The sequence below is a fragment of the Grampus griseus genome (assembly GCF_964374135.1).
Source record: "Grampus griseus genome assembly, chromosome: 1".
Classification (NCBI taxonomy): Eukaryota; Metazoa; Chordata; class Mammalia; order Artiodactyla; family Delphinidae; genus Grampus; species Grampus griseus.
This window is the reverse complement of record NC_139017.1, coordinates 98,878,008-99,022,186: the sequence shown is the minus strand read 5'-3', so window position 1 is coordinate 99,022,186 and position 144,179 is coordinate 98,878,008.

Sequence of the window (144,179 nt, the reverse complement as noted above, 5' to 3'; positions counted from 1 at the left end):
TAAGACATAAGATATGCTTGGGTGGTGTCTGTAGCTATGGTCCTTGTGCATTGTCCTCTCTGATGTTCGGGTCCATGGTCAGCATGCAAGATATCCACAGAGAGCAGCCAGCTCCTGCCCATGAGCCTTCTTTCACCTTCGAGGGTGTCTATGTGACCATTTCTGTTTGCATGGTTAGAACTTCCTGCAGTGGGTTTCAGACAGGACACAGTGTGGAGCTGCCAACGTCAAAGGAGCATTAGGTCTAGAATTTCCCAGTTCCAAAGTGCAGGATTTTCCAGTATTTGATTTATATTCTTGCTCCCTTTTGTTCCCAGGTTTCTCATTTTGTTCTAAAATGAGAAAAAATCTCATTTAAAAGTTCTAAAAGCTTTTAGAACGTTTCCTCAGAACACTTTCCCTTTCACCAGGGCATTTCTAATTGGACAAAACTGGTAGTATTATTGAACATTTATTTTGTTAATTCCCAATGCTTGTTACAGAATACAAATAAGACGATGTTTTCTGTCTATAATATTAAATCTGTGATTAGAGTAATATTTCACTTTTTTTTTTTTTTGGCTTGGAACTAGTGGTAGGAACTGATTTCATTCATTTCAAGTTCACTATTTCTCAATGTCCTTAATTCACCACTTGTTCTTCATTTGTGAGATTCCTTTTCTTGAGTCACGCCTCTTTGGGGACTCACATAGCAAAAGACCTAGATAGCAAAAGACCTAGAGACTATTTGGGGTTTTAAATAATTCTTGAAGACCCCAAACTAATGGAATTCTAAAGAAGAGGTCATTTCTCCCTTTTGAGAAGTGCACCTCCATTTTTGACACTAGAATCTTATGATCTGTAGCTTAATTTCACCTATAGTAAAACAGTATCATCACCTTAATGACCAGATAGTTTCTATTTATCCCACAGGTATGTCTTCCACTCTCCTAAGTGCTCTGCAAAGCAAGTTGAAAGTTTGTTTTTCATGTTAGCATTTTTTGTGTGTATTCTCTTGGTTTTGTCTTCTTTTCCTAAGACCAGTTCTTTTTAAAAAAAGTAGATCTCTAACTTTTACATTTGTTTTTTTTTTTTACTTTGTATTTTATACAGGTTTTAAATGTACATTACATAAAAATTAAGAAGACTATTTAAGGGAAAAACATAAAGAAGAAAGGGAAAAAAATCACCTATAATTCCAAGGCAATCATTGTTATTACTCTCATTTTAATGCACAATGAAAAATGCAGGGTTTTTTTCCTTTTCTTTTATCCTTTCTGAATCCACTGTTAGACATAATGGAAGCCTCTCCAAGGATAACCCTATTCATGAGCAATTATTCTAAAGTGTTTCATTTCTAAATATAGCATCTAGAATCTGAGAATTTACTAAATGCAAGGATGACATCATATAAACAGATATTCAAACCTCTTATCCTGCATTCATGAAAGTACTCATTTCCGTGTTTGAAGATGTGTGGCTCTTATCTTTTTATACCATGTTTTGCCTGAATTTTATTTCCCCTTTCTACATGATCCAGCCAGCCATACTGCCTGTGTAAATACAACTCAGGCTTTCTTCTTTTTGATACTTGGATATCCATCTTCAACATTTTTGATCAGTGTGCAGTGCATTAAATACTACAGCAGATGGTGCTTTTTGATGATGTGTTTCTACATGAAGCCACATTTTGTCCTGTATGCTGCATTATCAAAAAATCAAACATGTAATTATGCAAATATGTATGCCTTTATAATAATCAAGTTTTATTGTAAATGGTTGATGCACATCAATTTGATCCTGTAGTGCTGTTTTAAGTGTGGTTTAAGTGGCTTTTCAGCGTACCCAGAGGCAACACAAATGCATCTCTGGAATATTAATAAAATCCTGAATCTTTGAGACCCCAACTGGAATCTCATTGCTTCTACTGATTGAAACAAAATGCTAATCCTTTCTTTTAAAAAAATCCCCTTTGTTATTTAAAACACTGATATTAGTATGATATGAAGGGCCATTTTATTTTAAATTGTATTTTAATGTAGTTGTTAAAATAATGCCTAATCATACTACATTCAGTCTTCACAATGTAAATTTGATGAGACATGAATCCAATCATTTTGCAACAATGAATGCAGTCATGTATTTTAACCAGTCCGATTTTTCTAATTCCATAAATTTCTATTGCCAGTGGCTGTTTACCAGTTTCACTTTTGGATGCGTTAGCTGTCCTTTGTGGGGACATGTATTGTGAATATTCATGGCAGAAACAATTGACTTCTTAAAAATAAAAGGAAGGAGAATTCTTTAAGTTGAATTCCTATGAGCATTTTCAAGCAGGATTATAACATAGACAGTGGGATTTATTACTGAACAGAATCTGGGTTTTATATGTTAGATTGTTTCATTGGTACATAAGAGTGCCTGACCGTCTCTCCCCAAATACAAACACTCTCACACATTCTGTTGTGGTTAAACTAAACAGATGGACTGTGGATACTAATAATCTATGATTGTAAATTAGTTTTGCTGGTTTCTTCCTCTTGAAGAGAAATAAAAGGATGAGAAAAGCAGAATACAAAAAGAAGAGCAATGTAGCTTTAAAGGGAAGAAAATAACCACATAATTTCCTTTTTCTATTTCCAGTTCTCCTTCTCTTTATGTTTACTTTGTTTATTGGGTTTACTATAATTATGGGTTGTGTTTTCAATGGCCACCACTCCCTCACAAGATGAAATATGCACTTTTTTCCTTTGGTCTCATACCAGCTTCCCCCTGCACTATCCTTCATCTTACCATCGAGCATTTCTTTCTTCCAAATATATGGGTTCATTTGATGTTTTCTTTCATTTTCGCCTATTGTTCATACACTGCCATTAAATATCAGGCTATTTTTATTTGCCTTGTGCTCAACTTTCTGATTCAAAATCCCTAATGCACCATTGTCCATATTCACTGATTCCTCCTCATTCTGGTTACTTTGTGGGTTACTTGTTTGCTGTCAAATCTGCTGTGGGCATTTGTCAAAATTTCATTATTTCATCCCTTTCAAATTTTTATATCTTCATTTGTCCATTTCTCTGACTCATCAAGATCAAGATCTACATATATAAATAGATTTTTTTTGGCAGGGGTGGAAGACACACTGGACTGGAATTCTTTTATGGTTTAGATGTTTATCTATAACCACATGTTGAAACAGACCTTGAGGATTCATATCTGAATAGTTTAAAATAATTTTAATGTACTCTCACTTTTTTTTTTAATGTACTCTCACTTTCTGAGATGTTTTAAGAGTTTAAAACTTCCTTGTAATTGCTGTCATAGATATTAACTATCCGTGTCCATTTTGCTTTCTTCAGACCATATTAGTTTTATTCTTGATGGTTGAAACTGTGCTGTTTGGGTAAGTCATTAAAATGATATGGTTTTTTTTTTCTTGTTATTGTAGAGGGATTTTCAGTATACTAATGGCACAGTCCAAGGACTATTTAAATTGCACACGCATACACACAGACATTTATGTTCATAAAACTGTTAAGTAATGTTAGTGGCCATGTGTAAAGGTCAAGGCAAGCTCTGGATGGTTTTCAGATTCCAATCCATGTGGTTTCCTTCTGTTTATAATCAGAGCCCTAGTGATGGCTCCTGGAATCAAGAGAAACTGAGCCTGCATTTATGTTTGAGTGCCCATCATAGCTGGGATTTTACTAATTACCGTGGTCTGAGTGGGTTAGGTCTGATCTGAGGATCCTACAAAAACTCATATGCTTAAAATTGTGTATGAATAAAAAAGTGATTTCATTCAGACTTTATCATCTTATAGGTAATTTTATATAAACATAAGAACAAGGTCCAATTAGTTTTTTTTTTTTTCTCAAGAGCCACTTTTAGTTTTGCAAAGTGGGATTCATATATGATCTGCAGTATTTGTTGATACAGTAAAAATCAATAGTATCTCTGGTCTTTTGATTGGCTTTTACATATGCAAATATAACGCGATACTTTTTTTTCAGTTTTTGAATTTAACTTTAGATGACATGACATTTCAAGCTCAGTTTAGAGATAAAAACATGGCAGTAGTATACACAACAGTAGCACTGATTTTAATAGAGTAACAAGAAATGTAGTCACATATTCTGCTTAAGTTTCTCCAGCAGAAATTGCTTCTGCATCAGAGCCTATTACAAATGCAATTCACTAAGGTCTTATGGGTGACAAAGCTTTAATTAGCATCACATTGTTTTCTAATGTGATTTCGCACTTATAAAAACAGGATTAGGAATCAAAATATACTTTTATAAATGCCAATTTTAATTGCATTACTGAAGGTGTACAGGTCTTTAAGTGCCCCACGCAGCTTCTTGTATAATACCTCTCTATTGGAAGGATTAAGTGTGAAACATAAAGATGGCATATATTGTCTAATAAAACACCTTTAAAACAGACGAGAAAATACAGTCATTTATGATATACAAGACTTCATCCAACGTCGGCACCTTCTGAAGTCAGTGCCCACACAGCAGTCAGTGCCCATAAAATAGGTAATGCTTAGTAATTGTCTGCTGTTTTATTCCATAGCAGGGAAATAGAACAGCAGTGCACAATGGGTGTGCCTGCGTGCTTGAGAATAAAGCTTAAGTCCCATTTGCTTCTTTCTAGGCCCTTTGCTAGAAGGCACATGCATTGTTTTTTCCATTTAACTTTCTTGCCATTTTATTTCACTTTTGTGTTTGCTGTTGTTATGCGTGACCCATTTAATGAAAGGGCCATCTTTTATTCCTCAAAGAAATTTGTCTGGAAGATCATGATCCTTGAATTAAAAATTTGCTTTAAAAATCACGCCATTTCATTGTTATATTATGTCTCTATTCTGAGCCCTTAAAAGACTTAACGCTCACTCGCCAGCACCACTTTCATAGGTAAGCAACAACGTTCCGCACCTTTTAAACAGAGGTGGATCCAAAGACACAGTGGGGTTAAACAATTTATCAAAGGTTGGCCAACATTTCAGTTGGAGAAATATACCAAAGTATGTATTTCTATTTCCCAGCTTTTGCAACTGTAATTTCTAGACCCAAGAAAGATAAAAAGCTGGACACCATATGAAGGGTTCTTATTAAAAAAAAAAACTTTTTGTTTTATTAGGTGGATGAAATGAGTAGTGCTTTTAAGCTTTGGTTATTTGGAGAGAGGTGGGCACTGACATGGTGTTAGTTGAAAATGACAGTTTTAATTTTGAAATGTTGCCTCTGTGCTACAAATGAAATGATTATTTGGAAAACTGATTCTTATTCTATAGCATCTCTACACAGTCACAGCTATTTCCATAAAATATGTTTGTGTCCATTTAGCTAATGGCTTAAATCAGTGGGAAGAGAAGACATTTTATATTCCAATATAAATGTAATTATGTTACTTGTTCGAGTTTTAAAACTTAAAGTTCTCATATTCTTACTGTATTTTTTCACTAACTTTGTATTTAAAAAATTTTCAAACCAACAGATAGAATGCAAGAAGAGTACAATGGGTTTGATTGTTTTTGAACCTTGATTTTCTAAGGAAAAAAACCTGACTGCCAGATCAATGTAAATTTTTGTTTTTTTCATCTCTCTTTAATTGCTTCTTAATTTCTTATTGATCCACTAACTAAAGGATTATTGTTTGATTCACTGAGTGAGCTGGCAAGATTGTCTGGGTGAAATTAAATCAGCTGACCTAGACTTTTTTTGCTGGAAATTGGGTTGGACAATTGTAATAGCTCTATGCACTCAATAAGGTGAAGGGAGAAAGGACAGCCCATACAGGAAGCTCTCTCACATGCCTCCTGTTTTAATTCATTACCATGCTTTTGCTGTACCCATTAGACAGAGGACTTTGCAGGAGAAACCCCCTTGTGTTAACAGTCTTGGGCCATTCCTAAAGCCCAATTGTGGCTCAGTTGTCATGGCTTTTATTTCTTTTATTTTATTCTTAGATTATGATATGGAAATAATTAAATAGAAAGATCAGTCATTGAGGACTTCCCTGGTGGCACAGTGGTTAAGAATCCACCTGCCAATGCAGGGGACACATGTTTGATCCCTGGTCCAGGAAGATCCCAAATGCCGTGGAGCAACTAAGCCTGTGCGCCACAACTACTGAGCCCGCATGCTGCAGCTACTGAAGCCCACGTGCCTGGAGCCCATGCTCTGAAACAAGAGAGGCCATCGCAGTGAGAAGCCTGCCCATTGCAACAAAGACCCAATGCAGCCAAAAATAAATAATAAATAAATAAATTTGAAAAAATAGATTAGACATTAAACTGCTCCATATACCCTGTCAAACTTTAACCTGTACTTTTCAGTATCAATTTTCAGTTTAGACTCAGCTCTGTCCTTCCTACCCCTCTTTCTTTCCTTCAGCCCATCCCTACGCTTACTGTTGTCTCTTTGTCTTATTTTTTGTTTCTCTCACTTGTATTTCATTCAACTAATACAGAAACACCTTCTTTTTTTCTGCCTGAAGACCTTGAGCACTTTTGGATATCAGCACAAGTCCTGTAGCCTCTGGAAAGCCCATCCTGACATGGATGGGTAGATACAGGTTATCTACCACTTCCTCCTGTAATTATTATATTGCTTAAATGTCATCTTATGCAATTGAACACCTTACAAAGCCTGCCTGATTATCCAATTATTTCATGTCTGTTTGTCATGCCAGTAGGCCTTAATTTTTTTATGTCTTTGGGTCACTTTCCCCCTCCCACTTGGCATAGGAATAGATATTATCACACAGGCACATGGAGAGGTAAGGCATGGCCTGAGATCTTAGGTGGAAAGCAGCAAGGAAGTTCAAGAGGGACAGATCCTGAAAAGGAAGGAGTTCCATGAGGAAAGGGAGTAAGGGTCAAGGAATCAGCCTAAAAGTACAGCATGAAGAAATTCAGGATCTGAACAGGATCACATGTGTGATGTTCCAGCATGAAAAACGGGCAAATACTATATACACAATAGAATACTACTCAGCCATAAAAAGAATGAAATAACGCCATTTGTGGCAACATGGATAGACCCAGAGATTATCATACTAAGTGAAGTAAGTCAGAAAGAGAAAGAAAAGTATCATATGATATCACTTATATGTGGAATCTAAAATATGACACAAATGAGCTTACCTATGAAACAGACTCACAGACACAGAGAACAGACTTGTGGTTGTCAAGGTGAGGGGGGAGGGATGGATTGGGAGTTTGGGATTAGCAGATGAAAACTATTATACATAGAAAGGATAAACAAGGTCCTACTGTATAGCACAGGGAACTATAGTCAATATCCTATAATAGACCATAATGGAAAAGAATATGAAAAAGAATGTATATATATGTATAACTGAATCACTGCTGTAGAGCGGAAATTAACACATTGTAAATCCAACTATACTTCAATAAAAGAAATTTTTAAAAAATCGGTAAGTACTAAGAGGTGTCTAGACTATCTTAGTACTTACAAATGTACAAGGATCAGCATCCAGACTGATCTCAGGGTATGAGCAAATCTTTACAGCTACTTGCAATCAGGTGGGAACATCTGGAGAGCAGAGGGACATGAGGAAATAGGAGCCTACCAGTTTCTGACAGATCCACAAAGAGTGGTTAATAAATGCTGGACCATTAATTTAAGTCCATTTAACAGGGCACTAATGAAGTTCTTCTGCTCCCGGATGCTAGCTCAAGCTATGACAAGTAGATAATATTTGGGTTAAAATCTACTAGCATACATTTCCCTAAAGTCTACCAATCTAAATGTTTTTGTCCCTGCTTGCTAAGTTTTCAGACATTGTATACTAAGGACCACTGATCAACTATCGTCAGTCACAGGAATAAAGTTTTTATGTGCATCCTCTTTCAGTAGGTTATCCCAGATTTTTTTAAATTGCTAAATTTCTCTTCTCAGCTCTTTGCTATCTTTTGTTGAGGACCCCTATAAGCTTGCCTTTCAGATATTCTTGGTTGGTCTTCCTGATATCTGTACGGTAATACTTCAAACATCTCACACATGTTGCCTGCACCAGAGAATTTTCAGTCAGTGCTCAATTCTAAGACCTCTGACTCTGTATATAAAGACAAGTTCTGGAACTCATTTTTACCTCCATTTCTCACCCTTGGAGATTAATAGTAGATGATGTAAATAGAGGAAAGAATTTAGCTTGGTTGCTAGGAGACCTCAATTCTGCCTCTGTTGCCAGGTTTGGTCTTGAACGTGTTGCTTCTGTAACTCCTGTGGTCCTCAGGGCTCTCATCTGTAACAGAGGCGAGTCAATCTATATTGACTAAGGTTCCATGTGTTAGATTGTATATTTTCTTTTCTGGAGAGAATCCAAAAATTTTTTTTTTTTTTACATCTTTATTGGAGTATAATTGCTTTACAATGGTGTGTTAGTTTCCGCTTTATAACAAAGTGAATCAGTTATACATATACATATGTTCCCATATCTCTTCCCTCTTTCATCTCCCTCCCTCCCACCCTCCCTATCCCATCCCTCCAGGAGGTCACAAAGCACGAAGCTGATCTCCCTGCGCTATGCGGCTGCTTCCCACTAGCTATCTACCTTACGTTTGGTAGTGTATATATGTCCATGCCTCTCTCTCGCTTTGTCACAGCTTATCCTTCCCCCTCCCCATATCCTCAAGTCCAGAGAATCCAAAATTTTAAGTGTTGTCAATTGTATGTAGGTATACAGATTCATAAGGACAGATAAAAGTGCAAATGGGCAATATACACGGGCATTTGATGTGTCTGTAATTTTCAGGCAGTTTTGATACTGAGTAGGGAATTTTTCTCATACCATTTAGTGGTCTCCTGATGGCTGGATTACTCCTCGTTACAGAACCTTCATTTTTGCCTACTTAATCCTTGACTGATTGAGGTTATGCTTAATAGACTTTCATTTATATCCTCATAATTTAATGATAATAATATTGATCCAAGTTAACATTTTTGAGCGCTTATTATGTGTCAAGCAGCATTGTAAGTGCTTTAAATCTATTTATTCATTTAATCCTGTTAACATAAGTGCTATTATTATCTCCATCTCCAGACCAGGGCACAGAGGCATGTAAAGCTTGAAAACGTCACCTGAGATTACCTAGGGAGAAGTTAGGGATCTTCAAGTGGAAACCAGGCAGCACAGGTCCAGAATCCATCCATGTTCTTTAATGGTTATACTACGTTGAATACTTATTGTTCAAAGTGCCCGAAGAGAAAGCATAACCTTGGCTAATGTTTTCAGACTAAGTACAACCTTTCACAATATGCTGTCTAATCACCATTTATCGTAGGGTAGCTGTTACCACTACAAAATAGTTGGTTAAATTTTCATCCTTCACAATGTGTGCTAACCAGCAGGGATGGAATGAAGTCCTGCTCTGAGGATGCCACCCTATTTGGAATTCCAGGGAACAAACCATAACAATCAACAGGGACATAGAACATCTCCACATCAAAGAGGGGAAGTTAGTCACAAGTGACAATCCAGTGTTAAATAATTAAATTGTTTTAGCTGTTAACTGTAAGTGAATGTTGTTTTTAATTGCACTTTAATAATGCCATGCCCTTTATAACCAAAATTAATGTTTTCTGTTGCTCTGTTTTTGAAGTATGTGTCAGTTTAATTAAACTATTAATGGTAGACAGATTTTAAGTACTTTATATTTTTCATTAAACTGTATCTGTTCAGCAAGCATAAACAGGAAAATGGAGCCAGTGAGGTTCTGCCTGCTAAATCACTCATCATCAGGTAAGATGATGCAGTGGACTTGTTTAGGTGTTTGCTCTGTGGTAAACAAATCCAGATATTCATTGAGCTTATTTAAAAATAAAGGTGGCCGCTCCTTCGAAAACTGTGGACTGTGTAGAAGGGTGTGTGGAGCTTTTGTCAGATAGACAACAAAAAAGGCAGGACCCGAAGAACTGTGGTGACTGTGACTTTAGTTCACTTGGGATCACAGGCACCTTTCTGCCATCTAGCTCTGACAGTTCAGGGAAAAGAGACCACAAGAGGGATTGGCTTCCTCTCCTCTTCGCTTTCTGGATTGCCTAATAATAGCCAACTCTCCTGGAAAACACATGAAACCAACCTAACACAAAGCACCAGCCATTTGTTTTTATTGCCAGAAATGACAATTGATAAACACTGTATACGCCCCAAGCATCTCCAGGATTCAATTCAAGAGAATCGATTGAGTCTGGCTTAAAGATCAGGAAGAACTAGAGCAAGATAATTTCTTGTCTCTTCAGCCCATTGATGACAGATGCAAATAGAAAGGGGGGCCTAATTGGCAAACACTTAAAGAAGCAGGGCAGTATCTAAATTACACTTCTCTAGTAAAAGGAATGGCAGGGCTACATCTGCTGCTTATAGTCTAAGATGTAACGTGTTATAATAGAGACAAGTGTGTCCTTCCTTTGTGTGGCAGATCAATCAATAGCTTTTCATGTGATCTTGTTCACTATTATGTTAGTAATGAAACCCTCGTGTGATGTGACAACTGTGGAACAACATTTGGTCACAAAGCTGGTGTTAACAAGCACAACTGGCACTCTGGTAATTAGACTGATTTCTGGTCTCTTCTTTCACAAATTGTCGATAAGTGCAGTAAACAGGCCGTTGATTCCTTTCTGAGCAGCTATATTAAGCTTCATATTCTTAGAAATTCATCTACTAGGTTTGTTCGTATGGGTGAAGCCACAGAAGACAAAGAAGATTATGTGACAATCTTTCTTTCTTGGCCGGCCTCTGCATGTGTAAACATAAATATGTACGTATGTGTGTGTGCCTATCTATCTATCTATTTCTACTGCCAAATTTTGTCAGTAAAATTTAAAGCATATATTAACATTTTAAATTTTAATGAATCAGCAGTTGGCCAAGAACAAAAGCCAGACAAACAGGGACCCAGTGCAGATCCCTGGGTTAAAATTTACTTTAAAAAGGAGAAAAAGTAGAAATATACAGTAAAAGGAAAGCAAAACACATGAAAACTAACCATCTCTTTTACACTTTTGTACAAGAAGAGCTTTTTTGGAGCTATAATTAACTTGCAAGCTTTGCCCAGGGAAGAAGGTTAAATATATAAATCTAATATCTTCCTTATTATCCATTCTGACAATTATTTTTGGCTTTGATTTTTTTACCTTCTATATGAATTTTCTGCAGGAGGGCAGGAGGAAGCTTTTAAATGTTAAGCTGAAAAGCTGATCCATCTATAGATAATCAATAGGCTTTTCTTTGAAAACTTCTTCCATTGTCCTCAAAAGATGCTATTTTCATTTGAATGTGAGTGGCACCCAGTTCGGGGTGAAAAAGTTTACCCGGGAGGGACCCCTGCTTTAAGGGAGTGCTGATCTGAGCAGGCAACTCTGAGAAAGCCAAATATGCCTTCAGCCAGTCAAAAGACAACTTTAAGTAAATCACCATTTGGAAGGCAAAATGAAAACCAGATAGAATCAGGTTCTTCATGAAAATTCTGTTTTAAGCCCCTCTATGTTTTAGTCCATCCCTATCCCAGACATTTGTTTGCTGCTCGGTACACAGATGCTTAAAGACAAAAATACATTTTGTCACATCAAGTTTTTTTTTTCCTCTCCTGGACTTGGAATTTCATTCTGTGACAGGTTTTTAGATATCATTTGTCGTTGTTGCTGAGTTCGAGTGGATATTGAAATATTTCAATGTAGAATGTCATCTCCATCCACGAAGATTTATTCTTGCTTTAGTCCCCATGGACACTTGTTCCTAGTTTTCCACTTTTAAGGTAGTGGCACTGGGGTTGGAGCATCATTTCTGGTTGTCAATATGACAGGCTAAAAAGCCCTCATGGGAGTCAAGCCCAAGCCCACGGCCTCATGAACGAGACTTTGTGACCAAGTATACTCACAGGCTTACTATTACATGAGGGATTCTCCATAGCTTATGCAAAACACTTTCACAAACTTTTACTGAGTGGTTAACAATCTGACAATGAGGGTACAGAGATGACAGGACACAGCCCCCAGAATCCTTTCACATTGTACATACGTAAATCAAATCGTCATGCAATTTTGTTAATTATACCTTGATGGAAGAAATTTTCACACACTGAGGTGTGGGGAAGCCATTCTGGCTTATACATAATTCAACTTAAACTTTAGGCTAACCAAAACAGCCTGTTTGTGGCCTATTAAACATACATTGTATACCTGCTTTAACCATTAAAGAAAAAAATGCATTTAAAAATCAAAATGGAGTAACTGTGGTCCAGGCGTCCAAAATGAAGCTGGTTGGCCATTGTGGATGTGGTTTCAGACACATCTCTGCATTATTTGAATTTTCTGAATTGTATCAGACTCAAGGATACTCCCAGCCTTTTTCAAAATAGTATCTGATAGCAGCTGTCCATTGCAACCTATGGTCTCAAGGTCTCCCCTTGTAATCTAAAACCATTTTGGACCCTAAGAAATTTTTGCTTAACAAGCACTCTTACTTCTAGAAAGGTCCAATCCTAATTCTTGAAAAACAATTTATGTAGTTTTGCATGTTTTGCCTTTATAAATCTCCCCCATTTTGTTGTCTGGCTCAACACAGTTCAAGTACTTCATGAATCTGTATCTCCTGGGCTATAGTCCTCAGTTTGGCTCAAACAAAACTCTTTTCTATTCCTATTATAGATTGGCTTATTGATTATTTCTGTAGACAATCTCAATAATGTTGAAAGAAAAAGAAAAAAAAACACAGTTCCTGTCCTCGCTGTGTTCATAGTCATAAGGAGAACTCTTCTGTAAGTCATCCTAAGAGGTTTGTCTTCATTTAGAAAGTACTGATGAGACATTGAAGGAATTAAACCAGGAGAAATAAATGAGTTTTAAGGAGAGTAGGGTGGAAAATCCACAATATTTGGTGCCCAGTGGATATATTAACTAGATAAACATTTAAAATCCTTTCTGTTTCCCACTTTTTTTTTTTTTTTAAGCAGTGGAGGTAAAAATGAGAAATAAGACAAGGTTTACTCCAAAGGTATGTGGCTGGTATGGTCTAGGTCAGACAGAAAGACACATGAAGACCACCCTACAGTGCAACAGAGGCTCTGAGGGAGTAAGGGTGCAAATAAGCACAGAGGGTGTTCTTTCCACTTATCCCTTAAAGGTTAATGTCCTGGGGTACCCTGAATCCATGTCCAGTAATTTCACTGTAAACATCTTTGCCATAGACATCTTTGCCCCAAGTATTTTTCCCACATAACTAATTAAAGATAAAACAATTGGTTGACAGTTTCATTTCAACTGGTTGACAGTTTGGATTCATTTCTCCATTGACACAATATTCCCATTTTTATATTATGTAAATCTTAGCCCTTATAATGGTCTATACAGTGAAGAGGAGACATAGTGGTTTTAAAATAGTGGATAACAACTAAGTAGATAGACTTGATAGAAAATATGGCGATAAAACCCACTGGAAGTGTGAAATAAGAGAGGGTAAAGCCAGATTGCATACTATATTGAAAAATGATAACATATCAGTCTGCAGATCCATCAGTGATTTGAAGGTGCAGAGTTGAACCCACATTTCCCATAGAAATATGGAATGTCTATCAATGAACTTGTGACAATATGCCGAGAACAAAGGACAGTGTAGAGATTTTCACAACACAACACAAAGCTAAATTTACAAATATGCAATCTAGTATTTGGAAATTGATACCTCTCTTAATGAAGGGAGAAATTTTAATGAAAAAGAAAAAGTTCAATGCCAAATGAGGAGACAAATCAACAAGAAAAAAATGTATAAAATACTATGAACAAATGACTTGGAAGACAAGTACTTAGGTACAACTCACAAAATAAAATCAGTTATTTTTGCAGTAAAAACACATTTTATTTATTTATTGGCCACACCGTGCTGGCATGTGGGATCTTAGTTCCTGGACCAGGGATCGAACAGTGCCCCCTGCGGTGGAAGCACAGATTCTTAACCACTGGACCACCAGGGAAATCCTGCACAGTTTAAATGTATTCAAATATTTTGTATCCTCAATAAAGTCTTTTTAATTTTGTTATTCATTTCTCATGTTTCATTATGTCTTTTTCAATGTCCCTCTTATATTTTTTATTATTTTCTTTTACGGCAAAATTGCCTTACTGCCAATTAGTTATTTGGTGAAAATGCTTGCAGAAACGATGTCTACGGAAAAGAGGCTTACAGCGGAAGTACGTAGAATCCCCTGAGTCCCTGCTCTAGTAAGATGACTTAAACACAGCTCTATGTGAAATTTTATTAACTTTCCCAGCAGTATTTTGAGGTAGCTGTCATTGTCCTATTTAGTGGATGAAAAAAAATGGAAGCTCAGAGGAGGTAGTTTACCTGCCCAAAGTCATACAGCTAGTAAGGAATGGGTGTAAGATTAGGATAAAAGTCAGTTGACAGCAAAGCCCAAATATGCGTTCTGCCACACCCAGATTTTCAGAGACTCATAAGGCATGTGATAAAACACCCTCCACTTATTTGGGATTCTCAGGACACAGAGTGGTCACCATCATCTACATTTCAATTATGTAAGTCACGGAAGGTTAGGCCTCAATTGGCACAGTCTGGGCACTAGGGGAGGTCAGAACTTCAAATTTCTGCTCAAGAAAATAGCCCAAATTTATGGATATTAAGAAGTGAAACAGCCAAATCAAAATAGCCAACAGTATGTCCCCACATAAAAGATTAGACCTGGCTTCCAGGCGACTGCAAATGCCTAACTCTTGAGAATAAAACAAAAGACACAAATAAGCTTACTGCTTGACTGTTGAATCTAGTGATCATTTATAAATCTGACATATGTTGTAAATCTGACTGTAAAGGCCCTGTGTATTGAAGAGGTGGAACTTCTCCTTGAAATATATAGATATTTTTTGTCCACATCATTCATGGCCCATAGCTGTCTCTCTCATGCTTTCCAACTAGTCATTAATAACCACAATTTGAATCTATCTTATGCCAGGCAGTGTATATTTTCTGACTTATCCCTGATACCTACCCAGTGAATTTACGGAAGGGAAAGTTGAACTATTGCCATAGGCTACATTGCTCTATGTGTTGGAATCAGAATTCAAACCCAGCCCCGTGTAGCTCTTCTCACTCTGCTACTCACCCTCTTAGGGATGAGAAAAGCCAGCCAGGGGATAACAGTTACTGTCCTAGGGTATTAGCTGGAAATGCTCCCACATCTTCTCAGCCACAATTTGATGCTCATCCCTCTGTTTTCTGTCCTCTGGCTTTGGACATCTGTTCTTAGTCCCTGAATTTGATGGCCGCATAGCTTTCCCTTGTATGCCTCCCACTTGTATCTGCTTTCCACACACTCTCTGACACCATCATCTACTCTCTGCAGAACTATCTTTATCAGACCCAAGTCCACAGAGCTGAGGTGTCTATGCCTTCAGAAACACTCCTTGCAAAGGAAGAAAACGTTAGATGCCATATATAGATGCTGATAAAGTTGTGATGAGATTGAAGATTAATTTAAAAAATAACTTTGGTTGCAGCGTAGAGAATGGTTTGTAGGGAGGCAAATGTGGACACAGAGAGGCCAGTTAAATGGCTATTGCAGTAATGCAAATTCAGCTTTGCCATTCTCTAACTATGTGGTCTTGGGCTAGTTGCCTAACCTCCCTGCCTCTCACTTCTCTCACTTAAAAATGAAGTTAATAATAATAACAATAACACCTGCCTTCTAAGGTTAAAAATATTAAATGAACAAACATAGGTAAAAGTGGTTGGCACATAGTAAGTGCTATGAAGGTGTTAGCTCTTACTGAAGGCAGTGGGAATGGAGTAAAGAGAGATAAGATTAAGGAAGTAAAATATATAAGTCATTTAGTTGATTTGCTATGGGAGAAGAATGATTCTGAGGTTTTCGTTTTGAAGCATTGCTTTCTGAGATTTCAGTCCCCCAAGTGTGCAGTTTTGTAAGGAGGGAAAATTGTGATAGGAAAAGTCTGGCTTTGGGTGTGTTGGCAGTGTATGTGTGCTCATGGGTCAGCAAGCACACTCACCAGGTAAGGTTCTCTCTTAAGTCCAAGACCTAAGAGAAACTTCTTTCTCATAATAGAAATTTCTTTCTCATAGTAGAAACCATGAATGTTAAATCCAATGTGCCCTGTATTTATTGTATCATTTTCATCTTCCAACCAAGTAAACTGAGATTCAGAGAAATGACTTGTCAAGTTCAAGCAGCTAGAAAGAAAAGGCATACCCTTTGCCTGGTTCTAGACCTTGTGTTGTTTCGAGGTGACCCACTACCCCACAGCCATCAAATGACACCTGGGTCTAGGGACCTGGAAACAGTGAATGAAGGGGAAGCGCCAGGTTAGGGCTGCAAGATGATGAATGGATGACGAGCATAGTTCAGAGTGTGCATTTTAATGCATAAAGAGCTAATTTGGTTCTGTGGTACTTGAGGTATTTGATTATTTTGTTCTTACTCTCATACAGTATAATTAAATTTATCAGATAATGCTTCTTAGAACTATTCTATCTTCAGAATTGTCTGTGTCACCTGCTCTTTGGGAGTCTTTCATTGTTTTTAACTACATGGTATTTTAAGTTAAAAATCAAGTAGTCAGATTACATCTCCACAAGTATACAATGGAGATTTAGAAAATTCATAGTTGACTATATTCAGGCAAATTGAACTATTTGTTATTAAAAATCCATAACACTAAGATATACAAAGGTAAAAAACATCATAAACACGAGGTAAATTCTAAGTACTTACTAGTGAGTGAGCGTAATTCCTCTTTAAGTTTTGAAAAATGTTTTATTAACTAACCATAATCCTCTAGATAATCATTGTTTACATCTCTTTCAAGATGTTTCTATCTTAAAACCTCTACCTGCCATATTATAAAAATAAATACAATTCTTCTATTCATTCTCAGAACACCCACTGTGTTCTAGGCAGAAATCTGGATATTGAGATGCAATAGTGAACAAAATCATGTCCCTGCTCTTAATAGCTTTGGGTCTAGTGAAGACACAAATGACAAGTAATTGAATAAGTGAATAATATAACAACACCATATTTCTGTATTTATTAGTTTTAGTAAGACCCCACAGTAACCTCCCAACTTCCTACATCAAATAATTTAAATTAGGTCTCTCACAATAGTCCAAGGTGCCTGGTTGATGAGCAGTTCAATCCTTGTGCACACAAAGAGTTTAGAGCTCCTTCCAGGTACCTGCTCCATCATCTCCTATGGCATCGTTGTTGTGGTCAAGCTGGGTCACCATTACAACCAGGTCAGCTGGCAGGAAGGTCTTTAGACACTAGCCACTTTCCTGTGAATTCTGTTGGAAAGAACCTCAAAATGAAGGGAAATAGAGAAGTGTGTGGCTGACCAACCATGCGGTCAGCTTGAATTCTGCTACTCTGAAAGACAAGAAAGAGGATTTCAATAAATATCTAGTACTCTCTGCATAATTCAGTGCCCTTATTTATCTTAATAGAGGAAATTTTATGGTAAATTTTCATAAAGGTTTCTCCATAAGCCTCGATTAACCACTCTCCTGTGGTATATAATTTGTTGCCAGTTTTTAATTATTACAAACAAAAGAACAATTAATAATTTGTAGTCAACTTTTTAGATTATCTCAAGATATATTCCTAGAAATATAATTACTGATAATATTTGAAAAGTTTTGTTATTTTGTTGTAAATCATTTCCCAAAAGCATTATAGCCATGTTTCATTTACTTACGAATTTCTTTTACACTCTTGCTGGAAATAAAAATATAAACCTTTTTTTTTTTTTGCGGTATGCGGGCCTCTCACTGTTGTGGCCTCTCCCGTTGCGGAGCACAGGCTCTGGACACGCAGGCTCAGCGGCCATGGCTCATGGGCCCAGCCGCTCCACGGCATGTGGGATCTTCCCGGACCGGGGCACGAACCCGTGTCCCCTGCATCGGCAGGCGGACTCTCAACCACTGCACCACCAGGGAAGCCCAAAAATATAAACCTTTTTATTCCTTGTTAATATGAGGGGAGAAAAACACTATTTCACTGTTTTAATGTGCATTTCTTTGATTGTTAGTTAAACCTGTTTTTCCCTAAGTATTTTAGCTAATTGTATTTCTTTCACTTACCTCTTAGAGTATTTATATTGAATTGAATATGTTTTTATACATCGAGGATCAATCTTTTGTCATATTTTTTACCAGTATGTTTCTTAAGTACATCTAAATATTGTTATTAGAAGATATTAGTAATTGGTATATTGATTGTACAAAATTATGCTCTAATAATAACCCTCATAAACCCCTTTGGCTTCTCTGGGCAATGGTATTGAGCAGTTACCCCTTCTATTGCTTGCCCTTAGAGCTTTCAGGCATATAAATCTACACAAGTCTGAGTAACTTTATGTTATTTGTTCTCTTTAGTGAGACTGAGTCATGGTTTGGGGAAGTATTATGGAGTCGTAGAAAAGATGTCTCCTGCTTTCTGCATTTTCTTCAGGACATAACCTCTTGTATGTGATCTGGGATAATGTTTGGTCCATCTTATTCACTTTATCCTTTGAGAGGAATTTGAAAGAGGAATGTGCAAGGTCATATGAGAGCTATTCTCTTTGTTCAGCTTCCTCTTCATGGTCAGTCGTCTCATTCATTCTTGCCAAAATGTCCCATGTGACACATTCTCAAACAACTTTCTTTCAATCCATCCTATCACCTAAGGATGTGTTCTTAAGGAATTCATTTATTTCCTTAAGTTCATAGTCAATATTTAAGCATGAAAATATGTGAAAATTTGATCTTTCAAAAATATATAATTGCATTTTTGTAGAAACATTTTATGATTCTAAATACCTCAGGCAACTTTTACTAAGTTATACTGTGATAAAAAAAACAACCATTAATCAAAGCTGTTTTCAAATTCTCTGGAAATTTTTTTTTTTTTTTTTTTTGCGGTACGCAGGCCTCTCACTGTTGTGGCCTCTCCCGTTGCAGAGCACAGGCTCCGGACGAGCAGGCTCAGTGGCCATGGCTCACGGGCCCAGCCGCTCCGCGGCATGTGGGATCTTCCCGGACCAGGACACAAACCCGCATCCCCCGCATCGGCAGGCAGACTCTCAACCACTGCGCCACCAGGGAAGCCCCTGGAAAAATTTTTTTAGGTTAGAAAGTGAAATAAAGACAGTTTAAGAACAGTAAAAGTCACCTTTCACTAAGACCTACTCTGATCACTTTTTTAAAAAAATGAAACCCTTACCACCCTCTCTACCCATTACTCTTTTCTGATTAATTTTTTTATCATATTATTTCTTTCCAACATACTATACTATTTACTTTTTAAATTGTTTGTCTCTCTCCAGTAGAGTATAAGTCCTATGAGGACAAGATTTTTGTCTGCTTTGTTCACTTGTGCAGCCTCAGTGTCTAGAATGATCCCTGGCACATAGTACACACTTAAAAAAGTAATTGTTGAATGAATGGGGAAACATTACAGTTTCAGGCTTACAACGGCATTACAGGCTTACAACAGCAGCAAAATTCCTCATTCATGTAACATGTCTTTCAAGAATTAGAGGCATCTTTGCTCCATAACCTTCTCATTCTGAGACTCAGCTGACAAAATAGCCAAAATCTTGGCTATTTTGCAGAAAGAAAAATTGATGAGGGAACTCAGGACAGCTGTTACATCTTCAGTTGGCAGCACAGGTCACTTCCATTAACATTCCCTTGACCAAGGCAATTAACTTGGCCAGACAGGATATCAGTGGGGTAGGGTATGATCCTCTAACAAGGATAGGCAGTGGATATTTGAGACAGTTATACAGTCTACCACACTAGTGTTCTCCTCATTTGCCTTCACTATTACACATATGAAAAAGTCATCTGAAAGAAGAGAAAAATCTCAACAGTGTATTTATATTCTGTTGAAAGACTACAGTGCAAAAGGAAGTGATAATGGATTCTAATCTTCAGTTTGGGAGTAACTAGGTGAGAATAATTGCTCTAACAGAGATCACAATTAAAAGTAAATTTTAGTTCTTCTAACCATGTATTCCCATGTGTTCTCTCTCCTTTTCTCTCTTGTTGTTATAAGACATTCTATTCAAAGGCTGTAACTTTTTGAAAATGCAATAACTATAATATTGTCTGCCTTAGATGCTAAGCAGAATTCTCAGTGCAATATTCAAGATGAGAATTGGTTATATATATAACCATTCTATGAGGCTTAAGAAACCCCAAACCAAACATATTGCAAAATTTAATCGGAAAAAAAAAAACAAACAAAACAAAACTTTCTACAATGACAAAGGCAAAAACTGTCAACCTCCACAAAAGCTTAGGATCTTTACTCAAAATTAAAGTAATTTTCAATATTAGTAGAGAATACTTGGCACAATTTTGAACCAAGTGGTAGATTCCCCAGGGGCTTCAGGGATTAGCTGAGGTATGGAGGAGAAGGGCAAACACATGTATACAACCCAAATCACAGCTAGCAAATTTACCTAAACAATTTATTTGCACTAAATTGATTTTGAGGCTGTATGGAAAAACCAAAAATACACTTATTATTAACTTGGCCTGAAAGTTGCACATTAATAATGGCTGTAAATGCCCTTACATAAATTTACTCATTAACGGTATTATTTAATAAGCCACTTTTCATTCTGACTTTCTCCCTTCATCATTATTATTTTTCCTTTTCCTCTTTCTTTGAATTTGCCCCCAGTACACCAGGAAGTATGTTGGGAGCTAAGGATATATAAAATATGTTCCCTGCCCATAAGGAGTTTATAGTCTGGTGGCACGAACAGGTAAATCAATAATTAAAAAGAGACCAAGTACTTCCATAAAGATATTTATGTGAGAGTTCAGTGAAGAGTCACCAACTCAGTATAGAACTGATGGAAACTCAAGTGTGAAGGATGACCAAGTGGACTAGGGAGCAAGAAGAATGGCAGTTAGATGGAGAAAGGTGTACAAAGTTAGAGAGATCTGGGAGAGCCCAGCCCAGGGGCCCTGAAGTATGGGCTATGCCTACAAAAACAGTGGATGATGGGACCACAGCAATGGTTATTAATGGGAGAAGGAGAGGTGGGGAGGAAGGGGAGAGATTTGGCCACCCAAGGGACATTCAGCAATGTCTGGAGACATTTTTGATTGTCACAATTTGAAGGGGTTGCTACTGGCCTCTAGAGGGTAGAAGCCAGGAATGCTGCTAAACATCCTATAACACACAAGGCAGTCACGATAACAAAGAACTATTTGGGCCACAAGGTTAGTAGTACCAAGGTTGAGAAACCCTGGGCTAGAGAATAGTAGAAACCATGAACTTCCTACTTACTCCTCCAATTTTTTTGGAATACAGAGCCTAAAAAAAAAGAAAAGAAAAAACTGTTTAATATCATTGTTCCTCTCAGCATTTGGTTGACAGAGGTGCTCTTGCTTGAAGAGATAAGTCAGTGATGACTGCAATTATCTCATTACACTGATTCTAGAGACTATCAAGGAACTTTTGGACTCTACAAAGATCCTACCATAGACCGTGATTTATTTGGGTAAAAATCTGTGATGACTCTAATATATGTAATGGATGAAATCAGTGATTTTACCATGAATTCAACAGATTAGGATCCACCAGAGGGCAGATAGCAGAAGCAAGAAGAACTACAATCCTGCAGCCTGTGGAATATAAACCACATTTACAGAAAGATAGACAAGATGAAAAGGCAAGGGCTATGTACCAGATGAAGGAAAAGACAAAACCTCAGAAAAAGAACTAAATGAAGTGGAGATAAGCAACCTTCCAGAAAAAGAATTCAGAATAATGAAGTGAATAATGAATTCAGAATAATAATAGTGAAGATGATCCAGGATCTCGGAAAAAGAATGGAGGCAAAGATCGAGAAGATGCAAGAAATGTTTAACAAAGACCTAGAAGAATTAAAGAACAAACAAACAGAGATGAACAATACAATAACTGAAATGAAAACTACACTAGAAGGAATCAATAGCAGAATAACTGAGACAGAAGAACGGATAAGTGACCTGGAAGATAGAATGGTGGAACTCACTGCTGCAGAACAGAATAAATAAAAAAGAATGAAAGGAAATGAAGACAGCCTAAGAGATCTCTGGTACAACATTAAATGCAACAACATTCACATTATAGGGGTCCCAGAAGGAGAAGAGAGAGAGAAAGGACCCAAGAGATTATAGTCGAAAACTTCCCTAACATGGGAAAGGAAATAGCCACCCAAGACCAGGAAATGCAGTGAGTCCCATACAGGATAAACCCAAGGAGAAAAAAGCTGAAACACATAGTAACCAAACTGGCAAAAATTAAAGACAAAGAAAAATTATTGAAAGCAGCAAGGGAAAAATGACAAATAACATATAAGGTAACTCCCATAAGGTTAACCGCTGATTTCTCAGCAGAAACTCTACACACTGGAAGGGAGTGGAATGACATACTTAAAGTGATGAAAGGAAAGAACCTACAACCAAGATTACTCTACCCAGCAAGGATCTCATTCAGATTCGATGGAGGAATCAAAAGCTTTACAGACAAGTAAAAGCTAAGAGAATTCAGCACCACCAAACCAGCATTACAACAAATGCTAAAGGAACTTCTCTAAGTGGGAAACACAAGAGAAGAAAAGGACCTACACAAACAAACCCAAAACAATTAAGAAAATGGTATTAGGAACATACATATCGATAATTACCTTAAATGTGAATGGATTAAATGATCCAACCAAAAGACACAGGATTGCTGAATGGGTACAAAGACAAGACTCATCTATATGCTGTCTACAAGAGACCCACTTCAGACCTAGGGACACATACAGACTGAAAGTGAGGGGATGGAAAAAGATATTCCATTCAAATGGAAATCAGAAGAGCGCTGGAGTAGCAATACTCATAACAGAAAAAATAGACTTTAAAATAAAGAATGTTACAAGATACAAGGAAGGACACTACATGATGATCAAGGGATCAACCCAAGAAGAAGATATAACAATTATAAATATATATGGACCCAACATAGGAGCACATCAATACCTAAGCCAACTGCTAACAGCTATAAAACAGGAAATCGATAGTAACACAATAATAATGGGAGAATTTAATACCTCACACCAATGGACAGATCATCCAAAATGAAAATAAATAAGGAAAGAGAAGCATTAATTGACACAATAGATTAGATAGATTTAATTGATATTTACAGGACACTCCACCCAGAAAAAGCAGATTACAGTTTCTGCTCAAGTGTGCACGGAACATTCTCCAGGATAGATCACATCTTGGGTCACAAATCAAGCCACAGTAAATTTAAGAAAATTGAAATCATATCAAGCATCTTTTCTAACCACACTCTATGAGATTAGAAATGAATTACAGGGAAAAAAACGTAAAAAACACAAACACTTGGAGGCTAAACAATACATTACTAAATAACCAAGAGATCACTGAAAAATCAAAGAGGATATCAAAAAATACCTAGAGACAAATGACAATGAAAACATGACAATTCAAAACCTATGGGATGCAGCAAAAGCACTTCTAAGAGGGAATTTTATAGCTATACAAGCCTACCTCAAGAAAGAAGAAAAATCTAAAATAAACAATCTAACCTTACACCTAAAGGAACTAGAGAAAGAAGAACAAACAAAACCCAAAGTTAGCAGAAGGGAAGAAATCATAAAGATCAGAGCAGAAATAAATGAAATAGAAACAAAGAAAACAATAGCAAAGGTCAATCAAACTAAAAGTTGTTTCTTTGAGAAGATAAACAAAATTGATAAACAATTAGCCAGACTCATCAAGAAAAAGAGGGAGAGGACTCAAATCAATAAAACTAGAAATAAAAAAGGAGAAGTTACAACAGACACCACAGAAATAAAAAGCATCCTAAGAGACTACTACAAGCAACTCTATGCCAATAAAATGCACAACCTGGAAGAAATGAACATATTCTTAGCAATGTATAATCTTCCAAGACTGAACCAGGAAGAGATAGAAAATAAGAAAAGACCAAACACAAGTAATGAAATTGAAACTGTGATGAAAAATCTTCCAACAAACAAAAGTCCAGGACCAGGTGGCTTCACAGGTGAATTCTATCAAACATTTAGAGAAGAGCTAACACCCATCCTTCTCAAACTCTTCCAAAAAATTGCAGAGGAAGGAAAACTCCCAAACTCATTATATGAGTCCACGATCACCCTGATACCAAAACCAGGCAAAGATACCACAAAAAAAGAAAATTACAGACCAATATTACTGATGAATGTAGATGCAAAAATCCTCAACAAAATACTAGCAAACAGAGTCAAACAACACATTAAATGTATCATACACCATGATCAAGTGGGATTTATCCCAGGGATGCAAGGATTCTTCAAAATACGTAAATCAATCCATGTGATAAACCATATTAACAAATTGAAGTATAAAAACCATATGATCATCACAATAGATGCAGAAAAACCTTTTGACAAAATTCAACACCCAGTTATGATAAAAACTCTCCAGAAAGTGGGCACAGAGGGAACCTACCTCAACATAATAAAAGCCATATACGACAAACCCACAGCAAACATCATTCTCAATGGTGAAAAACTGCAAGCATTTCCTCTAAAATCAGGAACAAGACAAGGATGTCCACTCTCACCACTTTTATTCAACATAGTTTTTGGAAGTCCTAGCCACAGCAATCAGAGAAGAAAAAGAAATAAAAGGAATACAAATTGGAAAAGAAGAAGTAAAACTGTCACTGTTTGCAGATGACTTGATACTATACATAGAGGATCCCAAAGATGCCACCAGAAAACTACTAGAGCTAATCAATGAATTTGGTAAACTTGCAGGATACAAAATTAATTCACAGGAATTTCTTGCATTCCTATACACTAAAGATGAGAAATCTGAAAGAGAAATTAAGGAAACACTCCCATTTACCATTGCAACAAAAAGAACAAAATACCTAGGAATAAACCTACCTAGGGAGACAAAAGACCTGTATGCAGAAAACTATAAGACATTGATGAAAGAAATTAAAGATGATACACTCAGATGGAGAGATATACCATGTTCTTAGATTGGAAGAGTCAATATTGTGAAAATGACTATACTATCCAAAGCATTCTACAGATTTAATGCAATCCCTATCAAATTACCAATGACATTTTCTATGGAACTAGAATAAAAATCTTAAAATTTGTATGGAGACACCAAAGACCTAGAATAGTCAAAGCAATCTTGATGGAAAATAATGGAACTGGATGAATCAGGCTCCCTGATTTCAGACTATACTACAAAGCTACAGTAAACAAGACAGTACGGTACTGGCACAAAAACAGAAACATAGATCAATGGAACAAGATAGAAAGCCCAGAGATAAACCCACACACCTATGGTCAACTAATTTATGACAAAGGAGGCAAGGATATACAATGGACAAAAAGCAGTCTCTTCAATAATTGGTGCTGGAAAAACTGGACAGCTACATATAAAAGAATGAAATTAGAACACTCCCAAACACCATACATAAAAATAAACTCAAAATGGATTAGAGACCTAAATGTAAGACCAGACACTGTAAAACTCTTAGAGGAAAACATAGGAAGAACACTCTTTGACATAAATCACAGCAAGATCTTTTTTGATCCACCTGCTACAGTAATGGAAATAAAAACAAAAAATAAACAAATGGGACCTAATGAAACTTCAAAGCTTTTGCACAGCAAAGGAAACCATAAACAAGATGAAAAGACAACCCTCAGAATGGGAGAAAATATTTGCAAATGAATCAACAGACAAAGGATTAATCCCCAATATATATAAACAGCTCATGCAGGTCAATATTAAAAAAACATACAATCCGATCAAAAAGTGGGCAGAAGACCTAAGTAGACATTTCTCCAAAGAAGACATACAGATGGACAAGAAACACATGAAAAGCTGCTCAACATCACTAATTATTAGAGAAACGCAAATCAAAGCTACAGTGAGGTATCACCTCACACAAGTTAGAATGGGCATCATCAGAAAATCTACAAACAACAAATGCTGGAGAGGGTGTGGAGAAAAGGGAACCCTCTTGCACTGTTGGTGGGAAGGTAAATTGATACAGCCACTATAGAGAACAGTATGGAGGTTCCTTAAAAAACTAAAAATAGAATTACCATATGATCCAGCAATCCGACTACTGGACGTATACCCAGAGAAAACCAGAATTCAGAAAGACACATGTACTCCAATGTTCATTGCAGCACTATTTACAATAGCCAGGTCATGGAAGCACACTAAATGCCCATTGACAGATGAATGGTTAAAGAAGTTGTGGTACATATATATAACGGAATATTACTCAGCCATATAAAGGAACGAAATTGGGTCATTTGTAGAGACTTAGATGGATCTAGATACCATCATACAGAGTAAGTCAGAAGTAAGTCAGAAAGAGAAAAACAAATATCGTATATTAACACATATGTGGAACCTAGAAAAATGGTACAGATGAACCGGTTTGCAGGGCAGAAGTTGAGACACAGATGTAGAGAAGAAATGTATAGACACCAAGAGGGGAAAGCGGCGGGGTGGTGGTGTGATGAATTGGGCGACTGGGTTTGACATTTATACACTGTTGTGCATAAAATGGATGACTAATAGGAACCTGTTGTATAAAAAAAAAAATTAAATAGAATTCAAAAATTCAAAAAATCCCCAAAAAACAGATTAGTTGAACAGTGTTTTAGGAAGTGTAAACAAAGAGTGCTGCTCTGAGGTGACACAGAATAAACCTACCAGGGTCAGTAAACCCTTTAGAATTTATCCCTCAATCTTACCTTCTTTCCTAGCACTGTATACTTGAATTCTTTCTTCCTTTCTAAAAGACAGAAAAAAAATGTCTTCCTTCCAGAAATAAAGGAAAAGAATTCATTTTGAGAAGGAGGGTCTTAGTGCCCAGTAGTATCTAAAAGCTTTTCTGCCTCCACCAAGGCAACTTGCTGTTTCTTCAGCAGGATTTTTGTCTAAAGTTATGATGCATATTGAATGCACAAATGAGCAAATTAATTGCATAAAAGTCAGAATGAAAACCATTCTAATTACACTGGAGTTTTGTATCAACCACTTAATCCTCAAGTGGTTAGGTAAATAGGTAAAACTACTCCAAGCTTCTCTTGATTATGAGTCAAAGTTATATTATTAACTCTTGAGTATTAAACTATAGTTATTATATATTACATAAAACATACATATTATGTTTATTTATACAATCAAAGATCCCATAAAGTAGATAGTGGAAAACCCCTTGTTGTTGGAGTCTGTTTTCTATACATTGTCAGGATTAACAATGAAACTCTGGGATATTTTAGGTCATCTGAAATAATTCAGTGAACTTATCATTTGTACACATGTCCTCTCTCTGCCTTAGCTATGATTTCCTTCTTTTACATTGAAACTCAGGACAAAGTAAGAAGATACATACAATTATGTGTGCAGTTTTCCAGCATAATTTTCCTCTCTAGTATAAGGAAAATCTTGTTTTTCCAAACCTTCCATTAGAATTGGTTAAATTTACCCCTGATTGTTGTTTGTGGTTTGCTGATTAGTTTTGCTAATGAATTAACTAGTGCAGCCGACCACTTGCAGAGCTTTCTCGGTATAATGAATGTAATTATTTAGCACTAAACCAGAACAGCATCTTTCTTTTTCTGTGACAAGTATAATTCTTTATTCTCCCATTAGCCAGGTGCCCTGGTCTCTGTAAACTAGTTATTGACCTGCTCATTTAAGGAGCTTCACTCTAAATGCTTCTTCCCTTATTTAACTCAAGTAAGCTCCTATAATTTCTCTTCACCACACGGGGTTAGCATGTAAAGAATTCATTGTTCATTTATTGTGAATAAAGCAAGGCGTCAGGGAGCTATTCCTAGATGGATGCTCAGACTCCTGAGCCCTGCTTACTTGTCCCTGGTTATAATGGATACAAAACCGTATGGGGCTGAGCGAGCATCATGTAAGCTCCATAGGAAATCTGAGGCAATGAATCATGGAGCTGGACTCCTGCTGGGGACTGTGTGCCTGAACAGACTACAAATAGACAGAAAAGCAGCTTAAGCAAGTGGCTTTCATATGGCAGGAATGCATATATTAGGCATAAGAGGAGACTATTTGGATAAGGATGTTTATATATAAAGGACAATAGTAATTCTTCTAGCCAGACCCTGAGAGAGCAAACTATTAGTGAAGAACAATGCCCCGTGGGCCCACGTTGACGTGTTTCAGGTGTATCTTCTGCCACCATTTAATATCCTTTTTATAAAAAGTGTCACACGATATTGGATCACCTTGGCTATGATGTATTGTGTCAGGGCACATGCAATGAGACATAGTTAGATGTGACTGGCAAAGCCCAAAGTAAAGATTAGCTGTCATGAATTAAAGAAAAAACCACTGCCATCATTCATATTTGAACTTCCCTTTGAAACTGGAGAAAAATTAAAAGAGTTTAAAATTACATAGGAAAGAAAGTTGTGTGTATAATGTTTGGGGGACTGTGTTCTCTTTCACCCACATTTTCTTTAATAGCAAGTGCTATAAGTTATACCTGACCTCTCTCTGTAGACATGTAATTGTGTTGTTAAAAAAATACAACAAAACAAAACTGTAAGCAATAAACAGCCCCACCTTGGGGAAACCTTGTTAACATTTTTATTAAATTTTTATGTTTGAATAATGATTCTTTAATATATCTTTCTCTTGACTGAAATTCCCAGAGTCCTTTTAAGAGTAACTTGGCTTGACAGCCCAGGAATTTTGAGATAAAGAAAAGACAAACTAGGACGAGGTCTATAGGAGGAAACAAGATTATATTGGAAAGTTTACAGTGTGAAGAGAGCAGGAACAGAATCTATTGGTTTTCTTTCAAAGCTGTTTATGTATATGTATGGTAAGTGACAACAGTCATACAAGCATATACATAAACATTTCTACATTCTCCCACACACATGCTCCCTGAACTTTATAAGCTAACCATACATGTATAAACACGGATGGAAATAATCAGTTTCGTTCAGAATAACAAATGTGACTCAAGCTGGGAATTTGCCCAGTGAAGAAAACACTCAATTAGGAAGATTACCAAAGAAGAGTCTGAGCTAAATAAGGAAAAGATAGACATAGCAAATTAACATCAAGGTGTTTTGAATCTTTTGATAGAGCCATTCTGTTGTGGGTTTGGTGAGCAGGTGGCATTACTGGGCATTCTAAATAAAATAACGTTTCCATCAAATAAAAACTAGACAGCACCTCATCACATTCTCAAGACACAAATTCAGCTCCAAAGCTCAGGGATCTGAAATCAAAACTCCCTTGCTGAAGCCTTTAAAATAAAAATTTAAAGCTTTGAAATAATATACATCCTTGAGGATAATTGTAACCACTAAAGGCAATAGGTTGGGTGGAAGGCAGTGTAAATAAGATTTGTTAAAGCACTGCTGTCTATGTGTCACAAAGACTTTGGCATAGAATATGTTCCAAAAAAATAGAATTTTAAATGAAGTTATACAATGTATTTGCTGTCTTGTGTTGTTGGTTTGATAGTAAAAAGTACACAGCACAAGAAGTTAAAATTCAGAAATTCTCAGGTAGATAGTGAAAGCAAAATACATTTTTTCATTATGCTTTGAATATCATTTAATACATAAAAATTTTTAATTTAGATGTAATCAAATGTGTTTTTCTCCCTTCACAGCTTATACATTTATGCCTTCCCTGAAGTTCATTAAGATTTTTTCCTTTTTTTTTTTTTTTTTTTTTTTTTGCGGTACGTGGGCCTCTCACCGCTGTGACCTCTCCCGTTGCGGAGCACAGGCTCCGGACACGCAGGCTCAGCAGCCATGGCTCACAGGCCCAGCCGCTGCGTGGCATGTGGGATCTTCCCAGACCAGGGCATGAACTGGTGTCCCCTGCATCGGCAGGCAGACTCTCAACCACTGTGCCACCAGGGAAGCCCCAAGATCTTTTCTTATATTATCTTCTTCTTTTGAAAATTATTCTTTTGACATTTAGATTTTAAATTCTAATTAATTTTTGTAATTTATGTGAGGTACAGATATAATTGATGCAAAATCATTTGTCCTATTTGTTGTTTTTGTTAATTCCTTTCTGTTGTGCAATACTACCTCTGGAATATAGTAATTTGCTATTACTAAGTTATTATTATAGTAAGTTGAAGGGGCCTGTTTTTAAGTAATCCATTCTGTTTCAGAAAAATATTTTTTACACCAATACCACAGTATTTTATAATTATAATTTTGTGATAATACTTCTGGAAGCTTGATATGGCAAATCTTCCCACCTTATACTTCCTCAAAATTTTCTTGGCCAATATTGGCCTTTGTATTTCCATATGAATTTCAGGATAAACTTGTCAAATTTCATGAAAAACCTATTTTTTAAATTAGATTTGCATTTAATTAATATATTAATTTAGGAAAACTAAATGTTTTAATAATAGTGAGTCTTTCCATCCATGAGCACATTACATTGCTTCATTTGTTTGGTCTTCATTATGTCTCCCAACATAGTTCTAATGTTTTCTACGTAAAAGTTGAACATCTTTTGTGAAATTAATTACTGTATTCATGCCAGTCTTTGTGCCACTTTTAAATGAAGATTTTGGCATTACATTTTCTAATTCACTTTTGTATATTGAATTTGTGCCCAGAATACTTGCTTAATGCTCTTATTGATTCTAATAATTTGTAAATTTTCTTGGGTTTCCTATGCAATCATACTATCCCTGAAAAATTAGATTTTTATTTCCTTTTTTCTATCCAAATATATTTTATTTCTTTGTATTGTTTATTTATATTAACTAGTCCCTCCAAGCAATGAATTAGAAACAATGATAGTAAGCACGCCTGTCTTGATCCTGACTTAGGAAATAAAAAGCTTCTAATGTTTCACCGTTAGATATAATATTTACTAGAGTTTTAGTGACTATCACTTTGTTAGGTTAAGGAATTTTCTTTCTATTCCTATTTTGATTATAGTTTTACCATTAATATATGTTGGGTTTTTCTGTATCTATTGATGTATTTATGTTTCTTTCATCTTTAATTTCTCATGAGAAATTACATTAATGTATATTGTCTAGTATTAAAACTTGGGTAGATGCAACTTAATGGTAATCTATAATTTTTTTCCTCTAATAGCCTTTTTAAAATATTTGAGAAATTTTGTTAAAAATAATTTTACTGATGCTTTAAGTATATAATTATTTTTAACTATCTAGGTCTGTAATTTGAGGATATATGAATAGAATATATTTTTAAATAGTGATTAAATATGCATAATAGTTGTAAGTGTAATCATATCTTTAATTTGTTTGCGAGTCAGCCTGGCAAGTTAAATTCTTTGGGTAAACTGTTTATAAAAGCCTTCAAATTTATACATTTATAAGTAAATTTATAAGCATTCCAAATTTAAAGTTTTCATAGCATTACATTATAGTTTAAAAAAACCTCTATCTGGAGTTATGTTTTCTTTGTGATTTCTAGTATTATATTTCCTTTCTTTTTCTTTACCTTTAGTTTAGTCATTTCTATTAGTCTTAGAACCATAAGAATTTAGCTTGTTTTAAAGTTTTATTTTCCATAGAACCAACTTTATTTTGTTTTTGTTTTCAAACCTTTAAAGATGTTTATTATTTAACATTAAAGAACCCATACAGGCTCCTTAGAGAGAATTAAAAACTACATAAAAATATAAAGAAAAAAATTAACCATAATACTTTTACCTAGGAACAGACATTACAAACACCTTGGATAAATTTTCCTAAATATTGTATTAAGCACATTTTTACATGGCTAGGATAATATTGAAAATGAACCTTTGCATCCTGCTTTTCATAATTAAAAAATAAATTTTTCAAAATCTTATAAATTTAAACAGGTAAATTTTTAAAACAGATAAAAATTTATTGTATTTTTTTTTCTTGGACTCATGGGTTACTCAAATGTTTGTGTTTGAATTTTCATGAGATTGTTTCTATAATAATTGTTATTGATTTAAATGATGATGCAATGACTTTGACCATCTTTTTGTTATTGATTTTAATGACAATACAATGATTCAATTGCATTTTAAAGAACATGATCTATATCTCATGGATTATTTGCGATCAGTGAGACTTGCCTTGAACTTACTTCAATTTTCATAAAGGTTCTATTTGTGTTTGACAGTAATACCTTGGGTTATATATAAATCTATTAGAATAAGCTTGATAACCAGACTGGTAAGATATTCTACGTACTTAGTGTTATATTTTCTGTGTATTTTTTTTTTACATCTTTATTAGAGTATAATTGCTTTACAATGGCGTGTTAGTTTCTGCTTTATAACAAAGTGAATCAGTTATACATATACATATGATCCCATATCTCTTCCCTCTTGCATCTCCCTCCCTCACACCCTCCCTATCCCACCCCACTAGGTGGTCACAAAACACCGAGTTGATCTCCCTGTGCTATACGGCTGCTTCACACTAGCTATCTATTTTACGTTTGGTAGTGTATATACGTCCATGCCACGCTCTCACTTTGTCCCAACTTACCCCTCCCTCTTCCCATATCCTCAAGTCCATTCTCTAGTACGTCTGTGTCTTTATTCCTGTCTTACCCCTAGGTTCTTCATGACATTTTTTTTTCTTATATTCCATATATATGTGTTAGCATACGATATTTGTCTTTACCTTTCTTACTTACTTCACTCTGTATGACAGACTTTAGGTCCATCCACCTGACTACAAATAACTCAATTTCGTTTCTTTTTATGGCTGAGTAATATTCCATGGTATATATGTGCCACATCTTCTTTATCCATTCATCTGATGATGGACACTTAGGTTATTTCCATCTCCTGGCTATTGTAAATAGAGCTGCAATGAACATTTTGGTACATGACTTTTTTTGAATTATGGTTTTCTCAGGGTATATGCCCAGTAGTGGGATTGCTGGGTCATATGGTAGTTCTATTTGTAGTTTTTAAGGAACCTCCATACTGTTCTCCATAGTGGCTGTACCAATTCACATTCCCACCAGCAGTGCAAGAGTGTTCCCTTTTCTCCACACCCTCTCCAGCATTTATTGTTTCTAGATTTTTTGATGATGACCATTCTGACCAGTGTGAGATGATATCTCATTGTGGTTTTGATTTGCATTTCTCTAATGATTCATGATGTTGAGCATCCTTTCATATGTTGGTTGGCAGTCTGTATATCTTCTTTGGAGAAATGTCTATTTAGGTCTTCTGCCCATTTTTGGATTGGGCTGTTTGTTTTTTTGTTATTGAGCTGCATGAGCTGCTTGTAAATTTTGGAGATTAATCCTTTGTCAGTTGTTTCATTTGCAAATATTTTCTCCCATTCTGAGGGTTGTCTTTTTGTCTTCTTTATGGTTTCCTTTGCTGTGCTAAAGCTTTGAAATTTCATTAGGTCCCATTTGTTTATTTTTGTTTTTATTTCCATTTCTCTAGGAGGTGGGTCAAAATGGATCTTGCTGTGATTTATGTCATAGAGTGTTCTGCCTATGTTTTCCTCTAAGAGTTTGATAGTTTCTGGCCTTACATTTAGGTCTTTAATCCATTTTGAGCTTATTTTTGTGTATGGTGTTAGGGAGTGATCTAATCTCATACTTTTACATGTACCTGTCCAATTTTCCCAGCACCACTTATTGAAGAGGCTGTCCTTTCTCCACTGTACATTCCTGTCTCCTTTATCAAAGATAAGGTGACCATATGTACGTGGGTTTATCTCTGGGCTTTCTATCCTGTTCCATTGATCTATCTTTCTGTATTTGTGCCAGTACCATACTGTCTTGATTACTGTAGCTTTGTAGTATAGTCTGAAGTCAGGGAGCCTGATTCCTCCAGCTCCGTTTTTCGTTCTCAAGACTGCTTTGGCTATTTGGGGTCTTTTGTGTTTCCATACAAATTGCGAAATTTTTTGTTCTAGTTCTATGAAAAATGCCAGTGGTAGTTTGATAGGGATTGCATTGAATCTGTAGGTTGCTTTGGGTAGTAGAGTCATTTACACAATGTTGATTCTTCCAACCCAAGAACATGGTATATCTCTCCATCTATTTGTATTATCTTTAATTTCTTTCATCAGTGTCTTATAATTTTCTGCATACAGGTCTTTTGTCTCCCTAGATTGGTTTATTCCTAGGTATTTTATTCCTTTTTTTGCAATAGTAAATGGGACTGATTCCTTAATTTCTTTTTCAGATTTTTCATCATTAGTGTATAGGAATGCCAGAGATTGCTGTGCATTAATTTTGTATCCTGCTACTTTACCAAATTCATTGATTATCTATAGCAGTTTTCTGGTAGCATCTTTAGGATTCTCTATGTATAGTATCATGTCATCTGCAAAGAGTGACAGCTTTACTTCTTCTTTTCCGATTTGGATTCCTTTTATTTCTTTTTCTTCTCTGATTGCTGTGGCTAAAACTTCCAAAACTACGTTGAATAATAGTGGTGAGAGTGGACAACCTTGTCTTTTTCCTGATCTTAGAGGAAATGGTTTCAGTTTTCCACAATCGAGAATGATGTTGGCTGTGGATTTGTCATATATGGCCTTTATGATGTTGAGGAAAGTTCCCTCTATGCCTATTTTCTGGAGGGTTTTTATCATAAATTGGTGTTGAATTTTTTCGAAAGTTTTCTCTGCATATACTGAGATGACCACATGGTTTTTCCCCTTCAATTTGTTAATATGGTGTATCACATTGGTTGATTTGTGTATATTGAAGAATCCCTGCATTCCTGGAATAAACCCCAGTTGATCATGGTGTATGGTCCTCTTAATGTGCTGTTGGATTCTGTTTGCTAGTATTTTGTTGAGGATTTTTGCATCTATGTTAATCAGTGATATTGGCCTGTAGTTTTCTTTCTTTGTGGCATTCTTGTCTGGTTTTGATATCAGGTTGATGGTGTCCTTGTAGAATGAGTTTGGGAGTGTTCCTCCCTCTGCTATATTTTGGAAGAGTTTGAGAAGTATAGGTGTTAGCTCTTCTCTAAATGTTTGATAGAATTCGCCTGTGAAACCGTCTGGTCCTGGGCTTTTGTTTGTTGGAAGATTTTTAATCACAGTTTCAATTTCAGTGCTTGTGATTTGTCTGTTTATATTTTCTATTTCTTCCTGATTCAGTCTTGGCAGGTTGTGTATTTCTAAGAATTTATCCATTTCTTCCAGGTTGTCCATTTTTTTGGCATAGAGTTGCTTGTAGTAATCTCTCATGATCTTTTGTATTTCTGCACTGTCAGTTGTTACTTCTACACTTTCATTTCTAATTCTATTGATTTGAGTCTTATCCCTTTTGTTCTTGATGAGTCTAGCTAATGGTTTATCAATTTTGTTTATCTTCTCAAAGAACCAGATTTTAGTTTTATTGAACTTTGCTATCATTTTCTTCATTTCTTTTTCATTTATTTCTGATCTGTTCTTTATGATTCCTTTCCTTCTGCTAACTTTAGGATTTTTTTGTTCTTCTTTCTCTAATTGCTTTAGGTGCAAGGTTAGGTTGTTTATTCAAGATGTTTCCTTTTTCTTAAGGTAGGATTGTATTGCTATAATCTACCATCTTAGAACTGCTTTTGCTGCATCCCTTAGGTTTTGGGTCGTCGTGTCTCCATTGTCATTTGTTTCTAGGTATTGTTTGATTTTCTCTTTCATTTCTTCAGTGATCACTTCGTTATTAAGTAGTGTATTGTTTAGCCTCCATGTGTTTGTATTTTTTACAGATCTGTCCTGTAATTGATATCTAGTCTCATAGCGTTGTGGTCGGAAAAGATACTTGATACAATTTCATTTTTATTAAATTTACCAAGGCTTGATTTGTGAACCACGATATGATCTATGCTGGAGAATGTTGCATGAGCACTTGAGAAAAATGTGTATTCTATTGTTTTTGGATGGAATGTCCTATAAATATCAATTAAGTCCATCTTGTTTAATGTATCATTTAAAGCTTGTGTTTCCTTATTTACTTTCATTTTGGATGATCTGTCCATTGGTGAAAGTGGAGTTTTAAAGTCCCCTAGTATGAATGTGTTACTGTTGATTTCCCCTTTTATGACTGTTAATATTTGCCTTATGTATTGGGGTGCTCTTATGTTGGGTGCATAAATATTTACAATTTTTATATCTTCTTCTTGGATCGATCCCTTGATCATTATGTAGTGTCCTTCTTTGTCTCTTGTAATAGTCTTTATTTTAAAATATATTTTGTCTGATATGAGAATTGCTACTCCAGCTTTCTTTTGGTTTCCATTTGCATGGAATATCTTTTTCCATCCCCTCACTTTCAGTCCGTATGTGTCTCTAGGTCTGAAGTGGGTCTCTTGTAGACAGCATATATATGGGTCTTGTTTTTGTATCCATTCAGCCAGTCTGTGTCTTTTGGTGAGAGCATTTAATCCATTTACATTTAAGGTAATTATCAATATGTAAGTTACTATTCCCATTTTCTTAATTGTTTGGGGTTTTTTGTTGTAGGTCTTTTCCTTCCCTTGTGTTTCTTGCCTAGAGAAGATTCTTTAGTGTTTGTTGTAAAGCTGGTTTGGTGGTGCTGAACTCTCTCAGCTTTTGCTTGTCTGTAAAGGTTTTAATTTCTCCATCAAATCTGAATGAGATTCTTGCTGGGTAGAGTAATCTTGGTTGTAAGTTTTTCTCCTTCATCACTTTAAATATGTCCTGCCAGTCCCTTCTGGCTTGCAGAGTTTCTGCTGAAATATCAGCTGTTAACTTTATGGGGATTCCCTTGTGTGTTATTTGTTGTTTTTCCCTTGCTGCTTTTAATATGTTTTCTTTGTATTTAATTTTTGAAAGTTTGATCAATATGTGTCTTAGCATGTTTCTCCTTGGATTTATCCTGTATGGGACTCTCTGTGTTTCCTGGACATGATTAACTATTTCCTTTCCCATATTAGGGAAGTTTTCAACTATAATCTCTTCAAATATTTTCTCAGTGTCTTTCTTTTTCTCTTCTTCTTCTGGAAACCCTATAATTCGAATGTTGGTGTGTTTAATGTTGTCACAGAGGTCTGTGAGACTGTTCTCAGTTCTTTTCATTCTTTTTCTTTATTCTGCTCTGCAGTAGTTACTTCCACTATTTTATATTCCAGGTCACTTATCCGTTCTTCTGCCTCAGTTATTCTGCTATTGATCCCTTCTAGAGTATTTTTAATTTCATTTATTGTGTTGTTCATCATTGCTTGTTTCATCTTTAGTTTTTCTAGGTCCTTGTTAAATGTTTTTTTGCATTTTCTCTATTCTATTTCCAAGATTTTGGATCATCTTTACTATCATTATTCTGAATTCTTTTTCAGATAGACTGCCTATTTCCTCTTCATTTGTTAGGTCTGGTGGGTTTTTATCTTGCTCCTTCATCTGCAGTGTGTTTTTCTGTCTTCTCATTTTGCTTATCTTACTGTGTTTGGGGTCTCCTTTTTGCAGGCTGCAGGTTTGTAGTTCCCATTGTTTTTGGTGTCTGTCCCAGTGGCTAATGTTTGTTCAGTGGGTTGTGTAGGCTTCCTGGTGGAGAGGACTATTGCCTGTGTTCTGGTGGATGAGGCTGGATCTTGTCTTTCTGGTGGGCAGCTCCACGTCTGGTGTTATGTTTTGGGGTGTCTGTGGACTTATTATGATTTTAGGCAGCCTCTCTGCTAATGGGTGGGGTTGTGTTCCTGTCTTGCTAGTTGTTTGGTAGAGGGTGCCCAGCACTGTCACTTGCTGGTCGTTGAGTGAAGCTGGGTGTTGGTGTTGAGATGGAGATCTCTGGGAGAGTTTTGCCATTTGATATTACGTGGAGCTGGGAGGTCCCTTGTGGACCAGTGTCCTGAAGTTGGCTCTCCCACCTCAGAGGCACAGCACTGACTCCTGGCTGCAGCACCCAGAGCCATTCATCCACATGGCTCAGAGTAAAAGAGAGAAAAAGTAGAAAGAAAGAAAGAAAGGGGATAAAATAAAATAAAATAAAGTAAGATAAAATAAACTAAATTTATTAAAATAAAAAACAATTATTAAGAAAAAAAAATTTTTTAAGTAAAAAAAAAGAAACGGACAGATAGAACCCTAGAACAAATGGTGAAAGCAAAGCTATACAGACAAAATCTCACACAGAAGCATATACATACACACTCACAAAAAGAGGAAAAGAGGAAAAAATAATAAATCTTGCTCTCAAAGTCCACCTCCTCAATTTGGGATGATTCATTGTCTATTCAGGTATTCCACAGATGCAGGGTACATCAAGTTGATTGTGGAGATTTAATCCGCTACTCCTGAGGCTGCTGGGAGAGATTTCCCTTTCTCTTCTTTGTTCGTCCAACTCCCGGGGCTCAGCTTTGGATTTGGCCCCGCCTCTGCATGTAGGTCTCCTGAGGGCGTCTGTTCTTTGCTCAGACAGGACGGGGTTAAAGGAGCTGCTGATTCGGGGGCTTTGGCTCACTCAGGCCAGGGGGAGGGAGGGGCACGTTGCGGGGTGGGCCTGCAGCGGCAGAGGCCAGTGTGACGTTGCACCAGCCTGAGACGTGCCGTGTTCTCCTGGGGAAGTTGTCCCTGGATCCCGGGACCCTGGCAGTGGCGGGCTGCACAGGCTCCCGGGAGGGGAGTGTGGATAGTGACCTGTGCTTGCACACAGGCTTCTTGGTGGCAGCAGCAGCAGCCTTAGCGGCTCATGCCCGTCTCTGGGGTCCGCACTGTTAGCTGCGGCTCGCACCCGTCTCTGGAGTTCCTTTAAGCAGTGCTCTTAATCCCCTCTCCTCGCGCACCTGGAAACAAAGAGGGAAGAAAAAGTCTGTTGCCTCTTCGGCAGGTCCAGACTTTTTCCCGGACTCCCTCCCGGCTAGCCGTGGTGCAGTAACCCCTTCAGGCTGTGTTCACGCCTCCAGTCCTCTCCCTGTGCTCCAACTGAAGCCCGAGCCTCAGCTCCCAGCCCCGCCCACTGGGTGGGTGAGCAGACAAGCCTCTCGGGCTAGTGAGTGCCGGTCAGCACCCACTCTGTGCAGAAGTCTCCCCGCTTTGCCCTCCGCACCCCTGTTGCTGTGCTCTCCTCCACAGCTCCGAAGCTTCCCCCCACCGCCACCCGCAGTCTCCGCCTGCGAAGGGGCTTCCTAGTGTGTGGAAACCTTTCCTCCTTCACAGCTCCCTCCCACTGGTGCAGGTCCCATCCCTATTTTTTGTCTCTGTTTATTCTTTTTTCTTTTACCCTACCCAGGTACGTGGGGCGTTTCTTGCCTTTTGGGAAGTCTGAGGTCTTCTGCCAGCGTTCAGTAGGTGTTCTGTAGGAGTTGTTCCATGTGTAGATGTATTTCTGATGTATCTGTGGGGAGGAAGGCACGTCTTACTCTTCCGCCATCTTCCCCCCGCCGTCCTTTTCTGTGTAATTGACCAATAATTGAGCATTTGTTTCAACTTAACCAGCATGATTTTGGATTAATCAATTATTCCTTGTCATTCTATCAATTTATTTCCTAACATATTTTGAGACTGTCTTATCAGGTACTGAAAAGTCCAAAACTTTTACATTTCCTTGGTGAATTATTCCTTTTTCATTGTGTTGTGGCCCTTCTTATCCTTAAGTATATTTTCAACTCTATTTAATATAAATTGGGCTGCCACAGCTTTTATTTTCATTAGAATTTACTTTTTGCCTTCCCCCCCCATCTCTTTACTTTGAATTTTGAACATCTATATATTTTAGGTGTACCTTATGCAAATAAGAATTTTTTTTGATCAATCTGAAAAATCTCTCACTTTTAACTGTTTATTTTGTTTATATTAGTTGTCTGTTGTCATGTCTCTATTATCTTATGGTTTGCTTCCTATTTATCATGCATTTTGCGGGGACAGGGTCATTTTCTTCTTTTCTGGATTCTAGCTGCTGTAGATTTATGCTTTTACCTTCCTCCTCTACTGAGTTAGAAGTGATATTTTATTTCTATGCTTTTAGTAGTTAGCCTTCAAATTTTAATATAACTTAATGGCTATCTTTTTAAATTTAATCATAATCCTTATCTACTCTCAAGCAATACAAAAGTCTTAATGCATTAACTCAGAACTCCTTCAGTTTTACACATATTGCTTGATATTTTATTTCCACAATGAGCAGTCACTGTAATTACCTCATGCCATCATTATTTGGATGTGCCTGTGCTTTATTAGTTTATCTGCCTACTACTGTTTCTTATATCTCACGCCTTTATATTTCTAAAGTTTCTTCCATTTCTTACATCTCACTCCTTCCTTTTCAGTTTCTTCTTTGTAAAGTACTTCTTTTACAATCTCTTTCTGTGAAGATCTATGAATGAGATGATGCCTAACAATCTTTGTCAAACAGGGCTTTATGTTACACTGAGTCTTTGATGAGAACTTAACCATGTAAAGTTTATAGTGCCAGCTAGCTTTCTCTCTGAATTTTAAAGTTATCATTCTAACATCTTTTGAATATTATTATTGCTTTTTATTTTGGGTATTGTAGTTTTACTATAATCAGTCTGTAACTACAAGTGGATTTATTTATTCACTAATTAATTATTCTATTTAATTCTACTCTGTTAATAAAATGTATTATATTATCATTATATTAAATTACAAACAAAAATATTTGGTTCTATGGGAAAAGATCATTATATGAAGTTTATCATTATGTTTTGTTAAATCTGGAAAATTCTTAGCTATTACCTCATGTGGCAGGCTGAGTGATGGCCCCCAAAGGGATCCACATCCTAGTCCCCAGAAACTGTGAATGTTACTTTATATGACAAAGGGGACTTTCATCAGATCTATCTTTCCATTTCTCTGCTCTCTTTAGCAGTACGCAAAATGCTCTTTAACTCTCCCACTCAATTTTTAATTTCACTGAATATATTTTTCCTTTCTTGATATTCTATTTGAATCTTTTTCCTATCTGCGTTTTTGCTTTTTATTGCATCTAATTATAGTTCTAGGTTTATAAGTCCTTCTTCTACATTTTAATAAATTTTAAACATACTTTTAATTTCTTAGTTCTATGTCTGGGGTTCACAGGGATTTAACACTAATGTTTGATACATCCATTAACTCTCTATTTGTTTATAACATTGAATTGTGAGGTTATATTCAGCTGGACTTTATCTGTGGAAATTCTCTGTGGCCTGGTTGGAATATATATGCCTCAAGAGTGGATTTGAATGTGTATATTATAGATATAACAGAAGTGTCATCAGTATGAAAATAATTTGGGATTACTATTTTTCCCCTAGTTTGGGGATTCCTAAACTCCCAAGCATAGTCTAAATTTAATTCTAAACCTTAAAGAGGGTAGGTCTATAGGTAAAAATCTCAGAGCAGACTTTTTTCCTACCCAGGTCTTAAGTCTGAAGTTTCCTTATACATATACTGTTCTATTAGATTTCCCTCCCCACCTCCTTATTTCTCTAATTTTTAAATTATTATTAAATACGCTTACAAGACCCTAAACCTTTTTTTTTTTCTTTTCATGTGAGGTCCCATTCACCACCTTAAGTTGGTCCATAATCTGGTCTCCTATATCCACCAAGGTGTTAGTCCAAGAATGTGTAGACTACCTGATGGAACGACACTCTTATCTTAGCTTCAGCATCAGGTCATTTGTTTTGAACTCTGTTTTTTTGTTTGTTTGTTTTCTTCACTTCTTGTCCCTAGATATTTCCCCAGATTTCTTAAGAATTTAGCTTTCACAAGGATGATGGTTATATTTTATCATGCATTTTTGGAGTTTGGTAGTAAGAAAGATTTTACATTATCTTGTTTACAATTTTGCTGGCATTGGAAGTCCAGTAGATTTTTTAAGATAATATTTTAAACCAAATCCACCTTGAAACAAAGCTTCTTTTTTCTTGTCTGGACTGGAAGTATCCAAGCGGAGTTGGATGTGTCCTTGACATAGGCACTCTAAAAGTTTCTACCTTGAAGGAAGTTGGAAAAGATCATTTGCAAGAGCTCCTAAATCTGACATTTCATTTTTCAGATTCAATCACTAATCTTGAGATTTCAGTTTGCTTTTATAAATGTTCATATTTAATTTAATTAAAAGACAAATTTTCTTTAATGAAGAAATACTTATTAGCTATAGTTTTCCTCTCACAATGTTTTCAATATGTTAATAACCATAGCTCTCTTATTTTAGAAATAATAATCTAAAACATAAAGTTAGTAGCTTGTGGATTGACTATAAATTGGATATGATCATAATATATTTAGTGAAATGATTCAGTCTCTGAGTTACTTAATTTTTTTTTCCTTCTGTTATTTTTGCTCATTTTTTCCCTAATAAAAGGATTAGGATGTTGATTATAATCCATGTGGATATTAAAGAAAAGATGGTAATCATATATTTGCAACTATCTATTAAGTTATTACCCTGGCCAGACAGTGTGATAAATGTTCCATATATGTTATCTAATTCAATCACAGAATAATCCCATAATATTAGTATAATTTCACCTAAATTTTGGATAAGAATACTACAGTTGTAATTTGTCCAAGGTCATACTGTATGTAAGAAATGGATCCAAGATTTGAATACAGGTTTATTTGACTTAAAACATGTGCTCTTAATCCTCTGGGAGCATATAGCCTACAGAGAAAAGATACATAAAAAGCTATAATAATTTCTATCTAGTATATAATAGTGTGTAGTAAAAAAATTTAACATTGTTTAAAAAGAGGTCTGGCTTTTGTACTCCTGGGAGGTAATCTCTCAGTCTTTGGAATGTCGTGTCTGATAGGGGTGTTTTTGTTTGCCTCGCTCATGCTGCATAGACCAGCAACATCATTTAGGGTGGAACTTGGGTTACAAGGTATCAGTCACCTGGAGACCAAGATCCACCATTTTGGCAATACGTCAATCAATCATGCCTAAGTGATGGAGCCCCAGTAACAACTCTGGACCCTAGTCTCAGGAGAGCTTCCTGGGTTGGCAATACTCCATGCATACTATCTCACATTGATGCCAACAAAGTAACATACCCTGACTCCATGGGGAGAAGACAAAGGAAGCTCCACGTTTAATACTTTCCTGCACTCTGCCCTATGCTCTTCTTCCTTTGGCTGATTCTAAGCTCTATCCTTTCTCTGTAGTAAACCATTACCACAATTGTGATAACAGATTTCACTGAGTTCTGTGAATAATCCTGGAGAATTATTGAACTGAGGGTGGTTTGGGGAATCCCTAGAACCTGTAGTTATTGTCAGAAGTGAGTGTGGTTTTATGTGGACTGTATACTCTCTAATTGTACAGTTGATTTACTCCAAGCACATGGAGAATTATAAAAAGTGAGCTGTGGAATCATGGGAAACTTAAAAGGAGAAAATGTTTAGGCAACTCGGAAAAGCCTAAGAGTTTATCTAGAAGTTATGGAAAGAAAATTGTTCTAGGGAAAATAAATAGCATTATGAAAAAATAAGGAATCAGCAAATGTCATATTTCATTTAATTAAATACATCATATATGTACCACCAAAACAAAACAAAGCAAAGGTACCAATTAAACTATAATATGCCATTAATTGTGAGACACATCCTCATGTTAGAGATGTTAACGGTATCTTAGAATCAATAAAATGTGGTAGACCATTTAGGAAATGGTCCTAAACTGAGTGTGGCCAACGCATTCAATATTTCAAGGCCAGGAGTGAAGAAAAAAATACAGATGATAGAAGTAGCAAGAAACAATGTCAGAGAAGTAACTTAGAGGTGAACATTAAATATTCACTATGTGCCATTCCTTCTGATAAGAGCCTTATATAAAGTATGTCTTTTACCTCCAGAACTGTAAGGAAATAAATCTGTTGTTTTAAGCCAAAAGAAAGAAAGAAAAAAAAAGTATGTCAATGGTCAGGGCAACTTCAAAGTGCATTATAACATAGAGAAATTGAGAAGCTACATATAGAGAAACATATAGAAATGCAAAGAAGCTACACAATTTTCCAAGGTCAGAGATTTATTAAGTTGGGAGGCTAAAACTTTAAAGCAGGTTTTTCTGATTCTAAAATACATATTAAAGTGTTTGGACTTTACTAGAGCAGAGTCTGTAAAAAGAGAAATACCAGGGTATTATTTCTCTTTGTGGTAGTTAAAGTTTGGTAGTACTGGGAAAGACTGGTAACAAAGAGACTGGTGGTTTTTCGCATTGGTCTGAGCTGATGTTTTGTGGTCTTAAACTAAGAAAGGATGGAAGTTCAGATGTGGAAAGAAAGACTTAGGGAAACAATAAGGATGAATCCGAGGTTCCCAAAATGGAAATTTATGACTATTAGAGTCAAAAAACATTTGGAGGGAAGGTGAATTATGAGTTAAAATTCAAACTTATTTTATTTCAGGTGTTTCCTAGATATCCCAGTTGAGCTAGCTCAAATATCTGTCAGGGCTAATTAATGTACATATAGATATCATCAGTATATGTGTACAAGTTGAGGACATTCAAATGAATGAAATCACCCAAGGACAGCATTTAGAGATAGAGAAAATGATTAAGGTCAGATCCTTAAAGAACACCAATATTTAAGAGGCAACCAGAACAAATCACTGGAACTGTCAATAGAGAAGTAGAAAGAAGACTGTCCTGCTGGCATACAAGAAAAGTGAAGGCAACAGTGCCACAGAGGAGGAACGTAGGGCAAGAATTACAATTAGGTCATTAAACCTGGCAACAGGGACTTCCCTGGAAGTCCAGTGGTTGAGACTTTGCCTTCCAACGCAGCGGGTGCGGTTTTGATCCCTGGGGTCGGGGAGCTAAGATCCCACATGCCTCGTGGCCAAAAAACCAAAACATAAAACAGAAGCAATAGCCTAATAAATTCAATAAAGACTTAAAAACAAAACAAAACAAAAAAAACCTGGCAACAGATCTCACTAGTTAGTGACCATAACAAGATAAGTTCATAAATGAAGACCAAAAATTCATTATAATGAGTTAAAAAGGGAATATCAGTTTTGTTGTGTTTTAAAACAACATCTATTTTTGTTAATTCATAATTCTGTGGGGCAGTCATTTAGATGAGGCTCAGAGGGGTGATTCTTTCAGGACTCAGTTGGACTCATGCTTGCTTAGTCAGCTGCCAGTCAGCTTCTGGTGGCTGTCAGCTGGTGTGGTGATGGTGACTGAGCTGTGTGTTTCTCATTGCCCAGCAGGCTAGCCCAGATTTGCTCACATAGCAGCCCTGAAGGGACCCAAGAGAGTGAGCAGAAGCATGAAAGGATTCGCGATCCAGGCATGGATGGCACACTATGCCCCACCATGTTGGCCAAAGCCAATCTCAAGGGCAGCCAGATTGCAGAATAAAGAAAATGGACTTTGTCTCTTGATGGGAGGAATGGCTGACCTACTGCAAAAGGATACAGAGCTAGATAAAGAGCTGTGGCCAATTTTGCAATCTACTATGGAGAAGGAGGTGAGGAAGTGAAAACAGACAAATATTGCCTCTCCTTGTCAATTAAATGAATGACAAGAAAATAGTGCAGAATCTTGATGGGAAAGGAGGCATGTGACAGGACTTTTATTCCATGATCAGGAAAATAAAGTTTTTGAGTTCTAAAGCTTTAAGATTTTTGCATCTCCAGCTTCTTTTGGCACTTGTGCTCATCATTCTCATCCATCTTGCTTTCAACCATGAGTCACCACAAACACCATCCTTTCCCAAGTTTGGAAATGCCTGAACATGAATACCGATTTGAAGACATAGATCAGAATGAGGCATTTTATCTGATCTGGTAAGACTTACTTCTGTCAAATTCCATTGTCCAATTCACCACTGGAATAACCTTTCTGAACTGCCTTTTCTACTGTGTTAGTTTAAGTCCTTAGAGAAGCAGACACAAAAAAGAATTGTAAATGCAAGAGAATTATTGGAGAAACACTAAACATAGGATTTTCTACATATAATTTAATAAATGATCACAGGTATATAAATAATGTCTTATCAGCTTTGAGCAACATTTCACTTTGATCACATTTAAACTAGCTGTTGGCACAAAAATCATCTGCTATAATTCTTGATTTTTGAGGACACTACTCTGCCCATGGGCCAAGGATGCAGGATTAGAGTCCTTGAGCAACAAGAATCCAGTTCTTTCTACATACCACTAGTTAGTATTCAAATACAGAGCTTTGTTTATGATGTCATTATAAAGCAACATTTTCTGGTAGAAGGATTTATGATACTTGTTGAGATACAAATTTAATGACACATTGAAAAATGAGAAATTTGTATCATCAAGAGGATGTACTGTCTCACATAGGCTAACATCATATTGCTAATAACAACAACAATGATAATAACAAGAGCAAAGGATAAACAGTTATATGTGTTATGAGTAAATATGGTGTGCTTTGCTCCAGTACTCATCAAGCAGACGGAAGAGTTGGTCTCAGCATGCTTTAAGATGACCGTTAATTTTTAATAGTGTTAGTGTTTATTAGTGACAGATGATTGGCTTTAAGTGTCTTACAAATAATAAATTAACCAGGTGGGTGTCTGGGTCTGCCACAAATGTATATGCAAGGCCAGTGAAGCTGCCCTTGATTTGGTGTTGGAGACTGCACGCATATAGGATGAAAGAATGTACCTCCAGGAATTGGAACTGACTTTTCACATTTTAGCACTGAAAACAGTGGCAGAATTCTTGGCACTTTCTCAAGCCTCTGAGGTTCTACGGAAGTCCTGAGATGTAGGAAAGTTCATCTCAGGTATTTTAGCAAGTGGAAAACTGCTGGAAAATGTTTCTCTTGTTCCCCAGCCCTGCTGAATTCATAACACTTAAACACCTGTGTCCATCAAGTAGAACACACAGGATCACAGCTAGAGCTGTTCTTGACTTTGCAATTTCATTGACTGACAGTTTAATATCTATTTATTTTCACATCTGACACCAGTAAAGACAGGCTGGCATCATGAATGTCAAGACATTATGCTGACAACTGTATTTTTTTTCATCATTGGGGGGGAGGTGGGGAGGAAGTTTCAACATTCCCAAGGAAAGTGTTCTTTTGAAGCACTGCAGCTCCAATAAACACCAAATTGTAGTTCAGATATAATTGGCAGTAACTATTGATAGGTTACCTGTACATGTTTATATAGGAACAGGTACAGTCAATTCGAGATTTACTAGTAAACTAACTGTTACTGTTATACTCTGGAATGAAATGTGTAATTACACTATTTAAATAGCTGAAACAGCTGCCATTACTGCGGACTGTGTAAACAGTGTTTTCCATGCTAAAATTGAATGTTTAGAATATGGTGCATTATTTTCAGCAGCTCTCGTTTAGTCTCTGAAATACAAACAAGAGGTCTAGCTCCATCCCAGCTCCATAGTATCAGAACCACACTCTAGATAAGAAGCATTCACAAAATGAAAGTGAGATGGATTTTTAAAACCTTAAGCAAAACCACAGTGTTGCTCAAAATTAACCACAGAACAGAGAACGTAACATTCACATCAGATGCCGTGCAAAATGCATTTCATTTCCACATACTGAAGCAGATCAGGAGAAGGTCCTTTGTCTCTCTCATTTATGCTTGCTACCTAAACAGAAAGTAATTCAATTTTACTGTACCTCCATGTATGGCTGGGGAAATATTATTATGATACTGAGATCACTGAACTTTTCAATCTGCTACTTTGAGAATGTTCTCACAGCTAGAGGTAAGGTCTGGTAATTCACAGAACCAGTTTCACTGCGTGGCCATAAAGGAACTGCCTTATGATTAGGCAGTATTGAATGGAATGACTTCATTGCCTCTCTAGTTTAGGACTGAAGTCTACGATTACATCTTACAATTCTCCTCCCCAGTGTCGTTTTGCCAACTGCTCTAAGAATAAAATATGTTCTCTAACTGAAATTTTGTTCAGAGTGCATTCATTCACAGAAATTAGGCCTGAGATTGATTGTGGATTTCCACAAAATCACATTAATTTCTGTTCTTGGCAATTACTGTACAATTAATGTTATTGATGTAGCAGCCTCATAAATAAATATTTTGTCGTCATGTGGGGTTTTTGTTTGTTGCTTGTTTTATTTGTTTAGCCTTCATTTTTGGATGAAATTAGGCCTGGATGTCTTCTCTCTTTCTTTTGGAGGAATCATACAGGAATGGGTAAGAGAAAGGATGAATCAGGACCCTTTCTTCCAATTTACTGAGTCCATCTTGATGGCACATTCCTGCAAGCTCAACCCTGACTCCTGATTCCTGACTATAATATCTCATGTCCCCAACCCACAGTCAGTTGCCCTGTTTCTATCACTATCCACCTTCTACACTGGCTTCTCCAAAATTATGACAAAAAGATGCAATGTTCTTAAGTCTTTTCTCCAATACTCACTCCTAGAAGTTTCCTACCCCTGATTTTCTTTTACGTCACCTCTTCATATTTTGCAAATCTAACTGTCTTGATTTACAAGGTACACTGAATTTGGAGTCAGGACTGCTTAACTTGAGTACAGGCTCTGCCACTATTATGTGTTCTTGTGCAAATATTCATTTCTAAAATGAAGGTGATACTAATTTATTCATTCAGCAATGTTTATTGAACAACTTCTATGTGCCAGGCACTATTTTAGGGACCAGCACACAGCAATGAAAACAAAATCAGCCCAGACCCTCCCTCATGGGCCTTACATTCTAAAATTATCTACACTTAAAGGATTAAATAGAAAATATATGTGAAAGTTCGTTATAACCTATAACATATCTGTTACATATATTACACTGGTGATAATAAGAAAACAATTGCTTTTACTTTTGTTTTGCCTATCACAGAAAAAAATAAGCTTGCCATCATGCAAGGCCTAGCTTTCTAAAGTTGGTGAAAAGAAGTAAAGGAAATAGCAATATTTACAAAAATGGAAAGTACAGAAAGTTATTGGGAAGAGTGGGAATAGAGGAAGATGGAGACAAATAGAGAAAAGTAGAGAAAAATAGACGGTCAAATTGACAATATTAAGTGCACACACACAACGTAGATGGTTTTTAAGAAGAGGGACCAAAGCTGATTTTACTGACAAAGATGGAGCCATGCACCAGAACCAGCTAAGACTAAGCAGGGAGACTGTGTTTCTACTCCTCTTCTGTTCTATCTATTTGATCTTAGGCCAGTCACTCTACCTGTCTGGGCTACATTTTCCTAGGCTATGAAAAGAGAAGTCTGGACTGCGTGATCTCCAGAAATGTCTTTCAGCCTGCTGCCTTCTATGCTTCTAAAGAAGGAGTTTGTGTCATCGAGGCCAGTCCTCCACTAAGACCCTTCAAAATGCCTGTCATATGCGAGACCCAGGACACGTTTTCTATAATAAAGTATTTGCTTCACTTTTTAAAAAATTATGGTAAAATACACATAACAAAGTTTATCATCTTAACTGTTTTTAAGTATACAGTTCAGTAGCTGAATTACATTCACATTGTTATGCTAGCTTCATGGTGACATATATTGTCTCTTTATTAAAAAATTGATAGAAATTTAATCTAATGAATACTCAATCTTTGGAATTTTATAGAAGGTATATTTTTTTCCATATATGTATAGTTTTCACCAATACTAGTTTTGAATAAGAAAATAACACCAAACACTAAATTTCTGTAGTCACTAAATGCAATTCAAATTACTTTCCTATATTAGTCCTAAAGGTGTTCTTGACATTTTTTTTTTCTTTTTCTGTTTTCTGAGAATCTATAAAGCCATTAAGGGGAGAAGTAGATCTAAATTTCCACCCAGACTTAATAGTGGATTTATAAATAAATAAGGAGCAATGGACTCCCATATTTGTGATATGCAACAAGGAAAACTTAAGCCTCTCCTGACTCCATGTCACATCCCCTCTCCCCTGAAAAAAAATCGAGACAATTTTAATCTAATTATGAATACAAGGAGGCATTATATTCCAGAAATAATGAAATTTAAGGAAACAATATTTTCACATTTTAAGCCCCGTGGGAAGATCCTTATCTTTATTGGGTGGAAGAGAACTTAGATGGGTGACATCAAGTGACCAAACACTGACCCTACCACCGCTGTCTACAGAGATTGCTCCTGCTCCTTTCCACAGGTAGACCCTCCCATTTCTCAAACTCACTATTTCAGGCCAGACTCTTGGGTTTCTAACAGCCTTGAGGATTGATTGCTACTGCCACCTAGCCCACCTGGCATGGCACTGAGTGTCTCAGTAGAATGAGGAAGAAGATGAGACCATCACATGATTATAACGTCATTGTTTATAGTCCCATTTAAAAAAAAAAAAAGAAAAGAACAGAGTTTTAAATGCTAATATAATTTTCCATTATTATGTCACCCTTAATAACAATGCTATTTTGCTGAAGAGAGATAAGCAAATGCAATTGAAAATAAGATGAAGTCATAATGCCAGTGCTCTATTTGGGCACTCAGAAATATTGCCAGGCAATATCTGCTCACTTTCAACAATTTAAAAGGACTAATCCTTTAGATATGAAGTTTGTAGGTTTCTCACATAACTCTTCCTGCCACAACCAATGTCCATTGTAAGCAGTATAAGAGACAAAACTCAAAGAGTGACAAGTTCTTCTGAAAGTAGCAGCAAAAATTAATGAAAGGTCCACCTTAGCATGTCTCTATGTGAAAAACCTACATGGCCTTTCAATCAATAACTCAGCACAAATGTACTCAAGGCATTTTAAAATCACCACGTCTTTTAATTTGGGGAATGGAAAATCTGCCACCAGGCTTATCATTAGTTTTTTAAATGACTCCCATCACTGGGTTGTATTTATGAGTATTTTATTTGTCCATATGAACACAATTCCTAATACTGTAATAATATAATAATAGTGTTTTTTCATTTACAAAGCATTTAAATGTTCAATGTACTGCTACCCATATAATGTATTATACTACATACAAAGTGCTGTTAAACTAGCAGTCAAATAATAAATATTCCAAATACAGCCATTGGGAATGTGGAACGATCTGAAATATCCTTATAAATTCAAAATGGCTCATTTGCTAATCAAGTGTTTCAAATATGATTATTGTCTAGTAAAGTGATAATGAAGACACTAGGAGTTCTGAAAACCTGTGGGAGAGATTCATCCATTTTTCTTCTGAGAGGTTACAAATGATCACTATGTAGCTCTCAAAAATACTTACCAAAACCTTGTGCTTCATCAATATTTTCACTTGTGATATATCTCTGAAGGTGGCTCCTGGTCTCGGGATTATGGAGTCCATTCAAGCCAGTCAGATGGTAGGCATAGCAGCAAATATCCTTTGAAATTAACTGGATAGTTGTTCTGTAATTAGCTTATGGATTGCAGAGTCAGATAGAAAGGGAATCTGTTGGCAGAGGATCACCACCTAGACCTCGGTATTGTTTGGTACCACTTAAATTACATATTTAGCTTGATTATTTCAAATAGTTTCTTTCTTTTCAAATGACACTATTCCAGCACATTGTTTAGACAAAACTGGTTCTGGAGACCTAATATTTCAATACACACATTCATTTCAGAGCTGACATGAAGGAGAATTAATGGTAAGAATGCATTTGTGTGTAATTTTAAATTTCCCACACACAGGGAAGAGCTCTAGACTGTGGTGTGACATCTGCTGTTGGGTGAAAAAAGGGTCTCAACTACAGAGCCATTTGAAAACCTTCTTTCTAAAAAATAGTTCACAAGGAAGAATGTTTATCTCCAACTTAGTTTATGGACTGACAAAAAAGCAAGCATTTAAATATGGAAGCCAGCAAACAATTAGAAATATTTAGATATACACTAAATTTTGATCCTCTTATATAATGCAAATTTAAATTCAACTCTTAATTGTCAGGTGTGCATAGGTAAGTATTATTTTTCTGGGTTATGATCTCTAATAAAACAGGCTTGTCTCTTTCTTCGAGGGCCATAATGCAGAATACTATGTGTATGGCAGTACATAAACAGAGAAATTTTGTCCTTTATAAAAGAAGTAAATACACTTATCAAAATTTTAACCTTAAATTAACCCAAGCTATTGGGTTCATATTTTCACCTCCAAATAATGAAGAATACCATTTCTGAAAGGTAAAAATTAATGAAAGACTTTAGTTGATTTTATTTAAAAAAAACTTTGCCAAAAATGTTGTCCTCAGATATTTGTTGCAGTTATAAAGGGAGTGTCAAAGAATGAGCATGTCTTTCTTTGCAATTAACAAAGGGCTGCATTTTCAGTTTGGGGTGTGTGTGTGTGTGTGTGTGTTTCCAAATCTTGCTCATGTGCTATGTAGCTTCCCAAGTCAAGGAAGAAAACAAAAGTCAAGGAAGAAAAAAATTCATAGAATCAGAATCACAGAAAATCATAGAGTTGGAAAAAGTTCTGAGTCTTTCCCAACTGAGGAAACTGTTCATATTGTTGAATAACTCATCTCTGGTCACCTCCAAAGCTAGGAGCAGGTCCACTTAAATACTATGATCCTGGGTGGCCAACTTGTATGTTTTCTATCACATCTTTTTCTCCTTATAAAGAGCTTCTTTAAAATAATGCTTTGTTTTTCTGTTTATTAAATTAACACAAGCATATTGTTTAAAACACAAAGAAGGCAAGTAACAATGGAAAAAAAACATCTGCCTTGCCTTACCCCTCCCCATACTCACTTCTGCTTTCCAGAGGCTTGGTATATAACCGTTTCTGGTTTTGTTCTCCTGGTGTTTACACATCTCCCTCTCTTCCACCCCTCTAAATAGATCATTCATACTGACATTTTTTACTTACCTACTTTAAATACTATCTCTTACCTTAAGCTATGATGGATGAGAATTTAATGCATTTATATCACTTTTCACTTTCTCCTCAATCATGCAAAATACTTAAAATTTTATTCTCAGTTTCTCCACTGGTCATCCTTATAATTTCAAACCACATTTTTAACCTCCTTTCTTATCCCATAGCAGTAGCTCTTCATTCTGACCTTTAAAAAAAATGATGTTAACCTTCCCACACTTTTCCTCCACCTCTCCTTCTCAATTCCTTTCTAAACATCTCTTCCAATCTATCTTTACTTTTTCATTGTCTAGATGGATTTCATTTAGATTCCATTTTTACCCACAAGAAAGCCTTTGTTATTTGTGTGTGAATGAATCCTAATGAAAACTATTCATCATCATTTATAACATTATGGCTATGTAAATATTGTTCATTTCATAGTCAAGGAGTTTGCAGCAATTATATTTCCTCCTCCACAAATTTAATGACACAAATCATATGGCACACAGAGTGAATTTTCCTGGAGTCAAATTTGAATGGATTCTCCTTTTCTAACAATTCCCAGATGCCTTTACTTAGGCATTCACTTGCTCATACAATAAATATTTAGCAAACATCTGCTGTATGGAGGCTCAACTGTTAACAAAGTCCTTGGTTTCATAGTGCTTATATTGTATTGGGGGTGGAGGATGGAGAAGACAATAAATAAATACAGAATAAGTATATCAACATGTTAAGTGGTGATAAGTGTTGTCAAGGAAAAGAGAACCACTGGGGATAAAAGAATAACAAGAATTTCTATTAAAAAGGGTGGTCAGGTAAGATGTGTAATAAAGTAATATTTGAGTAAGCAGGGTTTGTTTTGTTTCATTTTGTTTTGTTTTTGTAATTTCCACAGTTTTTGTGTTTCCTTCCTCAAGTAATTTCCCAAGAATGTGAGGCATCAAGTTTTCTGTGTCCTTGCATGTATGAAAATATCTGATAAATAGAGGTTACAGAAAGAGAGCATAGAGTTAATTGATAGAGAGAAAATTATCAAAGGAATAATACAAGAGAATTTACTTGAGAAGAAGCATTCATGTCTTCAGACTAAAAGGAGACACTGAGTACTCAGCACAATTAATGTAGAAAGACCTAAACCCAAGCCCATCATTTTGATAATTTTCTCTCTACCAATTAACTCTATTCTGTCTTTCTGTAACTTCTATTAATCAGATCATTAGCCATACTAGGTTGATCTTCTATGTCTCTTAACTTTTCTCATGTATTTTATGCTTCTTTTTCTCATTCTATGTTCTGGGGAAGTAATGTGTGTTTAAATCCTAACACTTCTGTTGAATTTTGTATTACAGTGTCATATTTTTATTTTCTAAGAGATCTCTCATTCTCTGTTTCTTTGCCTAATACATCATACCTTTTTGTTCATTTGTTTTGTTTTATTTTGCTTTGCCATTTCTTTTCATATGCTTTGAGTTCTAATTAGAAGGGTTATTTTGTGGAGGTTTTATTATCTTTTTTCAAGGGTATTTTCTTCTGGGTGTTTATTTTGTTCTTTCACTTCCATGTGACTGACTTTCCTAAAATGATGATCTTTACTTTATTCTGAACAATGATGCTTAAAAACACTGCTTATGAGCACTACATATATGGGTAGGATCTGATGACTATCTGGGCCAATTGTTAACACTGGGAACCCCAAATTCCAGGGCTTTCTCTGGTGTTCTAATGTCATACTACTTCTCTTCAAACAGCTCATTTTATTTCTTTTGAGAAGAAACCTCCAACCTCTGCCTGGGAAAAACATCTAACTACCAGGCATTTCATGCAATGTCTGTATGTGGTGCTGGTGATGGGCTTCAAATGTTCTTTAGATAAGTTTAATTAACACCTCTACTTTCTGGTTGACTTCTCTTCATACCTGGTATTTCTTAGTCTTGAGCTGTTTGGGGTCTACAGGGCAAGTCAGCCCCTCTCTGGACCAGTTCTCTTTTCTGTTATCATTCTTTCAGCTTCTTTTTTTCCTCTCAGAATTTGTTTTTGCCCTGAGAATCTCCTTCTGATTTGGGGGATTGAGGAGGGAGAGACAGGTTGGAGCGGAAAAACACATATGATCAACCCATATTTTTGAATCAAGAGCTTTTTGAAGTGCATCCTAACTCTAGGTGTCTCCCCCTCCCCTGCATGTTTCCCCTTAAACAGTAGGTACCGTGGACTACATTACTAGTAAAGACAAAGGAACATAGGACTCAGCCAGTCATTTAGGGTGTGCTTCTTGAATGCATAGAAACATTTCCATGAAAAGACTAATCTACCCACTAATCCCAATCAACCACCCACTGCAAAGTGATGGAAATGAAATGACAGGTATTTAATGCCACTAAAATATCTTAATCCCACAGTGTCTTGTTGGATAATGCTCTGCTCAAAGTAATTCTGATGGTGCCTGTTGTTATTATGTTGTTAATATTACTAAATTTAATATCAATACCCACAGAGAGCCAACGGTTGTTTTTCATGGAAACTCCATGGTTCCAATTTGTACCAATTGGATATTAAATAACACAAAAATAACTCATAACAAAGGGCAGGAAGAAGTAATTTATATATCGTAAATTGGATAATATGTTATGATGAAAGCTAAAAGCAACCGAATATGTTTAATGTTTATGAAAAAAAAACCAAACCTTTTCCTTGAATTCAACTAGTTTGGCTAAATTCAGTTTAAAAATTAAAAAATGAGGTGGAGATGCGGGGATGGGAATAAAATGGAGCAAATATCTGGGTGTTTGTCTTCAAATAAATAGATTTGACTGAACTATCTCTTTTCAAGCAGTTGTGTATCTAAAAATAATCTTACCTTTAAGAAGGCCCTCATATGTAGTTGTTCTGTCGGAAGCCCTGAGGGGCAAAGAGATGCCCTTTACTTAAGTGAAAAGCTAGCCTGAGAATTGCCTCTAGGCAAAAGCCATTATACACTTCTCTTCCATCCTTTAGACAAGCAAAAAGCAGAGCTTCCCACTGATACAAATCAGCCCACAACTTGGCTCTCATTAGCTCTAAGTCTATGGAAATCTTTAGAAGCTTGAATCACCCCACCAAGCTCATTAGGTGTTTAAAATTAGGCATTCTTTTCATGAGGAGCAACAGGAGTTCTTCCTGTAGCACAGATATATATTTATAACAGCCCCCCCCCACACACACAAAGTGCATTGAAAGTGCTCACTAGGCCTGTTTGGCTGTACTTGTTAGCCCAGATTTCATACTTAGCACTAAAATAGAGTAGTGATTGGTATACCAAAATCCCTTTAGATTCTAGGGACTGGATATCTGATCTTTTTTCATATACTTTTCATCCTAAGTATATCTATTTGTTTACTTTCTATTTCTGAAATTGTTTGGGTGGGAAAATCCATTCAGTTACTAGTGTCAAGTATGCTAAAATCATGTAGGAAAATATTCCTCCAAGGGATAAAGGATTCAGGAATACACCTCCAATTGAATTCTGCTTTATAACAAGGACTATGTTTTTCAACTTCCATGAGACTAGAAAGTGAAATTGCCTGTGCTCTCTTTGATGTAATTATAGCCATGAGGTGTCCAAAGTCTTTTTATTTATGTCATATTAAGGCAGCTATCCAAGGTACTGAAGCTTGCTGAAATATTTTTGTTTAATGTGTTCTCTATGACTTGTAAGATTCTGGGAAGCACTGTGGGGCCAGCTGGGGAGGCAGGAAGTATTTCTGGGCAGTAAAAAGACATCCTGAAGAGAAAACCTAGCTGATAGATCACAGCTCTGGATCACGGGTCAGCCACTGTCTGCAACCTTGATAACTCTCTGATGCTCTGCTCCCACTGTTTCCCAAATTATGAAGACAATGTAGAAAAGCATTTCTCCTTATTATAAAAACAATGCTGTGTTACCTAAAGTGTCAGCCTGCTGCCCCATTACCTTATATGATACAAGTGTAGATCTTGAAGAGGGCATCGAGTTCAACCTGCCTTGAGCATGGAAAAGGAGCAATTACTTAGCTGTTAAGAAAAATCCTGATAACATTATCAGATAACCCTAATAGCCACCTGATATCTGGCTATTATTTTAAATGGATTTAAAATACATTTTAAAATCTCAGATTCAAGTCATATGGAAATAATAACATAAGTTATCATAAAGGTGTTTTGAGATAATTCTAAATGTCAGTTTAGCATATTTCTCCATGTTTTAGGTTTTCTAGAGTGAATGAATAGCTTATTTTATGAGGTAAATGTCCTTTGGGCGGAAGAAAGGGACAACCACGTTTAAAGGTCAGTTAATATAGTGAGGTAGACATACTTACTAGTGTTCAAATCTCACTATGTTATCTTTAAATAGAATGCCCACTATTTTGCCTAAAATGATGCACAATAGCTTGACTACTTATATCTTTTGTTCCCATTTGTCCTACCATGTTAATCTTCTAGTGTTTCTTTTTTAGCTCAAACCATTTTGTTTAGAACATCTCACAATCTAGTGACAATAATCCATTTGTCTCTATTGTTTTGTACAGTAAGGCCTAACCCCACATATATTTCAATGGCAGCTTTTTCTATAATTAAAAAGAACTGAATCCTTTTCTTTTTTCAGAAAGATAAGAGTTCTCATAGACTCATGAAACTAAACCTTTTTCAAAAACAGAAAATCCAACAATTCAGACATATGCCTCCAGTCCATGGACTATGTTTCTCAAGACTTTACCTGTGTGGAGGTACCATAACAACCATTTAAACTGAACAAACCATCTTGCTTATAAAACAAGATATCATTATAGTAAAAAGCAATTTGTCTTTTCTCCCCACTTTACCCTTAATCCATGTGCGCACTTGCGTGCGCACACACACACACACATAGCTTTGACTAGTCATTACCCTGAACTGGGTGCAAAACACCTCTATAGATATATAGAATTGGCCTCTTTGGGGGAAAAAAATGCAATTCTATTTTTTCAACTGAAAATTAAAAATAGTTATTTTGTAACTATTTTTATAAAATCATGAAGTTACAGTTACTAAGAATTTATTTAGGTCCTCTCCCCTTATGTAAACCTCTCTATGAGACTAAAAACAACAATCACCATGACAAATGAGTTATTAGTAAAGTGAAATATTGGAGTACAGTGATCATTTGCTCTAGAATTTTTTGAGCCCTAATTTTTCTCTGTTTAAATATTTGAGTTAATGGTACATCATTTCAGCCTTGATATTCCCAATTCACAGGTGCTAACCAACCAAAAGGAACCTGAAGGCTGGAGGTCACAATGTGTTTTTAATTTTCATCAGAAGTCATCAGAAACATTTAAAATAACAACATTTAATATAATTATATATTTTACTGTGATATTCTCCTCCATGACTATTCTTTCAGGATTGACATGCAAGTATAGGAACAGGTTTTAAATTTGCAGCTTTTGAATAATCCAATTCCAGTTGTAGTATAGTTTCTTAAATAAGTATTAATAGGAATTGATATAAAGCTTTGTTTCACTGGTGTGTATGGTTTTAGAAGTTTACTATAATTAATAGCTTATTCATAGTAAACTGAACAGTAAAAACTCTTTTCCAAGGAACAAATAAAAATTGCGCTAAAAAGAAAATTGGCTTTGGGTTGATGAGGCAGACATATCCTGAGGTGACCCCAGTGGGATACATCTTTGTAAAATCTCCTCCCCTTAAGCTCAGGAAGAACCTGGGACTTGCATCTGGCCAATAGAGGGTAGCAAATGTGAAAAGATTTTTCAGATGTAGTTAAGGTCCCAAATGAGTTGATTGTAGGATAATCAAAAGGGAGATTGTTCTGTGTGATCCGGACTTAATCATGTGAAAGTTTTAGAAAAGGGACTGAGTCTCCCTGATTTTATAGTCTCTCTCCTGCTTTGCAGAAGCAAATTGCCATGAGTTGTACAGCTCTAGGGAAATAAATTCTGCCAGCAACCACAAGAACTTGGAAGAAGAGCACAGGCCCCAGGTGAGAACACAGCCCAGCTAACATCTGGATTGAAGACTGGTAAGACCCTGAAGGAAAAAACTTAACTAAACAATACCTGGAGCGACTTCACTGGTGGTCCAGTGGTTCAGATTTCACCTTCCAATGCGAGAGGTGCGGGTTCAATCATCCCTGGTCGGGGAGATATGACCCCACATGCCTCGGGACCAAAAAACCAAAAACATAAAACAGAAGCAATATTGTAACAAATTCAATAAAGACTTTATTAAAAAAAAAAACCTGGATATGTGACCCACAAAAAATGTGAGATAATACATGTGTGTTGTTTAAACCACTAAGTTTGTGGTAATTTGTTACACAGAAAGAGAAAACTGGTACAGCTGAGAAATAGAATATTTTCATACAAACAAAATATAGAAGGGCAATTTGTATTATGCTTATAAATGAGTCTGGGAATGGGAATGAATTTGGGAATTTTTAGTTCTTCCTCAAACTTCTGAACCTTAAATCTCCCTTAAAATTGAAGAAATAGGAGACAGACCACATTTTCCCAAACTGGTACTGAAGGAATACTATGTTATCTTGCAACTTCATCCACCTTACCCCTACTCTAATCAAAATGATCATGAAGGGGCTTCCCTGGTGGCGCAGTGGTTGAGAGTCTGCCTGCCGATGCAGGGGACACGAGTTCGTGCCCCGGTCCGAGAAAATCCCACATGTCGCGGAGCGGCTGGGCCCGTGAGCCATGGCCGCTGAGCCTGCGCCTCCGGAGCCTGTGCTCCGCAATGGGAGAGGCCACAGCTGTGAGAGGCCCACGTACTGCAAAAGAAAAAAAAATAAAAGATCATGAAGAAAGACTCTATGGGCAAATCTTTTTAACAGACATTATGTAGATCCCACCCACCCTTACCACTATCTCTCAGCATCATCACTAGCAGCCCACCCTTGAGGTTCCCAATGCCAAAGTTTCTCAGATAGCCTATAGTAATAAAAACTAATCTCCTATCTTTTAAAAACATATTTGACCATCAAACTGTACAACAGAGTTCAGAGTTCAGTAGAACACATTAGAAAGCATTATGGTGGGGAGTCCTGGTGAGCACAGGCCATGTTAACTGGGAACTGCAATGGCACAAGTGAGAATCACCATTATTACCCTTAAGAGGAATGAGTTTTTTAGGAAAGGGTGTCTGTCTCAAGTGGAGAATGGCTCGAGTGGAAGCTGGCAGTAGTAGTAAACAGAAGTTACGTAAGACAGCAAAGGCCTTCATGACGTGGCCATTCATAGCTCCTTCATAAAGTGGTAATTATTTGCTTGAGTAAATATTTCTTTACCTTTTTCTTTTTTAAATTTTACCTCAGAGTGAGACTGGTTGATCTGCTAAATGTGAGTTGATAACAAAAAAGAAACCAGACTAGGGGGGATAATGAGATTGCATCTTGTATCAATATTGTTTTATTTTGACCCTGGACTAGCAAACCCACCCCTGAGTAGAAAATTAGATTTTTGACCTTCAGTGGCCTTAGACCTCCACATTTTTCCATGGTGACTCTGCCACAGATGTCCCATGTTGTTATATCAACACTATTCTGAGAAGCTACATTCTTCTCTGCTATTCCTAGTCTCACAACCACTTTTTCCTTGATAGGTCTTTTCCCTCAAATTTCTCTCTTCAACCTCTGTCTGAACTGACTTATTATGAGCTCTTGATTCTAAGTCAATCATTATTCTTGTTTGAAAGTAATCAGATATATTTGTTAATAGATAATAAAAAATACTGTTGGCTTTGTTAATTCCAATCATGGCTGCCCAACCCCAAAGCAATAACAGAAAGAATTACGGATTAGGCTTATATATAAAACCAAGTTATCTTTAATGGAAAAACTTAGATGTCACTATGAAAATGGAGGAAGAATAGACTCTAGTAGCCCCAGAATCTCTTTTTGTTCCTATTTCACCTATCCTTTCTTGATACTTATAGACCTTTCTCTCCCCCAACCATACCCCATTTCATCAGCCACATCTCATAATATGTTTAACAAAGTAGAATCCTCCTGTAATTACCTAATCCCATAGTATTCTGGGCAAGTATTACAGCTGCTCAGGAGCATCACACTCTTGTCATGATCATTTATGTTATCTCTGTGGCCTTGTCAGTAGACCAGTAGATAACCAGCCAATACTGATAATTAATAATGAAAGGATGGAACTACTAAAGCCCTACAGAGGATAGTTAATCAAGGGATGGAATTTGAAATTAGGTTCTCTGCTTTTGATTTGCTCTCTATACACTTTTATTTAGGCAGACAAACTGCATCAGGTGTCATAATATCAAACATCACTTTAACTAATAGATAACAAGTGTTGTGCAACATAAAAAATCTCTAATTAAGTAGGGAAAGGGGAATTTGTCTGGTTAACTAGTTGAATGGACATTTGTTTGTGGTTAGCTGGTCAAGTTTGCAGAAAACTTGTGTAGCAAGTTTAGGGTGTGAAGTCATTATATGTAGTTGTCAGCAGGGCTGGGCCCAGGGCCAGGTGAGTGAGATGAGTGAGGCACTTGCCTCAGAGCAACATTTAAAGGTGGAGGGCTCCAATAATCACAATAAATGTACTCCAATGAAATAGTTTAAAAAACAATGCAGGGACTCCCCTGGTGGTCCAGTGGGTAAGACTCAGCGCTCCCAATGCAGGGGGACCAGGTTCCATCCCTGGTCAGGGAACTAGATCCCACATGTGTGCTGCAACTAAGACCCGGTGCAACCAAATAAATAAATAAATAGATAAATGTTTTAAATAAATAAAAACAATGCAAAAAATCATGATAAACAAAATACCAAAATAGTTAATAAAGGTAACATTAGTAGCAGTGCTGTGCCAAGCCATACTTGAGCCTAAGGCAAAAGGGAAAATCAATGATGTTGATCCCGTCTGTATCTAACATTCTAATATTTTGTTCAGCACATACTTCTTTCCATCAATTTTGATTTTTTAAAATATTGCCCTCTTAAATTTTGTGCCTGAAGCAAGTACCTCACTTGCTTCACCTTCGTCCTGGCCCTTCATTAGATCTATTGCTTTTTAATGTTCTGGCTAACTCATAGGAAATATTTTTCTCATTCTTTTTAGCCTCTCATAATTTGAGGTCAAAAGTACATATCATACATTTATGGTCAATGGGTTGACAACAAGGTGGCCAAGAATTTTCAGTGGAGAAAGAATAGTCTTTTCAACAAATAGCACTGGAATATGAATATCCACATACAAAAGAATAAAGGTGGACATCTTCCTTATACCACACACAAAAATTAACTCAAAATGGATCACAGACCTAAATTAAGAGCCACAGCTACAAAACTCTTGCATGACGGCATAGGAGTCAATATTTGTGACCTTAGATTAGGCAAAGGTTCCTTGAATTTGACATCAAAAACTAAAGTGACAAAGGTAAGAATAGATAAATTAGACTTCGTCAAAATTAAAAACTTTTGTGCTTCAAAGGAAACTATCAAGAAAGTAAAAAGACAACCTACAAAATGGAGAAAATATTTGCAAATTATATATCTAAAAAGAGACTAGAATCTAGAATATATAAATACCTCTTACAACTCAAAAATAAAAATGTAAAAATAACCCAGTTGGAAAATGACTTGAATAGACATTTCTGTGAAGAAGATATATGAATGGCCAGTAATCACATGAGAAGATGCTCAATGCCATTAGTCATTAGGAAAATATAAATCAAACCACAATGAGATACCACTTTATACCCACTAGGATGCTATAATCAAAAGGACAAAATAAATGTTGGCATGAATGTAGAGAAACTGGAACTCTCATACATTGGTAGTGGAAATGTGATAAGTTGTAGCCATATTGGAAAGAGTTTGGCAGTTCCTCAAAAATATTAAAGTTACCATGTGACCCGGCAATTCTCAAGAAGAGAAATGAAAACATACATTCATACAAAACTTGTATTTTCATAGCTGTATTATTAAAATAGCCAAAAAGTGGAAATAACCCAAATGCCCATCAACTGACGAATGGGTAAACAAAATGTAGTATATCCATAAAATGGAATATTATTTGGTAACAAAAAGGAATGAAGTACTGATACATGCTACAGCATGGATAAACCTTGAAAACAGTATGCTATGTGAAAAAAGCCAGGCAAAAAAAGACCACATTGTATGATTTTATTATATGGAATCACATATAATTCTACTTATAGGAAGTGTCCAGAATAGGTAAATCTAAATCTATAGAGACAGGAATTAGATTAGTGGTTTCCAGGGACAAAGGTGAGGAAAGAATGGGAAGTACCCACTGTTAATGGGTCCAAGGTTTCTTTGGGGGCTTTGAAAATGTTCTAAAACTGATTTCTGATAGTTGTGCAACTCTGTGAATACACTAAGCACCATTGAATCATACACTTGAAATGGGTGAGTTGTATGATATGTGAATTGTATCTCAATAAAGCTGTTAAAAAAAAAAACAGTCCATATCAGAGATTAAGGGACATTCCCAGCCTCCATTTCCTTCTCTTTAGTTGAGTTACCAGGAAGAGGATTTGCAAAGAATTTTCTTCCCCAATACAGCCTTTGTCAGTTATTCCTGTTATTATAAAGTTGAATTTTGCTACTAAAGAGTAAATGAAAAACCATCACTATGTAAAATTCTACTTCATTTCAGTAGGGCTATTCACACCCCTCTTCTGATTCATCTGACTTGGGGTGGTTTGAAGTCACATTAAGAAGCTCACCTGGGGCTTCCCTGGTGGCACAGTGGTTAAGAGTCTGCCTGCCGATGCAGGGGACACAGGTTCGTGCCCCGGTCCGGGAAGATCCCACATGCCACGGAGCGGTTGGGCCCGTGAGCCATGGCCGCTGAGCCTGCGCGTCTGGAGCCTGTGCTCTGCAACGGGAGAGGCCAAAACAGTGAGAGGACCGAGTACTGCAAAAAAAAAAAAAAAAAAAAAAAAAAAAAGAAGCTCACCTGAGACAAAATGCTGGAGGCTCGTAGACAATAGGACCTTCATGGTCATGTGCTTTGAACCATTCATTTCTTTTTAATTTAAAATTTTTTTTTTTTAGTTTCAGAAAGGTGAAGTATGGTGTTTTATTAATTAGGAAACATATTTTGCTTTAACAAGAGAGATTGCCTTTTTCACAGGGCAGAATGTATCTTTTGTGAGTTTGAGTAGATAGTTTCCTGGTCATCCCACATCACTTTTTCTTTATACACATCTCAACATGAGGACTTAGTCCAGTTCTAGATACCCAAAGGAAACAGGATGCAACTGATTGGAAGTTTAAATAGTTTAGAATTCTTATCACTCTCACAGAATTCAGCATTCATTGATAACAATCCAAGACAGATAAAAGCACAAAATACTGGTATTACCATAGTGGGGGGGGGGGGAATGGGGTAAAGTTGTATGACTTAAAAAATACAAAGCTTATCCAACATTTTCTCCCTTGTATTTCCTGAATGTATTCAAGGCAAAACCTCTCAGCTGGGGAGTGGTAATGTGGCCAGTGCCTTCAAACTTTGAAGGGTGCTAGAGAAGAAAGCAAGTTTTCTTTGCAGCTCTAAAAGGGAAAACTGGTATCCAAAGGAAATATCATCGATGCCAGTTTTTTATTTTACCTCATTATGAAGAAGAACACTTTTAGCACTCAGTGGATTGACTAGAACCTCCCTGAAGGTCGAGAGTTTTTCACAGAGAAACTGATAAATCCTGTTTATTAAATGATGTAAAAGGACTTTAAAATCTATTCCACCTGTGATTCCATAATTCATTCTATAACCCAGTCTGGAAACACTCATTGAGTTTAATAAATATTCCTTTGTAAAGTGCAAATAATGACAACTACCTCCCACTCATCAACACCATAGTATGTGTTAGGTTTTTGCTGTTGTTGTCTTTTTTTTTTTTTTTTTTTTCCTTTCCTTTCCTTTTCTTCTTCTTCTTTTTTTTTTTTTTTGCGATACGCAGGCCTCTCACCTTTGCGGCCTCTCCCGCTGCGGAGCACAGGCTCCAGACGCGCAGGCTCAGCGGCCATGGCTCACGGGCCCAGCCGCTCCGCGGCATGCGGGATCCTCCTGGACCGGGGCACGAACCCGTGTCCCCTGCATCAGCAGGCGGATCCTCAACCACTGCGCCACCAGGGAAGCCCCTCCTTTTCTTTTCTTTTGCCGCACGTCACGGCATGCGGGATCTTAGTTCCCCAACCAAGGATCGAACCCTGCCCCCCCCTACAGTGGAAACTCGGAGTCTTAACCAATGGACCGCTAGGGAAGTCGCTTGTTGTTTTTTGTTTTGTTTTGTTTTTTGTACTCAACTAAAATAAACTGTTCTGAAGAGTTATGCTAGATTTTGCTTTGTTTAGTTTTCAGAGGATGGAGAGGAAGATTGGAGAATGAGGTAATTTAGAGTATGTTTAAGAGCCTGACGGGGAGCCTCTTTGGTCAGTTAAGAACGAGCATAAGGGCAACAGAATTTTCGGGGGGCACAAACGGGAGGTGGGAGGTCACCATTCTTAAAAGTTACCTCCCTTTCTCAGAGGAAGGAGCAAGATCCACAAAACGATAGAACTTTCCTCCTCCAGTGATTATTCAGACATAATGCATGTGGGTTGTGCTATTTCCCGTAGGCAAGGAAGGATGGTTTAGAGAAGTCCCATTAACTCTATACCTAAAAAAAAAAAAAAAAAAAAAGACTGTTATCATTTACTTCTTTACTTCAGATACTGAGCAAGGTAAAGTATGAGAATTCATCTAATGAATTACATGATGCCTGAGTACCAACTCATTGCTACCTGTTATCCTAACGAAATTCATTTTTTAAAATGCACTCAATAGGTAATGAAGCTTGGAATGCAGACTGTCTCACACCCATTCCCATCAGCTATAAGGAAAATAGTAGTAGGCAGGTCTGAGGTTGAATTTGAGATATTATTCAAGGAAAAAAGCAAAGGCCGAACATCAGGGATCCAACAGGGTTGTTGTTTTGCAGCACAACATAAGGGAAAACAGAACTAAGAAACATCTATATTCATTATCCCTTCTATAACCATCATGCCACATATTCCAAAATGGCTCTACAGAAAATATACTGAAGAAGACAGCCGAAACATTCATTGGTAAGTTATTGGCTTTGTATAATATACATTTAAAGGCAGCTACAAATAAAAAGGCAGATGTGTAATATATGGCTGGCACAGTTTTTATTTTCTTATACATCTTGCTACTGTCTGGGGGCAATGCTCTAGCGACTACTGAAATATAATAGCTGCTTTCTCTCTCAGTACACAATTTGACAGCATTTATTCTTTCCTTCAGTGAACATAATTACTTCACATATGGAACCTGTGATAGCCTACAGGCATCTGAAAGAAACCAGAATCATGCAATCTGTCCCCTTTTGAGCTTAATTTACATTCACAAGTGTCATTTTATTAGGGCTGGCATCATATAGAATAAAAATTACAGGTCAGCTATGGCATGTCACTGAAAAGTGTGCTTAAGTCAACAATGTAGTATTATTGCATTTGGGATAATTTTACAAGGGAGATCTCACAGGAGGAATCTGACCCTTATTTCTTAGTTTTCAGCTTTACTACTACCCACAAAGTAATTCATTTAGAAATGAGTATTGTAACAAATAGTTTAGCCTGCTGTAAATATTTGTGCTGTGTGTTATACCCTTCAATATAACTTTGCAGCATCATCTACAATCTTAATGGACATAGACATAGTAACAAAGATTTACTTTGTTAACTATTAAAAGTGGGCATGTTCAGATTCATGTAATTAAATTGGCATCAGTCAGAAGCCTATGCCCTTTATTTTGGCCTGGTTGAAAGTAGAATTTAAGAACCTTGTTTTACTGACCCTTTCCACCATAAGTAAAACAACATTGTTGGTTTAATAGATGTTACCTGGGAATGGGATGTGTAAGGCAAGCTGTAGGAATTATAATTGGTTATTATTTCTGTTTGAACAATGAGATGGTCCTGAGGTAATGCTTCCCTTTTGGCTCCCTTCTCTGTTGCTGAGGTCAGAAATTATTTTAACGTGAGAAGTTAGAGATGGCCAGTAAAGGCTAAACCATTTTCTTCATAATTCCATATTCTTTTATGAAGTATATGGCCTAATGAGTAACTAATCATAACTCTCAGATGGTAAGGATGGTGCACACTGAGAATAATGAGTGAAGCCAGAACAAGCCTTCAGCACAGTTGCTGAAGACTTTGCTTCATCCTACTAGGCTTGGTCACAGTGTAGAGCTCAGTGGATCAAAGCAGAACTAAAACTGAGTCTATGGGAGGGCAAAGTTAAGAACTAGGGTTCTTAAGAAACAGAGTCATTGAAGTCCAGGCAGGCAGAGAAAGAAATCACGTGAAGTGTCTGAATAATTTTTTTAAGAGGGTACAAGAGCTGTGCAGATCAGAAAAAGTATTACCAAATAATTGGTTATTGGTAAGCTGTGTTTACCAAAATACTTCTTTTTTTTCAATTTTTTTTTATTTTTATAAACTTTTTATTTTATATTGGCATATATTTGATTAACAATGTCATGATATTTTCAGGTGTACAGCAAAGTGATTTGGTTATACATATACACGTATCTATACTTTTTCAAATTCTTTTCCCATTTAGGTTGTTACATAATATTGAGAAGAATTTTCTGTGCTATACAGTAGGTCCTTGTTGGTTATCCATTTAAAATATAGCAGTATGTACATGTCAATCCCAAACTCCCTAACTATCCTTTCCCCCCCCTTTCCACTCCAAAATACTTATTTTTAAGACTGATTTATATCTCATTGAATCTTTAAAATTACAGTTTCTTAAATACACTTACTTTTAAAATGTCTTGTTTTTAATCAAATTAGTACATACTCAAAATTAGAAAATCCTATGGCAGAGAAGAGCTAATTTTAAGAAACTAGTATCCTATGTCCCATGTCTTCACATGCTTACTATTCAGAAGCAACTCCTTCTAACCTTCAATTTTAGTTGTAGACTTAATCTTCATGTTACTTTAATGTATGTCTATGCTTATATTTTCCCCCAGCTTTGTTGAGCTCTAATTGACAAAATTGTAAGATATTTAAAGTGTATAACATGATGATTTGATATATGTGTACAACATGAAGGGAATTCCCCCCATCGAGTTACTGAACACATCTATCACCTCACATATTTACCTTTGGGTGTGTATGTGAAAACATTTAAGTTCTACTCTTTTTAGAAAATTTCAATTACATAATATAGGGTTATCAACTACAGTCACCATGTTATATATTAGTACCCTTTTACCAAACTCTCTCTATTCCCCTCATGCCAATATCCTAGTAACTATTTTTTTACTCTGTTTCTATGAGGTTGACTTTTTTTTTTTTTCAGTTTCTACGTATAAGTGAAACGAAAACATGCAGTATTTTCCTGCTCTGTCTGGTTTATTTCACAAAGCATAATGCCCTCCAGTTTCATCCACGTAGTTACAATAACAGGATTTTCTTTTTTTTAAGGCTGAATAATATCCTTGTATATATGAGATAGATAGGATATATATATATATATATATATATATATGAATAGATCAATATTATATATATACATATATATGTGATATTGATTCATTTGCTGATGGACACATGGGTTTACATACCTTGGCTATTATGAATAATGCTGCATGAACATGGGAATATTGATACCTCTTCGAGATAATGATTTTGTTTCCTTTTGATATATACCCAGAAATGTAATTGCTGGATCACATGGTAGTTCTATGCTTAAGTTCTTGAGAGACCTCCATAATGTTTTCCATAGCAGCTATACTAGCTTACATTCCCACCAACAGTGCACAAGGGTTCTCTTTTCTCCAAATTCTCACCAGTATATGTTATCTCTTGATATTTTGATAATGACCATCCTAAAAGGTGTGAAGTGATGTCTCGTGGTTTTGATTTGCATTTCTCTGATTATTACTGATTTTGAACACTTTTTCACATACCTGTAGGCCATGCATATGTTTCCTTTGGAAAAATGTTTATTTAGGTCCTTTGCCCATTTTTAAATTGAGTTTTTTTTGTTTTTGTGCTACTGAGTTGATTAAGTTCCTTGTATATTTTGGATATTAACACCTTTTTAGATGTATCATTCACAAATTTTTTTTCCCATTCCAGAACTGCCTTTTCTTTCTTTCTTTTTTTTTTTTTTTTTGGTTTATTTGGGTTTTTTTGATGGTTTCCTTTGCCGTGCAGAAGTTTTTAGTTTGATGAAGTTACACTTGTTTATTTTTCCTTTTGTCGCCTTTGTTATTTGGTGGCAAATCCAAAAATATTGCCAGGACCGGTGTCAAGGAGCTTACCACCTATGCTTTCTTCGAGGAATTTTATGGTTTCAGGTCTTCTCTTCAAGTCTTTAATCCATTTTGAGTTGATTTTTGTGTATGGTGAAGATGATAATCCAGTTTATTCTTTGGCATGTGGCTGTCCATTTTTCCCAGCACCATTTATTCAAGAGGTTATCCTTTCCCCATTGCATTATTCTTGACTCCTTTGTTGTAAATTAGTCGACCATGTATGCACGGGTTTATTTCTGAGCTCTCTATTCTGTTCCATTGATCTGTGTGTCTGTTTTTATACCAGTACCATACAATTTTGGTTACTCTTAGCTTTGTAATATAGTTTGAAATCAGGATGTGTGTGATGCATTCAGCTTTTTCTTCTTTCTCAAGATTGTTTTAGCTATTCAAGGTCTTTCATTGTTCCCAGAAATTTTAGGATTTTTTTTGTTCTGTTTCTGTGAAAATTACAACTGGAATTTAGATAGGAATTGTATTGAATCTGTAGATTGCTTTGGGTAGTATGGACAATTTAACAATATTAATTCTTCTGTTTCATGAGCAAAGAATATCTTTCCATTTATTTATGTCCTCTTCAAGTTCTCTAATCAATGTTTAATAGTTTTAGTGTACAGGTCATTCACTTCCTTGGTTAAATTTATTCCTAGGTATTTTATTCTTTTGCTGCAATTATAAATGAGGTTATTTTCTTAATTTCTCTGATAATTCATATTAGTGTATAAAAATGCCACTGATTTTTATAGATTGATTTTGTATCCTACAACTATGAATTTGTTTATTTTTTGTAACAGTGTTTTGGTGGAACATTTAGGGTTTCTTATATATAATATCATGTCAACTGCAAATAGACACAGTTTTACTTCTTTCTTCCCAATCTGGATGGCTTTTTTTTTTTTTCTTGACTACTTGCTGTGGCTATGACTTTCAATATTATGTTGAATGAAAGTAATAAGTGTGGGCATCCTTGTCCTCTTCCTGTTTTTAGAGGGAAAGCTTTCACCTTTTTACCATTGACTATATTAGCTGTGGGCTTGTTATCAATGGCCATTGTTATGTTGAGGTATGGTCTCTCTATACTCACTTTGTTGAGAGTTTTTATCATGAATGGATCTTGACACTCTAATTTTTAGACCATATTTTCATATAGTTGAGCTGATACATCTTGTTTTTTAAATTATGTTTCTGAAAATGCCATACATGTGATTATAATAAATATAATATTGTTTATCCATTCTCTACTTGTTGAATACATAGTCTGTTTACATTTGTTTTGTTATTATAAAAATTGTTACCATTATTTTGTAAGATTAGAATCAATAAGTAGTTTCAAATGAGTAAGCATAACTTGAAAGTTTGGATGCTAGGGAGAAAATAATTTCACAAATAGGATGCAGGAAATTACAACTAGCATAATAAAAGGAACATACATGTCCAGTGTCACTGTTATGGAGGATGATTTTTTTAAAAATTTCTACCTTACCTGCTTGTTTAAGTGTTTCATTTGAAGCTATTTAATTAGATCTAATAAGGGACATCTTTGGTTCGTCCCTCATTCGAATTTTTCTTTAAAGGTGGGAAAGATATTGTTTATCAACAGATCACATACCACAGGTTGACAGAATAGCCCTGTTGCAATTATTTTTATTAGTAACAATAACCTTTGTTTAGTGTTGTATCTTGTGATGAAGGTAAAACAGATATTATTCCAGAAATGTAGACAGCTTACAGTTACTTGCCCCAGGTCACGCAACTATTAGGTGATAGAATATGCAAATTGCATAATTGGCCACATTATGCAAATTAAACAAATATACACGTATACAAAAGCCAAATGACATCCTTAACTACATTTCTAAATCAAGACTCCATGTTTATATAAGTTCAATTTATGCAAAAGCCAACTAACCTCCTAATCCATACCTTCAAATAAGGATTTTATTTTATTTTATTTATTTATTTTTTTAAACATCTTTATTGGAGTATAATTGCTTTACAATGGTATGTTAGTTTCAGCTTCACAACAAAATGAATCAGTTATATATATACATATGTTCCCATATCTCCTCCCGCTTGCGTCTCCCTCCCTCCCACCCTCCCTATCCCACCCCTCCAGGCGGTCACAAAGCACCGAGCTGATCTCCCTGTGCTATGCGGCTGCTTCCCACTAGCTATCTACCTTACGTTTGGTAGTGTATATATGTCCATGCCTCTTTATCGCTTTGTCACCGTTTACCCTTCCCCCTCCCCATAGCCTCAAGTCCATTCTCTAGTAAGTCTGTGTCTTTATTCCTGTTTCACCCCTAGGTTTTTCATGACATTTTTTTTTCTTAAATTCCATATATATGTGTTAGCATACGGTATTTGTCTCTCTCTTTCTGACTTACTTCACTCTGTATGACAGACTCTAGGTCTATCCACCTCATTACAAATAGCTCAATTTTGTCTCTTTTTATGGCTGAGTAATACTCCATTGTATATATGTGCCACATCTTCTTTATCCATTCATCCGATGATGGACACTTAGGTTGTTTCCATCTCTGGGCTATTGTAAATAGAGCTGCAATGAACATTTTGGTACATGACTCTTTTTGAATTATGGTTTTCTCAGGGTATATGCCCAGTAGTGGGATTGCTGGGTCATATGGTAGTTCTATTTGTAGCTTTTTAAGGAACCTCCATACTGTTCTCCACAGTGGCTGTATCAATTTACATTCCCACCAACAGTGTAAGAGGGTTCCCTTTTCTCCACACCCTCTCCAGCATTTATTGTTTCTAGATTTTTTGATGATGGCCATTCTGACTGGTGTGAGATGATATCTCATTGTAGTTTTGATTTGCATTTCTCTAATGATTAGTGATGTTGAGCATTCTTTCATGTGTTTCTTGGCACTGTGTATATCTTCTTTGGAGAAATGTCTATTTAGGTCTTCTGCCCATTTTTGGATTGGGTTGTTTGTTTTTTTGTTATTAAGCTGCATGAGCTGCTTATAAATTTTGGAGATTAATCCTTTGTCAGTTGCTTCATTTGCAAATATTTTCTCCCATTCTGAGGGTTGTCTTTTTGTCTTCTTTATGGTTTCCTTTGCTGTGCAAAAGCTTTTAAGTTTCATTAGGTCCCATTTGTTTACTTTTGTTTTTATTTCCATTTCTCTAGGAGGTGGGTCAAAAAGGACCTTACTGTGATTTATGTCATAGAGTGTTCTGCCTATGTTTTCCTCTAAGAGTTTGATAGTTTCTGGCCTTACATTTAGGTCTTTAATCCATTTTGAGCTTATTTTTGTGTATGGTGTTAGGGAGTGATCTAATCTCATACTTTTACATGTAGCTGTCCAGTTTTCCCAGCACCACTTATTGAATAGGCTGTCCTTTCTCCACTGTACATTTCTGCCTCCTTTATCAAAGATAAGGTGACCATATGTGCGTGGGTTTATCTCTGGGCTTTCTATCCTGTTCCATTGATCTATATTTCTGTTTTTGTGCCAATACCATACTGTCTTGATTACTGTAGCTTTGTAGTATAGTCTGAAGTCAGGAAGCCTGATTCCTCCAGCTCCATTTTTCGTTCTCAAGATTGCTTTGGCTATTTGGGGTCTTTTGTGTTTCCATACAAATTGTGAAATTTTTTGTTCTAGTTCTGTGAAAAATGCCAGTGGTAGTTTCATAGGGATTGCATTGAATCTGTAGATTGCTTTGGGTAGTAGAGTCATTTTCACAATGTTGATTCTTCCAATCCAAGAACATGGTATAGCTCTCCATCTATTTGTATCATTTTTAATTTCTTTCATCAGTGTCTTATAATTTTCTGCATACAGGTCTTTTGTCTCCTTAGGTAGGTTTATTCCTAGGTATTTTATTCTTTTTGTTGCAATGGTAAATGGGAGTGTTTTCTTGATTTCACTTTCAGATTTTTCATCCTTAGTGTATAGGAATGCCAGAGATTTCTGTGCATTAATTTTGTATCCTGCTACTTTACCAAATTCATTGATTAGCTCTAGTAGTTTTCTGGTAGCATCTTTAGGATTCTCTATGTATAGTATCATGTCATCTGCAAACAGTGACAGCTTTACTTCTTTTCCGATTTGGATTCCTTTTATTTCCTTTTCTTCTCTGATTTCTGTGGCTAAAACTTCCAAAACTATGTTGAATAAGAGTGGTGAGAGTGGGCAACCTTGTCTTGTTCCTGATCTTAGTGGAAATGCTTTCAGTTTTTCACCATTGAGGACGATGTTGGCTGTGGGTTTGTCATATATGGCCTTTATTATGTTGAGGAAAGTTCCCTCTATGCCTACTTTCTGCAGGGTTTTTATCATAAATGGGTGTTGAATTTTGTCAAAAGCTTTCTCTGCATCTATTGAGATGATCATATGGTTTTTCTCCTTCAATTTGTTAATATGGTGTATCACGTTGATTGATTTGTGTATATTGAAGAATCCTTGCATTCCTGGAATAAACTCCACTTGATCATGGTGTATGATCCATTTAATGTGCTGTTGGATTCTGTTTGCTAGTATTTTGTTGAGGATCTTTGCATCTATGTTCATCAGTGATATTGGCCTGTAGCTTTCTTTCTTTGTGACATCCTTGTCTGGTTTTGGTATCAGGGTGATGGTGGCCTCGTAGAATGAGTTGGGGAGTGTTCCTCCCTCTGCTATATTTTGGAAGAGTCTGAGAAGGATAGGTGATAGCTCTTCTCTAAATGTTTGATAGAATTCGCCTGTGAAGCCATCTGGTCCTGGGCTTTTGCTTGTTGGAAGATTTTTAATCATGGTTTCAATTTCAGTGCTTGTGATTGGTCTGTTCATATTTTCTATTTCTTCCTGATTCAGTCTTGGCAGGTTGTGCCTTTCTAAGAATTTGTCCATTTCTTCCAGGTTGTCCATTTTATTGGCATAGAGTTGCTTGTAGTAATCTCTCATGATCTTTTGTATTTCTGCAGTGTCAGTTGTTACTTCTCCTTTTTCATTTCTAATTCTATTGATTTGAGTCTTCTTCCTTTTTTTCTTGAAGAGTCTGGCTAATGGTTTATCAATTTTGTTTATCCTTTCAAAGAACCAGCTTTTAGTTTTATTGGTCTTTGCTATCGTTTCCTTCATTTCTTTTTCATTTATTTCTGATCTGATTTTTATGATTTCTTTCCTCCTGCTAACTTTGGGTTTTTTTTTGTTCTTCTTTCTCTAATTGCTTTAGGTGCAAGGTTAGGTTGTTTATTCGAGATGTTTCCTGTTTCTTAAGGTAAGATTGTATTGCTATAAACTTCCCTCTTAGAACTGCTTTTGCTGCATCCCATAGATTTTGAGTCGTCGTGTCTCCATTGTCATTTGTTTCTAGGTATTTTTTGATTTCCCCTTTGATTTCTTCAGTGATCACTTCGTTATTAAGTAGTGTATTGTTTAGCCTCCATGTGTTTGTATTTTTTACAGATCTTCTCCTGTAATTGATATCGAGTCTCATAGCGTTGTGGTCGGAAAAGATACTTGATACAATTTCAATTTTCTTAAACTTACCAAGGCTTGATTTGTGACCCAAGATATGATCTATCCTGGAGAATGTTCCATGAGCACTTGAGAAAAATGTGTATTCTGTTGTTTTTGGATGGAATGTCCTATAAATATCAATTAACTCCATCTCGTTTAATGTATCATTTAAAGCTTGTGTTTCCTTATTTATTTCCATTTTGGATGATCTGTCCATTGGTGAAAGTGGGGTGTTAAAGTCCCCTACTATGAATGTGTTACTGTTGATTTCCCCTTTTATGGTTGTCAGTATTTGCCTTATGTATTGAGGTGCACCTATGTCGGGTGCACAAATATTTACAATTGTTATATCTTCCTCTTGGATCTATCCCTTGATCATTATGTAGTGTCCTTCTTTGTCTCTTCTAATTGTCTTTGTTTTAAAGTCTATTTTGTCTGATATGAGAATTGCTACTCCAGCTTTCTTTTGGTTTCCATTTGCATGAAATACCTTTTTCCATCCCCTTACTTTCAGTCTGTATGTGTCTCTAGGTCTGAAGTGGGTCTCTTGTAGACAGCAAATATATGGGTCTTGTTTTTGTATCCATTCAGCCAATCTGTGTCTTTTGGTGGGAGCATTTAGTCCATTTACATTTAAGTTAATTATCGATATGTGTGTTCCCATTCCCATTTTCTTAATTGTTTTGGGTTTGTTATTGTAGGTCTTTTCCTTCTTTTGTGTTTCTTGCCTAGAGAAGTTCCTTTAGCAGTTGTTGTAGAGCTGGTTTGGTGGTGCTGAACTCTCTCAGCTTTTGCTTGTCTGTAAAGGTTTTAATTTCTCCATCAAATCTGAATGAGATCCTTGCTGGGTAGAGTAATCTTGGTTGCAGGTTTTTCTCCTTCAACACTTTCCATATGTCCTGCCACTCCCTTCTGGCTTGCAGAGTTTCTGCTGAAAGATCAGCTGTTAACTTTATGGGGATTCCCTTGTGTGTTATTTGTTGTTTTTCCCTTGCTGCTTTTAATATGTTTTCTTTGTATTTATTTTTTGACAGTTTGATTAATATGTGTCTTGGCGTATTTCTCCTTGGATTTATCCTGTATGGGACTCTCTGTGCTTCCTGGACTTGATTAACTATTTCCTTTCCCATATTAGGGAAGTTTTCAACTATAATCTCTTCAAATATTTTCTCAGTCCCTTTCTTTTTCTCTTCTTCTTCTGGAACCCCTATAATTCGAATGTTGGTGCGTTTAATGTTGTCCCAGAGGTCTCTGAGACTGTCCTCAGTTCTTTTCATTCTTTTTTCTTTATTCTGCTCTGCATTAGTTATTTCCACTATTTTATCTTCCAGGTCATTTATCCATTCTTCTGCCTCAGTTATTCTGCTATTGATCCCATCTAGAGTACTTTTAATTTCATTTATTGTGTTGTTCATCGTTGCTTGTTTCATCTTTAGTTCTTCTAGGTCCTTGTTAACTGATTCTTGCATTTTGTCCATTCTATTGTCCATTCTATCTCCAAGATTTCGGATCAACCTTACTATCATTATTCTGAATTCTTTTTCAGGTAGACTGCCTATTTCCTCTTCATTTGTTAGGTCTGGTGGGTTTTTATCTTGCTCCTTCATCTGCAGTGTGTTTTTCTGTCTTTTCATTTTGCTTATCTTACTGTGTTTGGGGTCTCCTTTTTTGCAGGCTGAAGGTTCGTAGTTCCTGTTGTTTTTTGTGTCTGTCCCCAGTGGCTAAGGTTGGTTCAGTGGGTTGTGTAGGCTTCCTGGTGGAGGGGACTAGGGCCTGTGTTCTGGTGGATGAGGCTGGATCTTGTCTTTCTGGTGGGCAGGTCCACGTCTGGTGATGTGTTTTGGGGTGTCTGTAGACTTATTATGATTTTGGGCAGCCTCTCTGCTAATGGGTGGGGTTGTGTTCCTGTCTTGCTAGTTGTTTGGCATAGGATGTCCAGCACTGTAGCTTGCTGGTCGTTGAGTGAAGCTGGGTGCTGGCGTTGAGATGGAGATCTCTGGGAGATTTTTGCTGTTTGATATTATGTGCAGCTGGGAGGCCTCTTGTGGACCAGTGTCCTGAAGTTGGTTCTCCCACCTCAGAGGCACAGCACTGACTCCTGGCTGCAGCCCCAAGAGCCTTTCATCCACAGGGCTCCTTAATTTGGGATGATTCATTGTCTATTCAGGTATTCCACAGATGCAGGGTATATCAAGTTGATTGTGGAGCTTTAATCCGCTGCTTCTGAGGCTGCTGGGAGAGATTTCCCTTTCTCTTCTTTGTTCTCACAGTTCCCAGGGGCTCAGCTTTGGATTTGGCCCCGCCTGTGCGTGTAGGTCGCCGGAGGGTGTCTGTTCTTTGCTCAGACAGGACGGGGTTAAAGGAGCCGCTGATTCGGAGGCTGTGGCTCACTCAGGCCGGGGGGTAGGGAGGGTCACGGAGTGTGGGGCGGGCCTGCGGCGGCAGAGGCCGGCATGACGTTGCAGCCTGAGGCGCGCCGTGCATTCTCCCGGGGGAGTTGTCCCTGGATCCCGGGACCCCGGCAGTGGCAGGCTGCACAGGCTCCCCGGAAGGGCGTGTGGCTAGTGACCTGTGTTCGCACACAGGCCTCCTGGTGGCGGCAGCAGCGGCCCTAGCGTCTCATGTCTGTCTCTGGGCTCCGCACTTCTAGCCGCACCTCGCGCCCGTCCCTGGATCTCTCTCAAGCAGCGTTCTTAATCCCCTCTCCTCGTGCACCAGGAAACAAAGAGGGACGTAAAAGTCTCTTGCCTCTTCGGCAGGTCCAGACTTTTCCCCGGACTCTCTCCCGGCTAGCCGCGGTGCACTAACGCCCTGCAGGCTGTGTTCACGCCGCCAACCTCAGTCCTCTCCCGGCGCTCCGACAAAAGCCGGAGCCTCAGCTCCCAGTCCCGCCCGCCCTGGCGGGCGAGCAGACAAGCCTCTCGGCTGGCGAGTTCCGGTCGGCCCGATCCTCTGCACTGGAATCTGTCCGCTTTGCCCTCCGCACCCCTGTTGCTGTGCTCTCCTCCGCGGCTCCCAAGCTCCCCCACTCCGCCTCCCGAAGTCTCCACCCGCGAAGGGGCTTCCTAGTGTGTGGACACTTTTCCTCCTTCACAGCTCTCTCCCGCTGGTGCAGGACCCGTCCCTATCCTTTTGTCTCTGTTTAGTTTTTTCTTTTGCCCTAACCAGGTACGTGGGGGGTTCCTTGCCTTTTGGGAGGTCTGAGGTCTTCTGCCAGCGTTCAGTAGGTGCTCCGTAGGAGTTGTTCCACGCGTAGATGTATTTCTGGTGTATCTGTGGGGAGGAAGGTGATCTCCGCGTCTTACTCTTCCGCCATCTTCCCGGAAGTCTCAAGGATTTTAAATTTATTTAAATTCAGTTTACCTGAAAGCTAACTAATATGCTGAACTACATCTTAAAATAAATATTTTAGATTTATATAGTTTCAGTTATATTTTAGAATTGATGATTCCACTCAGAGATTGGCATATAACACCATTTAGACATTTGGAGGACTTTCCTGGCTAGCACGATAATCTTTCTTAAGTTTAGAAAGATAAATTTGCTAAGTAAAACAATATATTATGTATAGTAAAAGGTATATAATATATATTTACTAAGAAAGTCTATTATGTGTTAAAAAATACAAAATCTAATATATATTATATAATACTTATATTAAAAAGTATACCTTATAAAATTGTTAGGAAAATTTATGCACATGCACACATTTTTTCCTAAACCTCAAAATGAGAATTATGAACATATATTTTTGAAGGGGCAGTCAACACTTTCTGCATGCAGCTTTTTGTTTGTTTTGTTTTTACTTTTAAAAACAGATTTGGCTTGTAGACTGGTAAAACTTATTCCTTCACCCTTGAACCTTCAGAAGGTGTCTCTCCTACCACTTCCCCATTTTGAAAAAAATATTTTGAAATAATTATAGAGTTACAGGAAGTTGTAAAGAGAGTACAGAGAGAGATATCATATAACTCTTTTCCCCAATAACTACCGCTTATATAGCTATGATATAATATCAGAACCCAGGGAATCACCTTAGTACAATGTATGTATATAGTCCTGTGCCATTTTATCACATATGTAGATTCATGTAACCATCATTGCAATCAAGATATAGGACTGTCCTATCACTACCTCTTATAGTCATATTCACTACCCTTTCACTACCATCCCTAACCTCTGGCTAATTTGTTCTCCATCTCTGTAATTTTTTTCATTTCAAGAATGATATATCAATAATGGAGTCATGTAGTTTGTGACCTTTTATGTTGGCTTTTTCCACTCAGCTTAAGACCTTGAGATGCATTCAAGTTGTGTATCATTTTTATCAAGTGGTATTTCATGGTATGAATGTACCACAGTTTGTTTAACCATACCGGGTGGATGTTTTTAACTAAGGGTCTGAACTACACTCAGAAATGAAAGCAGGAGGAAGAATCTTATCTACCTGTAAGGCATTCTTCTGGTACTCAAGAGGTTTATCCAATGAAGAAAGTAATTGAGGAAGGAAAAAGATAAAGCTAAGCATGATTACTGCAGTTTTCAGATTGAATTTTAAAATAATGCTGTAGAATAGAGATTTCTGGAAGATGACTTATGTCCTGATTTTCTGTTTGAATATCTTGTTCCTAGAAGTCAAACTTTACAAAAGTCCCAGTATCCAAAGAACCATGTAATCAAACCAATCAAGCAGAGAAACAAAGCAAGAACCAACTTACAGGCCTAAAGCCAAATCTAGTTTTAAAATCTTGGTAATTCATCACTAAACATATATGAAAAAGGAGAAGTAACAACTGACACCACAGAAATACAAAGGATTATAAGAGACTATTACAAACAACTATATGCCAGTAAAATGAACAACCACAAAGAAATGGATAAATTCATGGAAAGGTACAATTTTCCTAGACTGAACTAGGAAGAATTAGAAAATATAAACAGACCTATCACAAGTAATGAAATTGAAACTGTGATTAAAAATCTTCCAAAAAACAAAAGTCCAGGACAAGATGGCTTCACAGGTGAATTCTATCAAACGTCTAGAGAAGAGCTAACACCCATCCTTCTCAAACTCTTCCAAAATATTGCAGACGAAAGAACACTCCCAAACTCATTCTATGAGGCCACCAACACCCTGACAACAAAACCAGACAAAGATACTACGTATGATCTCTCAATAGATGCAGAAAAACTTTTGACAAAATTCAACACTCATTTATGATAAAAACTCACCAGAAAGTGGGCATAGAGGGAACTACCTCAACATAATGAAGGCCGTATACGACAAACCCACAGAAAACATCATTCTCAATGGTGAAAACTGGAAGCATTTCCTCTAAATCAGGAAAAAGACAAGGATGTCCACTCTCACCGCTATTATTCAACATAGTTTTGGAAGTCCTAGCCATGGCAATCAGAGAAGAAAAAGGAATACAAATTGGAAAAGAAGAAGTAGAACTGTCACTGTTTGCAGATGACATGATACTATACATAGACAATCCTAAAGATACTACTAAAGCTAATCAATGAATTTGGTAAAGTTGCAGGATACAAAATTAATGCACAGACATCTCTTGCATTTCTATACACTAATGAGGAAAACTGTAAAAGAGAAATTAAGGAAACACTCCTATTTACCATTGCAACAGAAAGAATAAAATACCTAGAAATAAACCTACCTAGGGAGACAAAAGACCTGTATGCAGAAAACTATAAGACACTGATGAAAGAAATTAAAGATGATATCAACAAATGGAGAGATATACCATGTTCTTGCATTGGAAGAATCAATATTGTGAAAATGACTACACTACCCACTCCCTATCAAATTACCAATGCAATCCCTATCAAATTACCAATGGCATTTTTTGCAGAACTAGAACAAAAAAATTTTAAAATTTGTATGGAGACACAAAAGACCCTGAATAGCCAAAGCAGTCTTGAGGGAAAAATACGGAGCTGGAGGAATCAGGCTCCCTGACTTCAGACTATACCTCAAAGCTACAGTAAACAAGACAATATGGTACTGGCACAAAAACAGAAATATAGATTAATGGAACAGCATAGAAAGCCCAGAGGTAAAGCCACGCACCTATGGTCAACTAATCTATGACAAAGGAGGCAAGGATATGCAATGGAGAAAAGACAGTCTCTTCAATAAGTGGTGCTGGGAAAACTGGACAGCTACATGTAAAAGAATGAAATTAGAACACTCCGTAACACCATACACAAAAATAAACTCAAAATGGATTAGAGACCTAAATGTAAGACTGGACAATGTAAAACTCTTAGAGGAAAACATAGGAAGAACACTCTTTGACATAAATCACAGCAAGATCTTTTTTGATCCACCTCCTAGAGTAGTAGAAATAAAAACAAAAATAAACAAATGGGACCTAATGAAACTTAAAAGTTTTTGTGCAACAAAGGAAACTGCAAACAAGATGAAAAGAGAACCCTCAGACTGGGAGAAAATATTTGCAAATGAATCAATGGATGAAGAATTCATCTTCAAAATATATAAACAGCTCATGCAGATCAATATTAAAAAAACAAACAACCCAATCAAAAAATTGGCAGAAGACCTAAATAGACATTTCTCCAAAGAAGACATACAGATGGACAAGAAACACATGAAAAGCTGCTCAACATCACTAATTATTAGAGAAACGCAAATCAAAGCTACCGTGAGGTATCACCTCACACCAGTTAGAATGGGCATCATCAGAAAATCTACAAACAGCAAATGCTGGAGAGGGTGTGGAGAAAAGGGAACCCTTTTGCAGTGTTGGTCGTAATGTAAATTGATAGAGCCACTGTGGAGAACAGTATGGAGGTTTCTTAAGAAACTAAAAATGTAATGACCATATGACCCAGCAATCCTACTACTGGGCATACACCCAGAGAAAACCAGAATTCAAAAAGGCACATGTACCCCAATGTTCATTGCAGCACTATTTACAATAGCCAGGACAGGGAAACAACCTAGATGCCCATTGACAGATGAATGGATAAAGGAGATGTGGTACATATATACAATGTAATATTACTCAGCCATAAAAAGAATGAAATCGGGTCATTTGTAGAGACATGGATGGATCTAGAGACTGTCATACAGAGTGAAGTAAGTCAGAAAGAGAAAAACAAATATAATATATCAACGCATATATTGGAACCTAGAAGAATGGTACAGATGAACCGGCTTGCAGAGCAGAAATTGAGAGACACAGAGGCAAAGAACAAACGTATGGACACCAAGAGGGGAAAGTGGTTGGGGGGGAGGGGTGTGCTTGTGTAATGAATTGGGAGATTGGGATTGACATGTATACACCAATATGTATAAAATGGATAACTAACAAGAACCAGCTGTATAAAAAAAAGTCTTGGTAATTCATTACTAAACATATACGTTCTAATAAAGCTATCAGAATAATTTATTTTTAATGTATAACTTTCTTTCTAGAACAATATAATCTTGATCAAAATTCTGAAAGAAAAATAAAATTAATTACATCTACACAAAGCCCTGGTTTTTCACTGTTGTACATATTTTCAGTGTGCTATCAGTCATATTTCCCCACAGTTTTGAATGAGGTTTGGCTTGGCAACTGAAAACCTAGCCGTCGCTTTCCTGATGAAGCTGTAACTTATCCCCTGATTTTCACTCTGATTGCTAGTAAGTTTATGGAGTAATTATCCTTTTTATTGCTATTTATAAATCAAATGACTAGTATTAAAATCTCTAGTAGAACAATTAAGACCTATTTCTTCATGAGAATTGTGGAATATATCTTATTTTCAAACTGAAGGTTTTCTATTTCTATAAATCATTTTAAGAAACAATTTACTTGATTTAAATGTCAAAATGTGTTCCCATTATACCACATCCATGATGGGTAGAACTGTATTTTTTAATTCTAAGTGAGAATTCACATATGATAAATAAAGGCTTGCTGTCTCTAACATTTAAGGAGCTCTTAGAAATCAATAAAATGCAAGTTCCCACAGAGACACCTGTTTTACAAATGAATAAATATAAATGGCTAATAAACATATTTAAAATGTTCACTCTCAATAGTAAAAATCAGCTAGTCAAGAAAACATTAAGATCATACGTCATATTTTAAAAGACTTTCTCTTCTTTTTTTCTTAGTATTCAGGGAAATAATCACTCTTAAATTTCAGGGAAATAGTCACTCTTAAATTTCAGGGAAATAATCACTCTTAAATTTTAGAAAAGTGAGATTGACTTATTCAACATATATTTATGGATCACCTGCTATGTGTGAGATACAAGTCTAAGAGCTAATAGCAGTTAACACACACAAACACACACACACACACACACACACACACACACACACACACACATACCCCACCCTGATGGAGCTTATCTTCTAGTGGGAAAATTCACATGACAAGAAAGACAAGTAAAATATATAGTATGTTAAATAGTGATAAGTACTATAAAAAAAAGTAAAACAATGAAAGGATTTTAGAATTTGGTGGCAAATATATCCAAATGACTTAAACTTTACTGTATGTCTCATTTTACAATTCTTTATTTATTTTGTTTCCTGTTTCATTCCAGAATTTCTACATTTGTTAAGTTGTGAGACAAAGCATGATGGAGCCTCAATTGAACTGTAGCACAAAAATGTGTATTTAATGCTTCAATCTGGCCAAGACCATTTGAAGAGCTTGGAGAAATAATGAGGAACACATCACATACTTGTAAAAGGGTAAATCCACGTAGCTCACTGGAGTCATTAAAGTAAAAGTCAGATAATAATTGTTTTTACTCATTTTCATTTCTTTTCTTTTTTTTGTGTATAGTCTTTTTTTTCAAGGTAACAATAGTGGTTTCTTTTAATTGCACACGTCTATAAACCTAATAAATAGGTTTTCTCTATTTTTTTTTTATATACAGCAGGTTCTTATTAGTCCCTGTTGGAAAATTTTTAATCACAGCTTCAATTTCATTACTTGTGATTGGTCTTTTCATATTTTCTATTTCTTCCTGGTTCAGTCTTGTAAGGTTATACCTTTCTAAGAGTTTGTCCATTTCTTCCAGGTTGTCCATTTTATTGGCATAAAGTTGCTTGTAGTAGCCTCTTAGGATACTTTTTACTTCTGCGGTGTCCATTGTAACTTCTCCTTTTTCATTTCTAATTTTATTGATTTGAGTCCTCTGCCTCTTTTTCTTGATGAGTCTGGCTAATGGTTTATCAATATTGTTTATCTTCTCAAAGAAACAGCTTTTAGTTTTATTGTCCTTTGTTATTGTTTTCTTTGTTTCTATCTCATTTATTTCTGCTCTGAACTTTATGATTTCTTTCCTTCTGCTAACTTTGGGTTTTGTTTGTTTTTCTTTCTCTAGTTCCTTTAGGTGTAAGGTTAGATAATTTATTTGAGATTTTTCTTCTTTCTTGAGGTAGGCTTGTATAGCTATAAACTTCCCTCTTAGAACTGCTTTTGCTGCATCCCATAGGTTTTGAATCATCGTGTTTTCATTGTCATTTGTATCTAGGTATTTTTTGATTTCCTCTTTGATTTCTTCAGTGATCTCTTGGTTATTTAGTAACATAGTGTTTAGCCTCCATGGGTTTGTATTTTTTACATTTTTTCCCCTGTAATTCATTTCTAATCTCATAGTGTTTTGGTTAGAAAAGATGCTTGATATGATATCAATTTTCTTAAATTTACTGAGGCTTGATTTGTGACCCAAGACATGATCTATCCTGGAGAATGTTCCATGCACACTTTAGAAGAAAGTGTAATCTCTGGTTTTGGATGGAATGTCCTATAAATATCAATTAAATCTACGTAGTCTATTGTGTTATTTAAAGCTTCTCATTCCTTATTTATTTTCATTTTGGATGATCTGTCCATTGGTGTAAGTGAGGTGTTACTGTCCCCCACTATTATTGTGTTACTGTCAATTTCCTCTTTTACAGCTGCTAGCAGTTGCCTTATGTATTGAAGTGCTCCTATGTTGGGTGCATATATAATTATAATTGTTATATCTTCTTCTTGGATTGATCCCTTGATCTTTATGTAGTGTCCTTCCTTGTCTCTTGTAATATTCTTTATTTTAAAGTCTATTTTATCTGATATGAGTATTGCTCCTCCAGCTTTCTTTTGATTTCCATTTGCATGGAATATCTTTTTTCATCCCCTCACTTTCAATCTGTATGTGTCCCTAGGTTGGAAGTGGGTTTCCTGTAGAGAGCACATATATGGGTCTTGTTTGTGTATCCATTCAGCAAGCCTGTGCCTTTTGGTTGGAGCATTTAATCCATTCATGTTTAAGGTAATTATCGATATGTATGTTCCTATGACCATTTTCTTAATTGTTTTGGGTTTGTTTTGTGGGTCTTTTTCTTCTCTTGTGTTTCCCACTTAGAGAAATTCCTTAGCATTTGTTTTAGAGCTGGCTTGGTGGTGCTGAATTCTCTTAGCTTTTGCTTGTTTGTAAAGCTTTTGATTTCTCCATCGAATCTGAATGAGATCCTTGCTGGGTAGAGTAATCTTGGTTGTAGGTTCTTCCCTTTCATCACTTTAAGTATGTCATTCCACGCCCTTCCGGCGTGTAGAGTTTCTGCTGAGAAATCAGCTGTTAACCTTATGGGAGTTACCTTGTATGTTATTTGTCATTTTTCCCTTGCTGCTTTCAATAATTTTTCTTTGTCTTTAATTTTTGCCAGTTTGGTTACTATGTGTCTCAGCATCTTTCTCCTTGGGTTTATCCTGTATGGGACTCACTGTGCTTCCTGGACTTGGGTGGCTATTTCCTTTCCATGTTAGGGAAGTTTTCAACTATAATGTCTTCAAATATTTTTTCCAGGTGCTTTCTCTCTCTCTTCTCCTTCTGGGACCCCTATATTGTGAATGTTGTTGCGTTTAGTGTTGTCCCAGGGGTCTCTTAGGCTGTCTTCATTTCTTTTCATTCTTTTTTCTTTATTCTGTTCCACAGCAGTGAATTCCACCTTTCTGACTTCCAGGTCACTTATCCGTTCTTCTGCCTCAGTTATTCTGCTATTGATTCCTTCTAGTGTAGTTTTCATTTCAGTTATTGTATTGTTCATCTCTGTTTGCTTGTTCTTTAATTCTTCTAGGTCTTTGTTAAACATTTATTGCATCTTCTCAATCTTTGCCTCCATTCTTTTTCCAACGTCCTGGATCATCTTCACTATCATTATTCTGAATTCTTTTTCAGGAAAGTTGCCTATTTCCACTTCATTTAGTTGTTTTTCTGGGGTCTTACTTTGTTCCTTCATCTGGTACATAGCCCTCTGCCTTTTCATCTTGTCTATCTTTCTATGAATGTGCTTTTTGTTCCACAGGCTGCAGGATTGTAGTTCTTCTTGTTTCTGCTGTCTGCCCTCTGGTGGATGAGGCTATCTAAGAGACTTGTCTCATTTTCTTTTTGATAGACAGCATTAAACATTTTAGGGATAGATATTTGTGTCCAATTATATAGTACCTATATTACAATGTTATTGAGATTAAATATAACTGAACTACGTTAGTTTTGCATGAATAACTTTTCCACTACAACAATCCAAGTATTGCTTCTTTCTCTTTAAACCCTGAACCTCTCCTGTCAGTGACTGATATGGTAATATACTATGTATGTAGAAGCATTCTGGCTTTTGGAATAAAATTAACATTTAAAGGGTCCTCAGGTAAACTGTGGTTTCCTGAGAAAGATAATCCAGGCCTTGATTAGGCTTTTCTGAGAGAAGGTGGAGAGAGAGAAAGAGGGAGAAAAGGAGGGATGAAAAAGAGAGAGAGCAAAAGGGATGCAGGAAGAGAGAGATAGAAAAAGAGGGAAGGATAAAGGGAAAAAAAGTAGAAATAATTAAAAAGATAATAGAATAGTAACAAAATCTAAAAGAAATAACTTATCAGGATATAATATTATAAAGTGCTACATAAATAACTTTTAACTTTCTGTTTTTTTTCAAGAAAATTCTAATGCTCTTTTTTACAAAATTCTGTGATTTACAATGCCCTGAGTTTAAGCACATGCCTCTTTGACATTAGCTGTTACAAAATTTTATCTAGAGATTTGTTTGCTTCCAGAATTATCTTTTAAATTTACTCTAGTGTCTATTGCCTAATATGTTTTTTATTTCTCAGGCTTTTACTCTTTCCTTATATTAAATAAATATGGCATCACTGAACATCATGCTAAAAGTCTTGATGTTTTATGAGCTTCTAGAGCTCTCCACTGAATTAGGTTTAAAACATTTACAATACTTTCTCCACACTACTCAACAGAGCCATAATATTCACATGTCATTGATTTAAGGACTGATTATATGTGTGGTGCAACCTTTATCTCCCAGTCGGTCTTGAGACCAGTGAGCTGACCAATAATAAATGGGTCATTTTGACATGAATAACCCATATTTAGCTTGTTTGATCCAGTTCCCACCTGTTATTAGAAGGCCCTCAAGCATCATAAACATTTTCCCCACCACTTAAGAATTTCTGGAACTCCCCCAGAGCTTCTAACATGTGTCCAGAAATAAGATTGTCAAGCACAACATGACTTCTGACAGACACAGCTGGCATTCCCTGAGTTCCACTTTGAGGAATACTGTCCCATCCTCTACTGTCCAAGCCAGTACAGCATGGATGATTAGCCAGGCTTTCTTACTTCATCCTCTGGTACCATTGCCACCTCTTTTGCTGGGGCTGCATATGCATCGGAATGTTTATGGAGCTGAAGCACCAATGAGTCTGTGGCAAAATAAAGAGGAATGCTTCTTCCTTCCCTCCCTCCTTCCTCCTCCCTTTGTCTCTTTTTCCTTCCTTCTTCCATCGTTCGTTCATTCCTTCCTTCCTTCCTTCCTCCCTCCTTCCCTCCCTCCCTCTCTCTCTCTCTCTTTCTTTCTTTCTTTCTTTCTTTCTTTCTTTCTTTCTTTCTTTCTTTCTTTCTTTCTTTCTTTCTTTCTTTCTTTCTTTCTTTCTTTCTTTCTCTTTCTTTCTTTCTTCCTTTCTTAACTAAATCACTAGTTTATTATAAAATAATATAACCCGAACAGCCAAATGGATGAGAGGCAGAGGGCAAGGGATGGGGAAGGGATGCAGAACTTCCAAGCCCTTTTCCAGTGTCCTGCTCTCCCAGCACTTCTACATGTTCACCAACTCAGAAGCCTTCCAAATCCCATCCTTTTGGGGTTTTATGGAGGCTTTGTTTATACAAGCATGATTGATTAACTCATTGACCATTGGTGACTGATTCAACCTCTAGCCCTTCTCCCATTCCTGGAAATCGGTGGGTAGGATTGATAATTCCAACCCTCTAATCAGGGTTGGTTCCCCTGATGACCAACCTCCATCCTTATGTGCTTTCCAAAAGTCACCTCATTAGCATAAACCCAGTTGTGGTGAACAGGGGCTTATTATGAACAACAGGACACCCATTTCACCTTTAGGGCTCTGAAGGGGCTTCAGGAACTGAGGACAGGAGAACAAATATTATAACAAAAGATACTCCCATTGTTCTTTTCACTCAGGAAATTCCAAGAGTTTTAAGAGATGTGTGCCAGAAAACATGGAGGAAGACCATATCTTTATAAGTAAATTTTAGTCATCTGAATGACCAAATATATATATATATATATATATATATATATATTTATTTAATTATTTTTTTATCGAAGTACAGTTGATTCTCCCTTTCTTCTCTTTCTCTTTCTTTCTTTCTTTCTTTCTTTTTGAAATAGGCACCCAAGTTGTCATGTTTTCTCCTTAATTTATGACACAGTTTCTAGTGAACATAGATCTTTCACTTTTTATTCAGAACCTTTCTTCCCTCTAGGCCACAGGTATGAAACTAAATGAATGATGGATACTCTGCTATAGTTAGAATCCCCCCGACAACTTATATGATGGTAATTGGGGAAATCTAGCCTACCCGACTCCCTCTTCCCTAAGGAGGTATTAGTTCCTATCAGTCTCCTTAGCCCCTGAAATCAAAAGACTCTTGATTTGTCTGACCTAGAAAGGTCAGGAGACATACCCACACGGCCTTTCTACCAGTGGCAGGCATTATTTGGGCAGAAACTAGCAGCATCACCCCACAAGATAATCCAGGTTTTCATCCTCTTGCTTCCTGTCTTTTGACCACTTTACTATTTTATGTTTCTACTACTTCACAATTTTAGTTTTTCTACTTCCTGCTAATCATACAGATGATAATTCTCCAATGCAGTAATTTCACCACTTAGTTAATTCCAAGAAAGATTATGTTGAAAGAGAGAAAAGTTATTTGAGGAATATCTATACATATCAATTACCCATGCTACTCATTTCTTCCATTTCAAAGTTAATGGATAATTGACTTATTTGGCAATTAAATCTGAATTATACAACTTGTTTACTATTGAACAATACTTTGTTTTGACTAGTCAATGTGTTTCCACAATGAAACTGCATCCTATTATACCCAATCAGCTTTATTATTTTCATACTTAAAAATAAATCATGACCAGGAGAAACTCAGCTAAAAATGTGTTCATTTGCCAATCTTTTCCTCTGATGAATCCCCACAGTCTACCAGGGTGCCTAGAACATGTGCTAAACAAGTTGGATGACTGAGTGAATAAATGAATGCTTCAGTCAACCGTTCAATCAAGGTTTCCCAGAATACAGTATGGTCTTGTCAATTCAGTCTCCATCCGTCCCCATGATTTATTCAGATCTCTGCTCAGTTAACTAAATTCTACAAAAGGACTTCCCCAGTGTCTCTATCCATTATTTTAATTTAGTATGTAGGGACTGGCCTCCCCTCTCAGGTGCTCCATTCTGTGTGCCTGGAGCTGTTCATAAGGAAGAGTTAGTTCCCTGACATCTTTCAGCCCTGTTTCATTCCACCTTCTCCTTTGCTCACTTTTGATACTGAAAACTCAGTCTCTGTACCCCAGTGCTGAATCGAATTGCAGAGACAGAGCTTTGGATGAAGTAGAAAAGAATAGCTTTATTGCTTTGTCAGGCAAAGGTGGACACAACGGGCTCATGTCCACAAAAACTGTGTGTCCCCATGTAGGGGGGATTTGGTGAGGAGTTTTATAGCAATGGTTCAAGAGCAGAGTTGCTGATAAGGATCAGGGTGTGTGCAGGACTGGCATTCCTTTAGTCTGACCTCAGGTGGTCTCCTGATGAGCCTTTGTGGTTCTCGAGGTTATCAAACTATGACCTTCTCTCTGGAATGAAGAATGCTTCATCAAGCAGTTCATCTTCCATTTGTTGTGGGTTTTAGTTCTGCAGAAGAGCTCAAAGATATTGTTATGTGTATCCCTTGAGGTGGAACCAAGATTCCGCCCCAAGGCTGCACTATTGTTTCTTGGCTGCCTCTCCCTTGTCTCTGTGTCCCCTCCCTTCCCTGATAAGCAACTATTTGAATCTGCCCTTTGGAACTCAGGGAAGGTCATGGAAGCTGGAGCCTATTCCCCACAAATAAGAAATGGGGAACACAGAAAATCTTCCCTGTCCAGGATCCCCACAGTGTCCTACTGGGTTTCACTTTCTCTTCAACAGCCATCACTCTCCACTTCCTTCTTTGCCTCATATATACAGTACTCATGGCCATTTATGACTCTGGGTACTAAGCCCTAACTCCGTTCTTTTGAATTTTCAGTATAAATTCTCTCTTTCTGATGGAATTCTTCCTCAGACACATCTATACAAACCAGGTAAGTCTGAGCTTGCCTTTCCTTATCCACTGCCCTGACTGGCCAGCCTTAGTCTCAGAGGCAGAGACAGATGCTATGGAGCACTGTTTCTCATCAGGAGACCCATGAAACTCCTGACTCAGAATCACCCACAGTGATTTAAAAATGAAGATTCCCACTCCCGTGTTCCCAAGAAACATGTAACTGGTAAAATTGAAGATGACATCTAAATGCATGAGAACACAGCCTTGTTTATTTAAACTATGTTTTGGTCTGACTGATATGAATATAAAAAATACCCCTAAATTCCTTCAGATCCAGTACTAATAGGGTTAATTTCAATTTAATAATTTCAAATTGCATGTAAGAAAGCACTCAAGCTGAAATAATTGGCTTATTTTGTAAAGCCCATCTCCACATTTGTGAACAAAATGTGAGAATTCTCTGCATGTATATCTTTTGGTTATGGGTTATATTTATGTGTATAAACCATTCTTAAGCTATGAAAGTGCTCTGTGGGTCAGAATTTTCTGTTAGGTTTATAAAAGATTCTCCCCTAAATAATTTGAGGCAGCTTTTTGCTCACACATTCTGGATTCACAGATTTAAATTCTGATGTCATTGTATGTCTTGAATCAGGTTTTCCTAGATATCCCTGAGAATGGCATTTTCCAGCCCCAAACCCCATAGCATTGCATTTATCTGTCTCTTATGACACTTATCATGTTGTATCTTGAATTACATTTGTTTTCATTTATTTTATCTTGATGGCATTTCAGGGCAAACCAGTACCACCTGTCAGCAAACTGTGAGGGTAATGAAGCTGAAATCAGGGGAGAGTCAGGAATTGGATACTGAAGAGTTATTATCAAAATGCAAAACTACACCCCTGTTCCTTTCATGGAAGCAGAGTTGAAGGTGTGGCTAATGGAACAAGACACATTAAATCCATATAGGCCATATGTGAAAATCAAAGTCCAGGGGGAAACATAAGGTCACAATGGGAGGAAGCTAATAAAAAGGCACACATGGGAAGTAATGGTGGTATTCACTTATTCTATGCAGATTTATTGTCGTGGATGGAACCCCATTACCATTTTCAGTTCTCTTTCTGATGTCCAGGGCCTCTCATACTTTTGTCAGTTTTAATGAAGTAGTCTGCTCTATATGACGAGTAAAGAAACCTATTTCTCATGCTGCTCTAACATCACTGGTTGTTCCTATTTTTTCTCTCTGTAGCCTTTAACACTTACACATAGGAAGTAATAAAATTTGAATGAATAAACAAATAAGTGAATAAATGAAGTGTACATGCTTTTTTCACTTTGAAGCATTAACTGTTTAAAAGTTTTTGAACAGACACTGGTATTTGGTTGTGCATACTCATATAATTTTCTGTCATTGAGGTAGCAAGTTCTCCAATTTTACTTTCTGTTGCCTCATTAGTCCCCACCTATTAGCAAGTAAGTTTTCCTTAATTGGGTATTTAGGATCATTTTAGTGATGGTCATTTATTTAAAAAGGCAAGACTACAGTAAACTTCTACACTGAGCTCTAATGTGTTGTTTAATTTTACTTCATCTGCAAATGTTTCTTTATTTTCTTTTATTAACTGTATTAGAAGAGGCTAATTTGTACAGTGTTTACATGATATTTTCCCCAGTGAGGTGTCTACTGTCATGCTTCTGTGGCTCTATTATACCAGAAAATGATGCTGCATTGCTTTCAATTGCTTTAACATAAAAATCAATAAAAAGAACTGTACAGGGGGAAATCCCTTACAACTGAAATTATGTGATAAACAGGAATGAAAGGAAATTTTTTTAAAAATCTTGAATATAGTTGGTCAAACTCTTTTTCTTTTACTTTTCTTCTTAAAAATAAGAGCAGTCATTTCCATATGTCTCAGAGGCACAACTGAGTTACTCACGTGTCACTGCTGAGTCATCTGTGGCAGTCACTATGTGCCAGTTAATTTTGCACAGTGTAGGGTAGGAAAAGGACCCATCAGAGAGTCTACAGCATAATTAAGAAACACTCTTCTCATTTCTCTGCTCTCCCTTATCTTTTCTTCTCACCTTGTCATGCATTTTTCTTCTTTATGAAATGGCAGTAGTTTTCCAGTCTTGGTGAGAAAATAACAATTCAGCTAACCTCAAACGATAGGAAAACTTATCCACTGAGTCATAGGTAAGTGGCCCAAGTGAGCAATCTAAGCTAGTCGTTTTCAGGCCAAATATGAGGTAGATAAAACAAAACTAGAAAAATGAAAGAAGTAAGAAATTGTTAAAGAAAGGCTGAATTTGTTAAAGGAATTGGATGCTGTTGATTAATTGGAGGTTTTTTATTCTGAGTTTTTTTTTTTTTTTCACTGTCATTGGAGATTTTGTCTTCATAAACCAAGCATTTTTGGTAAAGCATTTCTGGTAAAGCTTTTTTTTTTTTTTTTGTAATACCCACACCAAACACTCATGACCTGATTGATGTGAAATGAGGATAGGCACCACTTTGCTTCAAAGTTCCTAGACTGGCAATCAGTCACATTACCAACATTGGACAAATATTTCGTCTCTCTCTAGATAGATATATGGTATATATGTGTATACCATATATATACACACACACAGAGTACAACATATTTGAAAATCTGTTTCATGGATATGACTTCACATTGCAGAGATATCTTATATTGGACTCCCTAAACATGCACACACCACCAAAACATTTTTCTGTCTGTATTCTCATTTCAGTATGTAAAATGAATCTGGCAATATAATCCCCAAAGTGTTATAGTATATGCTTATTTTGTGTATGTATATATGGACGTATAATCAGAAAGATTTTCAAGGCTGACATGACTTGACTAATAAAGCAAGGATCATTAAAGAACATCAAGTATAAAAAAAAACTATAAACTATAATGTATATAAAATATAGAGCATTGATAACATTTTTTGCTTGCAACAGAGCATATGCTTGTGGTGTTTTCTTCCCTTACTTTCTGTGTGTCAACTTGGACTCTTTTTTTGGTCTTCATGACCCATAATGCATAAAATCATTTTAAAAATAGATCTGAGAGAAGACAGCAGAAAGATTTTGTCATACTCTAAATAAATAGAAAATTTACATTTATCTAAAAAAAATCAGGACGACTCAAAAATGTGGGGGGCGGGAGCTTATGTTAAGGTCACTTGGGAGCCATTCATGTGGTGGTGGCCACTTACTTTTCAATAAAACATGACTACTTTCCATAGCAACCACAATAGAGGACAGTACATGTGCTGTCTCCGAGATACAGCGCTTTAATAAAGAAATAATTGCAGTGAAGAATGAACAAACACAAAAGCACACTTTTATAATCTCATAATAGAGAACAATATCTTTTGCAAAAACATTTATATTTTCCCGATTTTTAATACCCATCTTCTGTGGAATAATCAATACAATCTGCTCTAAGCCATTTGTCTTTCTTTGTGACTGGCTTGCCTTTGAAAGTGATGATTTTTATTTGAGTGCTTGTTTCAACAGGATGAATGTTGCATTTTAGAAGACACCAAGCTGCAGTGGGAAGGTGGCCTTTTCTTTTCTAGAGAGGGATGTACAGAGTGACTGAAGTCTCTGCTAGGGGACACACATGTTCGTGTGATTCTCTAAGATCTGCTAGAGATATGGCTCACATAGTATTTCCTAATTTCCTTCAAGTTTCATGCAGGAAGGAGGGGCATGAGAGGTTTTAATGAACAATGAGCTAGGTTGCAGTGCTCTGCTGAGGAGGCTGCTCATTTCTTTCAGCTACAAATTAGATCCCCATGTTTTTTTCTAAGCTCATTTATATCCTTTGGCTGCAAGTTTAGAGTTTACTGCACCTTAAGCTTTACATCTGAAAGAGTCTTGAATTATCTTGTTATGATACTAGTCCCTGTGAGTTGTTTCAAATTTTTACAATAATGTTTATTTTGCACGTGTGGGGTTATTCATGTATAATGACTACTGGCAGACATAGTCCATATGTTATAAAAGTTAAATTTTTACTTGGAAATCATAGCCAAGGAGCACTTTTTTTTTCCCAATGAAAGTAATTTAAATTGAAGTAAGACCCTCTAATACCACCATCTGTACAAGTAAATTACTTTCAGAGTAATTAAATATGCATATCTGATCCATGTACTGTACAGATGAACCAAGTTTTATTGAAGCAATATGCTTATAAATCCCCTAGGTATTAAAGATGAAGAACCAATAGCATTTTATATTCATGCAGATACAAATAAACACAAAGAAAGATATTTGAGCAGTTTCATCTTTTCTAGAAGTACATTTTATCAATTTTTCTTAAAATATTTTTCACCAAATAGTGTGACCAACATTTTTATTGGTCTAACATCTGCATTGATTTAAAGCTTCACTGTCTATTTTCATGTTGCATGTATGTCTGGATTTATGATAGGTGTCCACTCACTTATCTTCTGCAGGTTCCCAGGGAGCAGAGCAATGCAGTGAAACCAAAATCATTTTGTTGTCTGAATTCATTACAGCTGGACTTGCCCCTCCATGAAATAGCAATGCACAGCCAATTGGAATTCACGGCCCCAGCCCTTTATTGCAACATCATGGTTTATAGTCCATAACAAATACAAATACAAAAAGAAACCATAACAATAGAAAACATCAGACCTGCAAGCCTACCTTCTAGGGCTTTGCCTGATGAACTTGCACTTTCACTGCATGGGGCAGAAGCATAGGTAACAACACGCTGTGTTGTTACCTTTTCTAAGGTCAGATCTTTGGTCCCTAGTCCACACCTTTACCATGTCATTACCACCAACTATCATCACAGCCAATCTAAGTTGGGAAAAGCAGTCATTCATGTAAGGTCTTCCAGAAACATGTGAGGGTTTATGGATGAGACTTTAAAGGTGGCTTCTCACTGTGGTGAGACACCCCAGTTGCTTGTATATTGCATTGCTGTCTCCCTTACAGGAGCTGACAAGTGAGCTGGGCCCAAAACATAGCCAGATAAATTGAAGGCTATCAAAGGAAGGCTCTGTCAGGGACTTTTTCATCCCAGATCCATAGAAAAGGAATGTCTTTTTCTCATATTGTTCTTAATCCTTGGGAATTTGGTAATCAATTTTTATTTCCTTCACATCAATAATTCCCATTAAAGTAAAATTAAATGTTTATTGGAAAGCATTGGAGCTTTTTCTTCTCTTTAGCATCCTCTCATCTCTGTAACTGTACTCAAAGTGGGTAAAATCTGCAAGCGATATGGAACATTTCCTTTTATTATTCATACTTAGCTGTCCTTTAACAAACAACCCAAGTAAATGAACAAATCAAATACTTTCTCTTTTTTTTTAACATCTTTATTGGAGTATAATTGCTTTACAATGTTGTGTTTGTTTCTGCTGTATAACAAAGTGAATCAGTTATATGTATGCATATATCCCCATATCCCCTCTCTCTTGCATCTCCCTCCCACCCTCCTTATCACACCCCTCTAGGTGGTCACAAAGCACCAAATACTTTCTTAAACAAAGGAAATTCCAAATTGCTTTTGGAATAGAAGCTCCACGAAATGTTCCACATATCTTGTTATTTTTTTGCTTTGGGCATTTTATTTTTTTATTTGTTCATAGTAAGTTGAAAGAGCATAAAATGTAATATCTAAAGAGTCAGATTAATGTCCATATATTATTACTGAAAACACATTTAATCTATGGTATTAGAAACATGGAATTGTCCTCTAAATGCAGTCTAGACTCTTCCTCTGTCTTTGGGCTGAAACTTATGTTAAACCAGCTGATTCAGTGCATCTTAATTTGGAAAGCCACCTTTGAAGACTGGCTTTCCTTTACTGGTTCACGAGTAGCCCTGGTCTCAAGTTTTTACCATTCTGCTACTAAAAGGAAAAAGATAGAAACAATGTAGTAAGATTTGCATAAAGATGAATTTATGAAAATTATGAAAAGTGTCCTTCATTCAGACTGTATCATTGTCAAGCTATAAATTAAGGGCAAGTTAAGTAATCTCTCTGTGTCTCAATGTCCACATCCTTAAAATGGGGATATAAAATTACCCACCTCATAGAATTGCTGTGGGGATCAGATGACATTATACATGCACATGCTCTGAACAGTGAGTGCCTCACCTCAACCAAACTATAAGATCATGAGGAAGGAGACTCACCATTATATCCCCAGATTTTAGCTTAGTGCTTGATCATGAACAGACTTTCAGTAAGTATTTTCTGAATAACTAGATTTTGCTTTTATTTAACATACTTATTTAGAAAAAAACAAAGAATTGGAGACTCTATATTAGTCCCCATATTTTCAAAATATTTATTAGTGTATGAAGTCTTAATTGTTTTGGACCCATCATCTTGTCAGAAGCTTCCACCATACTCTTAAAAAGCTCAATTTACTCTTCAGTCACAAAGATTTTCCTTCTAATTTAAATTCCTCTGCTGTAGAAGAAGTCCACTGCTGTTAATGTAAAGAGGAGGGAAGCTGCCCACCATACTCTATAGCAATTTTCTATCAGAGGCTTAAATAGGGTGATTATTTTCTCTTTGCTAATGAATGTGTTATTCGTAACTGACTACTGATTCCAAAGTCAATGGTAATAATGAAAGAGAGTCCAATATAACTTAGAGAATTTTTTAAAAAATATTTATTTATTTTTGGCCGTGTTGGGTCTTTGTCTCTGTGTGAGGGCCTTCTCTAGCTGCGGCAAGCGGGGGCCACTCTTCATCGCGGTGCGCGAGTCTCTCACTATCGCGGCCTCTCCTGCTGCGGAGCACAGGCTCCAGACACACAGGCTCAGTAGTTGTGGCTCACGGGCCTAGTTGCTCCACGGCATGTGAGATCTTCCCAGACCAGGGCTCGAACCCGTGTTCCTGCATTGACAGGTGGACTCTCAACCACTGCGCCACCAGGGAAGCCCCTAGCTTAGAGAATTTTAACCATGGAATCTTATAAAATTTATATTCTATGGTTTGTCTACCCTCATCTAGTCTGGATAAATATGCTTTTCTCTCAATATGCATTTAAGGCTCCAGAAACTGTTTGCAGGGGTACAGTTCTGGTTTTAATTGGGGAATGTTGATGAGGTTCCAGATTCAACTCCTCTGAAGTTTGTCACATCTGCTACACGATAGTACATGCAGAGATTTCCTAAAACCTAAAAAAGTCAATTATAAAGATAAATGGAGAGTCTGTATACCATCATGCTTTAATTGGAGAAAGTTAGGTTAGATGAGACAGCAAGAGTTAACTCTGAATTTCCATATTCTCTTCATTTTTCTTTCAATGATTATATATTACCTTTCTCAGGTGAAATAATGCATAATTTTGACCTTGGCTTTAGGCTGAATCTCTGTGTTACAAACTCAAAGGTACACTGTAATACAGGTGACTAACCCATCCTGATCCTCCAATGAGTGTAATATAATTACAGTGGCAATCATTTTAATTACACAGTGAAAGGGGGCTCACACAGAGTTGGGTTTTTTTGAGCTGCCTACTGGTCTGCGACTGGGAGGCATAGGGACTGGTAAGAGTATGGGAATGGACTATCTGTTGGAAGAAATTAAAAGCCAAACTACTGTAGGAGGGTCAAGCTAGTTGAAATAAGCAGCAGATAAGCAGCTCTCTTAAAAAATGTTTGCCTTCTCAAGGCATTTCAACCAAATATGAAAGCAGCTCATACTACCTTTAGTCTCTAAATATAGAGGAGCGAGAGAATGAACATATCTCTAGTTTGCACATTTTCTGCCATCAAATTTCAAAATACCTCTCAGTGAAAATCTCAGTAGTAGAAACTTTACCTGAAAACTTTGTCCCTTCGGAAAGTACGTACTTTCTTATCACGGATTTCAAATACATGGTTTTAAATGCCCTTTGAAGTAATCTTCAAATTCTTTATGCTACTTTAAATTAAGGACTATCCATCACAATGCACTTTTCTATATTCACATGTATAAACCTATGCTGCTTCTGAGCACTCCTCTCACTCCCATAATCACCCAAAATCATAGACCAAGCCAAAAACTCATTAGTAATCAACATTATTATGGAACTAAAAAAAATTACTATAGGGGTCAAAAGAATTTTACAATTTAGTGTAGAAAATTATTTCAGATGTCTTGGCTGCTTACTTAGTGTTATTTTTTTTTGGTTTTTCTTGTGTGTATGTTTTAGTTATTATTTGTGTTTGTGGGGTTATTGTTCCTTCTTTTTCCCTTTTCCTTCCCCCTTTCCCTCCCGTTTCTCTTCTCCCTCTTCTTTTTCTTCTTCTTTTACTGAGATCTTACTAGACTATGGATTTTGTTCCCTAAGGGATTTGAGAGAGTGGATCCAAATGATCCCTCTTAAGAAAAATGGTCTTTTGCTACTAAGTGCAAAATCATCTGCCCCATCCTTCAACACAAATAAGGTTTCACCTCTTCATTTTTGAACACAATTAATTTAACTTGAATATTTTCTATTTTGTTCTACTTCAGGAAATGAGAGCTACTTGAAATTTTTAGATGTACATTAGTTTTCTACCTTAGAGGAGGATTGTGTCATATGGAGAAGATCGTAACTAAACATGACTGAAAGCTTTTCTTTTACTAAAATGGGTATATTTATACTTGCTCAGTACAAAAAAGGAGGGATATATAAAGAGCTTCAGAAATCTGCTCAGAGTTGTCTTGAGTATTTAATGAATGCTAATTTTCACATACCTATGTAGAAAGTCTATGAAGTCAAGCTAGAAAAAAACTTTTAGAAAAATAATAATTACAAATATACAAAACAAATAATTCCTAGAGCTCACACAAAGCAAGAAATCATTCAAATCTCCAAAAACCAGACTGGAGAGACCTCATTGACTATATGGGCAATTCATTTGAGAGCTCAGAGGGTAACAACTTATTAGTAGGGCTAAACTTGGCCAAGAATAAATCCTATTCTAGGCCTACCCTAAAATAAAAACAGGACTCAAAAGGATCAAACTAATCTCAGGTAACTTGCCTGTTCTTAAAAGAAATACAATATCCAGCACTCAAACATGTGAGAGTCACAATGTTTGACTTGCAACCAAACATTACTAGACATAAGGAGTAACAGGAAAAATGGACTCATAACCAGGAAAGACATCAATTGATAAAAGCATAATCAGAAATGACAAGAGATAATGGAAGTAGCCCAAAAGATATTGATCAATATGCTCAAAGAATTAAAGAAAAGCATAATCATAATGTGGAAAAAAATAGATTTTACAAAGACTCAAATGAAGCTACTAGAGATGGAATATAAAATAGCTAAAATTAGAATTTCACTAAATAAAGTTAATAGCACAATAGATACTTCAGAAGAAAAATATCAGGGAACTTGAAAAAATAGCAATAGAAACTTTTCAAATGAAACTCAAAATTAAAAAATATTTGAACAACAATGACAAACTCAGAACCTCAACAACTTATGAGACAATATGCTCTAATATATGTATAATTTAAGTTGTCACAAAAAGGAGAATGTGATGACAGAAAAATATTTGAAGTAGTGGCTAAAATTTTTTCAAGTTTAATAACAAGGTAAACTTACAGATTCATTGGACTTGGAGGGTTTTATGCTAAGTGAAATATGTCAGACAGAGAAAGGCAAATACTGTATGATATCATTTATATGTAGCATCTAAAAAATAAAACACACTAATGAATATAACAAAAAAGAAACAGACTCACAGATATAGAGAACAAACTAGTGGTTACCAGTAAGGAGAGGGAAGGAGAGAGGAGCATTATAGCAGTAGGGGATTAAGAGGTACAAACTAGTATGTATAAAATAAATAAGCTACAAAGACATATTGTATAATATGAAATATAGATAATATTTTATAATAACTATAAAAGGACTATAACTTTTAAAAATTATGAATCACTAATTGTACACCTGAAACATATATTATTGTACATCAACTATACCTCAATAAAAAAAAAAACCTTACAGATGCAAGAAGCGTATTGAGCTCTAAGAAGGATGAACACAAACAAAAACACGCTAAGCCACACATAATCAAATTCCTGAAAACCATTGATAAGGAGAAACTCTTAAAATCACCAATAAAGGGGCTTCCCTGGTGGCACAGTGGTTGAGAGTCCACCTGCTGATTCAGGGGACATGGGTTCGTGCCCCAGTCCAGGAAGATCCCACATGCCATGGAGCAGCTGGGCCTGTGAGCCATGGCCGCTCAGCCTGCGCATCTGGAGCCTGTGCTCCGCAACGGGAGAGGCCACAACAGTGGGAGGCCCATGTACTGCAAAAAAAAAAAAAAAAAAAAATCACCAATAAAAAAAGATACATTATACACAGAGGAAAAAAATAAAAATGATAAAATATTTCTTAGCATCTCAGCAATCCAGAAAACAATGGAATGGCATCTTTAAATTGCTAAATAAAAAAAATAATGTATGAATATAATATTGAATAACAATTTTTAAATATTTGAAAAGTAAAAATGAAATAAATAATTTCTGAGATAAACAAAAGCTAACAGAATTTATTGTCAGCAGGTCTTCATTTCAAAAAAAATATTACAGAAGTTTCTTGAAACAGAAAGCAAATATTACCGGATGGAAAATTGGAGCTGCACAGTGGAATAAAGAGAGCCAGAAATAGTAAATATGTGGGCAAACATAGAAGACTCTTATTTCCTCATTTAAAAAATTTCTTCAAAAGATAACTGATTGATTAAAGCAAAATATAATACCAATGTTTTGTAACATTTAAAAAAATAAGACAAATTTGCAACATTTAAAAAACAAGACAACAGTATCATAAAGGGATACGAGGGGGAAATAATAGTAAACTGTTGTAAGATTTCTACGTTCCATGTAATGAGGTATCATATTTGAAGGTAGACTGTAACAAATTAAACATACACCTTTTAAATCCTAGAGTAACCACTAAAAGTATAAAACAAAGAGCTATAGCTGATGAGTCAATAGTGGAAATAAGAGATTTATAAAAATATTCAAACTAAAACAAAAGATAGAAAAAAAATGTAAATAGAGCAAATGGAAAAGAAATAACAAGATTGCAGATTTAAACCTAGCCATGCCAGTCATATTTTCACTAAATAGAAAAGGAAAAAAACACTGCAATTGAAAGGAAGAGGTTGTTAGGTTAAAAAGAAAGCACAACCCATCTCTATGCTGAGTATAGAACCTGATTTTAGGTATAGATACACATATAGATAGATACAGATATAGATATAGATATAGCTGTGAATAGACATATTGAATACTATGCAAACACTCATCATAAGAATGCTAGAGTGGCTTTATTAAATCACTCAATGTATACTTCAGAATGAAAAATGTTATCACAGTTGAATATTGTACTGAAAATCCTAGTTAATGCAACAAAATAAAAATAAATACTACATGTGCATTAGTCTTCTAATTGTCATTATTTAGAAATCATTTGATTGTAAGTAGATAATCTTAGATAAATTAAATTAACCATTAGACTAATATGAAAATTCATCAAGATTCCTGTTTATAGTGTCAACATACAAAATTCAAAAGCATTTCTATGCATAGTCATGACCAATGATAATATTTAATGGAAATAAAGAATTTTATTCCAAAAGCAAAAAGAAGAAATCCATTTTTTTCAAGTCAACTTCCTAAAAAGAAGTCATATAGAATTTGACAATCTGATGTTAAAATTTATGTGTGTGAGAAAAGGACCAAGAACAGCTAAGATAATTCTGAAGAACAAAGTTTTGGTACTTGCTCACTATAAACAAACTTATTACACTTCTTTAATAATTAAGACAATATACTATTGATGCAGTGATGAAAAACAAACAACCTGAATAGGAAAGAAAGCCCAGAAACAGACCCATGTATATACAAAAATTGATATATATCTGTGATGACATTACAAGTAAGTAACAAAAGGGTAGCCTGTTAAATATATAATACAGGGAAAATTTGTCAAATATGCAAAAAGTAATAAGTTGGATCACTGTCCAACATTATACACAAAAATTCAAGGAAGCTGAAATTAATAATTTCCTTATTTGTATTTGAATTTACAAAATATTACATATTTAGAAGAAGACAAGACTGGGTAGAATTTCTTAAACATGACATAAGATAATACAAACCATGAAAGAAAATATTAACAAATATGATCACATTAATATTTTTCAAATATTTACAATAAAAATCCTCAAGTAAAGTAAAAAAGAGAGTCAGCAAAAGTTGCAACAATTTGAGCAATAAAATAAAGTAGCATTGAATTACAATCTAAAGTATAAAATTAACACCCATAAGTCCATTTGATATAAAAATAACTGAATAAATAAATACATGGGGAAGAATAGACAAATCTCTCACACAAAAGAATTTCAAGTAATTTATGTATAAATTCTGTCCTTAAGGAGGTGGAATATAACTTCCCACCATTTAAGTGTGGACTGCCTATAGTGACTTCCTTCCAAAGAGTAGAGAACATGGAAAGGGAGAAAAAATGAGTTATTTGACAATGGAGAACCCTGACAAACACTACCTTAGTCATGTGATTTGGGTTGATATTAAGAATAATAGGTTCTATTGACAGCATATAACTTTATTTTTTTAGCATCCTTATTGGAGTATAATTGCTTTACAATATTGTGTTAATTTCTGCTGTATAACAAAGTGAATCAGCGATACATATACATATATCCCCTTATCTCCTCCCTCTTGTGTCTCCCTTCCACCTTCCTGATCCCACACTTCTAGGTGGTCACAAAGCACTGAGCTGATCTCCCTGTGCTGTGTGGCTGCTTCCAACTAGCAATCTGTTTTACATTTGGTAGTATATATAAGTCCATGCCACTGTCTCACTTCATCCCAGCTTACCCTTCCCCCTCCCCATGTCCTCAAGTCCATTCCATTCTCTGTGTCTGTGCCTTTATACTTGTCCTGCTCCTAGGTTCTTTGGAACCAGTTTTTTTTTTTTTTTTTTTTTTTTTTAGGTTCCATATATACATGTTAGCATACGGTATTTATTCTTCTCTTTCTCACTTCACTCTTTATGACAGTCTCTAGGTCCACCCACCTCACTACAAAAAATTCAATTTCGTTTCTTTTTATGGCTGAGTAATATTCCATTGTATATATGTGCCACATCTTCTTTATCCATTCATCTGTCGAAGGACACTTAGGTTACTTCCATGTCCTGGCTATTGTAAATAGAGCTGCAATGAACATTGTGGTATATGACTCTTTTTGAATTATGGTTTTCTCAGGGTATATGCCCAGTAGTGGGATTACTGGGTCGTATGGTATTTCTATTTTTAGTTTTTTAAGGAACCTCCATACTGTTCTCCATAGTGGCTATATCAATTTACATTCCCACCAGCAGTGCAAGAGTGTTCCCTTTTCTCCACACCCTCTCCAGCATTTATTGTTTATAGAGTTTTTGATGACATCCATTCTGACTGGTGTGAGGTGAAACCTCATTGTAGTTTTGATTTGCATTTCTCTAATGATTAGTGATGTTGAGCATCCTTTCATGTGTTTGTTAGCAATCTGTATATCTTCTTTGGAGAAATGTCTATGTAGGACTTCTGCCCATTTTTGGATTGGGTTGTTTGTTTTTTTGATATTGAGCTGTATGAACTGCTTGTAAATTTTAGAGATTAATCCTTGGTCAGTAACTGCATTTTGCAACTATTTTCTCCCATTCTGAGGGTTGTAGTTTCATCTTGTTTATGGTTTCCTTTGTGTGCAAAAGCTTTTAAGTTTCATTAGGTCCCATTTGTTTATTTTTGTTTTTATTTCCATTTCTCTAGGAAGTGGTCAAAAAGGATGTTGCTGTGATTTATGTCATAGAGTACTGTGCCTGTGTTTTCCTCTAAGAGTTTTATAGTAATTGGCCTTACATTTAGGTCTTTAATCCATTTTGAGTTTATTTTTGTTTATGGTGTTAGGGAGTGTTCTAATTTCATTTTTTTTACATGTAGCTGTCCAGTTTTCCCAGCACCACTTATTGAAGAGGCTGTCTTTTCTCCATTGTATATTCTTGCTTCCTTTATCAAAAATAAGGTGACCATATGTGCATAGGTTTATCTCTGGGCTTTCTATCTTGTTCCATTTATCTATATTTCTGTTTCTGTGCAAGTACCGTACTGTCTTGATTACTGTAGCATTGTAGCATAGTCTGAAGTCTGGGAGCCTGATTCCTCCAACTCCCATTTTTCTTTCTCAAGATTGCATTGGCTATTCGCGGTCTTTTTTGTTTCCATACAAAATGTGAAATGTTTTGTTCTAGTTCTCTGAAAAACGCCATGGGGATTTTGATAGGGATTGCATTGAATCTGTAGATTGCTTTGGGGAGTATAGTCATTTTCACAATGTTGATTCTCCCAGTCCAAGCACATGGTATACCTCTCCATCTGTTTGTATCATCTTTAATTTCTTTCATCAGTGTCTTATACTTTTCTACATACAGGTCTTTTGTCTCCTTAAGTAGGTTTATTCCTAGATATTTTATTCTTTTTCTTTGCAATGTTAAATGGGAGTGTTTCCTTAATTTCTCTTTCAGTGTTTTCCTCATTTGTGTAGAGGAATGCAAGAGATCACTGCGCATTAATTTTGTATCCTGCAACTTTACCAAATTCATTGATTAGCTCTAGTAGTTTTCTGGTAGCACCTTTAGGATTCTCTATGCATAGTATCATGTCATCTGCAAACAATGACAGCTTTACTTCTGCTTTTCTGATTTGGATTCCATTTATTTCTTTTTCTTCTTTGATTACTGTGTCTAAAACTTCCAAAACTATGTTTAATAATATTGGTAGGAGTGGGCAACCTTGTTTTGTTCCTGATCTTAGAGGAAATGTTTTCAATTTTTCACCATTGAGAATGATGTTGGCTGTGGGTTTGTCATATATGGCCTTTATTATGTTGAGGTAAGTTTCCTCTATGCCTACTTTCTGGAGTGTTTTTATCATAAATGGGTGTTGAATTTTGTCAAAAGCTTTTTCTGCATCTATTGAGATGATCATATGTTTTTTGTCCTGTAATTTGTTAATATGGTGTATCACATTGATTGATTTGCATATATTGAAGAATACTTGCATCCCTGAGATAAACCCCACTTGATCATGGTGATTGATCCTTTTAATATGCTGTTGGATTCAGTTTGCTTGTATTTTGTTGAGGATTTTTGCATCTATGTTCATCAGTGATATTGGCCTGTAGCTTTCTTTCTTTGTGACCTCTTTGCCTGGTTTTGGTATCAGGGTGATGGTGGCCTCGTAGAATGAGTTTGGGAGTGTTCTTCCCTCTGCTGTGTTTTGGAAGAGTTTGAGAAGGATATGTGTTAGCTCTTCTTAAAGTGTTTGATAGAATTCGCCTGTGAAGCATCTGCTCCTGGGCTTTTGTTTGTTGAAAGATTTTTAATCACAGTCTCAATTTCAGTGCTTGTGGTTTGTCGGTTTATATTTTCTATTTCTTCCTGGTTCAGTCTCGGAAGGTTGTGCCTTTCTAAGAATTTGTCCATATCTTCTAGGTTGTCCATTTTATTTGCATATAGTTGCTTTTAGTAATCTCTCATGACCCTTTGTATTTCTGCAGTGTCAGTTATTACTTCTCCTTTTTCATTTCTAATTGTATTGATTTGAGTCTTCTCCCTTTTTTTCTGATGGGTCTGGTTAATGGTTTATCAATTTTGCTTATCTTCTCAAAGAACCAGCTTTTAGTTTTATTGATCTTTGTATTGTTTCCACATTTCTTTTTCATTTATTTCTGATTGATCTTTATGATTCCTTTCCTTCTGCTAATTTTGTGATTTTCTTGTTCTTATTTCTCTAATTACTTTCGGTGCGAGTTTAGGTTTTTTATTTGAGATTTTTCTTGTTTCTTGAGGTAGGATTGTATTGCTATAAACTTCTCTCTTAGAACTGCTTTTTCTGCATCCTATATGTTTTGGGTCATCATGTTTTCATTGTCATTTGTTTCTAGGTATTTTTTGATTTCTTCTTTGATTTCTTCAGTGTTCTCTTGGTTATTAAGTAGTGTATTGTTTAGCCTCCATATGTTTGTATTTTTTACAGATTTTTTCCTGTAATTGCTATCTAGTCTCATAGCATTGTGGTTGAAAAGATTCTTGATACAATTTCAATTTTCTTAAATTTACCGAGGATTGATTTGTGACCCAAAATATGATCTACCCTGGAGAATGTTCCATGAACACTTGAGAAGAAAGTGTATTTTGTTTTTTTGGATAGAATATCCTATAAATATCAATTAAGTTCTTCTTGTTTAATGTATCATTTAAAGCTTGTGTTTCTTTATTTATTTTCACTTTGGATGATCTGTCCATTGGTGAAAGCTGGGTGTTAGAGCCCCCTAATATGATTGTGTTACTGTCGTTTTCCACTTTTATGGCTGTTAGCATTTGCCTTCTGTATTGAGGTGCTCCTATGTAGGGTGCATAAATGTTTACAATTGTTATATCTTCTTCTTGGATTGATCCCTTGATCTTTATGTAGTGTCCTTCTTTGTCTCTTCTAATTGTCTTTATTTTAAAGTCTATTTTGTCTGATATGAGAATTGCTACTCCAGCTTTCTTTTGATTTCCATTTACATGGAATATCTTTTGCCATCCCCTCACTTTCAGTCTGTATGTGTCCCTAGGTCTGAAGTGGGTCTCTTGTAGACAGCACATATATGGGCCTTGTGTTTGTATCCATTCAGACAGTCTATGTCTTTTGGTGGAAGCATTTAATCCATTTACATTTAAGGTAGTTATTGATATATATGCTCCTATTACCATTTTCTTAATTGTTTTGGGTTTGTTATTGTAGGTCTTTTCCTTCTCTTGTGTTTCCTGCCTAGAGAAGTTCCTTTAGCATTTGCTGTGACGCTTGTTTTGTGGCGCTGAATTCTAACTTTTGCTTGTCTGTAAAGGTTTTAATTTCTCCAGTGACTCTGAATGAGATCCTTGCTGGGTAGAGTAATCTTGGTTGTAGGTTTTTCCCTTTCATCACTTTAAATATGTCCTGCCACTCCCTTCTGGTTTGTAGAGTTTCTGCTGAAAGATCAGCTGTTAACCTTATGGGGATTCCCTTGTATGTTATTTGTTGTTTTTCCCTTCCTGTTTTTAATATTTTTTCTTTGTATTTAATTTTTGATAGTTTGATTAATATATGCCTTTGTGTGTTTCTCCTTGGATTCATCCTGTATGGGACTCTCTGTGCTCCCTGGAGTTGATTGACTATTTTGTTTCCCATATTAGGGATGTTTGCAACTATAATCTTTTCAAATATTTTCTCAGTCCCTTTCTTTTCCTCTTCTTTTTCTGTGACCCTTATAATTTGAATCTTGGTGCATTTAATGTTTTCCCAGTGGTCTCTAAGACTGTCCTCACTTCTTTTCATTCTTTATTCTGCTCTGCAGTAGTTATTTCCACTATTTTATCTTCCCAGTCACTTATCTGTTCTTCTGCCTCAGTTATTCTGCTATTGATTCCTTCTAGAGATGTTTAATTTCATTTATTGTGCTGTTCATCATTGATTGTTTGTTCTTTAGTTCTTCTAGGTCCTTGTTAAATGTTTTTTTGTATTTTCTCCATTCTTATTTCCAAGATTTTGGATCACCTTTACTATCATTTCTCTGAATTCTTTTTCAGGTAGACTGCCTAGTTCCTCTTCATTTGTTTGATCTGGTGGGTTTTTACCTTGTTCCTTCATCTGCTGTGTGTTTCTCTGTCTCCTCATTTTGCTTAACTTACACTGTTTGGGGTTTCTGTTTTGCTGGCTGCAGGTTCATAGTTCCCATTGCTTTCAGTGTCTGCCCCCAGTGACTAAGGTTGGTTCAGTGGGTTGTGTGGCCTTCCTGGTGGAGGGGACTGGTGTCTGTGTTCTGGTTAATGAGGCTTGATCTTGTCCTTCTGGTGTGCAGGACTGCATCCGTTGGTGTGTTTTGGGGTGTCTGTGACCTTATTATGATTTTAGGCAGCCTCTCTGCTAATGGGTGGGGTTGTGTTCCCGTCTTACTAGTTGTTTGGCATAGGGTGTCCAGCACTGTAGCTTGCTGGTTGTTGAGTGGAGCTGGGTCTTAGCTTTGAGATGGAGATGTCTGGGAGAGCTCTGGCCATTTGATATTACATGGATCAGGGAGGTCTCTGGTGGACAAATGTCCTGAACTTCGCTCTCCCACCTCAGACGCACAGGTCTGACACCCGGCCAGAGCAACAAGACAGTGTCAGCCATACTGCTCAGAAGAAAGGGGAGAAAGAAAGAAAGAAAGAAAGAAAGAAAGAAAGAAAGAAAGAAAGAAAGAAAGAAAGAAAGAAAGAAAGAAAGAAAGAAAGAAAGAAAGAAAGAAAGAAAGAAAGAAAGAAAGAAAGAAAGAAAGAAAGAAAGAAAGAAAGAAAGAAAGAAAGAAAGAAAGAAAGAAAGAAAGAAAGAAAGAAAGAAAGAAAGAAAGAAAGAAAGAAAGAAAGAAAGAAAGAAAGAAAGAAAGTTATAAACATACAAAATTTTTTTAATTAAAAATAATAAAAATTAAAAAGTGATAAAAAAAGAAAAAGACAGAAAGAAAGAAGAGAGCAACCAAACCAAAAAAACAAATCCACAAATGATAACAGATGCTAAGAACTATATTTAAAAAAGAAAAAAAACAGAAAGAAAAAAGAAAACAGACAGACAGAACCCTAGGACAAATGGTAAAAGCAGAGCTATACAGAAAAAAACCACACAAAGAAGCATACATGTACACACTCACAAAAAGAGAAAAAAGAAAAAAATATATCTATATATAAAAAAAAGGAAGAGAGCAACAAAATCAATGAACAAATCTACCAATGATAATAAACTCTAAATACAAAACAACGATAAACATAAAACCAGAAACCAGTCAGTCGCATACAGCAAACCCCAAGTCTACAGTTGCTCCCAATGTCCACTGCCTCAATTTGGGATGATTTGTTATCTATTCAGGTATTCCACAGATGCAGTGTGCATCAAGTTGATTGTGGAGATTTAATCCGCTACTCCTGAGGCAGCTGGGAGAGATTTCCCTTTCTCTTCTTTGTTCGCACAGCTCCTGGGGTTCAGCTTTGGATTTGGCCTCGCCTCTGTGTGTAGGTCACCTGAGGGCGTCTGTTACTGCCCAGACAGTATGGGGTTAAAGGAGCAGCTGATTTGGGGACTCTGGCTCACTCAGGCCAATGGGAGGGAGGGGGACGGAATGTGAGCCAGTGGCAGCAGAGGCTGGCATGACATTACACCGGCCTGAGGCATGCTGTGTGTTCTCCCAGGGAAGTTGTCCCTGGATCACGGGACCCTGGCAGTGGAGGGCTGCACAGCCTCCTAGGAGTGGAGGTGTATATAGTGACTTGTGCTTGAACACAGGCTTCTTGGTGGCTGCAGCAGCATCCTTAGTGTCTCATGCCCATCTCTGGTGTCTGTGCTGATAGCTGTGGCTCCCACCTGTGTCTGGAGGTTGTTTAGGCGGTGCTCTGAATCCCCTCTCCTCGCACACCCCGAAACAATGGTCTCTTGCCTCTTAGGCAGTTCCAGACTTTTTCCTGGACTCCCTTCCGACTAGCTGTGGTGCACTAGCCTCCTTCAGGCTGTATTCTCGCAGCCAACCCCAGTCCTCTCCCTGGGATCTGACCTCCAAAGCCCGAGCCTCAGCTCCCAGCCCTGCCCACCCTGGCAGGTGAGCAGACAAGCCTCTCGGGCTGGTGAGTGCTGGCTGGCACCAATCCTCTGTGCGGGAATCTCTCCACTTTGCCCTCTGCACCCCTGTTGCTGCTCTCTCCTCTGTGGCTCTGAAGGTTCCCCCTTGCCAACCCCCGTCTCCGTCATTGAATGGACTTCCTAGTGTGTGGAAACTTTTCCTCCTTCACAGCTCCCTTCCGGAGGTGCAGGTCTCATCCCTATTCTTTTGTCTCTCTTTTTTTTTTGCCCTACCCAGATACGTGGGGAGTTTCTTGCCTTTTGGGAAGTCTGAGGTTTTCTGCCAGTGTTCAGTAAGAGTTCTGTAGGATTTTTTCCACATGTAGATGTATTTCTGATGTATTTGTGGGGAGGAAGGTGATCTCCACGTCTTACTCCTTCACTATCTAGAAGATCTCCTCGACAGTATGTACCTTTCATATGATGTGATGAGATTGGCTCTATTCACCTGTGATTTTCCTCCCTAAAACCCTTATCCCCCTTATAACCACTTTGAAAACATCATGTGAATTCCAACTGAGGAATTCTTGATTAGTACTCCTCAAAATTATTAAGGTCATCAGAAACAAGAAAAAACTGAGGAACAGTCACAGCCAAGAGGATCCTGAAAAGACACAATGGCTAAGTTAATATATGTATGGGATCCTGGAACAGAAAAAAAAGACATTAGTAAGAAAATTTGAATAAAGTATAAAATTTACTTAATAATAACATAGTATTAGTTCATTAATTGTGACAAGTGTACCACACTAATATAAGTAATAAGAGATACTGGGTGTGGGTTATACAGGAATTTTCTGTACAATTATTGAAACTTTTCTGTGAGCCTAAAACTGTTCAAACATAGACGTTTTCCTTAAAAAAATAGCCATTGTCTGGGAGAAAATTTTTGCAACATGTGTAATAGGTAAAGATTAATATTGAAACTTTGTAAAACATGCAATAAATCAATAAGTAAAAAACATATAATCCAAAAACAAACTTGGCAAAGAATATAAACCATCAATTCACAGAACAGGTAAAACTAATGGCCATAAACTTAAAAAAAAACACCCTCAACCTCGTAATTCACAAGGGAAATACAAATTTAAACTACAATGTGATAAAATTGTACATGCACCATATAATTTAAAATATGAAAATCTGACGGTGTAGAAAAGGAGGTGGAATGATGGTGATTCTCATGTTCTAATTATAGAGTGAAAATTGTGTCAGACATTCTGGAAACCTACTTAAAAATATTTAATAGTGTTGAAGATACATCATACTTTCAACCCAAATATTTACCTTAAAGTATATATGGTAGAGCAGTTTTCTTCTCAGTGATGTATTCATATGGCTAGGGGTATATAATGACATTCTAAGGAATATGCAGGTATAGATAGTTTTATGGGATCCATCATTAAGATCCTCAATTTCCATGATACCTTTTTTAGAAATGGGAGTCCTTAGAAGAGAGATCTACCTATTCTCTTTAATTATGCCTAGGCTCCTTCATAATCATCCTTTTCAAAAAGAAAGAATATCTTTCTCCTTTTTGAACCTTACAATGGTGGACTGCCCAAAGAGACCTTTCAAGAATGCATGGCTCATAAAGGAGAGTCCTGGGACCTGAAGTAGTTAGCTTGGTTAAAAAACTCTGAAGGGGGCAATGCCTTATTTTATCCTAGTGACAACACAAGGCAAAGCCCTGTGTCTTTATCTTATTGTCTATTCTTTTTTCTTTCCATCTATCTTAGAAATAGAATTCAAAAGTGAACTGGTTGTCATGGAGATGAGTATAAATCACTTTTATTTGAATTGAAAAATCTAATAACATATTGAAAAGTCATATATTTCTGACAGAAAATAAGTCTGATAACTGTTTGTTTTGACAACAAAGACTGGTTTGCCTTTTTAGTTAAATGATAAACAATTCCCATAAATCAGATTAGCCAAATCTGCTCCAAAGTTTTGACCAAAATATTTTTAAAGCACAAATAAAACATAGAACATGCTGAAATATGTATCCTTTGCAATTCTTAACTTTAAATTAAAAAAAAAATAGATGTTAAAAATGTGCTGAGGGCTTCCCTGGTGGTGCAGTGGTTGAGAGTCCATCTGCCGATGCAGGTGACACGGGTTCATGCCCCAGTCCAGGAAGATCCCACATGCTGCGGAGCGGCTGGGCCTGTGAGCCATGGCCGCTGAGCCTGCGTGTCCGGAGCCTGTGCTCCGCAACAGGAGAGGCCACAACAGTTAGGGGCCTGCGTACCGCAAAAAAAAAAAAAAAAAAAAAAAAAAAAAATGTGCTGACTAATATATAGTTTTCAAACAAACTAAATGTCTATCAAAAGGAAACCAGATCAATGAATTCTGGTATATTCATACACTGTAATAATAAACATCATCAGGTAAAATGAATGAATAGATTTACACGTATCTTCAGCTACTTCAAAAATGTGACATTGAAAAAGTAAATCAAGCTACAGAATACATTCTTTGAATATCCTGTCAATTAGTATTTATTGAGAAGTTATTGTACTGCAGGCATCATTTTGAGTACTTGGGATATAGTATCAATAAAACAAAAACTTCTGCTCTTAATAAGACTCACATTCTCTTGGAGGAGGAAGACAAATAACCAATTAGCAAACAAACAAAATATCAACAAATACACATGATTCTAGAACTGTCAAAAGATGGGAAGGATGGGAAGTAGGATAGGGAGTGCTAGCATAGACACAGTGGGGTGAGGCACCAGGGAAGTAAATAAGCTGGCCAAAAACAGCCTCACTTCTCAGTCAAGACCTGGAATACCTGAGCGAGTGAGCCATGTGGTCATCTGAGGGACACTAGTTATAGGCAAAAGGAATAGGAACTAGAAAAGTCCAATATGGAGGGTTTGAGGAATATTAAAGGGGCCATGTGACTCATGCAGAGTGATCAAAGAGGAGGGTAATCAAGGGGGTGGTAGAGTAAGAGGCTGTAAATGAGATTGGAAGGAGTGTCTGGAGGGTTGGGAAATTATCAAATTCCAATTATAAATGCATCACAAAGCTTCTAAATTAAAAAAAAAAATGCTGTAGAGGTAGGGGCAAAACTAGAAGGGTGACCAGTTAAGAGACTGTTGCAATACTGCAGATGAAATATGATTGCAGTTTGGACCAGTGTGGTGGCAGTGGAAAGTGGAAGTGGTCCTATGTTATCAGATAAGGGTTATGCTTTATAATAAAATTGGGAGGAAAAATAAAGTCGTCTTAATAGAATAATATGCATAGCATATTATTAAAATGCATACCATTTATATAAAGTTTGAAATTATGAAAACCAACACTCTATATTGTCTTTTTATACATGCAAATATAATTAACATATGAAAATATGCATGTGAAAGATGAAGACCAAATTCATAATTGTAGTAATCAATGAGTAGACAGATAGGTGGCTTCGACTGTATGTATATTTTAATTTAAACAAAAGATGTAATATTGCTTCTACTCTCAAGAAACTTTCAATCCAGTCATGAAAAAGATTGATATACATTAGAAAGTAAAGATTAACTTAAGACAGAGAATGTACTGAATTATGTGGTATTAATTAAAAATACCAAGGAATCCAAAGAGTGCAGTTCTATGTCTTGACTATGTCTAGCGTGCAAAGTTGGACAAATTCCTTCTTATGCCCAAGACTTATGTGCATTCATTGATTTACACTAGGCTACAGAAACAAACATAGGGTGATATCAAGGAGATGGAAGTAACATGTCAACCATAACAACATTGAAGTTCATAATCATACCAAATTGACCATGTGTGTGTGTTTGTGTGTACTCAGGGCTGGGGGCAAGAGAATCAGATTTAAAAATAAAAAAATAATTAAAAAATACACAGTCTTATACAAACTCTTCCAGAAAACAGAAAATACTTCACAGATTATTTTATGAAACCAGATAACATTGATAGTAAAATCTGACAATGACAGTACAAGAAAGAAAAATTCAGACCAATCTCTCTAATAACATACTTTCAAAAGATTCTTAAGCAAATTATCAGCTAATTGAATCTAGCAATATATAAAAAAGATCATTTACCCAGAGATATGAGTGTGATTTATTATTAAAACCTCGTAAATATAACTCACCTTATTAAGAGAAAAAAAGAACAATCATGAACATCTTAATAGATGTAGAAAATGCATTTGATAGAAGCAAATATCTATTTATGGTTTAGAAAAGTTATAAACTGATGGCCAAGAGGCACATGAAAAGATACTCAGCATCACTGATCATCAGAGAAATGCAAATCAAAACTACCATGAGGTATCATCTCACACTGGTCAGAATGGCCATCATCAAAAAATCTACAAACAATAAATATTGAAGAGGGTATGGGGAAAAGGGAACCCTCCTACACTGTTGGTGGGAATGTAAATGGATACAGCTGCTCTGGAGAACAGTATGGAGCTTCCTTAAAAAACTAAAAGTAGAGCTACCATATAATCCAGCAATCTCACCCCTGGGCACGTATCCAGAGAAAACCATAGTTTGAAAAGATACAATTACCCCAAAGTTCATTGCAGCACTATTTACAATAGTCAGGACATGGAAGCAACCTAAATGTCCATCAACAGAGGAATGGATAAAGAAGATGTGGTAATATACATACAATGGAATATTACTCTGGCATAAAAGAGAACAAACTAATGCCATTTGCAGCAACATGGGTGGACCTAGAGATTGTCAAACTGAGTGAAGTAAGTCAGACAGAGAAAGACAAATATATGATATCGCTTATATGTGGAATCTAAAAAAATGGTACAAATGAACCTATTTACAAAACAGAAGTAGAGTGACAGATGTAGAAAACAAAATTATGGTTACCAAGGGGGAAAAAGGGGGCAGGAGGGATAAAATGGGAGATTGGAATTGACATATACACATTACTATATATAAAATAGATAACTAATAAGAACCCACTATATAGCACAGGGAACTCTACTCGATACTCTGTAATGACCTATATAGGAATAGAATCTAAAAAAGAGTGGATATATGTAGATGTATAACTTATTCACTCTACTGTACAGCAGAAACTAACACAACACTGTAAATCAATAATACTCTAGTAAAAATTAATAAAAAAGTAAGTTAAAAAAAAAGGTACAAATTAGATGTAGAATGGTCCTTTCTGAATCTAATACGTACTATCTACCAAAAAACCTACAGGCAACATCATACTTAATGATGAATTATTGAAAAACTTTCCCCTGAGAACACTCATAAGACAAGGATGCTGAATATCACCTTATCAATTCAATATCACACTGGAGGCCCTAGTCAGTGAAATAAGTCAAGAAAATAAAATAAAAGATACTAGATTTGGAAAAGAAGAAATAAAATTTCATTACTCCCAGAGAACAAGACTATGTATGAATAAGATCCAAAAGAATATACAAACTATAAAAAGTGAATTTATCGGGCTTCCCTGGTGGCGCAGTGGTTGAGAGTCCGCCTGCCGATGCAGGGGATGCGGGTTCGTGCCCCGGTCCGGGAAGATCCCACATGCCGCGGAGCGGCTAGGCCCGTGAGCCATGGCCGCTGAGCCTGCGCGTCCGGAGCCTCTGCTCCGCAACGGGAGAGGCCACAACAGTGAGAGGCCCGCGTACCGCAAAAAAAAAAAAAAAAAGTGAATTTATCAAGGGTACTGTATACCAACTTATATACTGTATACCAACTTATACACAAAAATTGTGTATATATACACTAGCAATAAACTATCAGAAAATAAAATTTTTAAATGCAATTTTTAGAAGCATAGGAAGTCAGAAGTGTATGAATCAATCTAGTAATTGATGTGCCACACCACTATATAGAAAACCATAAAATACTACAGAGAAAGAGTAAAGGAGCTAAATTGATGAAAGATAAATCATATTCATGAGTCAGATAGCTAAATATTTTAAAGACAGCAATTCTCTATTTGATTGATAGATTCTCTGCAAACCAAAATAAAATTCCAGGATGTTATATTGTAGAAGTTGACAAGATAATTCTAATATTTTTATGGACATACAAAGGTGTAAAAATTGCCAAAGCATCTTGAAGAAAAGGAATGAAAGTGTAGAACTTACACTAGCGGATGTCAAAACTATGAAGTTTTGACATTGAAAAGGAAAACAAACCAAAAGAATGGAATAAAGGGTCCAGAAAAATCTCTACATTCAATTATAACAAAGGTGAAAAAAAATAATGCTGCAGTGAGGCAGGGATAGGATTTATCTTTTCAATATACGATCCTGGGTCAAGTGGAGCTCCATTTGGAATAAAATGAAAACTGGACCTGTTTCGCACATCATACACAAAATAAAATCCACAATGATTATGGATTTCAATATGAAAGTAAAATGAAGTCAAAATGAATAAATAAACAAGTAATAAATTTTAGAAGAAAAACTAGAAGAGTATCTTAATGAGTTGGAGTGAGAAAAGTTTTCTTATGCAGGATACAAACAGAAAGAAGAATGGGTAAAATGGACAACATTAGGATTGAGAACTTCAAATTACCAGAAGACACCATTAAAGAAGATAAAGACAGCCCACAAAGCATCAGTAGTTATTTTCAATACAGATATCCAACAATAGACTCCTATTCACAATATATAAACATCTTCTGCAAATCAATAAAATAAAGGTAGACAATTTTTAAAATGGGGAAAAACTTGAACAGGTATGTCCTGAAATAAAATGACAAGCATACAAAAATGTACTCAACTTGATTAGTTATCAGGGAAATGCAAATTAAAACCACAAGTAACACTGTACAACACCAAAATGGCTAAAAAAAAAAAAGTGTCAAAACCAAGTTTGGGCAGGATTTGGATCAATTTAGAACTCACATGCAATGCTAGTGTAAATATGAAACACTTTAGAAAACTGTTTAGCAGTATCAACTAAAACAGAATATATACCTAATGACCCAGAAATTTTCATAGCAGCACTCACTATTCATAATAGCCATAAACTGAAAACCATCCCAAAGTCTATCAGCAGTAGAATGGATGAATTAATTATATTTATAAAATGGAATATTATACTCTAATGAGATAAATAAATTGCAGCCAAATGTAGTATCATGCATATTTCACCAGCATAATCTTGATTCAAGAAATCTGCACATTGGAGTACATATTCTGTAATTCCATTTATATTAAGTACAAAACTAGACAAATCTAATCTATGGTATTACAAATCAGATAATGATTACTCTTGGGAAAAGAGATAATGACTGGAAGAGGTCTCAAACACACTTCTGAGGTCCTGATTGTGTTCTGTTTCTGAATGTGGATACCTGTTATTTAGGTGTGTAAACTTCGTTAAAATTTACAAGCTATACACTTGTGATCTCTGCATTTTTCTGTAGGTGTGTAACCAAAACAAACACACAGAAAAAACACGTACTTGAGGAAACTGGGGGAAAAGGCTTAAAGATGAAACTTTAATAATGAAAACAAAAATTTAACAAATTAAAAAAAAATAACAACAGATTCCCCAAGCATAAAATTCACTAGGAAGAAAGAATTCTGGTGAGAAAAGCCAGAGCAGATATAAATCCTGACTGTAAGCAAAGAGTAATGCCCAGTGTGATGAGTATAAAGCAGCATGTTCTAAAGTAACTCCCTGGGTGTGATATAACCCCTGTGTTAATTTGGCAGGGCTGTCATAACAAAGTACCACAGACTAGGTGGCTTAAACAACAGAAAGTTATTTTCTCACCATTCAGGAGGCTAGAAGTTCAAGATCAAGGTGTTAGCACCTTTCATTTCTTTGAGCCCTCTCTCCTTGGTTTGCAGAGGACCCCCTTCTCCCTGTATTCTCACATGATTTTTTTCTGTGTGTGCCTGCCCCTGGTGTCTCTCTCCCTTTTTTAGCTTTTTTAAACTAAATTTTATTTTTAGAACAGTTTCATATATACCAAAAAAAATTAGCAGACCCCCACACATGTATAATTTCTTCCATTATCAACATCCCCTACTAAAGTGGTACATTTGTTACAATTGATGATAATTGTACTGACATATAATTATCACCCAGAATTCATAATTTACCTTAGGATTCACTCTTGTGGTTGTACATTACATGGGTTTGGAAAAATGTGTAAGGACATGTGTCCATTATTATGGATACACAGTATTTTTACTACCTAAATATCCTCTGTGCTCTACCAATTCATACCTCCTCACCTCTAACCCCTGGCATCCACTGATCTTTTTAAGATCTCTATAATTTGGCCTTTTCTAGAATGTCAAATAACTGGAATAATATAGTATGTAGCCTTTTCAAATTGACTTTTTTCACTTAGTAACATCCGTTTAAGACCACCCCATGTCTTTTCATGGCTTGATAACTCATTTCTTTTTAGTGCTGAATAATATTCCACTGTCTGGATATGCCACAGTTTATTTATCCATTCACCTACTGAAAGACATCTGTTTGCTTCCAAGTTTTGGAAATTATGAATAAAGCTATTATAGACATCCATGAGTAGGTTTATCTGTGGACATAAATATTCAGCTCCTTAGGGTAAATATCAAAGAGCATGATGGCTGGATCACCTGGTAAGAGTGTATTCAGTTTTGCAAGAAATGTCAAACTGTCTTCCAAAATAGCTGTACCATTTTGCATTCCCACCAGAAATAACTGAGAGTTCATACTGTTTCACATCTTTACCAGCATTTAGTGTTGTCAGTGTTCTGGATTTTGATCATTCTAATAGGTGATATCACATTGTTGCTTTAATTTGCATTTCCTTGATGATATATGATGTGGGATATCTTTTCATATGCAAACTTGCCTTATGCATATTTTGGGGGAGAGGCGTCTGTAAGGTCTTTGACCTATTTTTTATTTTTATTTATTTTTATTTTTTTTGCGGTACGCGGGCCTCTCACTGTTGTGGCCTCTTCCGTTGCAGAGCACAGGCTCCGGACGCACAGGCTCAGCGGCCATGGATCACGGGCCCAGCTGCTCCGCGGCACGTGGGATCTTCCTGGACCGGGGCACGAACCCGTGTCTCCTGCATCGGCAGGCGGACTCTCAACCAGTGCGCCACCAGGGAAGCCCTGACCTATTTTTTAATTGGGTTGTTTGTGTTCTCATTCTTGAGTGTTAAGAGTTCTTTGTACATTTTGGATAACATTCTTTTATCAGATATGTCTTTTGCAAATATTTTCTCCAAATCTGTGGGTTGTCTTTTCATTCTCTTTACAGTGTCTTTGGCAAAGCAGAAATTTTTAATTTTAATTAAATCTAGCCTATCAATTCTTTCTTTCATAGATCATGCCTTTAGTGATACATCTAAAAAGTCATCATCAAATTCAAGGTCATAAAGCTTTCCTCTCACATTACCTTCTTAGATTTTTATAGTTTGTGTTTTACATTTTGTGATCCATTTTGAGTTGATTCCTGTGAGAGTGTAAGGTCTGCCTTTATGTTTATTTCTTTGCATGACCAGTTGTTCCAGCACCATTTTTTGAAAAGACTGTCTTTTCTCCACTGTGTTATCTTTGCTTCTTTGTCAAAGATCAGTTGACTATATTTATGAGGGTCTATTTGTGGGCTTTTTATTCTGTATCACTGATCTATTGACCTATTCTTTCACCAATACCACTCTGTATTGATCACTTGATTACATCTTGATATAGACTAACTACAACTGTAACTACATCTTGATGTAGACTAACTACACCTGTAACTACATCTTGATGTAAGATAACGTCAGTTCTCTAACTTTGTTTTTCTCCTTCAGTATTGAATGGGCATTGGATTTTGTCAAATGCTTTTTCTGCATCTATTGATAAAATCGTGAGTTTTTTCTTCTTTAGCCTATTGACTTGATGAATTACATTAATTGATTTTTGAATATTGAACCAGCATTGCGTACCTTGGATAAATCTCATTTATTTACGGTATATAATTGTTTTTATATATATGGTTGGATTCAATTTGCTAATATTTTGTTGAGAACTTTTGTATGCATGTTTAAGAAAGATACTGGTTTGTAGTTTGCTTTTCTTGTAATGTCTCTCCGGTTTTGATATTAGTGTAATGCTGCCCTCATAGAATCAGTCTGAAAGATTTCCCTCTGTTTCTATCTTCTGAAAGAAATTGTAAAATTTGGTACAATTTCTTCGTTAAATGTTTGGTAGAATTCACCAGTGAACATACTGGGGCCTGTTGCTTTCTGTTTTGGAAGGTTATTAATTATTGATCCAATCTCTTTAATGGATATGGACCTATTCAGATTATTTTTTCTTATGTGAGGTTTGACAGGTTATATCTTTCAAGAAATTGGTCATTTCATATAGTTATCAAATTTGTGGCATACAGTTCTTCATAGTATTCCTTTATTATTCTTTTAGTGTCCATGGGATATGTAGTAATGTTCTCGCTTTCATTTCTGATATTAATAAACGTTGTCCTCTCTATTTTTGTCATACTTAGGCAGACTAGAGGTTTCTTGATTTTACTGATCTTTTCAAGGAATCAGCTTTTGGTTTTGTTGACTTTTTTTCTATTGATTTCCTATTTTCAGTTTCATTGATTTCTGCTCTAATTTTCCTTATTTCTTTCTTCTACTTACTTTGGATTTAATTATATTCTATATTAATTTGGGCTCCATGTATATCATGCTGTGGGACTCCCCTCTGAGCATAATACAGAGAGTGGGAGCATTCCCCTTTCCCTCTTTAAAGTGATTTTGGCACTATAGTGTTGCTGTAATAATTGAAAGTATCAAAGATCAGCAGTGATAATTGTAACATGACTTCATTCAAAATGACATCCTGGTCTGAGAGGTTCTGATCACAAGTTTTGAAGGAAAAAAAAAGTTCTAATGGAAAAATTTCCCTGGAGAACACGAATCTCGAATGGTGGATGGAAAGATAGGAGGAAGTCGGATCAGTCAAAGACAGAAGGAGGAATAATAAAGGATACAGGTGAAACTAGAGTGGTGAGGAGAGGAGGAGAAGGAGAAAAAGTAGTGGGTGTCTTTAATGTGATATTCTGGATAATTATATTAAAAATACTAATGGAGGGCTTCCCTGGTGGCGCAGTGGTTGAGAGTCCGCCTGCTGATGCAGCGGACACGGGTTCGTGCCCTGGTCCGGGATGATCCCACATGCCGCGGAGCGGCTGGGCCCGTGAGCCATGGCTGCTGAGCCTGCGCGTCCGGAACCTGTGCTCCGCAACGGGAGAGACTGCAACAGTGAGAGGCCCACGTACTGCAGAAAAAAAAAAAAAATGCTAATGGAGCTTATTGATTATCCTACAAATATCTTATATAATATTTTTAACTAGTACTCACTCACCATATATTTGCTAAATAAGTTAACTGACCAATGAACATGCTGGTAATTATAATCTCTTACAGTTATCAAAAATATATCTTATAATTTTTACTGTTATTTTACTTTCTTGGAAATAATTTAAGAAGAGCATATTCGGCTATCCCAATTGAAGAGCTATACATAGGGCTTGACCAGCTCTTTAGCACCTAAGAACAAGTTAATAAACAGTTGTGACTACTACCAGAAAATACAATGTAAGAGATGAGAAGGATTTGACCAGATCAGTTCACTTCAGACTAGAAATTGCCCTAAGAGCTACAATACATTTTTCACTGTTCCACTCCCTTTTTCCATGTCCAAATCTTTTCCCTTCTATTTCTTCTTCTTTCCTATCTGTACCTACCAATTACTTCTTCTTCTTCTTATGTCTTTTGATGAGTATTCCCATTACTCCGGGTATATTTCTTCCCTTACTGTTTTTCCTCCTTCCCTTTCTGTCTCTCTTGCTTTCTTTTCTGTTTCTCTGCTGTCCCTTTCTACTTTATCTTTTTTCACAATCTACACCTTTCCCCATTTAAATCAGTCATTATGTAGAAATCAAGTGGATGTTTTAAAATGATGCTATATTTGTTAAGTAGAGTTTATGTTACTTCTGGATTTTAAGAGCAGTCCAAATATTTTATATGACTTTAAGGGAAACTGTAAATTAGTTGTATTCTAAGAGCCAGAGGAATGGCCTCCTCAAAATCAGGGTCAACTCAACTTCTTCAGGAAACTCCTTGACCTCTAGATGGATTTAACATCCTATTCTTACCTAGCATATACTATGAAACAATAAAATTCAGTTATTATTTTCATTATTATTTTCTTTGCATTTAATGACTTTTTTTCTGCTAGAGTGTAAATTCTGTGATATAAGTGATTATATTGTTTTTTATACCCTATGAGCCCTAGTACCTAGCAGAGTGCCTGGAGAATAGAAGGCAGTTAAACAATGCTTGTTAAATGAATGAATAAAGTAATGAATAAAAGATTTCAGCCCACCCCCATTTTCATCTCTTCAAAAATAGCTTTCCTTTCTCAATCTTCGTAACTCACTTAAAACTTTTCTACTCATTCCATGGCTCCCTAAATATGTGAAGACCAGAAGTGAACTGTGGCAAGTGTGATAATGAAGCCATTCTTATGGGCAGTGAGTTCTGAAATAAATTCTATAAATTTTAAAAGTTTCTTGCTGTGATCTCATTTTTAACCTATAATTTGCTACACATTTCTCTATTTTTCCCTCACCACTTTTTTTTTTTTTGCGGTACGCGGTCCTCTTACTGTTGTGGCCTCTTCCGTTGTGGAGCACAGGCTCTGGACGCGCAGGCTCAGCGGCCATGGCTCACGGGCTCAGCTGCTCTGCGGCATGTGGGATCTTCCCGAACCGGGGCACGAACCTGTGTCCTCTGCATCGGCAGGCGGACTCTCAACCACTACGCCACCAGGGAAGCCCTTCCCTCACCTCTTGATGCTCCAGAAATACCTTCTCTATCATTGCTTTACACACCACAGTCCCCTAGACTTTCTACCTATTAACCACAATGGGCCTCTGTGACTTACAGTTTAGTGCCTAGTGTTTCTCATTCACATCCTGCGATGTGTATTTTCTTTTTTTTTTTCTGAAAGGGTAAAACACTGATAAATGAAGATAAGCTGTTGGCTTTGTTCCAAAAACAAGCTTGTTGTTTTAGGACCCCAAACGGTCTGAAACCTCATTAAGAAGCTGCAGGCCACCCAAGGTTGTGCATCAATTAGCAATTAGGTCACACCTTGGGTGGTTGAAGGCACTCAGCCTTTGGCCTTGTTCCTCACAGCATACCCAAGCAGGGCACCGCTATCCAAACAATGCCCACCCTGCTGTCTCTTGTTCCTTAATTGGGATGACTTAGAGATGCTAATGTGCACAGGCAGACCCTGTTGCCCCAATTAGGCCTCATTAGTGGCTCTGCCAGTGGTGACCACTGCAAAGTGATATTTGCTCTTGGGAAGGCTTTGTGAGGTGCTCCCAGTTGCTGCAGAGAAGGAGCAAGGACATGCTGCTTTACATTCTTTCCAGCAGCAAACTCCTTCCCTCGATTTTCTACAGCCACTGTTAGTTTGGCTAGTGTTAACTCTCTGAGATGCAGCTGTTACACCGTGACTACAGAGCCTAGGGTGGTAGGTGGAAATTCTTACAGACATTCATTGGGTTATGAGAGGACTGGTTTATGTCTCCTCCTTTTCCCCCACCCCTTCCTCACAGATTTTTCCATGAAATACAGAAAATGTGTTCAGAGACAGGCTTCTGGAACCCAAAGACGCTGACTAAAATGTGAAAAATAGAAAACAACAATCTTGAAAAATGCATAGGGAATGAAGAATGCAATTGTTTTTTATTTTTTAAGTCAGGCATATTTCAAAAGGACAAGGTCTGAGAATGCTGCCATTAACTCTTCACAATGGAAAACTGCTTGCTGGTCTAACCAAACTGTGGAGAGAGGAACACACCCACACTAACAGAGGACTTTCTGTAGGTTTTTTTCTTTTTTTTTTTTTAAGAGGTAATGAGACACAAGCTTTTTTAAAAAAAATATTTATTTATTTATTTGGTTTCATCAGGTCTTAGTTGTGGCAGGCAGACTCTGAGTTGCGGCATGCACGTGAGATCCAGTTCCCGGACCAGGGATCGAGCCCGGGTCCTCTGCATTGGGAGCACGGAGTCTTAACTACTGCAGCACCAGGAAAGTCCCTCTATAGGTATTTTAGTCCCTACACATTTAGTTTTAAAAGAGACACAAAGGGATGATTCTTTAGGGTTGCTGGCACAAATCCATTTGGGTTATACCATGGCTAGAGTTTACCCCACAATCCGTGTAGACAAGAACTCTGTAAAGGCAAGGTGAGCAAGGCAATAACCCCCTCCATTGGGATGGGGTAGGATTGAGCGGGAATATGATTAGAGCCTCTTGCTGCCATCCCCTCAGTTCACCCAAAGGTCATTAGAGTGATTGTTTTAGTATTTTCTTTTTTTTTTTCCTTAAGAATTGGAGGGAGTGGGCTTCCCTGGTGGCGCAGTGGTTGAGAGTCCGCCTGCCGATGCAGGGAACACGGGTTCGTGCCCCGGTCCGGGAAGATCCCACGTGCCGCGGAGCGGCTGGGCCCGTGAGCCATGGCCGCTGAGCCTGCGTGTCCGGAGCCTGTGCTCTGCAACGGGAGAAGCCACAACAGTGATAGGCCCGCGTACCGCAAAAACAAAAACAAACAAACAAAAATAATAGGGGACATTAAAAATTTTTAGATCTGAATGTCACTTGCTTGCAATTAGTTCTTTAAAAAAAATCATTTTTCTATTTTTTGTTTTTGACCATTCCAACAGCTGCCTAAACTCCTGGCATTGCTATATGTAACAAGAGATTTGCCATCTAAAGAGCCTTTAGGAGAATAATAAGAGTAGAGCTTTCCTAGTGCCCATTTCCATCATGTGATTTTTCCCCCTGGTTCCTTGCATCCTTCTTCCTGCCCCTTGACTTGTGTGAGCAGTTGCTGCAGAGATGGCAGGATGTCAATGTCCCCAAAATTGAACCTGTGATTTGTTTTCCTTTGATTTATGTTCTTGTAGTCAATAAACTTTATAAAGGAAAGTATCAGACTGAACAATCAATCAAATATAAACAGATTCCTGTCCTTTAAAAGCATTTTAGCCCAGTAGGTGCATGCCTCATTCATCTTTTGCAGGCATGCTTTCGGCCTTTCCACTGAGACCCAGCCGACTGCTCACTACAGGCAGTTTTCCACCAAATGGCTGTGGCAGTGGAGCTGAGATTTATCAATTTCATGGCACCAGTGGTCCTGATATGGTATCATTTTCAGGATCTAAGTGGTTAAGCATGCTGTTTGCATGCCGAGACCTGGGCTTTCCAATCTACCAGAAAGGGGAGAGGGACGAGGAGTTTTAAACACTTTGGGTTCACACTGGATAGTTCTATAAAAATTCATATGGTGCACTTTTTTTTTTATTCTAGAAAAGCCAAATCCCTTCCTTGCAAAAGAGAATTCCCTCTTCGTTCTATTAGTGGTTTCTGAATCTTCCTTCGAATAAAGCAAATGTCATCCTGCATTTTTTTGCTTCTCTGCAGCACAGATGGTGTGCATATGTAGATTGGTGATTTTCTAATCAATATAGTGGCACTTGGGAATATCTGTAAGTATTGTAATAATGCATTAGTCAGGAGCGATGTTGTAACACACTGAGATCATACACATAAATCTAAGACACCATGTCTAGACACTCCAGGGAAGATGGCATGGCATGGATTAGAGCAGGCATTAAGGGAGGGCAGTATTTCAAATATGATGGGAAAATAATGCAATTTGCAGACTTTAATAAAACCATTGGGGAATTAATTTCAGTAGGGGTACATTCTCTCCCCAAACATTCGCGTTCTTATGTTTGCTTCCTGGACACTTGTAATGAGATACTTTCCACCTGTTATCTCACGCATAGACAGAATGGGATCTGTGAATTGAACTAGATTTTTAATGTGCTGCATATGAAAATAATCCCTTTACAGGTAGTGCTTTAGCTGTACAAAAGTGCATTATGCAAACAACACAGAGACAGAACAAACCTTGGAGATTCAGAGTTAGAACAGCTTATGAATTAATCTCCTAAGCACACGTTGAGCCTGCTCAGAGAGTCCACTCACACACAAAACTTGACCAACCGAACCTGCAAAGTTTTAATAGGGACGGGCTCGATGATGAAACATGAAAACGATATTAAATGCATGCCCATTTTAACACCACCCAAAAGTTACAGGCTGGTTTTACTCTCTGCTGCCGCCAATGCCATCTGCTTTTGAACCCTTTATTTTAATAAATCAGACTCTGTTGAAATTGTGCAGGCTGATGATAGCGGTCCTGTCTTCAGGTACTCACCCTGACGGAAAAGCTGTGATAAAAATCTTAAATTGAAAGTAGCCAGAAATGAAACCTGTAAGTATTCTCAAACAAAAAAAAAAACGAGGTACAGAACACACAAACCCACTCCTGCCCCCACCCTCATGCTGGTCAGTTTCTAGCAGCCACGCCACAGGCTCCTGGTCCCACACACTGCTCAGCCTGCCTTTCGGTTGTCATTTTGGTCCATTGCTGCCTAAGTGAAGTCTCCTCAAGTCTCAGGCCAGCTCTGTGCTTCTAACACTCTGGAGGATTTTCAATTAAAATGCGAGAGAAGCAGAGGGCTAGATGGAATCAACCCAATTATCTCTGTAGCCATAGAAATGCACATGATAAGTGAACTCCAACCTTTTCCTTTCTGATGACAACTTGGGCTCTGAATAGAGGTGTGATTTTTTTTTTTTTTTTTTTTTGTGAGTGTGAGGAAGAATGTGCCTTTCTTTAATATAGAATGAAACGCCACTTCCTTGGCAAAATATCTCAAGGCATAATGCGTCCAGCACCTATACAGTTTGGTTCCGTGAAGGCTTAGGCTTAGAGAAAAAATTTTTTTCTCAGACTGCTGTCCAGAGGAAAACTACACTGCAGCATCTCATTCCAGAAGTCTTTTCTTGTAACTTTAGTGATTCCTTTCCTTATTATGTTAATTTTTAAATTTGTGTTCTAAATAGTTTTCTCTCTTTCTTTCAAATATTGCTTTTGAAGGAGGAATAAGTATACACACAGAATGCATTAAATCTCTTTCATTTCCTAAACCCCTGACCTACTTTCCTCTCGGTGAAAGGCCATTTTACCAACGTTACTAATACTGGACACACATGTTGTAAGAAAGGCTGGAAAGCGCTAACAAAAGCAGAGGGCACTCCACAGTTTTTCACATTTCTCCAGCAAGAGCACCTTAGTAAGTAGTGCCCATGCAAAACACAGGAGATAGTTGCCCTTTCTTTCAACTTGAGGAAATACGGAAAATTCTGGCTTATATTTCTTCTATCGCTCTTCTTCTAACTCCACTATTTTCTTTTTAACTTTAGCAATCTTTCTGCCAAATGCAAAGTACGTGAGTCCGTGTGTCCTTTTTATTTTGTTAGTCTGCCCACAGTTTACAATATTGCTGGAATATATCCTGTTTGAATTCTCAGTCTTATAATAATCAAAACGTAAACCATCCTTTTGCTATTTGGTCTTATTCTTAGGGCCATTTGAAATCCCTAATTAGAAATTTAAACATTTTATGACAGCGATCACCAAAATATGTGTTTAAAGATATGTCCCCTGCAAACACTAACAAGGTGACTCACTTTTTATAATCCACTCTACCATAATCTGATTACCTAAGGTCGGTTTCTCCTGGCTCCAGAAAAAGTTGAGATGATAATAAGATGATGGAGATAATGTGTATTCACTTTTGTTTAACACTTTGTAATTTACAAAGTGCATTTGGGAACACGAGAAATAGAGCCTCCTTGGGAACAAAGGGGAGAAAAAGGAATAATTATTAAACAGCATTTAAGAGTGATCCTTCTGATGAGTCAATGCTCTGAGATTCAGCCTGAAGATGGAGGATGAAATGTCTTTGTGGGGAGTTGAGCATCATGTTATCAGAAGTATGAGATCTCATAAAAGAGACCTTATCCCTCAGGGTAGGGGCACTGAGGGGATAGCAACCATTTCAAAGAGAAAACAAAGTTATAGAGTTCCTCATGTCAAAATCTACTATAAATAAAATTATTTTTCAGGAGACAAAGTTCACTTCTACATATATAATGGAATGTCTCATTTGACCATTTCCTCCCCAAGCCCTCAAAGCTGTTTGATTTACATGGCAACGTTTAAGCTTACATTTTGCTGTCTTGCCCGCTAGGAAGATTGGATCCTACATGTGATAGAAGTTCAGAGAGAAGTCCTCACTAAGACCTCCGTGTCACCAAACCAAACCCCAAATCCCTGATTCCTTTGGCTTAAGGCTTCGTGCTTATTAAAATACAAATATCCCAGTGGAAGATGACATTTATTAGTCACTTATATTTTAGCATTATATTTTAGTACTGTCAGATCTTTACCTGATAACGAATTTTAATACACAAGGTCTCAGAGGCCCATGGCAGAGAATATCTCAGAAGAATGAAGAAGATGTCACCCAATTGAGGGTAAGGGGAGCGAAGGGAGTGGAAGGGGAGGGGGAGAGGGGGAAGCAGAAGATGGGGAGGAAGTTATAACAATAGAAAGTGATGATGCTGAAAACTCACTGCTTTGCTTACCAGTGATGCCCTGGATGGTCCCTACCTGAAACTGAAACTATGAAATGGGTATTTCTAAGACAAGAAACAAGTATTGCTAAAATAAACCGTCCTTTGTGTACATTCTCCACTTGACTCAAAACTGAAAACAGGACTAAGGGCTGTTTCCACGATGCCAGACAACATGCCCAGAGGTACAGAGCACAGAGGGAAAGTGCAGATTTCCCTGCCTGTGATGTTTCACAGGAATGTGAGTGCTCTCTGTCCCCTAGTTCTTAGCCTCATATTTTCTATAGTAGATCAATTTATCATCAGTTGGCAGATTACCATTTAAACCAGTCTTAAACTTGGGAATATCCACACTGAGTCCTCTAGAGACAGAATCTTCCATCTCACAGGCTATGGGTCTTAAATTCTCTCTCACCTTTCCCCCAACCATTTTAAATAATTGAGAATACAAAGTGCTTAGAACAATGCTGATATTAATTTGAATTATTCACAAAGTAGTATTTCCTTATGCTATTTATGCTTTTTTGCAACTCCTTTTTCACTAGTTCTGTATGATAAAAAAGAGGACTGTTTTATTCCTTGTTTCTCTTCTGACAATATTGGGAGAGATAATGATCATGTAACCTTTTATATCAATAATGCTATGCAAAAATAAAATGCCATTTTAAAGAATCTGCATTGAAGTAAATTGCCTAAACAGTCTGGTAAAGTGGATGAGCACTGGATTTATAAGTCAAAACAGACCCACTCCTGGCTCTGCCTTATGGTGCCAAGCCCCACAGCCTACCTAGTGCCCAGTATTCTCTTCTTTGAGATAAAGAGGCGGGACTTTCAGCAACAGCTATCTTCTCTGCCAGCTCAGACCAGTTGCTGATGACTATCTGAACTGCTGTGTTAAGGGCCGTCACTCCCAGCCCTGGCTCTTCCGAAAAGACTTCTGTTGATCAGCAACATCTGCCAGAGGCAAAGAAGTAGGGATTGGAAGGACCCGAACCAGATCCTACCACCCTGGAACTAGATGATGTTAAAATGCTCCTCCTAGCTCTGGAATCTTCAATCTCAACTACAGAAAAATTTACATTCGTTATTAAAAAAAAAAAAAAAAAAGAAAGAAACAGAAACAAAAAAACTATAAATGGGTATAAAATTGAAAATTATCAATTACTTTATATTTTAAAGAAAGCTGAAGATTATCAATATGGCAAATCCCCCACATACGAACCTTCAAGTTGTGAACTTTCAAAGATGTGAACGAATTGAATCCAGCAAGGAACCAGAACCTGTGCCGTCAATGTCAGGCATGAGTGAAACTGCAGCTTGCCCTCCGTCTCCTATTGCTGACGGTCCTTCAGCTCTACCATCTCCCACCTTCTCTCCCTCCTCCAGTCAGTAACTCTTCTTGCCTGTTCACTCGATGCCAGCCCCTGTATGCCAGCTGTTGTACTGTACCACTGTACTTCTTGAGGTACTGTACTGCAAGATTAAAAATGTTTTATTTTTTGTTTTTTTTTATGTATTATTTGTATGAGAAGTATTATCAGTCTAATACAGTATAGTGCTATACAGCTGGTTGTGTTAGTTGGGTACCTAAGCTAACTCCGTTGGACTTATGAACAAATTGGGCTTACGAACACGCTCTTGGAATGGAACTCGTTCATATGTAGGGAACCTACTGTATATATTTAAAATTAAAACATGTTGTTAATAGGGTCAGATAAGCTTTATTGTAGCTTGAAGCACATAGTTTATTCAAATATATATTTTGTATCTGCAAATTTTTGTTTTACACCATTTTGTCAATCTCCAGTGATTATAGTTTAAAAAATCATGTAGTTCATTTCTATTTCTTAGTGTTGATGGCACTGTGATGAAGTAATTCCATCTGAGAAAAACATATTTTGGGGATTTTAGACAGTCATGTGTTTTCAGATGATCTATACTTTTCACCTACAAGCTCGTGTTAGTTGTCAGGAATTGTGACAGGCAGTATGTAAATTTCATTTTATACCAGCATATTCAATATGAAAGGACTATCATTGTGTGGCTGGTATTAAATTAGGAAATCCCAAAAGATCACACCATATCACAAGTTGGGAATCTTTGTGTTTAAGGAACTTAATTATCATCTTGTCTCTTTTTAAAAGAAAAAAAAATTTTTTCTTCTCCTTAATCGGCAATATACCCTGTAAATAATGTTGTTCCCTTCACACTGAAAACCATTTAATTCCCCATTATCTCACTTCATTAGCCAAATGTCCTATTTAGGAAAACTCCGAATATGAAGCATATTATAATGTGGTAGGAAAATAATATTTAGAAACAGCCTTGAACTGGAAAGAAAAACCCAGCAAAAAGAAGTCAGTGCAGATGATCAGTGTTCATCATATTCCAGGCTATTTCAGGGATCTAGTTCTATTATGATTGACCTTGTAAATCAACTAGGAGCAGTTTTCACATGCTGTACTAAGTAAACAATGACTTCTGAGACATACAGAAGAATAAGAAAAGTTAGAAATTGATTTTTCAACAAGGATTCTGAATATATGTAAAATCTTGGGCCAAACTACAAGGGCTTTAGGGACCGGGAAAATCCTGTGTATAACCAGCCCATATCTCCATCCACCTTTGCCCTCTCCCCTAGCAAAATATCCCTTGAAATGTAGTGGAATATGAACAAAGAGTGTCTTTAATAGGAAAGATGGTTACAAAGAAGAGCCTGCAATGGTAAAGGAAGGCTTTCCCCAAGGAAAAGATGTGAAAGAGGCCATGGGCCACAGGCAAACATCAACATTACAGGAGTGGGAGTTCCCTGGTCCTCCAGTGTTTAAGACTCGGTGCTTTCACTGCCTTGGGCCGGGGTTCGATCCCTGGTCAGGGAACTAAGATCCCACAAGCTGCACGGCAAGGCCCAAAAAAACCAAACCAACCAACAAACACCCCCACCCGAAAACAACACTTCAGAAGTGTGTTAGCCTCTGCTGGCACAAGCACTTCCTTCTCCCTCTCCGATTTCCATTCTCTGTTCACTGCTCACTCACCAGTATCAGGAGCCTTGCCCCAAAAGAATGGGGCCTAAGACAGTCACTCTAAGAGAAACGACCCCTCATTGTCAAACTCAAGTGGTTCCTTCAACTAGGAGCAGAGCGGCAAGAACGGCTGTTCCTTTAGAAGCTCAGAGAAGGAGAGATTGCAAATGGCAGGGAGGTCTTCCTGCTCCAGGTACTTTTCCTTAACGCAAATGAAGGAGTTGTTTTAGCTTCTTTTCAGATATGAAAAGAAGATCATCGAGGGCTTCCCTGGTGGCGCAGTGGTTGAGAGTCTGCCTGCCGATGCAGGGGACACGGGTTCGTGCCCCGGTCCGGGATGATCCCACATGCCGCAGAGCGGCTGGGCCCGTGAGCCATGGCCGCTGAGCCTGCGCGTCCGGAACCTGTGCTCCGCAACGGGAGAGGCCACAACAGTGAGAGGCCCACGTATCGCAAAAAAAAAAAAAAAGAAGATATTGAAAAGCACCCCTGCTCCACACACACACACACACACACACACACACACACACACTCTTAGATGAACTTTGCATTTTTTACTCAGTACTGCAGTAGGTAGTATTACCATCAGAATCCTGCGGCTCCCTTCCTAGGCCTATCTCTAAGAGAGGATTGTATCTGTTATCCCACTGATGGCAGACATAGTCATGTGTCTTTTTGGTCAATGAGTGAAGAGTAGAAATGTCAAATGCCGCTTCTGAGCAGAAGATTTAAAAGCCTTCGTGAGGTCACGTCACTTCTCTTTTTCTTCATTCATGAATCCGGCAAAGAGTTGCCAGAAAACATATAGGACTTGCAATGAAATCTGAATCAGATAAACCACAAATACATTTTTGGTGTAAGTATGTCCCAAATATTGCATGGGACATATTTACACTAAAGAAAATAAATAAATAACAATAATAATAATATGTTGCTTATCTGAAGTTCAAATCTAACAGGGTGTTTTGTATTTTTATTTGCTATGTTTGTCAGTGCTAGTTTTGCAGGATCCCATATAACAGTTGTTCTTTTGGTTTATGTTCTGGAATAAAGAGCAGGTCCTCAGTGGACTTGCAGCCAACTTGAAATGTGATCAAGCTTTGTGGTCTCAAGCGACTTAGACTTGGAGGTCATTTGTTTCTGAACTATGACCTAGAGAAAGATGACTGATAAAATCAGCATCCATTCCTCCCTGAGATACTCATGAAGAATTTATCTAGAAGAAACTAGGGAACATCCTTCTGGTTTTAGTTGAATCCTTTCTATGCCACTCATCACATCGGCTTCTATGTCCTCTGCTTTCTGCATTGGTTAAATCTCACGCTGTCCTTGTTGGTTGGATCACTCCTTTTTATCAAACCCATTGTTAATGGCAGCTGTCAGTCTTCCTGTCTTCAACTAATATGAGTTTAGTCTCTACGTCACAGAGGTTTTACTCCCCTGACCATACACTTTTCATCAATGATATTTCTAATACTTTACTTATGTCAGTTAGTCCTTGGTTGTCACTGCAGAATTTGGGTACATATTCTGGAAATTCTAGAAAGTACATGTGACCTCTATAGAAATACTTACTACAAAATGTATTCTGACTATGGTTCACTTATTCCAGAAATGTTCATTGAATCTCACTAGACTGAGGTCCAGGGACTGGCTGTACTGTGATGAACAGGACAGATGTAATAATTGGCCTGGTGGAGTTTACAGTCTACAGGGTGAGGAGGATGCATGGATGTCCCTTGATTTAGGAAAAGAAGAAAATATTACGTAGGGTTTGACTGTTTTCTCCTTTTCTTTAGCCATCATGTCTTCTGACTTATTCATATGCTTGTTTCTTTCCTTTAAGATTTATATCTATCATTCATTCTCAAATGTCCCTTTATCTGTAGCAGTTGTTAAACTTTTTTTATCTTCTGCCAATATGAGCTTTTTCATTTAACTTTTTAATGCCCCTTTATAAAATATTTATAATTGGTTCGCTTAGGGAATATACCATATTTTACTCTTGTATGTGTTATTCAAATAAAACACTACCAAATGCTCCCTCTCAGTGGATTCAGGACGGGGGGAGTGTATAGTAAAAATGAATAAAAGGCATGGTCTTTACCCTCAAAGAGTTTTTAATAATCTCCCAGGAGGTATTAAAACCAGCAACTCTGAAATAGTTAACTATATATGGCATAAATAGTAAGTGAGGTTAGCAAGATGTAAGCTAATATATATAGAATGGATATACAAGGTCCTACTGTATAGCACAGAGAACTATATTCAATATCCTATAATAAACCATAATGAAAAAGAATATAAAATAGAATGTATGGGCTTCCCTGGTGGCACAGTGGTTGAGAATCTGCCCGTCAATGCAGGGGACACGGGTTCGAGCCCTGGTCCAGGAGGATCCCACATGCCGCGGAGCAACTAGGCCCGTGAGCCACAACTACTGAGCCTGCGCGTCTGGAGCCTGTGCTCTGCAACAAGGGAGGCCGCGATAGTGAGAGGCCCGCGCACCGCGATGAAGAGTGGCCCCCGCTTGCCGCAACTAGAGAAAGCCCTCGCACAGAAATGAAGACCCAACACAGCAAAAATAAATATATAAAAAAAATAGAATGTACATATATATGTGTGTGCATGTGTGTAACTGAATCACTTTCCTGTACAGCAGAAATTAACACAACATTGTAAATCAACTATACTCCAATAAAAATATAATAAATGGTGAGCAAATGATTGAAATAATAAGAGCTATGGGATTTCAGAGAATGAGGAGCCCTCTGTGGGATCAAGAACTCGGGAGGTGGGAACTAAATGTGGCCTTGAAGGATAAGGGTTTCATTGGGCATAGAGGAAGAGGAAGGGCCTCTTAGGCAGGAAACATCGCAAAGGAACTTAGGTGAAAATAATAAGGGAGGAATTTTGTAGAAATGATGGAACCCTGCCACAGGGAGCTTAGGGGCTGCTTGTAAGAGGCCTAGAACACCAGGCCCGTGAGTTTATATCCCAATAATAATGGGATACAAGTAAAAGTTTTAAACCAGATAATGAATGATAAACTCTAATTTGCCTCTTCTTAATAATTTTATATTTGTGGTCTTTTTTATAAGATAAAGTCTAGACTTTACATATGTTAGCACCTATGTGGGGATGTACATATGTGACTAAAGGACAGTGGCACATGGGTATCAGGCTGTGTGCCTGTTTAGATGTTCATGGCTCTTAGACTGCTCTTTATTTGAAGCTACCACATCTTGCTCTCAGGGGTTTGCAAAGGCAGAATGTATTCATGATATATATCTTAACTGCAGGTGACAAAATGCAACTTGAAAAGCTTACAGAAATAGGAGGATCTATTGGGAGAATAATGGGATAGCCCATAGAATCCAAGGAAAATCTAAGCCATGGAAACATCAGCGTTGCTGTTGGGCTCAGGAACTACCAGAACTACCAGGGAATAGGAGAGTATCAGGATTCTCTTTATCTCTAGCCAAGGTACCTTTTAGTCATCTGTTCCATTGTTCTTTCTCTTTGTATAAACCAGTTGGTTCCATTTCATGGCCTAAAATTGACCACTGAGAAGCTCCCTGGTTAATTGACATTTGAAATCTTCGGTTGCAAGAGTGCCAAAACTCTCCTTCTAAAATTCAAAATCTCAAGGAAGGAATTCAGTGACCCAGTTTGGATCAGATTCTAACTACTGAACCCATCAACTGTAACCTAGGGGCAAATTTATATCATATAAAATAGGTGCTCCCATGATACCAACATAGATATGAAGAATGGATGTCCCTAGAAAAGTTAGGGAAAGGCCACACAAGAAAAATGTATCTTATACACAGAGTGACAATTCCAATCATATTTTAAATAGAGAGACTGTGTAACTTTAACTAAAAGGATACCTACTACACATGAACGCTAAATCACTATCCAAATATTACACCAAACTGAGGCAGTTCTGATAAACCACCAAAGTCTCATAGTCTCCCATCATTTAGTCCTGCTACCCTACATTTAAGGGCCTGAGTTTCATTTCTAACATGAGCACAAAAAAGGAAACCAAGAACACAGGACACTGGTGGAGATGTGACTTATGAATAACTAGTCCTGAATAAATATTGGTCTGGGCCAATAGTTTCTGAAGAACTAGAAGGGTCCTTTAAAAATGGCTCTAGCCATGTGTTCATTGGTCAGTTTGAGCATGTGATATAATTAAATTTCCAATTTGCAAAGAGCAGATGGTCACATCAGGTACTACTGCACATTGGTTGATGCCATTGCAAAACTGTTTGCTGTAACCAGCACACATGGGAAAGAACAGTGTTGAAATGATCACAAATGGGATTTTAAGGTCTTTATAAGTTATCATTAAGATTTATCTTTAAACTGAAATTTTGCTAGGATAAATCACCTCAGGAATTTGAAATGGAAAATGTCAAGTTTCTGTATGTACCTATTTGTGCTCTTGCACTAAGCCTTTGAGTTTACTGCAATGTGCATTTTGACTGAAACGTAAATTCTGAAAGTAAGAACCCTATCTAAAACTTCTTTGGCTACAAATTCCTCCCTCCCCATGACACACCTCAATACTTCCACCTAGCAATTATACCTAGAACATTGCCTTAACTCAAGAATTGTTCCATGAATACTTATTGATAGATTCATGATATAAAACATTGCAAAAAGAACCCTCAGGTGGTTGCCTGCAAGATGGGTTGGGTAGTAGATGTAAAAAAGGGTAAATATGGCAAAATAAATTTGGCATTGCTTATTAGTCTACATACATATTGATAGAGACCACTACAGTGTGCTAGCAATGGATATGAACAGAAAGAATTGTTTTTCAAATATATTATGAAGAAAAGGAATAAACAGGATTTCAAAAATGTTTGGAAAACAAAAAATAAGTAATAAAAAGAAATAAGAAAAGGCAATGTGAGTTTTTAAACTAGAAGCATCATAGAGTTAGGAAAATCTGGAGGGAGATTTGGGGAAGAGAGAAGTTTCAGGAGATAAAGAAATATTTAAGTGAAAATATCTAATAATATTTTATTAGTTATGTCAAGACATCTTTCAAAAGGAAGCAACAAAGTACTTTAAAGTAGATTTCAAGTTGAATATGCCTAATACTAAATATAAGATCAAGTCTAGGCGAATTATCATCTGAGATGATAATCAAAGCTATAAGGTCTTGTGCTTAAAAATTTGAAGCAAAGTTTATACTGTCACCATCTTTTATTTTTTATTTATTTTTATTTTTTTAAATAGATCTTTACTGGAGTCTAATTGCTTCACAATACTGTGTTAGTTTCTGTTGTACACCAAAGTGAATCAGCCATATGCATACATATATCCCCATATCCCCTCCCTCTTGAGCCTCCCCCCAGTCCTCCCTATCCCACCCCTCTAGGTCATCGCAAAGCACCGAGCTGATCTCCCTGTGCTATGCTGCCACTAGCTAACTTCTTTACATTCAGTAGTGTATATATGTCGATGCTACTCTCACTTCTCTCCAGATTCCCCCTCCCATGCTGTGCCCTCAGTTCTATTCTCTATGCCTATGTCTTTATTCCTGCCCTGAAACTAAGTTCATCAGTACCATTTTTTTTTAATTCCATATATATGCATTAGCATATGGTATTTGTTTTTCTCTTTCTGACTTACTTCACTCTGTATGACAGACTCTAGGTCCATCCACCTCACTACAAATAACTCAACTTCATTTCCTTTTATGGCACAGTAATATTCCATTGTATATATGTGCCACATCTTCTTTATCCATTCATCTGTCTATGGACATTTAGGTTGGATCCATGTCCTGGCTATTGTAAATAGTGCTGCAATGAACATTGTGGTACATGTCTCTTTTTGAATTGTGGTTTTCTCACGGTATATGCCCAGTAGTGAGATTGCTGGGTCATATGGTATTTCTATTTTTAGTTTTTTAATGAACATCCGTATTGTTCTCCATAGTGGTGGAATCAATTTACATACCCACCAACAGTGCAGGAAGGTTCCCTTTTCACCACACCCTTTCCAGCATTTATTGTTTTTAGATTTTTTGATAATGGCCATTCTGACTGTCATGAGGCGATACCTCACTATGGTTTTGATTTGCATTTCTCTAATAATTAGTGATGTTGAGCAGCTTTTCATGTGCCTCTTGCCCATCTGTATGTCTTCCTTGGTGAAATGTCTATTTAGGTCTTCCGTCCAATTTTTAATTGTATTGTTTGTTCTTTTGATATTGAGCTGCATGAACTGTTTGTATATTTTGGAGATTAATCCTTTGTCTGTTGTTTCGTTTGCAAATATTTTCTCCCATTCTGAGCATTGTCTTTTCATCTGGTTTATGGTTTCTTTTGCTGTGCAAAAGCTCTTAAGTTTAATTAAGTCCCATTTGTTTATTTTTGTTTTTATTTCCATTACTCTAGGAGGTGGATCAAAGATCTTGCTGTGGTTTATGTCAAAGAGTGTTTTTCCTATGTTTTCCTCTAAGAGTTTTATAGTGTCTGGTCTTACATTTGGGTCTTTAATCCATTTTGAATTTATTTTTGTGTATGGTGTTAGGGAGTGTTCTAATTTCATTCTTTTACATGTAGCTGTCCAGTTTTCCCAGCACCACTTACTGAAGAGACTGTTTTTCTCCATTGTATATTCTTGCCTCCTTTGTCATAAATTAGGTGACCATATGTGCGTGGGTTTATCTCTGGGCATTCTATCCTGTACCATTGATCTATATTTCTGTTTTTGTACCAGTACCATACTGTCTTGATTACTGTAGCTTTGTGGTATAGTTTGAAGTTGGGGAGCCTAATTCCTCCAGCTCCCGTTTTTCTTTCTCGAGATTGCTTTAGCTATTCGGGGGCTTTTGTTTTTCCATAAATTGTAAAATTTTTTGTTCTAATTATGTGAAGAATGCCATTGGTAGTTTGATAGGGATTGCATTGAATCTGTAGATTGTTTTGGGTAGTATAGTCATTTTCACAATAATGATTCTTCCAATCCAAGAACATGGTATATTTCTCCATCTATTTATGTCATCTTTGATTTCTTTCATCAGTGTTTTATAGTTTTCTGAGTACAAGTCTTTCGCCTCCTTAAGCAGGTTTATTCCTAGGTATTTTATTCTTTTTGTTGTGATGGATTGTTTCCTTAATTTGTCTTTCTGATTTTTCATTATTGGTGTATAGGAATGCCAGAGATTTCTGTGCATTAATTTTGTATCCTGCTACTTTACCAAATTCATTGATTAGTTCTAGTAGTTTTCTGGTGGCATCTTTAGGATTTTCTATATGTAGTATCTGTCATCTGCAAACAGTGACCATTTTACTCCTTTTCCAATTTGGATTCCTTTTATCTCTTTTTCTTCTCTGACTGCCATGGCTAGGACTTGCAAAACTATGTTGAATAAGAGTGGTGAGAGTGGACATCCTTGTCTTCTTCCTGATCTTACTGGAAATGCTTTCAGTTTTTCACTGTTGAGTGTGATGCTTGTTGTGGGTTTGTCATATATGGCCTTTATTATGTTGATGTAGTTTCCCTCTTGCCCATTTTCTGGAGAATTTTTATCATAAATGGGTGTTGAATTTTTTTTGCAGTACACGGGCCTCTCACTGTTGTGGCCTCTCCCATTGCGGAGCACAGGCTCAGGACGCGCAGGCTCAGCGGCAATGGCTCACAGGACCAGCCGCTCCGTGGCATGTGGGATCCTGCCAGACGGGGCACGAACACGCATCCTCTGCATTGGCAGGCGACTCTCAACCACTGCGCCACCAGAGAAGCCCGGGTGTTGAATTTTGTCAAAAGATTTTTGCATCTATTGAGTTGATCATATGGTTTTTATTCCTTAATTTATTAATGTGGTGTATCACATCGATTGATTTGCATATATTGAAGAATACTTTAATCCCTGGGATAAATCCCACTTGATCATAGTGTATGATCCTTTTAATGTGTTGTTGGATTCTGTTTTCTAGTATTTCGTTGAGGATTTTTGCGTCTATGCTCATCAGTGATATTAGTCTATAATTTTATTTTTTTGTGATGTCTTTTTCTGGTTTTGGTATCAGGGTGAAGGTGGCTTTGTAGAATGAATTTGGGAGTGTTTCTCCCTCTGCAATATTTTGGAAGAGTTTGAGAAGGATCGGTGTTAGCGCTTCTCTAAATGTTTGATAGAATACGCCTGTGAAGCCATCTGGTCCTGGACCTTTGTTTGTTGGAAGATTTTTAATTACAGTTTCAATTTCGTTACTTGGGATAGGTCTGTTTATATTTTCTAATTCTTCCTGGTTCAGTCTAGGAAGATTGTACCTTTCCAATAATTTATCCATTTCTTTGTGATTGTTCAGTTTATTGGCATATAGTTGTTTGTAGTAGTCTCTTATAATCCTTTGTATTTCTATGGTGTCAGTTGTGATTTCTCCTTTTTTATTTCTAATTTTATTGATTTGTATCCTCTCCCTTTTTTTCTTGATGAGTCTGGCTAATGGTTTATCAATTTTGTTTATCTTCTCAAAGAACCAGCTTTTAGTTTTATTTATCCTTGCTATTGTTTTCTTCATCTATTTCATTTATTTCTGCTCTGATCTTTATGATTTCTTTCCTTGTACTGACTTCAGGTTTTCTTTGTTCTTCTTTCTCTAGTTGTTTTAAGTGTAGGGTTAGATTGTTTATTGAGATTTTTCTTGTTTCTTGAGGTGAGATTGAATTGCTATAAACTTCCCTCTTAGAACTGCTTTTGCTGCGTCCCATAGGTTTTGGATCATCGTGTTTTTGTATTTCTATGGTGTCAGTTGTGATTTCTCCTTTTTTATTTCTAATTTTATTGATTTGTATCCTCTCCTTTTTTTTCTTGATGAGTCTGGCTAATGGTTTATCAATTTTGTTTATCTTCTCAAAGAACCAGCTTTTAGTTTTATTTATCCTTGCTATTGTTTTCTTCATCTATTTCATTTATTTCTGCTCTGATCTTTATGATTTCTTTCCTTGTACTGACTTCAGGTTTTCTTTGTTCTTCTTTCTCTAGTTGTTTTAAGTGTAGGGTTAGATTGTTTATTGAGATTTTTCTTGTTTCTTGAGGTGAGATTGAATTGCTATAAACTTCCCTCTTAGAACTGCTTTTGCTGCGTCCCATAGGTTTTGGGTCATCGTGTTTTCGTTGTCATTTGTTTCTATGTATTTTTTAATTTCTTCTTTGATTCTTCAGTGATCTCTTTGTTATTTAGTAGTGCAGTGTTCAGCCTCCATGTATTTGTGTTTTTTACGGTTTTTTTTCCTGTAATTGATTTCCAATCTCATAGTGTTGTGGTCAGAAAAGCTACTTGATACAATTTCAGTTTTCTTAAATTTTCTGAGGTTGATTTGTGACCTAAGATGTGCTCTACCTTTGAGAATGTTCTGTGTGCACTTGAGCAGAAAGTGTATTCTGCCACTTTCGGGTGAATTGTTCTATAAATATGAAATAAATCTATCTGGTCTATTGTGTCATTTAAAAGCTTGTGTTTCCTTACTTATTTTCTATTTGGATGATCTCTCCATTGGTGTAAGTGGGGTGTTAAATTCCCCTAATATTACTGTGTTACTGTCGATTTCTCCTTTCATGGTTGTTAGCATTTGCCTTATGTATTGAGGTGTTCCTATGTTTGGTGCATAAACCTTTATAATTGTTACATCTTTTTCTTGGATTGATCCCTTGATCATTATGTAGTGTCCCTCCTTACCTCTTGTATCAGTCTTTATTTTAAAGTTTATTTTATCTGATATGAGTATTGCTACTCCAGCTTTCTTTTGATTTCCATTTGCATGGAATATGTTTTTCCATCCCCTCACTTTCAGTCTGTATGTGCCCCTAGGTCTGAAATGGTCTCTTGTAGACAGCATATACATGGGTCTTGTTTTTGTATCCGTCCATTCAATCAGTCTGTGACTTTTGGTTGGGACATTTAATCCATTTACATTCAAGGCTATTATCAATATGTAAGTTCCTATTACCATTTTCTTAATTGTTTTGGGTTTGTTTTGTTGAATCTTTTTCTTCTCTTGTGTTTCCCACCTAGAGAAGTTTCTTTAGCATTTGTTGTAAAGCTGGTCTGGTGGTGTTGAATTCTCTTAGCTTTTGTTTGTCTGAAAAACTTTTGATTTCTCCATCAAATCTGAATGAGATCCTTGCTGGGTAGAAAAATCTTGGTTGTAGGTTTTTCTCTTTCATCACTTTAAGTATATCCTGCCACTCTCTTCTGTCCTGCAGAGTTTCTGATGAAAAATCAGCGGATAACCTTATGGGGATTCCTTTGTATGTTATTTTTTGTTTTTTCCTTGTTGCTTTTAATATTTTTTCTTTAAATTTAATTTTTGTTAGTTTGATTAATATGTGTCTTGGGGTGTTTTTCCTAGGACTTATCCTGTATGGGACTCTCTCTGTGTTTACTGGATTTGGGTGACTATTTCTTTTCCCATGTTATGGAAGTTTTCGACTAATCTCTTCAAATATTTTCTCAGACCCTTTCTTTTTCCCTTCTTCTTCTGGGACCCCTATAATTCGAATGTTGGTGCATTTAATGTTGTCACAGAGGTCTCTGAGATTGTCTTTCATTCTTTTCATTCTTTTTCCTTTATTCTGCTCCTTGGCAGTTATTTCCACCATTTTGTCTTCCAGCTCACTTATTTGTTTTTCTGCCTCAGTTATCCTGTTATTGATTCCTTCTAGTGTATTTTTCATTTCAGTTACTGTGTTGTTCATATCTGTTTGTTGTTTAGTTCTTCTAGATCTTTGTCAAACATTTCTTGCTTTTTCTCAATCTGTGCCTCTATCTTATTTCTGAGATTCTGGATCATCTTTGCTATCATTACTCTGAATTCTTTTTCAGGTAGATTGCCTATTTCTTCTTCATTTATTTGGTCTTGTAGGTTTTACCTACAAGTAAAACTTTACAAGTTTTACCTACAAGTAAACTTTACTTTACAAGTTTCCTTCCAGTTGTAAAATTCTAAGATTCTACTCTTTTCCAGACTGGCCTACTTGACTTTTAAGGGCTGCCATTTTGTGTTTTCACTTAGAAATATGAGGATATCAGAACTAGGACTCAATTCATAAGCCGAATGAACAACTTTGGCAGGGGTGGTTAAGTGATTGTCTTTTTGCCTACAGTAATCCAAAATGGCCATCGATTTGGCCAGTCTGTCACTAATATAGTGGTAGATGATTTTGCAATATTTCTTGATGTTTTACCTACAATAGTCTATTTTGGTATGACAATTCTGTCCCTCATGAGACATTTGGCAATCTCTGGAGACATTTTTGTTGTCACAACTGGGAAGGGGGTACTACTAGCATCTTGAGGGTCAGAGGTCAGGGAATCTGCTAAATACCTTACCATGAACAGGAGTACCCCTCCCCCTCCAACAAACAACTATCCTCCCAAAATGTCAGTAGGGGTGAGCTTGAGAAGTAATTTCTCTTATTTCATGTTTCCCAAATCCATCACAAATTAGCCTTAAAAACATTGTACAATATAGCCATTTCACAGATGTCTTGTTCATAGTCTCTCTCATGTTCAGCCTTGTAAAGTTGAATAGCAGGGCACACGACCCCATTTTTCTGATTTTGGGGAAGCAAGAGGGGAAAAATTTGAGAAATGGACCTGCAAGATGAATTTACAGATGTGTCTAAACTCACAAACTAAGTGCTTAAATTACATTTTCAAAAGGAGTTTGAAGTCAATAAAACAGCAGGCTTCTTTTTCTTTTCCCCTAGTGCATTTTTCACTTTTGAGCAGGTTATTTTGGCACATAGAAACTAAGACTTGTAGGGGAAGCTAATAACTTTATTCAGGAAACACAATGTTAAATTAGTGGCACAGTTTTAAAAAATTAACTCTCTTAGATAAAGCTTATAAAAATTGATTAACAAGCTAGTAGTGGCTATTGAAAGAACATGCATGCTTTCACATCTTTTAGAAAACCACTCTAAATTATTATGAAAGCTTATACGTATTCTGAATTAACACACGTTTAAATACTTAAGTGTTCTTTTTTTCTCCTAATGTTCCATTTTCGGTTTCTTCACATTTGATTCACAATTATATAATGTGGAAAATAGAAGGAACGGTGCCGCAGCAAACTTTGGCTGGTGATAAAGCAATCTGCGTTACCTGCTCCATTTGTCTTTTTCTTTCTTCCCTTTTTGTTGTTATTATTTATTGGCATTTTGCCTGCAGCAAGACATAGGTTTTAAATGTGGCCCTTATGATGTCTGTGAGTCAATCTAGAGAAGGCAGAGTATTTCAAGGGCAGCACAAAAGATAAGTATTGTTGAATTTTAATTTGAAGCATTTTAGCATACATGTGCAATGGCGGTTTATTTGCTGAATTTAAAAAATTAATTCCTTACAGCCCTGAGTGTATTTTGTTTTGTCTGCCCCTGGGTTTGTACATATTGGTGGGGTTCTTTTTTTTCTTTTTAATATTTCAACAGGTGAGGTTAGCAAGACAGCTGATGATGCTGTTTTACACCTAGAGGTCTTATGGAACCAGGGCTGCATTTGCATGCGGAA